The sequence below is a fragment of the Nerophis lumbriciformis genome, linkage group LG33, assembly GCF_033978685.3.
Source record: "Nerophis lumbriciformis linkage group LG33, RoL_Nlum_v2.1, whole genome shotgun sequence".
Classification (NCBI taxonomy): Eukaryota; Metazoa; Chordata; class Actinopteri; order Syngnathiformes; family Syngnathidae; genus Nerophis; species Nerophis lumbriciformis.
This window is the reverse complement of record NC_084580.2, coordinates 22,476,010-22,620,188: the sequence shown is the minus strand read 5'-3', so window position 1 is coordinate 22,620,188 and position 144,179 is coordinate 22,476,010. Positions and strand designations below refer to the sequence as shown.

The 144,179-nt window shown below is 41.0% G+C and overlaps 6 protein-coding genes across 10 annotated transcripts in view; 1 reads left to right on the top strand and 5 right to left on the bottom strand.

The window, feature by feature from the left end:
• Nucleotides 1-5,905, top strand: part of LOC133575705 (uncharacterized) — a 20,602-nt gene extending 14,697 nt beyond the window's left edge. Inside the window, exon 3 of the mRNA XM_061928484.1 lies at nucleotides 3,741-5,905. Coding sequence (XP_061784468.1) covers nucleotides 3,741-5,002 — 1,262 coding nt within the window. The 3' untranslated portion in view covers nucleotides 5,003-5,905. The remainder of the gene's footprint in view (nucleotides 1-3,740) is intronic.
• Nucleotides 5,906-24,028: 18,123 nt separating this feature from the next.
• Nucleotides 24,029-45,848, bottom strand: LOC133575591 (uncharacterized). The gene is made up of 5 exons (XM_061928280.2): nucleotides 45,822-45,848; nucleotides 45,649-45,726; nucleotides 44,503-44,626; nucleotides 34,414-34,632; nucleotides 24,029-25,730 (listed from the first exon to the last, which is right to left on the bottom strand). The coding sequence occupies exons 1-5, from the start codon at nucleotides 45,846-45,848 to the stop codon at nucleotides 24,595-24,597; spliced, it is 1,584 nt and encodes a 527-aa protein (XP_061784264.1). The 3' UTR covers nucleotides 24,029-24,594.
• Nucleotides 45,849-46,564: 716 nt separating this feature from the next.
• LOC133575673 (uncharacterized) lies at nucleotides 46,565-90,155 on the bottom strand. 4 transcript variants are annotated; one of them, XM_061928384.1, is made up of 5 exons: nucleotides 89,750-90,155; nucleotides 84,445-84,879; nucleotides 64,431-64,603; nucleotides 52,940-53,159; nucleotides 46,565-48,538 (listed from the first exon to the last, which is right to left on the bottom strand). In XM_061928384.1, the coding sequence occupies exons 1-5, from the start codon at nucleotides 89,871-89,873 to the stop codon at nucleotides 47,088-47,090; spliced, it is 2,403 nt and encodes an 800-aa protein (XP_061784368.1). In that variant the 5' UTR covers nucleotides 89,874-90,155; the 3' UTR covers nucleotides 46,565-47,087. The 4 variants fall into 4 exon arrangements, with proteins under 4 accessions (XP_061784368.1, XP_072768247.1, XP_072768248.1 ...); XM_072912147.1 differs by lacking the exon at nucleotides 46,565-48,538 and adding an exon at nucleotides 55,628-55,740 and having other exon boundaries at nucleotides 52,992-53,159; XM_072912146.1 differs by lacking the exon at nucleotides 46,565-48,538 and having other exon boundaries at nucleotides 52,795-53,159.
• A 7,022-nt stretch (nucleotides 90,156-97,177) lies between these two features.
• LOC133575765 (major histocompatibility complex class I-related gene protein-like) lies at nucleotides 97,178-105,360 on the bottom strand. 2 transcript variants are annotated; one of them, XM_061928587.2, is made up of 8 exons: nucleotides 105,233-105,360; nucleotides 104,019-104,285; nucleotides 103,567-103,845; nucleotides 102,077-102,385; nucleotides 101,866-101,973; nucleotides 101,750-101,767; nucleotides 98,578-98,652; nucleotides 97,178-98,447 (listed from the first exon to the last, which is right to left on the bottom strand). In XM_061928587.2, the coding sequence occupies exons 1-7, from the start codon at nucleotides 105,288-105,290 to the stop codon at nucleotides 98,609-98,611; spliced, it is 1,083 nt and encodes a 360-aa protein (XP_061784571.1). In that variant the 5' UTR covers nucleotides 105,291-105,360; the 3' UTR covers nucleotides 97,178-98,447; nucleotides 98,578-98,608. The 2 variants fall into 2 exon arrangements, with proteins under 2 accessions (XP_061784571.1, XP_061784570.1); XM_061928586.2 differs by having other exon boundaries at nucleotides 97,178-98,652.
• A 7,576-nt stretch (nucleotides 105,361-112,936) lies between these two features.
• Nucleotides 112,937-116,746, bottom strand: LOC133575590 (major histocompatibility complex class I-related gene protein-like). The gene is made up of 6 exons (XM_061928279.1): nucleotides 116,602-116,746; nucleotides 115,388-115,654; nucleotides 114,935-115,213; nucleotides 113,263-113,571; nucleotides 113,061-113,159; nucleotides 112,937-112,962 (listed from the first exon to the last, which is right to left on the bottom strand). The coding sequence occupies exons 1-6, from the start codon at nucleotides 116,657-116,659 to the stop codon at nucleotides 112,937-112,939; spliced, it is 1,038 nt and encodes a 345-aa protein (XP_061784263.1). The 5' UTR covers nucleotides 116,660-116,746.
• Nucleotides 116,747-133,162: 16,416 nt separating this feature from the next.
• LOC133575589 (major histocompatibility complex class I-related gene protein-like) lies at nucleotides 133,163-140,256 on the bottom strand (the record flags this gene model as incomplete). The annotated part of the gene is made up of 5 exons (XM_061928277.2): nucleotides 133,163-134,671; nucleotides 137,893-137,991; nucleotides 138,095-138,403; nucleotides 139,527-139,805; nucleotides 139,980-140,256. Coding segments are annotated over 5 exons (1,008 nt in total), but the record flags the coding sequence as incomplete, so codon positions are not given.
• Nucleotides 140,257-144,179: the final 3,923 nt, after the last annotated feature.

Sequence of the window (144,179 nt, the reverse complement as noted above, 5' to 3'; positions counted from 1 at the left end):
GCAGTACCGCCTGAGGGATGGAAGCTCCATAATATAATCGCTTACGTGCAGTGATTTCTCCAGATTTTCTGAACCTTTTGATGATATTACCGACCGTAGATGGTGAAATCCATGAATTCCTTGCAAAAGCTTTTTGAGAAATGTTGTTCTTAAACTGTTTGACAATTTGCTCACACATTTTTTCACAAAGTGGTGACCCTCGCCCCATCCTTGTTTGTGAATGACTTAGCATTTCATGGAAGCTGCTTTTATACCCAATCATGGCACCCACCTGTTCCCAATTAGCCTGTTCACCTGTGGGATGTTCCAAATAAGTGTTTGATGAGCATTCCTCAACTGTCTCACTCTTTTTTGCCACTTGTGCCAGATTTCTTGAAACATGTTGCAGGCATCAAATTCCCAATGAGCTGATATTTGCAAAAAATAACTAAGTTTTCCATTTTGAATGTTAAGTATCTTGTCTTTGCAGTCCATTCAATTGAATATAAGTTGAAAAGGATTTGCAAATCATTGTATTTTGTTTTTATTTACGATTTACACAACGTGCCAACTTCACTAGTTTTGGGTTTTGTAGAATGTATAACCATTTAAATATGTCAGGAAAAAAGCAAACACATATTCATCAGTTGTTTATATAGATCACCTAAGTCAAGTATAGAAACATTTGAAGATTGGATCAAGGCAAATTACATGGACAATGGTCAACAATTATTTTATGTGGTGACTTTAATATTGACTTTTTGAACCCTAACAAGCAAAAGTCCATTGATGACTTCATTGATACAAAGTACAGCATCAGTTTATATCATAAAATCACAAAGCCAAGCAGAATCAGAGGACACTGTGCCATACTTATTGATCATATTTTTACTATTAATGATTTTGATAACAACACTACAAGTGGTCTACTTATAACCGACGTTAGTGATCATCTGCCAGTTTTGACAATATATGATGGAAACTACAAGAAGCAGAACATGGAAGACAAAAATGTGAAGACTATGCACAGAGAAGAGGATGATTGCTTTAAAAAATGAGCTAGAAAAGCAAAATTGGGACAATGTCTACAATGAAAATGATGTTGATGACGCACATGAACATTTCTTAAACACGTTCATAATACTTTATGACAAACATTGTCCATGGAAACAACTCAGTAGAAAGCAGAGAAAGAACAATCAATAATGGATGACAAAAGGATTAAAAACTGCTTGTAATTAGAAGAATACATTATATAGAAAATGTATAACACAAAGAACTACAGAGACAGGAAATAAGTACAAAAGTATAAAAACAAGCTAACTACCGTACTACGAACATGTAGAACATAATATTACAGTCAAAAACAGAAACAAAAGCAATATGTGAGCAACATGGGGCATCCTCAATAGCATTATTAAAAATGGCACTAAGAGGTATTACCCCCAATACTTCTCAGACGGAAACAAAAATAATGACAACATGAAGGAAGTAGTTGAAAGTTTCAATAATTACTTTGTAAATATTGGACCAAAATTGGAGGAAAGGATTCCAGACCCAGTTTCAACTGAGGACTATAACGACACTATAGATATAAATCCCATTTCAATGTTCCTCAATAATGGGACACAGGAGGAAATACACTATATTGCCAAAAGTATTTGGACACCCATCCAAATGATCAGAATCAGTTGTCCTATTCACTTGGCCCGGCCACAGGTGTATAAAATCAAGCACTTAGGCGTGGAGACCGTTTCTACAAACATCTGTGAAAGAATGGGCCGCTCTCAGGAGCTCAGTGATTTCTAGCATGGAACTGTCATAGGATGCCACCTGTGCAACAAATCTAGTCGTGAAATTTCCGAGCTCTGAAATATTTCAAAGTCAACTGTCGGCTTTATTATAAGAAAATGTAAGAGGTTGGGAACAACAGGTGGGGGTCATAAGAGAATATAGGACACACTATCTGTCAAATAGTCAAAAACCCATCAATCAAAATGATTTATGACCTTTAAAGGGGAACATTATCACAATTTCAGAAGGGTTAAAACCATTAAAAATCAGTTCCCAGTGGCTTATTTTATTTTTCAAAGTTTTTTTCAAAATTTTACCCATGACGCAATATCCCTAAAAAAAGCTTCAAAGTGCCTGATTTTAACCATCGTTATATACACCCGTCCATTTTCCTGTGACGTCACATAGTGATGCCAATACAAACAAACATGGCGGATAGAACAGCAAGCTATAGCGACATTAGCTCGGATTCAGACTCGGATTTCAGCGGCTTAAGCGATTCAACAGATTACGCATGTATTGAAACGGATGGTTGTAGTGTGGAGGCAGGTAGCGAAAACAAAATTGAAGAAGAAACTGAAGCTATTGAGCCATATCGGTTTGAACCGTATGCAAGCGAAACCGACGAAAACGACACGACAGCCAGCGACACGGGAGAAAGCGAGGACGAATTTGGCGATCGCCTTCTAACCAACGATTGGTATGTGTTTGTTTGGCATTAAAGGAAACTAACAACTATGAACTAGGTTTACAGCATATTAAATACATTTGGCAACAACATGCACTTAAAGAGTGCAGACAGCCCAATTTTCATCAATTAATATATTTTGGAGACATACCCTCATGTCAGCAGGCCAGGGAAGCTAGGGTCGATATTCTTCTCTTGATCATCTTTGGTGGCATAAGGGACGGTGTGAGCCAAGACATCCAGGGGGTTTAGCTCGCTCGTCTGCGGGAACAAACTGCCGCCATTGCTTGCTGTGCTACCGAGGTCCTTTGTCCCTGAATTGCTCACACACTCCGGCAGATTCAATGGGGGTCTGGCGGCAGATTTCTTTGACTTTATCGTTGGAAATGCATCTGCTTTGAGTGTCGCAGGATATCCACACATTCTTGCCATCTCTGTCGTAGCATAGCTTTCGTCGGTAAAGTGTGCGGAACAAACGTCCAATTTCTTGCCACTTTCGCATCTTTGGGCCACTGGTGCAACTTGAATCCGTCCCTGTTCGTGTTGTTACACCCTCCGACAACACACCGACGAGGCATGATGTCTCCAAGGTACGGAAAACAGTCGAAAAAACGGAAAATAACAGAGCTGATTTGACTCGGTGTTTGAGAAAATGGCGGATTGCTTCCCGATGTGACGCCACGTTGTGACGTCATCGCTCCGAGAGCGAATATTAGAAAGGCGTTTAATTTGCCAAAATTCACCCATTTAGAGTTCGGAAATCGGTTAAAAAAATATATGGTCTTTTTTCTGCAACATCAAGGTACATATTGATGTTTACATAGGTCTGGTGATAATGTTCCCCTTTAAGCCACGCCCTGGCTTCCGGTGTGATCAGTAGGTCACTGACAGTATGATTTGACTGATCTATAAAGTTGATCATGTATTTTACAGTCAGATACTAATAGTCTGATTTGTCAGATGTCAGTTGTTTTGAAAATCTATGAAGATGTGTCCATGTCATCTCTATATATCTTATATATTTCATTTAACAGGAGCGTGTATGTGAACTATACAACGCCTCTTCATTGTTGGAACTCTGTAAAATGGAGAGGGTGCAATGTTATGCATGTTAATGTGTGCGTGTGCGTGTGTGGTCCCACCCAGGAAGGATAGAAGAATGTCTTGTGCTACCATGAGGGTTTGTGTGGGCTCAGCCTTATCCCTGCGTGCCACTTCAGAGTAGAAACTTGAGGAAAAGTCCTGTTTATTTCTAATAAAATTGTAATGTGTCCTGCAGACGTCTGTGAAGAACATCTTCTCTCTGAGCAACATGAGTGGAGCTTCAGGATGGCGAAGGAGGAGCCTCAGCCCTCTTACTTTAAAGAGGAAGACAAGGACCCACTCACCCCCCACTTTAAAGATGAAGAGGTCCCAGAGACCCCACACTTTATAAAGAAAGTGAAGGACCCACTGACCCCCAACATTAAACAGAATACGGAGGAACCACTGACCACCCACTTTAAAAAGGAAGAGGAGGCGCCACATACCTCCCGCATTAAAGAAGAGGAGGTGGAACACAGCATCAGTCAGGAGGGAGATAATCTTGAAGGACTGGTGGAGTTCCCAGTGACTGGTGTCCCTGTGAAGAGTGAAGATGATGAGGTCAAAGGTGAAAGTGAGGAGAAGAGAGAGGCGGAGCCTCCAAGCAGCAGCTCAACACAACACATGACAACAGAAGCTGATGGAGACCACTGTGGAGGATCACAAGCAGACAAGCTCTTAGCTCCACTATCAGATAGTGAGGACACAACGTCACACTCTCCTGACACTGATGATGAAGACTCTAAAGATGATAAGACATGTCACACTGACAACACTCACTTCAAATGTTCTCACTGCGACAAATCCTTTAAATACCGTTGTCTTCTGAAAAGACACATGAGTACACACACTGGAGAAAAACCTTTTACCTGTTCAATCTGTAGTAAAGGTTTTTTAGAGAGTTGCAATTTGAAAGTACACATGAGAACACACACTGGTGAAAAACCTTTTATCTGTTCAATCTGTGGTAAAGGTTTTACTCACAGTCAGAATTTGAAAGTACACATGAGAACACACACTGGTGAAAAACTTTTTTCCTGTTTAACCTGTGGTAAAGGTTTTGCACAAAGTCAGAGTTTGAAAAAACACATGAAAGTACACAGTGGAGAAAAACCTTATGTCTGTTCAGTCTGTAGTAAAAGTTTTGCACAAAGAAACCATTTGGAAGTACACAAGAGAACACACACTGGTGAAAAACCTTTTACCTGCTCAATCTGTGGTAAAGGTTTTAGAGAAAGTCACAATATGAAAACACACAAGAGAACACACACTGGTGAAAAATCACACTCCTGTTCAATCTGCAACAGAAGCTTTTGTCAACGAACAAACCTTGTAGCACACATGAGAACACACCCAGGAGAGAAAGTGTTGAGCTGCAGTGTGTGTGGTGAAAGATTCTCTCATAAGTACCAGTGTGAGAAACACAAGTGTGCTGGTGAGAACAGCAGCAGCAAATGAAACTGCAGGATTTGAAATAAACTGTCAAGACTTAAATTTTGACTTTCTAACAACATCAGCACATATAACATGTGTGACATTGTTGTTTGTGTAACAATGCTTCTACATTTATGGATTATATATTTTTTATTAGTGCTTTTTTCAGTCAAGTACATGCATTAATATGCAACTTTGTGTACTTTTACTAAAAAAGAACAGAACAATTTGACTGAAAAAGTGACAGTAAACAGTACAATGATTTTTTTTACACACAAACATTTTATGTGTATATATAATCATAATACAATTTTAGACTTATTCCTAAGTGTTTTCTATAGGTGTTTGAAATATTGAAGTGTTACATATTTTCATTTCTAATTGTTAATGATCCCATAGATTAGCACTTTCATATGATATACCGTATTTTCCGCACTATTAGCCGCACCTAAAAACCACAAATGTACTCAAAAGCTGACAGTGCGGCTTATAACCCGGTGCGCTTTATATATGGATTAATATTAAGATTCATTTTCATAAAGTTTCGGTCTCGCAACTACGGTAAACAGCCGCCATCTTTTTTCCCCGTAGAAGAGGAAGTGCTTCTTCTTCTACGCAAGCAACCGCCAAGGTAAGCACCCGCCCCCATAGAACAGGAAGCGCTTCTTCTTCTACTGTAAGCAACCACCCGCCCGCGTAGAAGAAGAAGAAGAAGCGCGCGGATATTACGTTTCATTTCCTTTGTGTGTTTACATCTGTAAAGACCACAAAATGGCTCCTACTAAGCGACAGGTTTCCGGTTCATGAAAAGACGCAATCTCTCCATCCGCACACGGACTACTATTTCACAGCAACTGCCTAAAGACTTTCAAGAAAAGCTGGCTACTTTCCGTGCATATTGTAAAAACAAGATAGCTGAAAAAAAGATCCGGCCAGAGAACATTATCAACATGGACGAGGTTCCACTGACTTTTGATATTCCTGTGAACCGCACTGTGGATACAACGGGAGCACGTACGGTGAATATTCGCACCACAGGGAATGAGAAGTCATCCTTCACTGTGGTTCTAGCTTGCCATGCTAATGGCCAGAAACTTCCACCCATGGTGATATTCAAAAGGAAGACCTTGCCAAAAGAGACCTTTCCAGCCGGCGTCATCATAAAAGCTAACTCGAAGGGATGGATGGATGAAGAAAAGGTGAGCGAGTGGTTAAGGGAAGTTTACGCGAAGAGGCCGGGTGGCTTTTTTCACGCAGCTCCGTCCATGTTGATATACGACTCCATGCGCGCCCACATCACGCTGGTTTTTAATATATTATTAAAGTTTGACTGACCTATCTGACTGTTTTTTTGACATTCCTTTAGCGCAGTTAGATGCGGCTTATAACACGGGGCGTCTTATAGGTGGACAAAGTTTTGAAATATGCCGTTCATTGAAGGCGCGGCTTATAACCCAGGGCGGCTTATGGTGCGGAAAATACGGTAACTATTTACTGGTTCACATCTGAAACCTCTTCTGGACCACTTCAGGAAGCATATTATTATTTACTTTATACATCATTTGAACAGTTGTCTTTTATACATTTGTAAAATGTGTGATTTCATGAATCATTTGTTGGATCTCTATAATCCATTTTATTAATGATCTTTATTACTCTCTTTTGTAATATGATGATTGTGTTGTGATTGTTTTATATGTATGTCCCCAGACCTTTATGCAATATAAAAGTGAGAGAAAATGTCTGAATTGTTTGTGGAAGGATAGTTTTGTTCTTACAAATTTACATTTGCGGATTTAAAAAAAAACAACCCATTATTGTGTTTTAAACATTTTTATAGTTTTTTTTTCTTTCTTAACATCCCCAAAACAACATCAATATCACTCAAAGTTTGGAGTGTCAGGCAAAAGCCAATATTGTACATCATCTAAGGCTGAAACGACGCGTCGACGTCATCGGTTACGTAAATACGTCGACGCCGTTTTTGTGCGTCGGCGCGTCGCATATTTACGTCACACTACTGTCATGGCGGAGCGCAAAGCAGACGATGCGAGCGAGGGGGAAAAAAGCACGCCAAAAGTCGTCAAAAGTGTGGGAGTATTTCAATAAACGCCTAATAATGTTGTTGTATGCACACTGTGTCGAGCGGAAATGGCCTATCATAGCAGCACAACAGCTATGAACGAACATTTGAAAAGAAAACCCCCGACAGCGTTCTTCCCATCACCATCAACAAGTCAATCGTCCGCGTGCGTATACGTTGTCATTATTACACAAAAACATGAATGTGTCATTTGTATCTGCGTTGTAAATTCATAAACTAAAGCACCGTTTGCTCTGAGAGGCGCGTTTGGCGTGCCTGTTCAGTGTTTACAAAGACGCGCTCCTCTTTAACGCTGTGGAGAGGCGGCGGCGGCGAGCGAGCGGCGAGGCGGGGCGCGCCGGGAGCGACGCCGCACGAGACGGGACGACGAGCGAGCGAGGAAGAGGAGCTGAAAAGCGAGGAAAGAAAGAGAAAAGAGTTGGAAGAGAAAAGACTGTGTAAAATTAAAAGATTGTAAACCTGGCAAAGCCGTCTGGCGTTCAGTCTGTCGGTCCTGAAAGAACCCCACGGCACAAGACGTGTCACAAACGCTAACGGTAATTAGTTGTGCAAATACCTTTTACAACATTAACAGTTACATATACTATGTACAAACCAACAATTAACTTTCACTTTAATCATACTATCATTGTTGTGTTATTAAGCAAAATAAGCAATACTTTTACTTTTGTTGAAATGTTTACACTGTACACTTTTTTGTATTGGATGTTTAGCTTTATTTTTGCACATTTTAGCAAATAAGCAATACTTTTACTTTTGTTGAAATGTTTACACTTGTTACAGAATATTTCCGTTTTGCACTTTTTTGTATTGGATGTTTATCTTTATTTTTGCACATTTTAAAGCAAAATAAGCAATACTTTTACTTTTTAAATGCTTATACTATTCCAGAATATTAAGATTTGCACTGGATGTTTACTTTTATATTTGCACATTAAAAAGCAAATAAGCTACTTTTAATTTTGTTAAATGTTAAAAGTTTTAAATGTTTACATTGTTACAGAATATTTTGTCATGTTGTTGTCAATGTTGACTGAGTGGCCATACTTTTTTTTTTGTAAATAAAAGCCATGCCTTTTGAAAAAACTGGCCTACATTTATTTTTTCCTCTTCATTTTAAATTAAAAAAATAATCGGTAAAAGGAAAAATAATCTATAGATTAATCGAAAAAAATAATCTATAGATTAATCGAAAAAATAATCTATAGATTAACCGATTAATCGAAAAAAATAATCTATAGATTAATCGATAGAAAAATCATCGTTAGCTGCAGCCCTAACATCATCTCACAGATATTTACTTTGCATACATTCATAAAATAAAGTGTTTTTTGCTTCGGGGCGCGAAAGCTATAAGCAGGAAGTAAAGTGTGTTCGAAGTCGATGAGCGGAATTGGGTATTTTTTGGACTTATATATTTTATCAAAATATATATGTAACTATTTGAGTTATTTTGCTAACAAACAGAAAAGCAAAACCTGGTGAAAACATAACCTCTTTGGCGGGGGTAAGAAAGTCAAAGTCGACTACTTGATAAATCACTTAATTTTTGTACTTTTTTTGGCTTCGCTGTGTCACTGTGCCGTGACACTTTGCAGCTTGTGTCGATCGGTGCTGCAGGCTAGCACACCGAAACCGGCTAGCATTAGCAGCCTGAGATACGGAGGTGGGATTTTTTCTTCTGTTGCTGGATGCTTCGGCATATAGACCATCACAATACCTCCACCAAGGAAAAGCCCGACATCGGAGGAGTTCCAGCAGATGAGGCTCGCACTCCAGTCCCTGTGCAGCAATGTGACTGCGGTCAGAACGCAGCAGGAGCAGCTTCTTGAGGTTCTCGAGGAGGTGAAACAGGTACGCCTCCAGAACGTGGAGAAGGGCCGGCGCATTGTGGATCTGGAGCGGCGAGTGGACGAGCTCGAGCAATACCTCCGCATGAATGATGTGGTCATCACCGACATCAAAATTAAGCCGCGCTCCTACGCGCGTGCGGTGGCCGCGGACAGCGGGGAGCCCAGCGAGCAGGAGACACAGTCGGTGGAGCAGCAGGTGGCTTCCTATCTCCAAAGCAGGGGGATAGAGATGGACCTGGAACACATCGAGGCTTGTCACCCGCTGCCCATGAGGAACCAGAGACCACCAGCTGTCATTATGAGATTCACAAACAGGAACAAGAAAATGGCACTATTGAAGCAAGGACGCAAACTGAAAGGTACAGATGTTTTCATGAATGAGACAAAGAAAAATGCTGACATCGCAAGGATTGCACGACAACTTAAAAGGCAAAGCAAGATTCAACAAACCTGGGTAACGAACTGTAAGATCTTCATCAAACTAAATGGGACGCCGGAGGAAGAAAACGTCTTGGTGGTGAAGAAAATAGAAGATCTTGATAAGTATAGACATTGATGCAGTACTTGGTATCGATGTAGCTTGGTGACTTCTACATCATCTCAATGCTACCCACACCAAGAACACAGACCACACCAAGTATTGATATGGACATGTTACAGAAGATCCTACAACATCAACAAAAATAACTGGACATGTGTGAGTATCAAGAGCACACCACAACAGAGACTGATATGGAGATAGACCCTGATAATAATTTGTTCTCTGCGATTGTAAAAAACTGTAATTATTTTACCTGTGAACAATATGAAAGCAGTGTAAAATCAGAAGATAGTCTGTCAATAATACATTTCAATGGTCGAAGCATGTACACTCCTAGATCCTGACCAACCACAGCAATCTTTTCCACATCCGCTCTGCCAGGAGACTAAACAATCGACAGGCAAGATGGCAACAATTCTTCTCTCACTTCGATTACTTGCTGTCTTTCAGACCCGGGTCGAAGAACGCCAAGGCGGACGCTCTCTCCAGAGTCTTTATGGAGGAACCCTCCGAGCGTTCGGTGGATGTTCCCATTCTTCCTCCTCCTCGTATCGTGGGGATTGTTTCCTGGAAGGTAGAGGAACTCGTGAAGTCTGCGCTGCGCTCCAATCCAGGACCTGGGGTGGACCACCTAACAAGCTCTTTGTCCACCAGGAACTGCGATCCAGAGTCCTGGATTGGGGACACACTAGTCTGTTCTCGTGCCATCCGGGTTTCCAACGAACCCTGTCACTTCTTAGAAGACACTTCTGGTGGCCTTCCATGGCCGGAGATACACGGGAGTTCATCGCTGCTTGTTCTACCTGTGCCCGCAGCAAAGCCTCACACAGACCTCCGGCTGGTCTCCTTCACCCGCTTCCCATCCCTTGGTCACACATCGTCTTAGACTTCATCACAGGATTTCCAGCCTCCAAAGGTAACACCACGATCTTAATCATTGTGGACCGTTTCTCCAAGGCTGCCCATGTCATTCCGCTTGGCAAACTACCTTCGGCTTCGGAGGCGGCTGACCTCCTCGCCCTTCACGTCATCAAGTTGCATGGTATCCCGATAGACATCGTCTCTGACCGGGGTCCCCAGTTTTCTTTACAAGTCTGGAGAGCCTTTTGTAAGGGGATTGGGGCCTCGGTCAGTCTTACTTCGGGATACCACCCTCAGAGCAACGGGCAGGCAGAAAGGGCGAACCAGAGCATGGAAACCATGCTCCGTTGCGTCGCCAGCAAGAAGCCCACAACCTGGTGCATCATCCCTATCTTTACGTATTGTTATATATCCTTTTATTATAAAGTTCAAATTTGGCTTCAGCCAGGTTCTTGAATACATATTATACTGTATGTGGTTTAGTTTTCATATTCATAATATATCCCTTTAATTCCTGTCCGTTTGCTATTAGACTTCTGGCATTCCACTGAACAATGAACATGGCGTTGGATTGTGGTCACATGACTCCTTTTCATCTACTCTATGGAGTTCACCTTCCACCTGTTCCCAAGATTGTTCTTTTACATTTAAAAACTTTGCTGCTGCGTTGACGATTATTTTGATCTTCTCAGTCTCATTTCTTGCCTGTTCTGTACAGTTTATTACGTATGCCAGGAACACACTTCGTTTGTCCATGGAAATTCCTGTATTTGCTGCCTCTTGTTTTTTATTACTTGAACTGTTCTCATTTATGTTTTGTTCTCCACTTTCTTGATGTCTTACTTTAACTGCCTCTGTGTATGTAATATTTCTTTCTACTGTGATGTGCTGTATTTCTGTTTCCTTCTGATGCAGCCCCCTTAAGCTGTTGTGTGATTCCCCCACAGTTACAACACTTGATCTGTTCATGACTTCCACATTGTCCATAGTCATGCTCCCCTCCACACCTTCCACATCTCATCTTAGCATGACACACACTACTATGTGCCCATAGTGTTGGCACTTGAAACAAGGTACTGGGGGTGGGACATAATGTCTAACTTTAAAACTTAAAAACCCTATCGTGATTCTTTCCGGGAGGACTTCCTGGACAAACTGCACTAGCACAGATTCGCTCTGTCTTTTTTCTGTTTCCAAATACATTCTCTTCATCATTGTGACAGTTCCCCCTTTTATTTCTCTTTTCAAATCGTTTAAATGTTCTCCTCTTGGGATTCCTGTCACGACTCCTCTAGTCCCCTTTCGTTCTCCCACTTCTATTATTTCCTTTATTATCTTATTGCAATCGCATTTGTAACGCTTGCATGGGCTAGGCGGGTTAAAAGTATAAACCGTGTAACAGAAGATGGTTCGTCTAGGAGCCTGAGGTATGAAAGATGACGACAACTAGTTATCTTGGTTTCGACTGCATTAAATGTATAAAAATAATGCCCAAAACAAAAATACAAGATGCAGTCCTTCTGCCTTCTCGGAACCAGTTCAAAAGGTACGCAAACGCTTTCGCGTCAGTCCAAAAGTTCAGTTCAAAAACAAAAGTAATCCAAAAGGTTCGCGGCGGAGGAGAAAAAAATGCTTGTCCTACCGCGTAGGTGTTTAGCTCGCCATTTGTTGAGTTGAGTTTGAAGGTGGATAGGGAGCTCAGGTTGTTTGGGTCAACGGGTATTCCTTCCCGTAAAAAAAACCTGACCTGAGTAATCGAGGCAAAACAACATACCATACACGCCCCGATAATCGAACATGCCGGCTCTAATCAAGAAGTTCGCAAAGTGTGAGAATGAGAAGATTTTGCAAGTTTCTTCTCAAGCGTGTCTCACAGCACCGCAGCCAAAAGTAATTCAACAACAACTTGACCGGTTGCTGTGTGCGTCGTATATGGCAAAAACGGTTTTAGCTTTTCTAACGCCGCGACGTCTACAAACTCAACGGCCAGGTTTTTGTAATAAGGGTTTTGACTATCGTAAACAATAATCGCTTTCTTAATGTCACCATACCCGCTTAAATTATCAATAATTTCTTTCCCTGTCTCAGTGTTTGTTGCACCACTAACAATGACCATATGAGCATTGTCCATACCACTTTCTACAAAGTAATCCATCTTTAAACTCAACAAAAAAAATATATGTATAAACAAAAGGTCGTATCAAAAATCGTTCACACTGTCAGGCTCCTGGCTAGCTCGCCAATTGTAACGCTTACATGGGCTAGGCGGGTTAAAAGTATAAACCGTGTAACAGAAGATGGTTCGTCTAGGAGCCTGAGGTATGAAAGATGACGACAACTAGTTATCTTGGTTTCGACTGCATTAAATGTATTGACACACGAATATAAATGACACAGATGACACAATAGAAAAAAATAAAAAATAATGCCCAAAACAAAAATACAAGATGCAGTCCTTCTGCCTTCTCGGAACCAGTTCAAAAGGTACACAAACGCTTTCGCGTCAGTCCAAAAGTTCAGTTCAAAAACAAAAGTAATCCAAAAGGTTCGCGGCGGAGGAGAAAAAAATGCTTGTCCTACCGCGTAGGTTTTTAGCTCGCCATTTGTTGAGTTGAGTTTGAAGGTGGATAGGAAGCTCAGGTTGTTTGGGTCAACGGGTATTCCTTCCCGTAAAAAAAAAACCTGACCTAAAAGTCCAAAAAAAACAAAGTGAGTAACCTAGTTACCTCTTCACTAGCAAAGTACATTATATATGTACTTGAAAGCATAATGTAAGCATTCAATTGTCCGGAATGACTAATTTGTTGTACTAATAAACCAATTGATATAACATAACCAACCATGTTGATTAATATACAACCATGAGTCCAATTCTTCTTCCTGTGCACTTAAGATGCGACTTTAAGGTTTTACTACTTACGTATAAAATACTACACGGTCTAGCTCCAGCCTATCTTACCGATTGTATTGTACCATATGTCCCGGCAAGAAATCTGCGTTCAAAGAACTCCGGCTTATTAGTGATTCCCAGAGCCCAAAAAAAGTCTGCGGGCTGTAGAGCGTTTTCTATTCGGGCTCCAGCACTATGGAATGCCCTCCCGGTAACAGTTAGAGATGCTACCTCAGTAGAAACATTTAAGTCCCATCTCAAAACTCATTTGTATACTCTAGCCTTTGAATAGCCCCCCTTTTTTAGACCAGTTGATCTGCCGTTTCTTTTCTTTTCTCCTCTGCTCCCCCCTATCCCTTGAGGAGGGGAAGACACACAGATCCGGTGGCCATGGATGGGGTGCTGGCTGTCCGGGGTCGGGACCCGGGGTGGACCGCTCGCCTGTATATTGGTTGGGAACATCTCTGCGCTGCTGACCCGTCTCCGCTCGGGATGGTTTCCTGCTGACCCCACTGTGGACTGGACTCTTACTGTTATGCTGGATCCACTATGGACTGGACTCTCACAATATTATGTTAGACCCACTCGACATCCATTGCATTCGGTCTCCCTAGAGGGGGGGGGGGGGGGGGTTACCCACATATGCGGTCCTCTCCAAGGTTTCTCATAGTCATTCACATCGACGTCCCACTGGGGTGAGTTTTTCCTTGCCCTTATGTGGGCTATACCGAGGATGTCGTTGTGGCTTGTGCAGCCCTTTGAGACACTTGTGATTTAGGGCTATATAAATAAACATTGATTGATTGATTGAATTAAAATGAACATTCATAATACATTTCTAATAATACAGATCATGATTTCTTATCTAAAGTGATAAAACTCAATCATAGATAATTTACAAATTCAATTACAAATTCAATTACAAGTGCACTTACATAACCTAGTTTCATAATAATACTCATTAGAAACTCAATGTATCATAATTCGTATTCAAGTACTTATCCAAACATTCCAAATTGATAAACAATCAAGCAAAGTTAAATTAAAGTGTTGCGCAACAACCTAAATGCACGCACCTGCGTTCCATCTGATTCGCATCCACAAAGTGGCAAACGCATATTAGCAGTTTAAAGCCCTTTGCCACTTTGCTAGACTAAACTGTTGTCTGTAAATCGGCTAGATGATCAGAAGAAAATAAAACATACCTGAGTAATCGAGGCAAAACAACATACCATGCACGCCCCGATAATCGAACATGCCGGTGTTGTACCGAAATCTGTTACCCATCGGAATTTGTAACTCCAGGGGGCGATGTTCCCATGACGTTTGTTTGATGGTTAAACGGCAAGCCCAAAGAGGAGGAGAAGAAGAACGCTTGCGTAAATGGCGTAAACTATCCTTAATGCTGAAACGTCAGTTGTCAGAATTTCAGCATTAATAAATTACACATATTCTGGAAATCAATGACTTACTTTCATTATAGTATGAGTCCATTGTATCAGCTGTTGATTCTCTCTCACACGCATACATTTTCCAATATAGATAAGGCTATACATGCACATGCGGTTGTTCTGTTTGTTATGGCTGTATGTTCCCTATTCTTAAACCAGGCACCTCAATTACCATTTTCCTGCCCTTACACACACCCTCCCTTCATCTCCATACACTTTTTCTCATTTGGACTCCCAGAATCAGGGCGCACGAGGGTTACATTTTCCAATAAGCCCGTCGGCGTTTTGCCCAGCCAACTAGGCGTAAGTTTATGGCATTTCACACTATTAACAGGAGGTGGCGCCATACCAAAGTACTTGAAACATTCGGCTTTATCCAGTTTGAAGCCCACCTTCCAATTTATTAGCGGATTTTGACTCCAATCTAAATCATGGAATCAAGCACCTATTGAGAATTGGTGGAATATATAAATGATATCAATAAATATAATTTATTTAATCAATTTACATATTGATTTACAATGAATTGATACACTTGACCAAATGCATTCATTTCAGATCCAGTGCGAGCGGTGCGGGCGATGGTACCACAGCTTTTGTGTGGGGAAACCCCAAGGAGGAGGGATATCGTTGTGATGCATGCCAGGAACATACCATGTTAATTTCTGTATTAAAAAATAAGTTATGATTGTATGTTGCATTTGAATTCCAAAATTTATTGTAAAAAAATGGTTTCTGTTTAGCTCTGTTTTTGCTTAGTTTAGTTTGATGGTTAGGGTCAAGGGCGCCGCTAGGGATTTTGGGCCCCATGAAAAGAATCTTTACAGGGCCCCCAACACAGTGTCATTATTTTTTCTGTATTATAATGTCATCATCATTAGGGGCCTCTCTGGGCCCCCCTCCATCATGGGCCCCTAGAATCCGTCGCCTTTACCCCCCCTTTTCGGCGCCCCTGGTTAGGGTATATGTATTTTAATAAAAATCTGTATTATAAATGCTGAAAGATGCAGTGAAGTCTCGAAATCTGACGGCCAAGCTGCTTATCGGAAAATGTAACCCTCGTGCGTCCTGACTCTGGGGGGACAAATGAGAAAAGGTGAATGGAGATAAAGGGAGGGGGGGTGTAAAAAGGGCAGGAAATGGTATTTGAGGTGCCTGGCTTAAGAATAAGGAACATACAGTAAGGTCTCGAAATCTGACCGCCAAGTCACAGTTTATCGGAAAATTTAACCCTAGTGCGTCCTGATTCTGGGGGTCCAAATGGGGGGGGGGGGGGGGGGGGGGGGGGGTGTAAAAAGGGCAGGAAATGGTAATTGAGGTGCCTGGCTTAAGAATAGGGAACATACAGCCATAACAAACAGAACAACCGCATGTGCATGTATAGCCTTATCTATATTGGAAAATGTATGCGTGTGAGAGAGAGAATCAACAGCTGATACAATGGACTCAAACTATAATGAAAGTAAGTCATTGATTTCCAGAATATGTGTAATTTATTCATGCTGAAATTCTGACAACTGACGTTTCAGCATTAAGGATAGTTTACGCCATTTACGCAAGCGTTCTTCTCCTCCTCCTCTTTGGGCTTGCCGTTTAACCATCAAACAAACGCCATGGGAACATCGCCCCCTGGAGTTACAAATTCCGATGGGTAACAGATTTCGGTACAACACCGGCTCTATGGAAGAATGGCAGCGGTCAGCGCCTATGCTAAAACAAATGCTAAAATAATATTGGCGACATGACACATGATTGTGAGTTTGGAATTCCGTTGATTATGCCATGGCAAAAGACTCACCTAATTAAGAAGTTTGCAAAGTGTGAGAATGAGAAGATTTTGCAAGTTTCTTCTCAAGCGTGTCTCACAGCACCGCAGCCACAGCAGACGGGAGGGGGTGGTGAAGTGAGCAGCACTTCCTTAAAAAGGAAGCGAGCGGCAGGAAGTAACCCTCCACAATAAAAGTCTTTGCACTGTATGCATGTTTTCAATGGGTGTTTTAAATATGGGTTACACCTTGCTTCGTTCTTTTGCTCTCCATTTTTACATTTGATCAAAAGGCTTCCGTCCTTTAGCACTTTGGCCTTATCCACCTCTCCAATGTCCTTCTTTAACCCCTTAACCAGTGTAATCAAACTAATATCCTTCATGTCTTGATCTGACTTAAATTTATATATAATCTTGCAATTATCTACCATCATCTTTTTCCTCCTTTCTACACCTTCATCATCTTAGTGTACTCTTTTAGCACTCGACTTTCCTTCATCAATCAATCAATCAATCAATCAATCAATGTTTATTTATATAGCCCTAAATCACAAGTGTCTCAAAGGGCTGCACAAGCCACAACGACATCCTCGGTACAAAGCCCACATAAGGGCAAGGAAAAACTCACCCCAGTGGGACGTCGATGTGAATGACTATGAGAAACCTTGGAGAGGACCGCATATGTGGGTAACCCCCCCCCTCTAGGGGAGACCGAAAGCAATGGATGTCGAGTGGGTCTGACATAATATTGTGAGAGTCCAGTCCATAGTGGATCCAACATAATAGTAAGAGTCCAGTCCATAGTGGGGCCAGCAGGACACCATCCCGAGCGGAGACGGGTCAGCAGCGCAGAGATGTTCCCAGCCGATGCACAGGCGAGCGGTCCACCCCGGGTCCCGACTCTGGACAGCCAGCACTTCATCCATGGCCACCGGACCTGTGCCCCCCCCCCCCCCCCCCTCCACAAGGAACAGGGGAGCAGAGGAGAAAAGAAAAGAAACGGCAGATCAACTGGTCTAACAGGGGGGCTATTTAAAGGCTAGAGTATACAAATGAGTTTTAAGATGGGACTTAAATGCTTCTACTGAGGTAGCATCTCTAATTGTTACCGGGAGGGCATTCCATAGTACTGGAGCCCCAATAGAAAACGCTCTATAGCCCGCAGACTTTTTTTGGGCTCTGGGAATCACTAATAAGCCGGAGTTCTTTGAACGCAGATTTCTTGCCGGGACATATGGTACAATGCAATCGACAAGATAGGACGGAGCTAGACCGTGTAGTATTTTATACGTAAATAGTAAAACCTTAAAGTCACATCTTAAGTGCACAGGAAGCCAGTGCAGGTGAGCCAGTATAGGCGTAATATGATCAAACTTTCTTGTTCTTGTCAAAAGTCTAGCAGCCGCATTTTGTACCAATTGTAGTCTTTTAATGCTAGACATAGGGAGACCCGAAAATAATACGTTACAGTAGTCGAGACGAGACGTAACGAACGCATGAATAATGATCTCAGCGTCGCTAGTGTATAGAATAGAACGAATTTTAGCGATATTACGGAGATGAAAGGAGGCCGTTTTAGTAACACTCTTAATGTGTGATTCAAACGAGAGAGTTGGGTCGAAGATAATACCCACATTCTTTACTGATTCGCCTTGTGTAATTGTTTGGTTGTCAAATGTTAAGGTGGTATTATTAAATAAATGTCGGTGTTTAGCAGGACCGATAATCAGCATTTCCGTTTTCTTGGCGTTGAGTTGCAAGAAGTTAGCGGACATCCATTGTTTAATTTCATTAAGACACGCCTCCAGCTGACTACAATCCGGCGTGTTGGTCAGCTTTAGGGGCATGTAGAGTTGGGTGTCATCAGCATCACCGTATTTGCGTATGATGTCGCCTAGCGGCAGCATGTAAATACTAAAGAGTGCAGGGCCAAGAACCGAACCCTGAGGAACTCCGCACGTTACCTTAACATAGTCCGAGGTCACATTATTATGGGAGACGCATTGCATCCTGTCAGTAAGATAAGAGTTAAACCACGACAAAGCTAAGTCTGACATACCAATACGTGTTTTGATACGCTATATATAATATAAGAAAGACACTACATATCATGGATCATATACAAAGAACAAACATTGAAGCAATTGTTATAAGTGTGGATGCTGAAAAGGCCTTTTATTCGGTTAATTGGAATTTTCTTGACAGAGTTCTATTTAAATTTGCCTTCCAGGATATAATCATTAAAACTATACAGGCACTATATAACAATCCTGCTGCTAGGATTAAAGTCAATGGATGATTATTAAATAGTTTTATCTTAGTAAGGGGTTCTAGACAGGGATGTGCATGGTCACCATTACTCTTTGCATTATACCTGGAGCTACTAGCTCAGTCTATTAGACAAAATAAAAATATTAAGGGAATTATTATTAAAGGGAGAGAGTTTAAATTGGCCTGCTAGTCGATCTTGGGCACTCAACATACTCTCTTCTTAAATTAATGCAATCATTTGAACTGTATGGTCAATTATCAGGATATAAAATCAATATAGGTAAAACCCAGCTCCTCTCATATAATTATAACCCACCAGGAGAAATCAGAAGCAGTTACCCCCTGGCATGGCAAACAGAGTCTTTTAAATACCTGGACATCATTTTATAAAAATATATTACAAAATTATCAGAATACAATTATCTACCCATACATAAAAAAATAAAAGATGACATAGCACAATGAAACTTAATTCTTTTTTTTAGCCTTAGCTGTAGAATTTGTAACAAACGTACCCAAGTTCTCCGGGTGTCTCTGCTACTACGCAATTAAGGAGTCACGGGTGGGACCTGATATTCAGCTGGGAATGATTAATATAGTAAATAAACACAAGACATGTATAACTATTAGCCACAAGACGATCAGGCTTGTATTTGATATGCCACAAATTAATCCCGCATTACAAACACCTCCCCCCTCCCGTCCATATAACCCACCAATACAAACCACACACCCGCACAAAACACTCAATCCCACAGCCCAAAGTACCGTTCACCTCCCAAAAGTTCATACAGCACATATATTTCCCCAAAGTCCCTAAAGTTACGTATGTGACATGTACATAGAGGCATGCACGTACGGGCAAACGATTAAATGTTTGGAAGCCGCAGCGTACTCACGGTACCACGTCTGCGCATCCAACTCAAAGTCCTCCTGGAAAAAGAGTCTGTTGTGCCGGTTCTCCACAGGCCAATGGAAAGTCCACAAAAAAGGTAAAAAAATGAGGATTCTTCCATGAAGTGGCTCCGTAGCAAAAACGCTGGGTGCTCCTTGGTGGTTTGTGACGTCAATTTCCGCTTCCGCCCGGTCTGATAGCACCGGATGCCTTTTATATCCCCACATATTATTAAGTTACATTTTTAATATTAACATGATTATTTGATACGCCTGTAACAGTTTATAATAAGTAAATGGATGACATAATAAGTATATATATATTTATTTTCCCAGCTGAGCACAAGTTAACTGTGACTGGCAATATTTATTATACATATACAGTACGCCTCGATGGACCCCTATGGCCATTACAAATTCATTCTATTAAAATGAATGCACGTCCAAGACTGCTGTACCTGTAGTGTAATGAAAGATTAAAGAATGCTCAGTTTTGAAACTATTAAAAGGACACATTTATTAAAAAAACAAGACTTCTATCGATATTTGCAGTTGCGGCATTTTGGTAATATGAAGGTGAAAAATTAAAAAAAAGACAAGCATATGTTTAATTGAACTGTTTACAAAAGTCTATAATTCAGAAACTATTGATTGAAGTGTTTCATGCTCGTATATAATAAATCATACTCAACTTCACATATTAAAACAAAATTGGAGAAGGAAGGAGGGACTATATCTGAGGAAGAATGGACAATAAAATGGAAATATCAATGGACTTGCACCCAAGTGGAGGGAGTTTGGCAGGAAAAGTTTGATCAGATTTTTTATTACACCTTCTCAGAAGTCTCACTATGATAACAACTCCCCTGCCTGTTGGAGAAATTGTGCGAATCTAAACGCAAACCACTAGCATGTTTTCTGGGACTACTCTGCCATAAAGGACTATTGGAAAGAGATACACCAAGCTCTCCAGGATATTTTCAAATGACCCCTTGAAAGTAAGATTCTGTTTTTCGGACATGCGCCTCAGGATTGGCTGAAAAAAGATAAATACTTCATGAATATCCTACTAGTGGCTTGTAAAAAGAGCATTACCAGGAAATGGATATTACAGGAGAGCCCAACTTTGAAGCGATGGATGGAAATCACAATGGACATTTATAAAACAGAGACGATAATGGCTTTTATCAAATTATGAATGAGAGAAATTTACTTCACACTGGGAATACTGGGTCGATTATGTCACGCCCCATAAGCCGGATTTTATTTTTTCTAATCAGTGATTAAACTGTTTAAAAAAAAGATGACTCCTTATATGTCTATAGTTTTTTTCTGTTTATTTATTTACTATCGTCAAGAGTCTGCCTCGACAGCACACTCTCCTTTCAAGCCCACATAAACGGCGTTACCCGGTCTGCTTACTTTCATCTTCGGAACATTAATCGTCTTCGCCCATCCCTTACCCCTCATACTGCTGCCATACTGGTCACCTCTCGCCTGGACTACTGCAGCTCTCTCCTGTTTGGTCTCCCTCACAAGTCACTTCACAAACTTCAGCTTCTCCAGAACTCTGCAGCCCGGATAATCACCAGGACCCCTTCAATCCAGCACATCACTCCACTGGCTACCCATCAAACATCGTATCCACTTTAAAATAATTCTCCTCACTTTCCAAGCCATCCATAACCTCTCTCCATCGTATCTCTCTGACCTAATCCACGTCACCACACCCTCACGTTCCCTAAGATCCTCTTCATCTATCCATCTCACTGTCCCTTTATTTAAAGTGTCCACCCATGGGTGCCCGAGCTTTCAGCCGCTCTGCCCCACATCTTTGGAACTCTTTACCACGAGACCTTCGTAACTTAGATTCAATATCCCTCTTCAAATCAAGACACAAAACACACCTATTCCTGACTGCTTATTCATTGTAATCATCTTTTCTTTTCTATCTTTGTTGTTGGCTCAGTGGTTAGAGTGTCCGCCCTGAAATCGGTAGGTTGTGGGTTCAAACCCCGGCCGAGTCATACCAAAGACTATAAAAATGGGACCCATTACCTCCCTGCTTGGCACTCAGTATCAAGGGTTGGAATTGGGGGTTAAATCACCAAAAATGATTCCCGGGCGCGGCCACCGCTGCTGCCCACTGCTCCCCTCACCTCCCAGGGGGTGATCAAGGGTGATGGGTTAAATGCAGAGAATAATTTCGCCACACCTAGTGTGTGTGTGACAATCATTGGTACTTTAACTTTAACTTTAACTTTTGTTGTTTTTTTTTATCCAATTTCATTCTATTGTTTTGATTTTGTACGGTGTCCTTGAGTTCCCAGAAAGGCGCCTTATAAATAAAATGTATTATTGTTATTATTATTATTACTTTTTTTGTTTGTTTTTTGTTGCTGTTTTTCTCTTTTTTTGGGGGGGGTGTCATCGTTGGGAAATAAACAAAAATAATATTTGGACCTTTAGGGCAGACAATAGATTTATGATGTATGCAAACATGATGTAATGAATAATAATGTCTGATGCTGGATGTCAATAAAAAATAATTTGTAAGTAAAACATGTATCTAAATTAAATAACCGTAGATAGAAGTAACTTACTTTTCTCATCCGGACTGTAGCGTCCACATAAAAGACAAGTGAGGCGACATGAGAACAACATTGTCTCAATCCTGCTTTACAGTCCCAGTGTGCTGACATGACACTAGATTGCAATCAAGATTGCTACCTTCATTGTCCGGACATTATTCTTTGTTCACGGGTGACGATCGACTATACTTTTTGATGCCAATCTCTAGTGCGCACGTACTTTGTGGACGCCGTCTACTCCACATTTCCTGTGAGTGTTTTGCTGGGTTTCAGCAGTTTGTTTGGTTTTCTTCATAGTTCCCTGTTGCTCTCGGTTTTTGTTCTTTTATCAATAAATATCCCTTTTCTTACTGCACGGTGCCACCTCGTTCGTCTGCATCTTAAAAATCACTGAAGGCTTTTATGTAGCATTCCCAATTTCCAGTTTTTGGTGAACTCTTGTGAAATATCCACTGTAATGTTACTCTTTATAGTTAATTAATTAGTAAATTAAGAAAATATTTACTGGGTCCTGCTGCTAGTTCACTTTTTGTGGTGTCATTTTGCTACCTGTTAAGGAAAGTATTTGTTCTAATATATATATCAGTGTTTCCCACAGGACAGGCATCTATTTGTGGTGGTGTGGTCGGGGGGTGGGGGCGGCAGCGGCGATGACCAAGAAGAACGCGGAGTTGGAATATAATTACAACACTTTATGTACATATTTATATACAGATTTGAACAATTAGTTATTCACTGAAATATATTTACTCAGTGGCCTAGTGGTTAGAGTGTCCGCCCTGAGATCGGTAGGTTGTGAGTTCAAACCCCGGCCGAGTCATACCAAAGACTATAAAAATGGGACCCATTGCCTCCCTGCTTGGCACTCAGCATCAAGGGTTGGAATTGGGGGTTAAATCACCAGAAATGATTCCCGGGCGCGGCACCGCTGCTGCCCGCTGCTGCCCGCTGCTCCCCTCACCTCCCAGGGGGTGGAACAAGGGGATGGGTCAAATGCAGAGGACAAATTTCACCACACCTAGTGTGTGTGTGACAATCATTGGTACTTTAACTTTAACTTATTAATTGTGGTTCTTACAAAAAAATATATCTTATCAAATATAAAAGCTAAAATGTATCTTAAAGCTCTGCCCCTTTAATTAGTGCATACTAAATAATTTAACTTTAGCCTACTACCACAACCATATTATTTACCAGCAACATAAAGTGAAACAGAGGCAGAGGTGTCCTGCCACAGTCAGTCAACCTCCTCTTCCTCCTCCTGCTGCTGCTGAACAGGTCGCACTGGAGCTAGTCGCTCTATGTGGTCCTCTCCATAAGGCACATAATAATATAAAATAGGACCCTTTTCATGAGAAAAGTGCATTTCTGATCTGACCCTGCTTTATTTTTCAGTGTTTGCTGAGTCTCACCTGTTCCCTCCGCCCTAGCTGGCTCTACATGCTGCCTGTCTTCCTCCTCTCCTACAACATCTCCCTGCGTACTTACTATCCCTTCCTCCTCACCCTCTCTTACTGCCTCAGCTGCGCCAGCTGCCACAGCTGCGGCACTAGTTGAAGCCTGGAAGCATTGGAAGCAAATTAATTTTCACACTGATGGACATCTGTTCACTTTCCTTATGAGATTTCTAAGTGTCTACACCGTTTTGATAATACCTCCTGTGGTCCGGTATAAATGCAGTATCTGAAGCACCGTCTCCACGTGTGTTTATTGACAACAGGGTTATAACCTGGACACGTTAGCTCGTCGGTATGGTAACAGGTGACTGTTACTGCGTGCGTCTGCCCCGGCCCCCGAGTCAAACAGCGGCGGTGTTAATGAAGCAGTGTCAGGCTGCTCACCGTCAGTGAAACGCTCGGTGAAATCGCGGATTAACGTTAAATATATCCGGTCGGTCGGTCAGTCCGTTCTTCTTCTTCTTCTTCTTCTTCTGGCCCACCAGGTGAATTAAGTGCTATTGGCGGAGTTACAATGCATAGTAGGCTACCGCCACCTACTGCACCAGAGCCTTTTTCTTCTTTGTCGATGTTTTGCAGTAGTTAACATCCATGATGTAACAAGGCTGCCAATCTACCAGAGTCCACATTTTGTTAACCATTGTATTCATTCATACTTTTAATTGGATAAGAACATCAATCAAATGTAATCGAAAAAAATGTGTGGAAAAAAACCCAAATGAAAATAATAAGATGTCCTCTCTTTAACAATGAGAAAATAGAATACAATAGTAGCTACATATATAATATTCAATACATGCACACAACTTAAAAAGTAACTCCAGGACAACATATAAGACTAGAAGATGAGAAGCACTACATACAACATCAAATATACATTCATATTAAACATGCTGGGTTTTTAAACTACATTTAGCACAATCACTGTTTAAGTGTTTTTAAATCCCTGCAGCTTCCATGACTGTTACACACTTGTGTTTACTGACCTGATACTTAAACCTGAACACCTTATCACACACAGTGCAACTAAACGGTTTCTCACCAGTGTGTGTTCTCATGTGTCTTTTCATTTGCTGATTTATGGAGAATCTTTTGGGACACACTGAGCACAGAAAAGGCTTTTCTCCAGTGTGTGTTTTCATGTGTGTGGTCATGTTACGCTTTCTGGAGAAACTCTTCTTACAAACAGAGCAAGTAAAAGGTTTCTCTCCAGTATGTGTTCTCTTGTGTGTGGTCATGTCAAGTTTTCTGTAGAAACTCTTTTTACAAACAGAGCAAGTAAAAGGTTTCTCTCCAGTATGTATTCTCATGTGTGTGGTCATGTCAAGCTTTCGGGAGAAAATCTTCTTACAAACAGAGCAAGTAAAAGGTTTCTCTCCAGTATGTGTTCTCATGTGTGTGGTCATGGCAAGCTTTCTGGAGAAACTCTTCTTACAAACAGAGCAAGGAAAAGGTTTCTCTCTAGTGTGTGTTCTCATGTGTCTGGTCATGTGTTGCTTTATGGAGAAACTTTTCTTACAAACAGAGCAAGTAAAAGGTTTCTCTCCAGTGTGTGTTCTCATGTGTCTGGTCATGTGTTGCTTTATGGAGAAACTCTTCTTACAAACAGAGCAAGCAAAAGGTTTCTCTCCAGTATGTGTTCTCATGTGTACTGTAAAATTACTCTTCTGCCTAAATGATTTCCCACATTCAGAGCAGTCAAAGTGTTTGTTGTTAGTGTGATGTCTCGTATCACCTTTAGACTCATTTTTACTCTCCAAAGGTTTTTGAATGTGGTCACTGTGATCAGAAGAGTCTGACATCATGTGGTCCATGTCTGACAGTGGAGCAAATATGCTGTCTGGTTCTGACTTGATATCTTCACAATGCTCTCCATCAGCTTCTGTGAGGTGTTGACTTACAAGCTCCGCCCCTCTGTTCTCCTCACTTTGACTGTGATGAAGCTGTAAGGACTGAGCTTTATCTTCATCATGAAGCTGCTCCTCTTTAATGTGGGAGGGGGCCTGTAGCTCCTTCTGTCCCACACTGGTGTGCCACTCCTCTTCATGACTCCCCGCTGACACCCGCTGGACGTCTGCAGAACATAGAACACAAATGAGGTGTTACTGTATTTTACTTTGCAGCTCTTATGCCAACCATCCACATTATGTGAGGTTGGCCTCATAAAATATATGCATACAAACTATAATATCTACATCATTTATAGCTCTTATTACACATCTTACTGGAAGTCTTTTATGGTTGTGGACTTTTATTAACCAACAACAGGACAAAAATCAAATATGGTGATGATTGAATAATAGTTAGTTAGTTAAATGGATATGCAGTCACGGGTGGCAGATGTGGGGTCCTAGTCCTTGTTTGTTTACATGGACGCGTCCTCGCAAGACGCAAAGTTGAATGATAAAATCCGACCTTACCCGAACAAAAACCACGCATGATTTATCAGCGAGAGTCTTGATACTATTTTACTTGACCCAGCCACACACAAATAAATTGTAGCCATCCATGCCTTTTTAAGCTTTCATCTCCTTTGTGGTGTAGAATGACGTCTGGAACTCAAGATAGTTCCACATGTCTGGGAACGCCACCGACGGATAGTCCTTGATATTACTCAACAAATCTTTAGGGATCTATTTCGTTTCATAGCTAGATTTTTTTTTCTCGTAGCTGCTTTTTGCAGGAAGATCGAGGCCAGGGGTGTCCAACTAATTTTAGATGGGGGGGCCACATGGAGAAAAATCTACCCCCAAGTGGGCCGGACTGGTAAAATCGCGGCAAGATAACTTAAAAATAAAGACAACTGCAGATTGTTTTCTTTGTTTAAAAATAGAACAAACACATTCTGAAAATGTACAAATCATAATGTTGTTGTTGTTTTTTTTACACTTACATGTTGCGGTTAAAGGGGAACATTATCACCAGACCTATGTAAGCGTCAATATATACCTTGATGTTGCAGAAAAAAGACCATATATATTTTTTAACCGATTTCCGAACTCTAAATGGGTGAATTTTGGCGAATTGAACACCTTTCTATTATTCGCTCTCGGAAGCAATCCGCCATTTTCTCAAACACACTACAAACACCGAGTCAAATCAGCTCTGTTATTTTCCGTTTTTTCGACTGTTTTCCATACCTTGGAGACATCATGCCTCGTCGGTGTGTTGTCGGAGGGTGTAACAACACGAACAGGGACGGATTCAAGTTGCACCAGTGGCCCAAAGATGCGAAAGTGGCAAGAAATTGGACGTTTGTTCCGCACACTTTACCGACGAAAGCTATGCTACGACAGAGATGGCAAGAATGTGTGGATATCCTGCGACACTCAAAGCAGATGCATTTCCAACGATAAAGTCAAAGAAATCTGCCGCCAGACCCCCATGGAATCTGCCGGAGTGTGTGAGCAATTCAGGGACAAAGGACCTCGGTAGCACGGCAAGCAATGGCGGCAGTTTGTTCCCGCGGACGAGCGAGCTAAACCCCCTGGATGTCTTGGCTCACACCGTCCCTTATGCCACCGAAGATAATCAAGAGAAGAATATCGACCCTAGCTTCCCTGGCCTGCTGACATCAACTCCAAAACTGGACAAATCAGCTTTCAGGAAAAGAGCGCGGATGAGGGTATGTCTACAGAATATATTAATTGATGAAAATTGGGCTGTCTGCACTCTCAAAGTGCATGTTGTTGCCAAATATATTTCATATGCTGTAAACCTAGTTCAAAGTTGTTAGTTTCCTTTAATGCCAAACAAACACATACCAATCGTTGGTTAGAAGGCGATCGCCAAATTCGTCCTCGCTTTCTCCCGTGTCGCTGGCTGTCGTGTCGTTTTCGTCGGTTTCGCTTGCATACGGTTCAAACCGATATGGCTCAATAGCTTCAGTTTCTTCTTCAATTTCGTTTTCGCTACCTGCCTCCACACTACAACCATCCGTTTCAATACATACATAATCTGTTGAATCGCTTAAGCCGCTGAAATCCGAGTCTGAATCCGAGCTAATGTCGCTATAGCTTGCTGTTCTTTCCGCCATGTTTGTTTGTGTTGGCATCACTATGTGATGTCACAGAAAAATGGACGGGTGTATATAACGATGGTTAAAATCAGGCACTTTGAAGCTTTTTTTAGGGATATTCGTGATGGGTAAAATTTTGAAAAAAACTTCGAAAAATAAAATAAGCCACTGGGAACTGATTTTTAATGGTTTTAACCATTCTGAAATTGTGATAATGTTCCCCTTTAATAGTATTCTATCTTTATTTGTCCTTTTTTACACTCTCAGAATCAATGATGTGATAATGTTCATCAGTCAACACATTGGTGTTTATTTTCAATCTATAAAGATAAAATAAGAATAGCAAAATCAAATTACAGGATGTTATTGATGTAGTTTGCTAATTTTGCCCGACTGGTGGGCTAACATTATGTGTTGTTGTTTTTTTTTGTACATATGTAGCATCATCTACATAGACACAAAGAATTGCTATTGCGACATCTAGAGGACACATTTACAACAGCAGTTTCTTTCAGTCAAAAATTTCGACTCATTTTTGTACTTAGCAAACTCATGCCGCGGGCCGGATAAAACCTGTTCGAGGGCCTGATCCGGCACGTGGGCCGTATGTTGGACGCCCCTGATCTAGGCCCTTTGTGTATTCAGAGAGATGCTAGCTGCACAACAGACATCTTGGCTTGGTTGACCACCACGTTTTTCACTTCCCGGAAGAAGTCACGTGACTGAATACAAATATGTCAGGTTCAAACACCGAACTATCTATTAAACGAGACAAGAAGCAAGGAATCAGGCAGAGACAGAGTTCAATTTTGCTCATGTGGAGAGGAGAAACGTTTGGGGCTGCACACTCAGTTAGTCTCCCACCACGCTCTGAGGGGCAGTCCCACGCGCTCCTCTATTTATTCAGGAGTTCCCTAGTCAACATCACTGAGGCTGCTTCTAGGGGGAGGGGACACATATTATGCAAGCAGCCCAAGTATCACAATACGTAATTATTTAGAATGCAAATGTGCTTGAGTTTGAAATTTTGCCCTGGCTCTGCTTTGTCTGCGTGTTGTCGACTTATCTTCGTTTTGATTGATTGATTGATTGAGACTTTTATTAGTAGGTTGCAGGTACATATTCCGTACAATTGACCACTAAATGGTAACACCCGAATAAGTTTTTCAACTTGTTTAAGTCGGGGTGATTCATGATACAGATATATACTATCATTGTTGAGGTACTTGAAGTCCGTCCTTGGCTGTTTTAGCGGGCTGGAAGACAGAAACTGCTGCTGCGAGACAACTTGCAGTGGAAGATAACAAGTTAGGTCAACGCTTCCTGGTTCCTGCTAGGTTGCAACTTGTGCTTGGTTTACTCGGACAGCATGAATAGGAATCCAAGATGGCAACCATGTCTATTCTGTGTTCAGTGTGTTCTTACCTGAGGTCTGAGTTTTTGTGTTTTTTATGTATGAGATTTTAATTCATTTTAGTCTGAATGAGTGGTACTCTGCAAGAGAAACAAATTCTCTGCAGAGTGGGATTTCTGGTGGATAGTTTCTCATCAAATGTCACTGGATTGCCATAGACTTTGGCCTACCTATAATCCACCTGTTCAGGTAGCAGTAGCAGACAGCTAGCACCATTCGATAAAGATATTTACATTCATGGCTCTAATGTCTATCGTACTGACCGACAAAGGATAGGTGGTGGAGTGGCCATACATATTAAGCAGAGGTTTGATGTTAAATTAGTGCTCTCTGAATCAGTAAGTAAAAAACTTGAACTGTTAGCACTTGAAATTGAATTAGCTAGTATCACCCCATTATGCTAGTGGGGTGTTATAGGTCACCATCTGCCCCTCGTAATTCCCTATCTACTCTTGTGAAGCTTCTGTCTCAACTGAAATACAATGAAATAGTGATTTGAACTGGGACTGGCTCACATTTGTGTGTGACTCTTTGAAAGCACAGTGTGAATCTCTAAATTTAACACAATTAATTAACTCACCTACAATACCTAATCCTAAATGCCCTCAAAAAGCTACAATAATTGACTTAATTCTAACAAATATGCCCTTTAAATGTGTTGCATCTGGTGTTTTCCCTAATGATGTGAGTGATCATTGTGTGATTGCAGAAGTGCAAGACACAAGGATTCCTAAAAGCAAGCCTCGTCTTGTTGAAAAACGTAATATGAAATTATTTGAGACGCAAGCTTTTTTACATGACTTGCATCTTTTTAATTGGGATAGAATTGCTCTTTTTGATAATGTTGAACTGTCTTGGAAATATTTTCACGAGAACTTCTTGAGTATAGTGAACAAACATGCCCCTTTTAGAAAATGTAGGGTTAAAGGACGTGACAATCAGTGGTTTACATCGGACCTGTCAGATGTATTGCATGAGCGTAACGCTGCTTGGGCCAGGGCACACAAGTCAGGGTTGTAAGCAGATTGGTTGAATTTTAGACAATTAAGAAATCAATTTACCTCTCATTCGGAAAGTCAAATCAGAATTTTATTTCTCCACCACAACTGAAAACCTCAAACACCCAAAGAAGATTTGGAAAATCATCAAATCTTTGTCCGCCTACTGTAATTCAGTCAATCTCCCACCTAGTATACTTGTTGATGGTGTCAGAGTAAGTGACCGAAGAGAAATGAGTAGTCATTATAATAATCATTTTATTTCCTCTCGTTTTCTCTATAATTCTGACAACTCTACTGAAGTTCTGCTAACTCCGGAAAGAACCGTTGAAAATACCCAGGTTTTTAACTTTACGCCCTTTACCACAACAGAAGTCATGAGGGCCCTAAAACAACTTAAACCTAGAAAGCCAGCTGGCTCAGATAAGTTGGAGCCGCTCTTCTTAAAGTTGGCAGCTGAAATTATAGCTGGACCACTGACTCACATTTTTAACCTTACTCTAATTTTAAATGAAATCCCCTTGGATTGGAAATCTACCCTTGTAATCCCCCTATTAAAAGAAAGTGACCCTAGTAATCTGAATAATTACAGACCGATCTCTAAACGCTCTGTTCTGGCAACAGTGCTTGAATCCCTTATCAGTGAACAGATAAAATACTTTTTGGACACCAACTTTATTCTGTCACCATTTCAGTCAGGTTTTCGCAAAAATCACAGTACTGTCACTGCTGCTATGAAGTTTATAAATGATGTAACTGAAGCTCTTGACAAGAAGCAGTGCTGTCTGTCCCTCTTTATTGACTTTTCAAAGGCCTTTGATACTGTTGATCATGTCATTTGAATCAAACGTTTTTCAGCTATTAGTTTTTCTCAGCAAGCAGTTGGATGGTTTGCAAATGACCTCACAAGTAGAACTCAGGCTGTTCAGATAGAAGGTTTCTCCTCTGAAAAAGGGTGTGCCTCAAGGTTCTGTGTTGGGCCCCTTGTTATTCGCTATTTACATAAATAATCTTGGACAGAATATTCCGAACTCAACTTTCCATTTCTATGCTGATGATACGGTCATATACTGCACAGTACCCACTCCTGCTGAGACCTTTAAAATCTCCAACATGCATTTGACAGAGTACAAGAACAACTTTGCTATCTTCAACTGCTTTTAAATGCAGAGAAAACAAAGTGTATGTTCTTTACCACATCAAAAACTGTAAGATCATCACTGTGTGAGAACATTTTAACAAGAAATGTGCAACAAATTATGTTAGTATCTGCTTTTAAATATTTAGGATTTTTAATTGATGACCACTTGAGTTTTAAGGAGCACATTCAGTATGTTGTAAAAAAAACCTGAAACTTTTACTGGGATTTTATTATAGAAACAAGTCTTGCTTTTCTTTTACTGTGAAACAGAAATTGGTGGAAACAACCTTTTTACCTGTTATTGACTATGGAGATGTGTTAGGGTTAGGGTTAGGGTTAGGGTTAGGGTTAGGGTTAGGGTTGTCCCCACAAGCTGGATAGTGTGTACCACGGGGCACTGAGATTCATCACCAACTGCGCTCCCCTTACTCACCATTGTGTATTATACTCAATGGTTAACTGGACATCTTTATGTGCTCGACGCCTCAATCATTGGGATGTGTTCATCTACAAAACCATTCTGGGTATCACCCCATCTTATCTGTCTTGTATTTTAACAAAGAAACAAGGAAGTCACAATCTTCGTTCAATGAATGTTCTGCAATTTGTCGTCCTCAAAGTAAGAACTGAACTGGGCAAGAAAGCATTTAGGTTTTCAGCACCGAAGGCTTGGAATAACCTACAATCAAATCTTCAACTTCAAACCCTTGTTACATTGAATGAGTTTAAAGCTGAAAGGATTGCAGTCTACCTTGTCTGTATGCACATCTGTCATGTGAGCAAGTTTCCATATGAGTTGGGAAATTGGGTTGGATGTAAATATAAACGGAATACAATGATTTGCAAATCATTTTCAACCCATATTCAGTTGAATATGCTACAAAGACAACATATTTGATGTTCAAACTGATAAACTTTTTTGTTTTTGCAAATAATCATTAACTTTAGAATTTGATGCCAGCAACACGTGACAAAGAAGTTGGGAAGGGTGGCAATAAATACTGGTAAAGTTGAGGAATGCTCATCAAACACTTATTTGGAACATCCCACAGGTGAACAGGCAAATTCAGAATAGGTGGGTGCCATGATTGGGTATAAAAGTAGATTCCATGAAATGCTCAGTCATTCACAAACAAGGATGGGGCGAGGGTCACCACTTTGTCAACAAATGCGTGAGAAAATTGTTGAACAGTTTAAGAAAAACCTTTCTCAACCAGCTATTGCAAGGAATTTAGGGATTTCACCATCTACGGTCCGTAATATCATCAAAGGGTTCAGAGAATCTGGAGAAATCACTGCACGTAAGCAGCTAAGCCCGTGACCTTCGATCCCTCAGGCTGTACTGCATCAACAAGCGACATCAGTGTGTAAAGGATATCACCACATGGGCTCAGGAACACTTCAGAAACCCACTGCCAGTAACTACAGTTGGTCGCTACATCTGTAAGTGCAAGTTAAAACTCTCCTATGCAAGGCGAAAACCGTTTATCAACAACACCCAGAAACGCCGTCGGCTTCGCTGGGCCTGAGCTCATCTAAGATGGACTGATACAAAGTGGAAAAGTGTTCTGTGGTCTGACGAGTCCACATTTCAAATTGTTTTTGGAAACTGTGGACGTCGTGTCCTCCGGACCAAAGAGGAAAAGAACCATCCGGATTGTTATAGGCGCAAAGTTGAAAAGCCAGCATCTGTGATGGTATGGGGGTGTATTAGTGCCCAAGACATGGGTAACTTACACATCTGTGAAGGCGCCATTAATGCTGAAAGGTACATACAGCTTTTGGAGCAACATATGTTGCCATCCAAGCAACGTTACCATGGACGCCCCTGCTTATTTCAGCAAGACAATGCCAAGCCACGTGTTACATCAACGTGGCTTCATAGTAAAAGAGTGTGGGTACTAGACTGGCCTGCCTGTAGTCCAAACCTGTCTCCCATTGAAAATGTGTGGCGCATTATGAAGCCTAAAATACCACAACGGAGACCCCCGGACTGTTGAACAACTTAAGCTGTACATCAAGCAAGAATGGGAAAGAATTCCACCTGAAAAGCTTAAAAAATGTGTCTCCTCAGTTCCCAAACGTTTACTGAGTGTTGTTAAAAGGAAAGGCCATGTAACACAGTGGTGAACATGCCCTTTCCCAACTACTTTGGCACGTGTTGCAGCCATGAAATTCTAAGTTAATTATTATTTGCAAAAAAAAAAATTAAGTTTATCAGTTTGAACATCAAATATGTTGTATTTGTAGTGCATTCAACTGAATATAGGTTGAAAAGGATTTGCAAATCATTGTATTCCGTTTATATTTACATCTAACACAATTTCCCAACTCGTATGGAAACAAGGTTTGTAAATGTGATGTTTAATGTGTTGTTTAGTGTTTACTGTTTTTAATGTAACTTTGCTGCTGCCCTCTTGGCCAGGTCTCCCTTGGAAAAAAGATATTTGATCTCAATGGGATTTTACCTATAAATAAAAAAATCACTGAATATTACACACTGCAGACTTCCTGAGAGCCAACAAACATAATAAAACATCACTTACTGTACATGGTCTGCTGTCACTATGACGCAGACTGATAGAATCTTGTTATATTCCTGTTTAGATGCCGAATGACTCAAACGTCGCATGGAAAAGGGGGGTGACGTCAAGCGTCTTTTTGTGTCGTACGCCCAGGTGAGAGGCACGATTCATGATCTGGAATAATTTTTCACCAGCATCGAGGCAAAGAAGGAGCTCACCAGCCGGTGGTGTCAACTTGGGAACACAAGCTTTAAATAGTTTGTCTGCATTAGCACTTATAATAACAATATCACTAATACTTGGTTGATATTCAAGCCACAAAATGCAAATGGAGTATTGTTGGCGCTTTTTGGATGGTTATAGAGGACCTCCCATTGGCTCCATTGCAAGTGGACTTTTATTTACATTTATGAGTTAGAATGTGATTAAAACCAAAAAAATCCATCGTCATGTCTTTTATAATGATTGTGAACGATAGAAAAAATTCCCCCAAAAAGTGCAGTTCCCCTCTAAATTCAAATGATTAGATTTAAGACTTTAAGTCTATGAGCATGAAGTGATGAAGCCTACTTGGATGAGAGGACAAACGTCTTCTAAGACAAAGTGAACAGTCCAGTTGTGATGGATTGAATGCCCTGAGAATAAAATGATATGTGCTTACTTGGACTGTGATGAAGCTGTGAGGACTCAGGTGGTTTGTCTTCATGCTCTTCAGTCTTCACAGAGACAACAGTCAGTGGAAACTTGCTGAGATCAGCCTCCTCCTGCCCTAGAAGACACTCTTCCTCCTGTGTGATCCACACTTCCTCCTCTTCCTCTTTAATGTGGGGAGGCTGTGGATCCTCCTCTTCCTCTTTAAGGTGGGGGGCCTGCTGGATGTCTGTTGGGTAAATAAGTAAATAAGATAAAGAGAGAATAGAAATAGTTTTGGACTGACACTGTTAACACAATGACATTATTTGTGTTCTTGTGTGTGTTGTGTTAAAAGTGTGTAGCAAAACAACCAATAAAAACACGGGAACTACTTCCTTTTGTCCCAGTCACTAAAATTAATTCAAAAGTGGTACAAAAACAGACTTGGAAATTTGATGAGGAGCAATTTGAACAGTTTTTTTATAAGTACGAGGCAACATTGATTGATGCATTCTTAACTTTACACTCACTGATATAAAGTGTGTAAATATTGTATTATGTATACGGTCTATGACACCTAAACTTTATCTCTAAACTTAACCATAATCTTTTAATCAATCAATCAATCAATCAATGTTTATTTATATAGCCCTAAATCACAAGTGTCTCAAAGGGCTGCACAAGCCACAACAACATCCTCGGTACAGAGCCCACATAAGGGCAAGGAAAAACTCACCCCAGTGGGACGTCGATGTGAATGACTATGAGAAACCTTGGAGAGGACCGCATATGTGGGTAACCCCCCCCCCCCCCCCCCTCTAGGGAGACCGAATGCAATGGATGTCAAGTGGGTCTAACATAATATTGTGAGAGTACAGTCCATAGTGGATCCAGCATAACAGTAAGAGTCCAGTCCGCAGTGGGGTCAGCAGGAAACCATCCCGAGCGGAGACGGGTCGGCAGCGCAGAGATGTTCCCAACCGATACACAGGCGAGTGGTCCACCCCGGGTCCCGACCCCGGACAGCCAGCACCCCATCCATGGCCACCGGATCTGTGTGTCTCCCCTTCCACAAGGGATAGGGGGGAGCAGAGGAGAAAAGAAAAGAAACGGCAGATCAACTGGTCTAAAAAAAGGGGGCTATTCAAAGGCTAGAGTATACAAATGAGTTTTGAGATGGGACTTAAATGTTTCTACTGAGGTAGCATCTCTAACTGTTACCGGGAGGGCATTCCATAGTACTGGAGCCCGAATAGAAAACGCTCTACAGCCCGCAGACTTTTTTTGGGCTCTGGGAATCACTAATAAGCCGGAGTTCTTTGAACGCAGATTTCTTGCCGGGACATATGGTACAATGCAATCGGCAAGATAGGACGGAGCTAGACCGTGTAGTATTTTATACGTAAGTAGTAAAACCTTAAAGTTGCATCTTAAGTGCACAGGAAGCCAGTGCAGGTGAGCCAGTATAGGCGTAATATGATCAAACTTTCTTGTTCTTGTCAAAAGTCTAGCAGCCGCATTTTGTACCAACTGTAATCTTTTAATGCTAGACATAGGGAGACCCGAAAATAATACGTTACAGTAATCGAGACGAGACGTAACGAACGCATGAATAATGATCTCAGCGTCGCTAGTGGACAAAATGGAACGAATTTTAGCGATATTACGGAGATGAAAGAAGGCCGTTTTAGTAACACTCTTAATGTGTGACTCGAAGGAGAGAGTTGGGTCGAAGATAATACCCAGATTCTTTACTGAGTCGCTTTGTGTAATTGTTTGGTTGTCAAATGTTCAGGTGGTATTATCAAATAAATGTCGGTGTTTAGCAGGACCGATAATCAGCATTTCCGTTTTCTTAGTGTTGAGTTGCAAGAAGTTAGCGGACATCCATTGTTTAATTTCATTAAGACACGCCTCCAGCTGACTACAATCCGGCGTGTTGGTCAGCTTTAGGGGCATGTAGAGTTGGGTGTCATCAGCATAACAATGAAAGCTAACACCGTATTTGCGTATGATGTCGCCTAGCGGCAACATGTAAATACTAAAGAGTGCAGGGCCAAGAACCGAACCCTGGGGGACTCCGCACGTTACCTTAACATAGTCCGAGGTCACATTGTTATGGGAGACGCACTGCATCCTGTCAGTAAGATAAGAGTTAAACCACGACAAGGCTAAGTCTGACATACCAATACGTGTTTTGATACGCTCCAACAAAATGTTATGATCGACGGTATCGAAAGCAGCGCTAAGATCAAGAAGTAGCAACATAGATGACGCATCAGAATCCATCGTTAGCAGTAGATCATTAGTCATTTTTGCGAGGGCTGTCTCCGTAGAGTGATTTGCCCTGAAACCGGATTGAAAAGGTTCACAGAGATTGTTAGACACTAAGTGTTCATTTAGCTGCTGTGCGACAATTTTTTCGAGGATTTTCGAGATAAACGGAAGGTGGGACACCGGCCGGTAGTTTACCATGAGGTCAGGATCGAGGTTAGGTCTTTTGAGCAAAGGATGAATAACCGCTTTTTTGAATGCTAGTGGAACAGTGCCAGAGGAAAGTGATACGTTTATAATATTTAGCACTGATGGACCTAATAATACAAAAAGCTCCTTAATAAGTTCCCCAGGAAATGCGTCAAGTAAACATGTTGTTTGCTTTGTCCCCTTAACACATCTTAACAATTCCTCTAATGTTATTTCATCAAAGAGAGAGAAACTATTTTGGAGGGCGGTATCCTTCGTAGATACAGTCGTATCTGTGTTAATAGAACCCAGTTGTAGCTGCGATGCATGGTCTTTAATCTCCTTTCTAATGAGTTCAATTTTCTTATTAAAGAAATTCATAAAATCATCTGCTGAGTGGGTGGAGCTACTGGGAGGAGTCTCTTGTTGGGTTAGCGATGCTACTGTACTAAACAAAAATTTCGGATCATTTTTGTTGAGGTGGATGAGATTTGAGTAATATTTAGCTTTAGCTAAGGTAAGCATGTGTTTATAAGTTATTAAACTATCACTCCATGCTTGATGGAAAACCTCAAGTTTAGTAGCACGCCATTTGCGTTCCAGCTTTCTACATGATAATTTATGGGCTCTAGTTTCTTCTGTAAACCATGGGGTGCGCCTTTTAGGGGCTCTTTTAAGCTTTAGCGGTGCTATACTATCAATGGTGTCGCGCAGGGCGTCGTTAAAGTTGTTAGTGAGGTTATCAATAGAGCCGACATAATTTGGGAATGGTGCCATTACCGAAGGCAGTAGGCCAGCAAGAGTCATCGTTGTGGCAGCATTAATGTTGCGGCTGCTATAGTAGTTATTATTATTAGTTTGTTGACAATGAGTCAGAACTTCGAATTTTATAAGGTAATGATCGGACATTACTTTAGTATACGGGAGTATCGTAACTTTGGAGGTGGTGACACCCCTGACCAGCACTAGATCTAGCGTATTTCCGTTGCGATGCGTAGGTTCATTTATTATTTGTGTAAGACCGCAGCTATCAATTATAGTCTGGAGCGCCATGCACTGAGGGTCCGATGGGGTATTCATATGGATATTAAAGTCCCCCATTATTAAAGTTAAGTTAAAAAGTTAAAGTACCAATGATTGTCACACACACACTAGGTGTGGCGAAATTATTCTCTGCATTTGACCCATCACCCTTGATCACCCCCTGGGAGGTGAGGGGAGCAGTGGGCAGCAGCGGTGGCTGCGCCCGGGAATCATTTTGGTGATTTAACCCCCAATTCCAACCCTTGATGCTGAGTGTATAATGTGTAATAGTATAGTATAGTGTGTAATAATTATGATTATATTGTCGGCGTGCGTCACTAAATCAGCAACGAACTCTGAAAATTCACTGATGAAGTCCGAATTGGGTCCTGGGGGGCGGTAGATAACAGCCAGGTGGAGAGGCAGCGGTGTGACAAACCTCATAGTAAGCATCTCAAACGAGTTATATTTATTATTTAGGTTCGGGGTAAGATTAAAGTTTTTATTGTGGATGAGTGCAACTCCCCCACCCCTTTTAATGGGACGGGCAATATGCGCTCCCGCATAGCCAGGAGGAGACGCCTCACCCAGCGCAAAGAAATCGTCTGGTTTGAGCCAGGTCTCGGCGAGACCAATAACGTCAAGATTATTGTCTCTAATGACCTCATTAACTAATAACGTTTTGGAAGATAATGATCTTATGTTTAAGAAGCCCATATTATAGGTAGTGGGCTGTTTTGAGGAGTTTTTGTTGAAATTATCCGTAGTAGCAATATTAATAATGTTGTGTTTATTATGTGTAGTGCAATTTAAATAATTTCGACCATATCTAGGAATTGATATGACGGGAATTTTCCGATTGTTTGCTTGATGTTGTGATAAACCGAACGCATCATAACTTGCCACCTCAGTAGAGTGCATGTCTACTTCTGACACAGAAAAAACATTTTTTGAGTTGTGTATTGTTCTAAAATAGTTGCTATGTGTGCAGGTATTATCCAGCCTGGCGCTGGCTAGTTCTATTTTAACTAACTTCTCACCCGGACTAGCGCTTCTTTGAGGATTAGCCTTTCGCTTTGTTGTTAGCCCTGCTCGGCATCCCCGCTTCTGCTTCCGCTCACACCGCTTACGTGTCTTCCGTTGACGGTCCTCGCTGGTACTTAACTCCGCTGCTTTCGAGGCCGCTGGATGTAGCCAGCGAAGAATCCCCATGCTAGCGAGGAGGTCGAAAGTACCCGCATCTTTCAGCCTATAACGGCCCGATCTATCCACATCCAGAATCGTCTGTCGGTCGTATCTGATCACGAAGTGTCCACGCTGTGAGCCAGCCATGAAATAGACAGAATTGACGGGTATTTTTGCCAAATCGCTCTACACTTCCAAGAGCGTCTGCAAGCCGCTGCCATCAGGGCGCCGCCATCTTGTATATAATAGTAAGTAAGCAAACAAAGGCTCGTATTTTAGTCTGCTGACATATGCAGTAACATATTGTATCATTTATATTCTATTATTTTGTCAAAATTATTAAGGAAAGGTGGTAGAAAATTGATTATTCATCTACTTGTTCATTTACTGTTAATATTTGCTTATTTTGTGTTTTGACATGTTCTATCTACACTTCTGTTAAAATGTAATAATCACTTATTCTTCTATTGTTTGATACTTTACATTAGTTTTGGATGATACCACAAATTTGAGTATCAATCTGATACCAAGTAGTTACAGGAAGAAGTGAAGTGAAGTGAATTATATTTATACAGCGCTTTTCTCTAGTGACTCAAAGTGCTTTTACATAGTGAAACACAATATCTAAGTTACATTTAAACCAGTGTGGGTGGCACTGGGAGCAGGTGGGTAAAGTGTCTTGCCCAAAGATGGCGGAAGAGGGGATCGAGACTGGAACCCTCAAGTTGCTGGCACGGCCACTCTACCAACCGAGCTATACCGCCCCAGGATCATACATTGGTCATATTCAATGTCTTCATGTGTCCAGAGACATATTTCCTGAGTTTATAAACATTAATATACATTTTTTTTTAAACGAAAGAAGCTGTTGTGATGCCAAAAAATATTGATGTAATCATAGAAGTAGTACTTTTTAGAGTCTGTATAGTACCGAATATGATTAATTAGTATCACGGTACTATACCATCGATCCATCCATCCATCTTCTTCCGCTTATCCGAGGTCGGGTCGCGGGGGCAGCAGCTTAAGCAGGGAAGCCCAGACTTCCCTCTCCCCAGCCACTTCGTCCAGCTCCTCCCGGGGGATCCCGAGGCGTTCCCAGGCCAGCCGGGAGAGATAGTCTTCCCAGCGTGTCCTGGGTCTTCCCCGTGGCCTCCTACCGGTCGGACGTGCCCGAAACACCTTCCTAGGGAGGCGTTCGGGTGGCATCCTGACCAGATGCCCGAACCACCTCATCTGGCTCCTCTCGATGTGGAGGAGCAGCGGCTTTACTTTGAGCTCCCCCCGAATGACAGAGCTTCTCACCCTATCTCTAAGGGAGAGCCCCGCCACTCGGCGGAGGAAACTCATTTCGGCCGCTTGTACCCGTGATCTTGTCCTTTCGGTCATGAATAATACCGGTATACCGTACAACCCTAGTTCTTACATAGCAGGATGACCCCGCTGGTGGGCAGAAATACACTTAAGACTCTAACACAAGCTCTCATTTAACCCCACTTTGACTACAGAGTTCATGTTTGGTACCGTGACGCCTTAAAAGCCCTGAAAAACAAACTCCAGACAGCCCAAAACAAAATGATTGAGCTTCTACTCAACCGTCCATCTCGGGCTCACTTTTCCGCCAACCATTTCCTTAACGTGGGGAGGCTCTTGGTATCTGACAGAGTACATCTTCTTGCAGTTGGTCTGGTGTAGAAGATACACCATACCACTAAAATACTCATGTACCTGTCTAGATCCTTCAAAATATATTCACCATTATAACACCAGAGGTAGTTGTACAAGTCACATTCAACCCAGATTTCACTCCAAAAAAATGTTCTAATTTGTGTGCCTGCTATACCACCAACATGTGGAACTCCCTATCAATAGCCATAAAGGAGTGTAAATCCCTTACTTCCTTAAAAGTCACTTTGAAAATACATTTTAGGTTGGTACTGGAAATAGAAAAAGCCTTTTACTTTCAAAAAATTGTATTTTCTAGCAGATTTGTGTACTTTAAATGCTACGTTCTACATAGTACTGTATTCTGTGTGAGTTAAACACATATTTCAAGTGAAACCATGTCAGGCTTTCTTGTAGCAGTGAATGTGTACCGTGATGAAAGTGTACCCTTTCCTATGCAAACTTCTCATAAGTCCTTCAATCAATCAATCACACATTGTTACAAACTGAGAGGAACATCAACCTCAAACTGTCTCGTTTTCATGAAGAATCTAAATGAAAGCATTGCATCATCCCCACAAGACAAAGCATCTTCCTATTGAAGAAAAGTGTTACTAATGAAATATAAAGTTAGTAAAGATGTGAGAGTAAGAAGTCAACAAACCTGTTCTGTGTAACACAACTTGATGTTTCTTGAAAACAGCGTCCAGTAGTTGATGTTGTCGCTCCTTCTCCTCTTTTGTTGGACAAAGTTCCTCCTCGTACTTTGCTATCGTTCTTTCGCACATTTTCCCACAATCACAACACTTTACACTCACATTTGATCTCTACTTAGCGATGTGTTGATAACGTCCGCGTCTCTTTGTTAGCAGCTAACAAGCTAAGCTAACTAGCAAGCTAAGCTAGCTAGCACGAGAAGCTTCTCGCGCACTGAGACGATTTTTTTTCTGAAATAAAGACTCAACGATGGATTTTAAACGACATACAATTTTTACATAATTAAGAACAAATAATAACACTGACTAATCAGCGTCATTTTCGCTTCTTTCTGCGTCAATGTGCTTTTACGACAGTTGGCACGCTTGACGTTACAAGACGGTTCTACTCTCGCCTAAGATTGTTCTGCTCTCGCGAGATGTGTCATGCGCAGAAGACTCAAAGCTTTGGAGTAAATCAGGAGCGTGATCACTTTTTGATTTTCTACATTTATTTTGCATTATTGACTTTGTTAAAACTGTTGTTTGTAATAAAATGATTACTTTTATTATTCTTTTGTAATTGTTTCACTAACTAAAATGATGTACTGTATATATTCTTGTATTATTCACCTATTAAACGATACATTTTGGTCCTGTGTTTTATTCTGATTATAATGAAAAATGAGGTAAAAGGCAAAGTGAAAGTGAAACTAAGCTCCTGCCTCGCCGACACGTCAATTTATCGTGCGGTAGCCAAAAGTCACCAGTAGATGGCAGTACAGTATTGTAATGTCCTACATATAGTACCATTGAAATGTTGCCGGTCATACAAATAAAACGCTAAATCCTTTATTTTTGTCAAAATACCTCTCGTAGTGATACAAATGTGCTCCGATAAAATAAACTTATTTTCTTTTGTTTGGCTTGAAAGAAGATTTGAAAATAAACATGACAAAAAATGAGTTGTCAGGAAGAAAATAAATGTTGGAGATGATCTAAAAGGACCAAATCCTCTGTTTAAAAAAATACGAATAATAATAATCAACTTTATTTATAAGGTGCCTTTCTAGAGACGATACAAACATTACAACATTGAACAATACAAAACAGAAAATGTCAGTTTAGATAAGAAATTAGAAATAGCTCAAATTAAAGTGAATAAGCGTCCTGGAATAAGTGTGTTCTTGATTTGAAACGGCTAAATGAGTCCATATTGTGGAAGTCTTGGGGTTCCACAAATATGGAGGGTCAAGTGGGACAAAAATAAACAAAGAAATACATCTTTAAATAATTACTTAAATGTAATAATTCATTACAAATGGAATTACCTACATAAATGTATTTTATCTTTCAAACTCAGCCATCAAAGTCAGTGGGCGGGTCCTAACATCTGATTGGTTCCACCGACCAGAGAGAATAGCGGTTGATAGTGAGTCCGAAAGTGAGGAAATTGTTACATCTTTGTAGCTGTTTTGGACTTAAGTTTTCTTGTTATCTATATGCGGTACATGAGTTCCTGTCATGTGCCCTTATTTGGTATTTTTCACTTCCTCGTGATGTTCACAGGCTTCCACACCAGCTGCCTGATATGCAACCGGGACACACCTGTACCCGGTTGCCAATCAGACCCCTATTTCAGTCCAGATTGTCAACCAGACAGCGTCGGACCATTACTTCGCGTACGCGTCTTGTTCCCGGTACAAAATGAGTTCCATCTTTTGTGCATTTACTTCTGCACCCGCCTTCTTTTGTTTTCCTCGACTCCTTTTGTGGTTGAGTTTTCTGTTCTTTTCTTTAGTGTTGCCAATCAACTTATCCCCAGGTGCATGTCTTTGGAGGTGGGAGGAAGCCGGAGTACCCGGAGGGAACCCACGCAGTCACGGGGAGAACATGCAAACTCCACACAGAAAGATCCCAAAGCTATTGAGCCATATCGGTTTGAACCATATGAAAGCGAAACCGACGAAAACGACACAACAGCCAGCGACACGGGAGAAAGCGAGGACGAATTCGGCAATCGCCTTCTAACCAACGATTGGTATGTGTTTGTTTGGCATTAAAGGAAACTAACAACTATGAACTAGGTTTACAGCATATGAAATACATTTGGCAACAACATGCACTTTGAGAGTGCAGACAGCCCAATTTTCATCAATTAATATATTCTGTAGACATACCCTCATGTCAGCAGGCCAGGGAAGCTAGGGTCGATATTTCTTTCTCTTGATCATCTTCGGGACGGTGTGAGCCAAAACATCCAGGGGGTTTAGCTCGCTCGTCTGCGGGAACAAACTGCCGCCATTGCTTGCCGTGCTACCGAGGTCCTTTGTCCCTGAATTGCTCACACACTCCGGCAGATTCAATTGGGGTCTGGCGGCAGATTTCTTTGACTTTATCGTTGGAAATGCATCTGCTTTGAGTGTCGCAGGATATCCACACATTCTTGCCATCTCTGTCATAGCATAGCTTTCGTCGGTAAAGTGTGCGGAACAAACGTCCAAATTCTTGCCACTTTGGCATCTTTGGGCCACTGGTGCAACTTGAATCCGTCCCTGTTCGTGTTGTTACACCCTCCGACAACACACCGACGAGGCATGATGTCTCCAAGGTATGGAAAACAGTCGAAAAAACGGAAAATAACAGAGCTGATTTGACTCGATGTTTGAGAAAATGGCGGATTGCTTCCTGATGCGACGTCACATTGTGACGTCATCGCTCCGAGAGCGAATATTAGAAAGGCGTTTAATTCGCCAAAAATCACCCATTTAGAGTTCGGAAATCGGTTAAAAAAATATATGGTCTTTTTTCTGTAACATCAAGGTATATATTGATGCTTACATAGGTCTGGTGATAATGTTCCCCTTTAAATGTGTCTACTTTATTTGCTACATGCTGTGGGTCAGCATAGGTCTTACTTGCACATGTTCCACATCTACCAGCAACTCCCCAAAAAGTATTAAAAAGGATGTCCTTCTAAGACGTCACGTTTTCAATACTTTTAAAGTTCCAAAGACATGAAGATATGACGGGGCGAGGCTATGGATAACCTTAGTTATACATAAGAAGTAAGAAAATAATCTAACATTGGCTACTGTCTTTGACGAGGAACCAGTGGGGTTGCTGCAAGACCAGGATGATGTGCTGGACTAAAGGGGTTCTGGTGAGTATCCGGGTGGGGGAGTTGAAGGATTCATGGAACTTTATTGTCTAGACACATAAAATGGCAGGACAACTAATAACCAAGGTTCCAGATTTACCCCAATGAGAACCAAATGAAAGTATAGGCTAAGGTCACTAAAGCATGGTTTAATACAGCCAAACTTCACTCTCCTGCCAGCTTATTATTATTAGCCTTTATTTAACCAGGTAAAATCCCATTGAGATCAAAGATCTCTTTTCCAAGGGAGACCTGGCCAAGAGGGCAGCAGCAAGGTTACATTAAAAACAGTAAACAAATACATAAAACATCACATTTACAACATTAAAACTTGCTCACATGACACATGTGCATACAGACAAGGTAGACTGCAATCCTTTCACAGAAGCTTTAAACTCATTCAACGTAACTAGGGTTTGAAGTTTAATGTTCGATTGTAGGTTATTCCAAGCCTTCGGTGCTGAAAACCTAAATGCTTTCTTGCCCAGTTCAGTTCTTACTTTGGGGACGACAAATTGCAGAACATTCATTGAACGAAGATTGTGACTTGGCTTGGACCAAGATTTGGATTCAAAAGGACCCCCTACAGGCAATACACCATACACATGGACCCAGTTCAGGGACGTAGTAACAGCGACTGCACAAGCTGTGTTTGGCAAGAAACAGATAATTCACCAAGACTGGTTTGATGAGTACGACATAGCTGTACAGGCGCAACTTGATGCGACCTGTGGATCCGAACATGACAGGTTCAAAGACTGTCAAGCCAAAGTCTGAAGAGTTTTGCTCTATGCAAGACATTTGGTGGGCATCAAAAGCTAAGGAAACCCAGCGCTAGGCAGACTCTATCAACTCCAAAATGCTCTTCAGCCGTCTCAAAGCCATCTTCGGTCCAGCCAAAGGGGGCACTGCACACCCCCTCTCTGTTGATGCATCCACCAAGTTAAAGAGCAAATCTTGTGTCAGTGGGCGTTGGGAAGAACTCTTTAGTCAGTTCCTCATCAGACCACATTCTGTTGACCAAGAGGCATTACAACAGATACCACAAAAGCCAACTCAGGTGTGCTTGTACCTCCATCTTACTGGGGGGAAGTGAGAACTGCCATGGACCAGACACGCTGTGGTAAAGCACCAGTTCAGAATGGCATACCTGTAGAAGTGTACAAAGCCTTAGGACCCACAGCCTTCAAGGCATTTCACGACATCCTGTAAACCATTTGGGACAAAAGAGATATGTAGCCTGACCTTGGAGATGCCACCATTGTCATCCATCCATCCATACTTTTTCTACCGCTTGTCCCTTTTGGGGTTGCTGGAGCCTATCTGAGCTACAATCGGGCGGAAGGCGGGGTACACCCTGGACAAGTCGCCACCTCATCGCAGGGCCAACACAGATAGACAGACAACATTCACACTCTAGGGTCAATTTAGTGTTGCCAATCAACCTATCCCCAGGTGCATGTCTTTGGAGGTGGGAGGAAGCCGGAGTACCCGGAGGGAACCCACGCAGTCACGGGGAGAACATGCAAACTCCACACAGAAAGATCCCGAGCCCGGGATTGAACTCAGGACTACTCAGGACCTTTGCATTGTGAGGCAGATGCACTAACCCCTCTTCTGCTGCCCTGCCACCATTGTCATATTATGTTTAAAAAAAGGACAGAAAGTTGGACTGTGACGGATCCGTGTTTGATCTGAGACGTTTCACTGATAGACAAAGACACAAGAAAAAGTCATCTTCAAGGCTCTTTCGCTGATGACAATGCGCTTCATGACTCACAAGGACCATCTCCAAGTCATTAACGACCGTTGTGAGACATGACATCAGACCAGTGATGTCCTTGTGGTTCATGCAGCCCCTGTGGTTAAAGTCTTTATCAATAAACTTTGATTAATCGCACAAACTGAGTACAATAGGGGCCTAGATCTTCCTGCAAAATAACACATTTCGAGTCCTCAGTGTCAGCCAATCTGGGTCACGGCACCAATTGAAATAATAGACTTTTATTTTTGTTAAAACATCTCAAAAAATCAGATCATTAGTCATAAAAAACAGACATTTTATTCTACAAGGTCACATCTAAAGGATACAGCGCTGGTTTCAAATTGCTAGTACAAACAAAAATGCCTATCGTACAAAAGGTGTGCATAATTATATTGTATAGTGTACAAGTAGTAGGACCGCTGGCACCACCATGGTGGAGACTAGTTTTGGAAACTAGTGAAGGGGCACACTGAACCATAACATCATCATCACTTCTTAAATATTAGCAGAAATACAGATTGATGTGTTAGTACACAACTAAATACATTAGTAAGAATGAATAATAAAAATAAACTGTTGTGTGGATGTTGTTTTCCAGGATGTGTAACTAAGAAACATATTTACATGTTAGTGATTGAAGTAATTGAAAAGTAACTAAACGTGATTTGGGGTTTGTTTGATTGTCATTTAGTTGGAATTATAACAAAAAAAGTATAGTCAGATGCTGACGAAACTTTTAGGACATTTCAGAAATGAGATAAGGAACAAGTGATTAGATTTGGGTGTTGATCCTGATCATCATTTGGATTCAGCTTTCTTTTGAGGGATTCTTTACAACTGGGAGATTTGGCCTGGTGGAGGTCTGCGGAGCGCATTTCTATTTTACTGCTGCTGTTCTCACCAGCACACTTGTGTTTGTTAAGTTGGTACTCATGCGAGAATCTTTCATCACACACACTGCAACTCAACACTTTTTCTCCAGAGTGTTTTCTCATGTGACTTTTCAAATCTCGACTTCGTGCAAAACTTGAATCACACATTGAACAGGAAAAAGGTTTGTCTCCAGTGTGTGTTCTTGTGTGATCTTTCAAACTGGCCTTCCTTGTAAAAGATAAGCCACAGATTGAACAAGAAAAAGGTTTTTCTCCAGTGTGTGTTCTTGTGTGCTCTTTCAAATTGACCTTCCTTGTAAAAGATAAGCCACAGATTGAACAAGAAAAAGGTTTTTCTCCTGTGTGTGTTCTCATGTGGATTTTCAAATGTTCACCTCGGACAAAATTTGAATTACACACAGAACACTTAAAAACGTCTTCCCCAGTGTGTCTTTTCAGGTGTTTTTTCAAATCTCGACTTCGTACATACCTCGAATCACACACAGAACACGAAAAAGGTTTTTCTCCGGTGTGTGTTCTTGTGTGCTCTTTCATATTTTCCTTCCTTGTAAAAGATAAGCCACAGATCGAACAAGAAAAAGGTTTTTCTCCAGTGTGTGTTCTTGTGTGCTCTTTCATATTTTCCTTCCTTGTAAAAGATAAGCCACAGATTGAACAAGAAAAAGGTTTTTCTCCCGTGTGTGTTCTTGTGTGAGCTATCATAGTTTGCTTTCTTGTAAAAGATAAGCCACAGGTTGAACAAGAAAATAGTTTCTCTCCAGTGTGTATTCTCATGTGTCTTTTCATATGACAATGGTATTTAAAGGTTTTGTCACAGTGAGAACATTTGAAGTGAGTGTGACATGTCTTATCATCTTTAGAGTCTTCATCATCAGTGTCAGGAGAGTGTGACGTTGTGTCCTCACTATCTGATAGTGGAGCTAAGAGCTTGTCTGCTTGTGATCCTCCACAGTGGTCTCCATCAGCTTCTGTTGTCATGTGTTGTGTTGAGCTGCTGCTCTTCTCCTCACTTTCACCTTTGACCTCATCATCTTCACTCTTCACAGGGACACCAGTCACTGGGAACTCCACCAGTCCTTCAAGATGATCTCCCTCCTGACTGATGCTGTGTTCCTCCTCTTCCTCTTTAATGTGGGGGGTCAGTGAGTCTTCCTCTTCCTTTTTACAGGGCAGGGTCTGTGTCAAAGAGGAAAAGGAGACACCAGAGGGTCTGTGGTGCCTGGTCTTCCTCTTTGATGGATCCTCCTTCACCATCCTGAAGCTACACTCCTGTTTTTCAGGCAGAAGTTGTTCTTTACAGACATCTGCAGGACACAAAATGACAAACATGCTTGAGAAATGTCCAGATTTGCTCGGTCACATGAGGCATTCAGTAAGTTTACATGTTCTTAAAATAACAAGTTATTATATGAATTGGCCTGAAAACAAACACACTGCTCTTTATAACATTATTCACAGGAAAAGAAGACCACTTTTTACAAAGGGTGGGCAAAATGGCCTAAAATCTATATTGCCATAAATTCCCTTCTGCCTGAGTGCAGCTGGGATAGGCTCCAGCACCCCCTTTGATTTTAATGTCAGTTACTGATGTATAAACTTGGAGAAAAGATGAGGTTGTTTACAGTGTAAATCTGTATTCCGTATTGTTGTCTCTGCTATGTCGCCATCTTGTGGTCAAGTTTGCTCACTGCAAGTGCTGTGGGTTGAAAGTGTATTTCCTTTTGCTTCGTGCCTTGAACCCCAAGTATGGTTATGTCATTTATCTCACCAAGCAACGTTTGTAAGTGTAACCGGGGATTTCCACTGGATGTGGAATGGCGGCGCCACGGCGACAGACTCGTTCCGTTTTTTGTTTTCAAGTCAATGTGTCAGTTTATACCGCCTGGCTATATTTAGTGCTGGACACCACAAGGCGGTTCAATTTAGCTAAAATCTGCTCGTGTGGGACAGGAAGTCATGCATAAACACAAAATAAATGATCCAGTTTACTTTCAAAGTAGAATATTCTGTTTAGGTTTTACATTTTGAAAAGTCTTAATGAACATGAGGTCAACTTGTCAAAATGTTTTCAGACCTAATTTCACCTCCTTGACACAAATGGACAAAGAGATGCTGATTCTAAAAGGCCCAAAATGAAAGAATCATACAACAGGCATTTCCCCCGGCAGCTATATGGGGGTCTGTATCATTTACCAGCTGATACGAGGACTCGAATAAAAATTATTCTACCACAGTTTCAAAGCAATGTGTACCGTATTTTCCGCACCATAAGCCGCCCTGGGTTATAAGCCGCGCCTTCAATGAACGGCATATTTCAAAACTTTGTCCACCTATAAGCCGCCCCGTGTTATAAGCCGCATCTAACTGCGCTAAAGGGAATGTCAAAAAAACAGTCAGATAGGTCAGTCAAACTTTAATAATATATTAAAAACCAGCGTGATGTGGGCGCGCATGGAGTCGTATATCAACATGGACGGAGCTGCGTGAAAAAAGCCACCCGGCCTCTTCGCGTAAACTTCCCTTAACCACTCGCTCATCTTTTCTTCATCCATCCATCCCTTCGAGTTAGCTTTTATGATGACGCCGGCTGGAAAGGTCTCTTTTGGCAAGGTCTTCCTTTTGAATATCACCATGGGTGGAAGTTTCTGGCCATTAGCATGGCAAGCTAGAACCACAGTGAAGGATGACTTCTCATTCCCTGTGGTGCGAATATTCACCGTACGTGCTCCCGTTGTATCCACAGTGCGGTTCACAGGAATATCAAAAGTCAGTGGAACCTCGTCCATGTTGATAATGTTCTCTGGCCGGATCTTTTTTTCAGCTATCTTGTTTTTACAATATGCACGGAAAGTAGCCAGCTTTTCTTGAAAGTCTTTAGGCAGTTGCTGTGAAATAGTAGTCCGTGTGCGGATGGAGAGATTGCGTCTTTTCATGAACCGGAAACCTGTCGCTTAGTAGGAGCCATTTTGTGGTCTTTACAGATGTAAACACACAAAGGAAATGAAACGTAATATCCGCGCGCTTCTTCTTCTTCTACGGGGGCGGGTGGTTGCTTACAGTAGAAGAAGAAGCGCTTCCTCTTCTATGGGGGCGGGTGCTTACCTTGGCGGTTGCTTGCCGTAGAAGAAGAAGCACTTCCTCTTCTACGGGGAAAAAAGATGGCGGCTGTTTACCGTAGTTGCGAGACCTAAACTTTATGAAAATGAATCTTAATATTAATCCATATATAAAGCGCACCGGGTTATAAGCCGCACTGTCAGCTTTTGAGTAAATTTGTGGTTTTTAGGTGCGGCTAATAGTGCGGAAAATACGGTACATTAAAATTCAGCGTTGTATTAAAATGACTAGTTCCATCTCCAACATGAAAGTGAGTGTCACCAACACTACTGCACACAGGAAAACGTGTGGAGGAGAATTGCAAGTAGCCGAAACAAAGATTGAAAATGACTGACAAGAGGCTCACTTTGTTCATGTACCGTATTTTTCGGACTATAAGGCGCACTTAAAATACTTTCATTTTCTCAAAACTCGACAGTGCGCCTTATAGCCCGGTGCGCCTAATGTACGGCATACTTCTGGTTGTACTTACCGACCTCGAAGCAATTTTATTTAGTACAAGGTGTAATGATAAGTGTGACCAGTAGATGGTAGTCACACATAAGGGATACCTGTAGATTGCAATATGACGCCAATAAACAACAAAACTTTTTTTGTTCCATTGAAAATAAAGAACATTACACGCGGCACTCAAAAATCTGTCAAAATGTTTTAGTACGACTTTGAAGCCGCACCGCTTGATGGATTGTCGGCCCATTACGGCTACCCTAGTCAGAGATACAAGTATTACTATTGGTGTGTGTATAAGGACCGCAAAATGGCACCCATTAGCAGACATATTATCTGCCATTTTGTTTGACAATATTATGCAAAACCAACTTTTCTTACCTTCTGGTACCTGCTGATGTGTATTTGGGATCTGCATAAGTCCTGAAAATGTGCGCACGTCTGTGCCGATGCCATAATCGATAAGCTTCTTTTTGTTCCCTATCTTCTTGTTATGGGACATTCACCCTCTGCTGTTGCCATTTCTAATATAAAGTAGTGTAAAATTATGTCAGTAAAGCACTAAAACATACCGGTGTAGTGAGTTTACATTATTCACCCAAGGAACTTTAGTTATTAGAGACTTCCGGTTGGACGGTTTTTCACGGGACTTATTTCCAATGTTGTTGTTGCACTAGTGAGCCACGGATGAGGAGATGCTGCTCCGTTGTTGATTGAAGTAAAGTCGGAATGTCATTAAAACAGTTAGCTCCACCTTTTGAGACTTCTTCCACTCCCGTCCTTGCACGCTACACCGCTACAACAAAGATAACGGGGGAAGACGCTGTCGAAGGTGAGCCACGTAAATAAGATCGCCCCCAAAACGTCACATCCGAAAGCAACTGTCAGAAAGTGTAGATAAATATGTATTTACATATTTTTGCTCGGTAGCGCATTCATTTCAAAAACACATCACAACGTTAGTTTTTTTTTAACAAGATCACGGAATATTACACACTACAGAATTCATGAGAGCCAACAAACAAACAAAAAACATCACCTACTGTACAAGGTCTGCTGTGACTATGACACAGACTGATATAATCTTGTTATATTCCCATTTAGGGCAGCACGGTGGAAGAGGGGTTAGTGCGTCTGCCTCACAATACAAAGGTCCTGAGTAGTCCTGGGTTCAATCCCGGGCTCGGGATATTTCTGTGTGGAGTTTGCTTGTTCTCCCCGTGACTGCGTGGGTTCCCTCTGGGTACTCCGGCTTCCTCCCACTTCAAAAGACATGCACGTGGGGATAGGCTGATTGGCAACACTAATATTTGGCCCTAGTGTGTGAATGTTGTCTGTCTATCTGTGTTGGCCCTGTGATGAGCTGGCGACTTGTCCAGGGTATACCGCGCCTTCCGCCCGATTGTAGCTGAGATAGGCTCCAGCACCCCCTGCTACCCCGAAGGGAATAAGCGGCAGAAAATGGATGGATGGATATTCCCATTTAGATAAACAATGATTCATAATCGTCGCACGGAAAAGGGGGGTGAAGCCAAGCATCTTTTTGTGTCGTTCGCCATTGCCGGGTCTAAATTGGCTGTCAAACGGTACCAACTTGTCAGAGTACGTCTTCATCCTTCTACTATCCAGGTGAGAGGAATGATTCATGATCTGGAATAATCTTTCACCAGCACCGAGGCAAGGAAGGAGCTCACCAGCCGGTGATGTCAACATAGACACACAAGCTATAAACAGTTTGTCTGCGTTAGCACTTATAATAACAATATCATTAATACTTGGTTGCTATTCAAGCCACAAAATGCAAATGGAGTATTGTTGGCGCTTTTTGGATGGTTATAGAGGACCTCCCATTGGCTCCATTGCAAGTGGACTTTTATTTACATTTATGAGTTAGAATGTGATTTAAAAAAATATACATATCCATCGTCATGTCTTTTATAATGATTGTGAACAACAGAAAACATTCCCCCAAAAAAGAACAGTTCCCCTCTAAATTCAAATGACTAGATTTAAGACTTTAAGTCTATGAGCATGAAGTGATGAAGCCTACTTGGATGAGAGGACAAACGTCTCCTAAGACAAAGTGAACAGTCCAGTTGTGATGGATTGAATGCCCTGAGAATAAAATGATATGTGCTTACTTGGACTGTGATGAAGCTGTGAGGACTCAGGTGGTTTGTCTTCATGCTCTTCAGTCTTCACAGAGACAACAGTCAGTGGAAACTTGCTGAGATCAGCCTCCTCCTGCCCGAGAAGACACTCTCCCTCCTGAGTGATCCACACTTCCTCCTTTTCCTCTTTAATGTGGGAGGAGCTGTGGATCCTCCTCTTCCTCTTTAATGTGAGGGGGCTGCTGGACATCTGTTGGGTAAATAAGTAAATAAGATAAAGAGAGAATATAAATAGTTTTGGACTGACACTGTTAACATAATGACATTATTTGTGTTGTTTTGTGTGTTGTGTTAAAAGCGTGTATAGCCAAAAAAAACTATAAAAACACGGGAAATGCCACCCTTTTTCCTAAAATTAATTCAAAAGTGGTACAGTGAGTACAAAAACCGACTTGAAAATTTGATGAGGGTCAATTTTAAAAGTATTTTATAAATATGAGGCAGCATTGATTGAGGCATTTTAACTTTACACTCACTGATACAAAGTGTGTAAATATTTTATCCTGTATAAGGTCTATGACACCTAAACTTTATCTCTAAACTTAACCACAATCTTGTAATGACATAGTCATTACCATAACTTCAATATCATGGAAATAAAAAAAATCTAATTCCAAAATCACTTAAAAAAAACATTCATGGTATGTTTTTGTCATCATGCAAAATACTTTTTTGTGGTCATTTTGTTGGCTGGGCCAAAAGGAACTTTTACCAAAACATGTTTTACTAAGTGGTGTTTTATGGAGTATCTCCGTCAACAATTCCTCTTTAGGAATTGGAGACCATCTACGACACGCTGAAGGAAAGTCAGTCACCTTTATGTTCTTTTAATAAATCAAGTGTTGACTATTTTGGTTATTGAAAATAAATGTTTACTTCCACTTATTGATGCATGTAGGTCAGAATCAGGAAGTGAAATTATAACTTTAATAAGATTTGATTACAGTATATAATGTATTTGGTGAGTGTGTGAGTTTTGTGTAAACATGTTGATACAGGTTTACATCTTCTTGGGGACTGGAACACAGATATGTCCTGAAAGGATGCACCCATTTTTAAAACCTTCACTAAGCTGTGCCACCAACATTGCCTCACTTAGCTCATTAGCAAACTACCAGGGTGAGTGAGTCCTTTTAAACCTTCATAGACCTCGTTGTTCCTTCTGACCAGTCTAAGATCACCACAAGTGGAACTACTGTATGCGGCTTAAGTGATCAATCCATTTTATTTTACCCGTAAAGAACATAGAACCGAGGCTGACGGCCACAAAACAAGCAAAGCTAGAATCCTCAATACCTAGACTAGCAAGGCTTTCAATGACAATCTGGCAAATTAAGACTCACGCTGGTACTTGCAAGTACACAGGTTTTTGAGTTAACTCCTAACCTCAGAAAAGTAGATAACTTCACAGTCAAAGTGGGTGACAATATTATAACAAACAAAAATGAGATTACCTATCTTGGCTGTATCTTAGAGACTAATCTCTCCAGGGAAAAAAATTGGTAGTCAAAGAATCATTCGACAAATTATGTTCTTACTAGTGTTGTCCTGATACCAATATTTTGGTACCGGCACCTGTACTAAAATGTATTTCGATACTTTTCTAAATAAAAGGGACCACAAAAAGTACATTATTGACTTTATTTTAACAAAAAATCTTAGGGTACATTAAACATATGTTTCTTATTGCAAGTTTGTCCTTAAATGAAATAGTCAACATAGACAACTTGTCTTTTAGGAGTAAGTAAGCAAACAAAAGCTCCTAATTTAGTCTGCTGACATATGCAGTAACATATTGTGTCATTTATATTCTATTATTTTGTCAAAATTATTAAATGACAAGTGGTAAAAAATGGATTATTAATCTACTTGTTCATTTACTGTTAATATCTGCTTATTTTCTGTTTTAAGATGTGCTATCTACACTTCTGTTAAAATGTAATAATCACTTATTATTCTGTTGTTTGATACTTTACATTAGTTTTGGATGATACCACAAATTTGGGTATCAATCAGATACCACACCCCGACATACACCATTCCACTAAAATACCCATGCAGCTGACTACATACTTCCAAAATGTAAAATATATTCACCATTATAACACCAGAGGTAGTTGAACGAATCCCATTCAACCCAGATTTCACTCCAAAAAAGGTTCTAATTTGTTTGCCTGCTATACCACCAAAATGTGGAACTTCTTATCAATAGCCATAAAGGAGTGTAAATCCCTTACTCCCTTCAAAGCCGCTTTGAAAAGACATTACAGGTTGTGGCTACTCGTAACAGGGAATAAACAAAGCCTTTCGCTTTTTTAAAATTATTTTTGTATTTTAAATGCTACTTTCTACATAGTACTGTGTGAGTTAAACAAATATTTCAACTGAAACTATGTCAGGCTTTCTTGTAGCAGTGAATGTGTACCGTGATGAAACTGTACCCTTTTCTATGCAAACTTCTCATAACTCCTTCAATCAATCAATCACACATTGTTACAAACTGAGAGAAACATCAACCTCAAACTGTCTCGTTTTCATGAAGACTCTAAATCCAAGCGTTGCATCATCCCCACAAGACAAAGCATCTTCCTATTGAAGAAAAGTGTTACTAATGAAATATAAAGTTAGTAAAGATGTGAGAGTAAGAAGTCAACAAACCTGTTCTGTGTAACACAACTTGATGTTTCTTGAAAACAGCGTCCAGTAGTTGATGTTGTCGCTCCTTCTCCTCTTTTGTTGGACAAAGTTCCTCCTCCTACTCTGCTATCGTTCTTTCGCACATTTTCCCACAATCACAACACTTTACACTCACATTTGATCTCTACTTAGCAATGTGTTGATAACGTCCGCGTCTCTTTGTTAGCAGCTAACAAGCTAAGCTAACTAGCAAGCTAAGCTAGCACAAGACGCGATAAAAGTGCGCTCAGACTAATATATCCAGATACAAACAATTACTAATGTAACCGAGGGTTTATAAATGTCGCCTATACTGTAGAAACTACAAAATAACAAACACGGAGGCTCCAGATTTACACGAGGACCACTTTATTTTCTTTCTTTCAAAACCTTCGCTCCACTACAACGTGTCATCACTTCCGCTCTTGGCGCCTTCAAAATAAGAGCTCAAGGCATATACTGTATAACAACTTATAACAGGAACTTAACATCATAAAGAGGCAAGCCCATAAAAATAGGTTACATACCTCACCTCCTACAAAAAGAAATGTCCTCGTTTCATCACCATAACAGAATAAGTGCAAAAACAACACAGGCAGTTAAAACACACACAAAAAAATATATATGTATGTCCCCCTCACACCACTGCACAGTCACGCATGCCACACTATTCCCACGTACACCAGAAAATTCTGATACACCGTAGCATCCAGACATACTATACACATATGAAACATGTGCCATCACAGTAAGAACATGTTAAGTGACCTTGACAACCTCCAACCGAAAGCCCAACTTTTGTTTAATTTTCCTTCTATTTTTAAACAGCTAACCAAAAGTGACAAAAGTCCTTGAAACGAACTGGTTGTCTCACATTCCTCCCAGAACGAGAAACAGTCTGTAGTGGCTCTCTGGCGCCTGTATAAATGTCGCCTATACTGTAGAAACTACAAAATAACAAACACGGAGGCTCCAGATTTACACGAGGACCATTTTATTTTCTTTCTTTCAAAACCTTCGCTCCACTACAACGTGTTATCACTTCCGCTCTTGGCGCCTTCAAAATAAGAGCTCAAGGCATATACTGTATAACAGCTTATAACAGGAACTTAACATCATAAAGAGGCAAGCCCATAAAAATAGGTTACACTAACACGACATATATGCGTACGTGTATGCACTAAATACAAATAGAGAAACAATAATGGCCATTGGCCACGTTTAGGCCTTCTCTGTCAAACGCCATTTTGCTTTTTACTCTTTCGTCTTCTTTCGATGGACCGATTTGAGGATTCAGTGGTCTCGTTCTCGCAAGATTCTCAATTGACGGGTCAGAGGTCGGGAGGGATAAGCAAACCGAGAAAATGTCTTCTTCTTCTTCTTCCTTTGTTTAATGACGGTTGACAAGCAACCTTGTGGTGTGCATTACCGCCACCTACTGAAATGGAGTGTGGACCGAGGTGGATCCCTACTCTATATTCTTTTATTTAGCCCAGTCTTTTTTAAATATGTGTATAATGCTGTGTTCTGAGTGCAATCCTAAAATATCTTCCACTGCTAATTTAATCTTCTCTTTCGCTAACTTACTTTCCAGTATTTCTCTTTCTCTATTGTATTTCCTACAATACAATGTATTAAAACATGTCCTACACTTTCTATCTGATGACAACAGTCACACACTCCTGTATTATGTTTCCTATCAATGTCAATCAACTATTTAGTAATGTAGATGTGATGGGACACAAGTAAGGGATTTTATTTTTTTATGTTTCATTGCCATGCTTGTCTTTGTGTTTTTATTGCTGCGGATTTTAATTGCATGTTTTTACACTTTAGAATTTGATTGTATTTTTAATTGCATGTTTCTACACTTTGGAATTTGATTGTCTTTTTAATTGCATGTTTTTACTCCTTGTGGACTTTGCTGGTATTTTAAGATGTTGCCCCTTTTAGCTGGTTGCCCCTAGCAACCAAGGTGCCCAATCGAACGGCACCTGAAATTAGACGCACCTGTGGAGCATTAGGACTGCACATTTAGAAGGAAGAGCGACCGAGAGGGAAGTGACAGAAGGGGGAACCGACTGGAAGGAAGAGCGACCGGAAGGAAGAGCGTCCGGAAGGAAGAGCGTCCGGAAGGAAGAGCGTCCGGAGGCTTTGCTTTGCCAAGAGCGTCCGGGTGGACGCCCGCAGGCTGGGAAGGAATCCAGGACTACGCAGCAGACCCCGCAAGATACCTGAGTGAACCCCAAGAAGCCCACAACACGCAGGGGCAGAGGAAACTCTGCCTCCGAAGTAAGTGTCGGGGATTGTGGATGTGTGGGGGTGATCAAACTGCCTTTGGTTGTGGGCTTGCGGGCTCGTGCGTTGTACGCTGGCGTTTGGTCCTGTGGGCAGGAGCAGTCGGGACCCAGAGACCTGCGGTGACTCCCGGGAGCAACCAAGAGACGGGGCGAGCCGGGACGTGTACGGCCACGTAGGTCCCACCGGAGACTGGTGAGGAGAGTGGGCGTAATCAATATAGCCCCATACGCTGCTGTGTGATTCCCCCACAGTTGCAGCACTTGATCTGTTCATGACTTCCACATTGTCCATAGTCATGCTCCCCTCCACACCTTCCACATCTCATCTTAGCATGACACACACTACTATGTGCCCAGAGCGTTAGCACTTGAAACAAGGTACTGGGGGTGGGACGTAAGCTCTAACGTAGAAACTTAAAAACCCTATCATGATTCTTTCCGGGAGGACTTCCTGGACAAACTGCACTGGCACAGATTCGCTCTCCGTATTTTTTCAGTTTCTAAATGCCATCAATCTCTTCATCATTGTGACAGTTCTCTCTTTTATTTCTCTTTTCAAATCTTCTAAATTTTCTCCTCTTGGGATTCCTGTCACGACTCCTCTTGCCCCATTTCGTTCTCCCCCTTCCATTCTTTCCTTTATTATCTTAATGCGCAGCTTTTGCAATCGCATTGGTTTGTTCTTTGGCTCTCCATTTTTACATTTGATCAAAAGGCTTCCGTCCTTTAGCACTTTGGCCATCTCCACCTCTCCAATGTCCTTCTTTAACCCCTTAACCAGTGTCATCAAACTAATATCCTATATGTCTTCATCTGACTTAAATGTATATATAATCTTGCAATTATCTACCATAATCTTTTTCCTCCTTTCTACTCCATCATCTTTGTGCACTCTTTTAGCACTCGACTTTCCTTCATGACTTCCTCTGCCCTTCTTTCCTCTCTCCCCTCTACTCCTATCCATGTCCATACCTTCCTCATACATCACCTCACTATCCCCTTACATCTCTATTGTCGGAGGCAGATATTTACATATATCCGAATTTAAGTGTTACTTCTTTTATTTCATAATCATATTACAAAACAGCTAGTGTTTTTCTTCCAATTGTCGTCTTTTGGTTGTCTGCAAAAACTGTGTGCTTAACCTTGAATGAAGAATGTAAGAAAGAGAGATACTCCTTTCTCTTATCTAGCATTCTTCCCAGGTGCGGCGGACAATGGGCATGTGTTTTGGCTGGAGGGACATGAGTGCGAGGGTGGGAGAGAGAGAGAGAGACTTAAGAGGGGAGAGGGTTTTTTGGGGGGGGGGGGGGGGGGGGGTTCTATGCTGGACTGGTCTCAATGTATATGCAAAGCTTTGCAAATATATTACAAAATACCTATTCTGTCTCTGGTGGTCTTTCTACCCAGCTTTAAGTGTCGTAAAGAGCTTGGGAGCGACTTGTGACTTGAATTCCCTGGGAGGAACAACTGGTCCAAACGCAACACTATCCACTCACAAATCAGATTATGCACAACGGCCAAAAAGATTCAAACAATTGACACTCTCACTGTCAGCCATGATCCTTGGTCCACTTGCACTCCTGCCTCCGGGCCAATCCGCCAACCCTCAACCTTCGCCTCCGTTCCATCAAAGTCCTTTTTTTCAGGAGTGACGGCCCTCCTCACTGCTGCGGATTGGCTGCCCTGGCCATGCGTGTGCTCCCATTCGCCGGTAAAACTGTCACTCAAATCAAAAAAGGGCTGGACAGGTGCAGGCAATTAGGTCCATCAGTGACGTTAAAACTCAGCACGCTCAAACAAAACCAAATCAATAAAACCAATCAATAAAAAGCATACGCATTAAACCCATTAAAATATATAACACGCATAAAAACAATAAAATCCACTTCTACACTGTGACACCCACACTGAATTGGGTTTTGAAAAAGGCATAAATGCCACCCAGTTGGCAGCTATACCAAAATAAGGCAAGGATAGAATTGAGTGTGGATCTTACAGCTTCTCAATGTATAAACTATTTACTTCCATCATGGCCAAACGCTTAGAAGAAGTCTTATCTATATTGATACATAATGATCAAACAGGTTTTATACATCAACGCCAAACACAAGACAATATAAGAAAGACACTACATATTATGGATCATATACAAAGAACAAACATTGAAGCAATTGTTATAAGTGTGGATGCTGAAAAGGCCTTTGATTCGGTCAATTGGAATTTTCTTGACAAGAGTTGTATACAAATTTGCCTTCCAGGATATAATCATTAAAACTATACAGGCACTATATGACAATCCTGCTGCTAGGATTAAAGTCAACTTATCAATTAGTTTTACCTTAGAAAGGGGTTCTAGACAGGGATGTGCATGGTCACCATTACTCTTTGCAGTATACCTGGAGCTACTAGCTCAGTCTATTAGACAAAAAAAAGGGAATTATTTTAAAGAGAGAGGGTTTAAATTGGCCTGCTGGTCTACCTCAGGCACCCAACATACTCTCTTCTTAAAGGGGAACATTATAACCAGACCTACGTAAGCGTCAATATATACCTTGATGTTGCAGAAAAAAGACCATATATTTTTTTAACCGATTTCCGAACTCTAAATGGGTGAATTTTGGCAAATTAAACATCTTTCTAATATTCGCTGTCGGAGCGATGACGTCACAATGTGACGTCGCATCGGGAAGCAATCCGCCATTTTCTCAAACACCGAGTCAAATCAGCTCTGTTATTTTCCGTTTTTTCGACTGTTTTCCGTACCTTGGAGACATCATGCCTCGTCGGTGTGTTGTCGGAGGGTGTAACAACACGAACAGGGACGGATTCAAGTTGCACCAGTGGCCCAAAGATGCAAAAGTGGCAAGAAATTGGACGTTTGTTCCGCACACTTTACCGACGAAAGCTATGCTATGACAGAGATGGCAAGAATGTGTGGATATCCTGCGACACTCAAAGCAGATGCATTTCCAACGATAAAGTCAAAGAAATCTGCCGCCAGACCCCCATTGAATCTGCCGGAGTGTGTGAGCAATTCAGGGACAAAGGCCCTCGGTAGCACGGCAAGCAATGGCGGCAGTTTGTTCCCACAGACGAGCGAGCTAAACCCCCTGGATGTCTTGGCTCACACCGTCCCGAAAATGATCAAGAGAAGAATATCAACCCTAGCTTCCCCGGCCTGCTGAGCTGACATGAGGGTATGTCTACAGAATATATTAATTGATGAAAATTGGGCTGTCTGCACTCTCAAAGTGCATGTTGTTGCCAAATGTATTTCATATGCTGTAAACCTAGTTCATAGTTGTTAGTTTCCTTTAATGCCAAACAAACACATACCAGTCGTTGGTTAGAAGGCGATCGCCAAATTCGTCCTCGCTTTCTCCCGTGTCGCTGGCTGTCGTGTCGGTTTCGCTTGCATACGGTTCAAACCGATATGGCTCAATAGCTTCAGTTTCTTCTTCAATTTCGTTTTCGCTACCTGCCTCCACACTACAACCATCCGTTTCAATACATGCGTAATCTGTTGAATCGCTTAAGCCGCTGAAATCCGAGTCTGAATCCGAGCTAATGTCGCTATAGCTTGCTGTTCTTTCCGCCATGTTTGTTTGTGTTGGCTTCACTATGTGACGTCACAGGAAAATGGACGGGTGTATATAACGATGGTTAAAATCAGGCACTTTGAAGCTTTTTTTAGGGATATTGCGTGATGGGTAAAATTTTGAAAAAAACTTCGAAAAATATAATAAGCCACTGGGAACTGATTTTTAATGGGTTTAACAATTCTGAAATTGTGATAATGTTCCCCTTTAAATTAATGCAATCATTTGAACAGTATGGTCAATTATCAGGATATAAAATCAATATAGGTAAAACCCAGCTACTCTCATATCATTATAACCCACCAGGGGAAATCAGAAGCAGTTACCCCCTGATATGTCTTTTAAATACCTGGGCATCATTTTATAAAAACATATTACAAAATTATCAGAATACAATTATCTACCCATACATAAAAAAATAAAAGATGACATAGCACGATGGAACTTACTTACTTTTTTTTAGCCTTAGCTGTCTAATTGATTCCATTAAAATGAATGCACGTCCAAGACTGCTGTACCTATTTCAAAGCCTACCAATAGAGATTAACCAAAACCAATTCAGCTTCTTGTAGTGTAATGAAAGATAAAAGAATGCTCAGTTTTGAAACTATAAAAAGGATACATTTATTTAAAAAAAACAAGACTTCCATCAATATTGGCAGTTGCGGCATTTTGGTAATATGAAGGTGAAAATTAAAAAAAAGACAAGCATATGTTTAATTGAACTGTTTACAAAAGTCTATAATTCAGAAAACATTGAAAGAAGTGTTTCATGCTTGCATAAGAAATCATACTCAACTTCATATATTTAAAAAAAAATGGAAGAAGGAAGGAGGGATAACTATATCTGAGGAAGAATGGATAATAAAATGGAAATATCAATGGACTTGTACCAGCTCACCAAGTGGAGGGAGTTTGGCTGGAAAAGTTGGATCAGATTTTTTTTTGACACCTTGAATGAATACAATATTTACTTGGTCCTGCTGCTAGTTCACTTTTAGTGGTGTCATTTTGCTCGTAGTTAAGGAAATTATTTGATCTTAAATTTATAAATAATCCTCCATATTGGCAGCCAATTTATTCAGCAGAGCAATAAAACTTGGATCACACAAAAAAGTAAACACAAATGCTGTCTTCCTCGTTGATAAAACATGATAGCAACATGCATCTGCTAGCTCACGATTGCCCCCACCTCTGTGTGGCGAGTTGGAGTACTACAAGAGGCACTCTAATACAGTGCTTAAATCTGTATTTTTAGTCTTATCATCAAGGAATAATGAGGTCACACTTATATTAAAACATTAATGCTAAGGTTTCCTCCAGTAGTGGACCGGTAATGTCTGATGATGATGATGATGAAGATGTTTCTGTGCAAGTGAACAATTGGATCCACAAGGGACAACAACTCTTTCCACAGACTACACACACACATCAGAAACATAAATCTTAGAAGCCTACAATAACATATTTGAAGAAGACTTTAGGATTAAAAGTAAAGATGAGAGGTGAAATAAGTACAAATGCAGCAATAAAAACAAGCAACTCCACTCACGATGGCTCTAAAGTTCAGTGATGTGTTGCTAACTTCAGCATTATTATTCTTCGTTTGTTTTACAGTAGTTAACATCCATGATGCATCCATTTAGCACAATCACTGTTTAAGTGTTTTTACATCCCTGCAGCTTCCATGACTGTTACACACTTATGTTCACTCACCTGATACTTAAATGTGAACATCTTATCACACACAGTGCAACTAAACGGTTACTCTCCAGTGTGTGTTCTCATGTGTGTGGTCATGTATTGTTTTCTGGGGAAACTCTTCTCACAAACAGGGCAAGTAAAAGGTTTCTCTCCAGTGTGTGTTCTCATGTGTAATACAATTTCATACTTAGTGTTGAATCTTTGAGCACAAGCTGAGCAAGAAAAAGGTTTCTCTCCAGTGTGTGTTCTCATGTGTGTGGTTATGTATCGTTGACTGGAGAAACTCTTCATACAAACAGAGCAAGTAAAAGGTTTCTCTCCAGTGTGTGTTCTCATGTGTCTGGTCATGTTAAGCTTTGTGGAGAAACTCTTCTTACAAACAGAGCAAGTAAAAGGTTTCTCTCCAGTATGTGTTCTCATGTGTGTGGTCAAGTTAAGCTTTAAGGAGAAACTATTTTTACAAACAGAGCACGTAAAAGGTTTCTCTCCAGTGTGTGTTCTCATGTGTAATGTCATGTCATTCTTAGTTTTGAATGTTTTAGCACAAGCTGAGCAAGTAAAAGGTTTCTCTCCAGTGTGTGTTCTCATGTGTCTGGTCATGTGAAGCATTTTGGAGAAACTTTTTTTACAAACAGAGCAAGTAAAAGGTTTCTCTCCGGTATGTGTTCTCATGTGTAATATCATTTTATTCTTAGTGTTGAATCTTTTAGCACAAGCTGTGCAAGTAAAAGGTTTCTCTCCAGTGTGTGTTCTCATGTGTGTGGTCATGCCTTGCTTTGTGGAGAAACTCTTCTTACAAACAGAGCAAGTGAAAGGTTTCTCTCCAGTGTGTGTTCTCATGTGTGTGGTCATGACTTGCTTTGTGGAGAAACTCTTTTCACAAACAGAGCAAGTAAAAGGTTTCTCTCCAGTATGTGTTCTCATGTGTACTGTAAAATGACCCTTGTTTCTAAATGATTTCCCACATTCAGAGCAGTCAAAGTGTTTGTTGTTAGTGTGATGTCTCGTATCACCTTTAGACTCATTTTTACTCTTCAAAGGTTTTTGGATGTGGTCACTGTGATCAGAAGAGTCTGACATCATGTGGTCCATGTCTGACAGTGGAGCAAATACGCTGTCTGGTTCTGACTTTATATCTTCACAATGCTCTCCATCAGCTTCTGTGATGTGTTGACTTACAAGCTCCGCCTCTCTGTTCTCCTCACTTTGACTGTGATGAAGCTGTAAGGACTGAGCTTCATCTTCATCATGAAGCTGCTCCTCTTTAATGTGGGAGGGGGCCTGTAGCTCCTTCTGTCCCACACTGGTGTGCCACTCCTCTTCATGACTCCCCGCTGACACCCGCTGGACGTCTGCAGAACATAGAACACAAATGAGGTGTTACTGTATTTTACTTTGCAGCTCTTATGCCAACCATCCACATTATGTGAGGTTGGCCTCATAAAATATATGCATACAAACTATAATATCTACATCATTTATAGCTCTTATTACACATCTTACTGGAAGTCTTTTATGGTTGTGGATTTTTATTAACCAACGACAGGACAAAAATCAAATATGGTGATGATTGAATAATAGTTAGATAGTTAAATGGATATGCAGTCACGGGTGGCAGATGTGGGGTCCTAGTCCTTGTTTGTTTACATGGACGCGTCCTCGCAAGACGCAAAGTTGAATGATAAAATCCAACCTTACCCGAACAAAAACCACGCATGATTTATCAGCGAGAGTCTTGATACTATTTTACTTGACCCAGCCACACACAAATAAATTGTAGCCATCCATGCCTTTTTAAGCTTTCACCTCCTTTGTGGTGTAGAATGACGTCTGGAACTCAAGATAGTTCCACATGTCTGGGAACGCCACCGACGGATAATCCTTGATATTACTCAACAAATCTTTAGGGAGCTATTCTGTTTCATTGTTACATTTTTTTTCTCGTATCTGCTTTTCGCAGGAAGATGTAGGTGAGGGGAGCAGTGAGCAGCAGAGGTGGCCGCACCCGGAAATCCTTTTTGGTGATTTAACCCCCAATTCCAACCCTTGATGAGGTAATGACTTCCATTTTTATAGTCTTTGGTATGACTCGGCCGGGGGTTTGAACTCACGGCCTACTGATCTCAGGGCGGACACTCTAACCACTAGGCCACTGAGTAGTGAAGAAGTCATGTAGTATGTAACTGAGTTAAAGTAGAAACTTCTTCCCTCATGTCATGTTAATAAAATATTTTTACTGAGCAAAATATACTTTTTCATTTCAAACAAAGCTCCAGATATACACATCAAAGCCATTCATACATTCTAATCTTGCAACTTGTTTCTACATCTAAATTCATGCAGAGGCTTTCAACACTGATTTTTAAATCGAATAGAAAATTAGACCAATCACTCATTTTATCAATCAATCAATCAATGTTTACTTATATAGCCCTAGTAGAGTCCATAGTTGATCTAACATAATAGTGAGAGTCCAGTCCATAGTGGATCTAACATAATAGTGAGAGTCCAGTCCATAGTGGATCTAACATAATAGTGTGAGAGTCCAGTTCATAGTGGATCTAACATAATAGTGAGAGTCCAGTCCATAGTTGATCCAACATAATAGTGAGAGTCCAGTCCATAGTGGCTCTAAGATAATAATGAGAGTAGAGTCCATAGTGGATCTAACATAATAGTGAGAGTCCAGTCCGCAGTGGATCCAACGTAATAGTGAGAGTCCAGTCCATAGTGCATCTAACATAATAGTGAGAGTAGAGTCCATAGTGGATCAAGTTAATAGCGAGAGTCCAGTCCATAGTGGATCTAACATAATAGTGTGAGAGTCCAGTCCATAGTGGATCTAACACAATAGCGAGAGTCCAGTCCATAGTGGATCTAACATAATAGTGTGAGAGTCCAGTCCATAGTGGATCTAACATAATAGTGTGAGAGTCCAGTCCATAGTGGATCTAACACAATAGCGAGAGTCCAGTCCATAGTGGATCTAACATAATAGTGTGAGAGTCCAGTCCATAGTGGATCTAACATAATAGTGTGAGAGTCCAGTCCATAGTGGATCTAACATAATAGTGAGAGTCCAGTCCATAGTGGCTCTAACATAATAATGAGAGTAGAGTCCATAGTGGATCTAGTTAATAGTGTGAGAGTGGATCTAACATAATAGTGAGAGTTCAGTCCATAGTGGATCTAACATAATAGTGATGGATCTAACATAATAGTGAGAGTAGAGTCCATAGTGGATCAAGTTAATAGCGTGAGTCCAGTCCATAGTGGATCTAACATAATAGTGAGAGTAGAGTCTGTAGTGGATCTAACGTAATAGTGAGAGTCCAGTCCATAGTGGATCTAACATAATAGTGAGAGTCCAGTCCATAGTGGATCTAACATAATAGTGAGAGTCCAGTCCATAGTGGATCTAGCATAATAGTGAGAGTCCAGTCCATAGTGGATCCAACATAATAGTGAGAGTCCAGTCCATAGTGGATCTAGCATAATAGTGAGAGTCCAGTCCATAGTGGATCTAGCATAATAGTGAGAGTCCAGTCCATAGTGGGGCCAGCAGGCGGAGACAGGTCAGCAGGGCAGAGATGAAGACGTTGTTACCATTTCCTGCCAACACCTGGTGATGGGTGGTTCGCGAACGATCCGTCTTTAAAAGATCCTGCTCTTTGAAGTAGCAGCTCTTTGATATCAAAGAACCTTTGACCAATTTGTCCTTTAGTTTAAGGGCAGCTTGCAGCAATGACATGAAAGGTGCATACTGCCATCTACTGCAGCGGAGTATGTCATATGCGTTATATTCATGTACTTACACTCTAACAACTAATACTGGATGACATTAAAAGCAACTTTGCCCTTACTTACTTTTTGTCAAATTGTAACTATCAAAACAAAATAACAGTAATTTTGGGCTTAATTGTGTATTTAATTTACTTTTTCTGAGCTGCCTTAACTTAGAGAAATGTAATTTTAGAAGTTTAGAAAGAAGTTTCAAACTTTGCAAATGCACGGATTAGTACAAGAAGGAACAGCTAAGTATGCTAAAGCTACACATGGAGGAGACAGGAAGTGATGATAACCGCTAATTTAGCTCAAGTTGTAAAGTAGCAAAACAAGATAAGACTGAGTTCTAACTCAAGGCCAGGGGGACAAATGTGGCCAGCCAAGTCATTTTGTGTGGACTGCGATGGCTTAAGGTGTGTTTAGTCTTTTACCCAACTCTTATTTTGAAAGTTATTTTTCTGGTTTTGCTTATATTCGGTAACTTATTTTCATACTTGCCAACCTTGAGACCTCCGATTTCGGGAGGTGGGGGTGGGGGCGTGGTTAAGATATACTTGACTTTCAGTGAATTCTAGCTATATATATATGTATATATATATATATATATATATATATATATATATATATATATATGTGTGTGTATATATATAAATAAATAAAAGAAATACTTGAATTTCAGTGTTCATTTATTTACACGTATACACACACATAACACTCATCTACTCATTGTTGAGTTAAGGGTTGAATTGTCCATCCTTGTTCTATTCTCTGTCACTATTTCAGAACACACACATTATACAAATATACATTATAAAATCAATAAGAAAACGGGAGCTCTAATTTGGGAGTCTGAATTAGGATCAGAAGTTCCTATATAAACATTGCGTACTCACGTCGCCTTTTTGTTGTGATTACTGCAGCTGTGCACTGGATTCATTCACAAATACAAACTACAACTCACAAACACTTTAGAGTTAGGCTCCACCATCAGAATGTGTACTTAAACTTATAAAGATCACATGGATATTATTCAGTGAGTTGATTCACCAAAACCAACCTGTTACACAGGAGGAAAAAGCACACAGGACGTTTCAATTGTTCACAGACTGGTCGCGCTCATCAGAATGACAAGACACTTCCGGTGTGCAGGTGATAGCATTCAATTGGGAAGAAAAGCCCTACTGTCCCCTACTGACCAATGTGAATACTGATAAATGTGTAATGACAGCTCCAAAAACGAATTCAAACCACAAAATAAAATAAATAAATCAACACAAAAATGTGACACATTATGGGTGGGTCACATATGCATGTACAGTAGATGGCAGTATTGTCCTGTTTAAAAGTGTCACAACATTGCTGTTTACGGCAGACAAACTGCTTTACGGCAGACGAACTGCTTTACGGCAGACGAAAACTTGACTGCTGTTGTTGTGTGTTGTTACCGCGCTGGGAGGACGTTAATGAAACTGCCTAACAATAAACCCACATAAGAAACCAAGAACTCGCCCTCCATCATTAGCTGCTTATATTGTGGGAAAGCGGACGTGTGAACAGGCTGTCGACACGTCACTCAGGTCCGCATGGAGCTGGAGGGGGCGTGGCCTCCAGCTCCGCCTGAATTTCGGGAGATTTTCGGGAGAAAATTTGTCCCGGGAGGTTTTCGGGAGAGGCGCTGAATTTCGGGAGTCTCCCGGAAAATCCGGGAGGGTTGGCAAGTATGTTATTTTCCCCTCTCTGTCTTTCAAGTGATGCACACTGCACAAGCCTTTAATCCTAGACATCATTAATGAATAGAGCGCTACTGCCTATTGGCACTGACAAGCTGTGGGGCCGCCATCTTGAACAGGTCAACATCTCCACTTGCTGACAGGCGCAATGAAGTGTTTGTGCATTTAATCCATCATATCATTTTCTTAATACTAAACTGATTTTCACACACACACAGCTATGATACCGGACAAGCAAATTGTGGTAATTTAATATTCACGGTGGGATTAACAATAAAACAATATCCTGGCTAAACTGTAGAGAAGTATTTCGCAAACACTTTTAACACTGGATTAAGGCAAGCACAGCCAACCATGAATCCTGAAGCATTAAATATAATGTCAATAAAGCTGTTTATTGTATTCCAACCAGACTATATGTAATATGGAAAATTGAACATTGTTCTTTGAGTGTAACAAGAAAAGCCCAATGTGTTTAATGCATTTTATTTTAAATTTTAACATTCTAAAATATTTTTTTGGAGTGCAATAGGCAACATGTTTATTGTATTGTAAATGTTTCTGTTAAAATGAAGCGAATATTAAAGGGGAACATTATCACAATTTCAGAATTGTTAAAACTATTAAAAATCAGTTCCCAGTGGCTTATTATATTTTTCGAAGTTTTTTTCAAAATGTTACCCATCACGCAATATCCCTAAAAAAAGTTTCAAAGTGCCTGATTTTAACCATCGTTATATACACCCGTCCATTTTCCTGTGACGTCACATAGTGATGCCAACACAAACAAACATGGCGGAAAGAACAGCAAGCTATAGCGACATTAGCTCGGATTCAGACTCTGATTTCAGCGGCTTAAGCGATTCAACAGATTACGCATGTATTGAAACGGATGGTTGTAGTGTGGAGGCAGGTAGCGAAAACGAAATTGAAGAAGAAACTGAAGCTATTGAGCCATATCGGTTTGAACCGTATGCAAGCGAAACCGACAAAAACGACACGACAGCCAGCGACACGGGAGAAAGCGAGGACGAATTCGGCGATCGCCTTCTAACCAACGATTGGTATGTGTTTGTTTGGCATTAAAGGAAACTAACAACTGTGAACTAGGTTTACAGCATATGAAATACATTTGGCAACAACATGCACTTTGACAGTGCAGACAGCCCAATTTTCATCAATTAATATATTCTGTAGACATACCCTCATCCGCGCTCTTTTCCTGAAAGCTGATCTGTCCAGTTTTGGAGTTGATGTCAACAGGCCAGAGAAGCTAGGGTCGATAGGGGGTTTAGCTCGCTCGTCTGCGGGAACAAACCGCCGCCATTGCTTGCCGTGCTACCGAGGTCCTTTGTCCCTGAATTGCTCACACACTCAGGCAGATTCAATGGGGGTCTGGCGGCAGATTTCTTTGACTTTATCGTTGGAAATGCATCTGCTTTGAGTGTCGCAGGATATCCACACATTCTTGCCATCTCTGTCGTAGCATAGCTTTCGTCAGTAAAGTGTGAGGAACAAACGTCCAATTTCTTGCCACTTTCGCATCTTTGGGCCACTGGTGCAACTTGAATCCGTCCCTGTTCGTGTTGTTACACCCTCCGACAACACACCGACGAGGCATGATGTCTCCAAGGTACGGAAAACAGTCGAAAAAACGGAAAATAACAGAGCTGATTTGACTCGGTGTTTGAGAAAATGGCGGATTGCTTCCCGATGTGACGTCACAACGTGACGTCATCACTCCAAGGCGTTTAATTCGCCAAAATTCACCCATTTAGAGTTCGGAAATCGGTTAAAAAAATATATGGTCTTTTTTCTGCAACATCAAGGTATATATTGACGCTTACATAGGTCTGGTGATAATGATAATGATAAATGGGTTGTACTTGTATAGCGCTTTTCTACCTTCAAGGTACTCAAAGCGCTTTGACACTACTTCCACATTTACCCATTCACACACACATTCACACACTGATGGAGGGAGCTGCCATGCAAGGCGCTAACCAGCACCCATCAGGAGCAAGGGTGAAGTGTCTTGCTCAGGACACAACGGACATGACGAGGTTGGTACTAGGTGGGGATTGAACCAGGGACCCTCGGGTCGCGCACGGCCACTCTCACACTGCGCCACGCTGTCCCTAATAATAATGTTCCCCTTTAATATTTTTTGTAGTTCCCTTCATTTTGAAAAGTATCAATATACATTTTGGTACCGGTACTAGAACCAAATTATTGGTATCGGGACTACCCTAGTTACTACCGTGATGTTACTCTCCAAAAATAGCCAAAAGTATTGGGAGCGGATTATTGAAAATGGCTGACTGAAATTGGAAGACTTCAAGCAGAAGGAGCAGGTGAGGAGCCAGGGCCGAGAGCTGAAAGGATCCAACTTCAGCATCAACGATCAGTTCCTAAAGGAAATCCTCCACAGGCGCCGAAATCTGTTCCCGCTTCGTACGATGTTTATCGCCGAAGGATGCCGTGTTGTCATCGCGGTGGATAAACTTTTTATCAACGGTCAACTTTACCGTGATCCGGAAGCCCCGCCGTGGCTGTATTATTAACGTCTGAAACACGGTAAATGTTGTATTTTTTTTGTTATTTCATTATGCTTCATTCCCTCTCTGTTTTTTTTCTCACAATACACTTGTGCGTCATCATAGCGCTCACGTAAACATCATCAGCTCTCTCTCTCTCTTTCGGTAAACCAATGTTTATTGTTTCACTTTCTCCTTTTCCTATTCATGTCACTTATTTCACTACCTGTTTAATCCACCAATCTCTTATTTTATTTTCATTTTATGTTTTTCTCTTTCTATTTCTCCACCTGTTGTGTTCCTTTTGTCATCGTCAGCATTTACACCCACAGCTAATACATGCACAACTATACACACTCTGCACACATGATAAGCTTACATTTAGATACATTGTTTACACATACATGCACACATACTTATGCACACACTTAGTTACAGTCTAGTTTAGTATGTCCACTATACAGTTTGTCACTTGGAATGTGCGTGGGGTCGGGTCCAGGGAAAAAACTATAACAATTCTTAATCATTTGAAGAGCATGCAAGCAGACACTGCTTTACTACAAGAGACTCACCTCTCCAAGTCCGATAAAACTGCATTCATGGCAATACCCCCACACACATACTTTGCTAGTTACAACTCCAAACAGAGAGGCGTAGCAGTTCTCATTAGTAGAAAGGTCAACTTTACATTCCATGACTTCTTTACTGACATAGAGGGAAAATACATCATTCTTAAAGGGGAACATTATCACCAGACCTATGTAAGCGTCAATATATACCTTGATGTTGCAGAAAAAAGACCGTATATTTTTTTAACCGATTTCCGAGCTCTAAATGGGTGAATTTTGGCGAATTAAACGCCTTTCTATTATTCGCTCTCGGAGCGATGACGTTGTGACGTCACATCGGGAAGCAATCCGCCATTTTCTCAAACACATTACAAACACCGAGTCAAATCAGCTCTGTTATTTTCCGTTTTTTCGACTGTTTTCCGTACCTTGGAGACATCACGCCTCGTCGGTGTGTTGTCGGAGGGTGTAACAACACGAACAGGGGAGGATTCAAGTTGCACCAGTGGCCCAAAGATGCGAAAGTGGCAAGAAATTGGACGTTTGTTACGCACACTTTAACGACGAAAGCTATGCTACGACAGAGATGGCATAGAAGAAAATCGACCCTAGCTTCCCTGGCCTGCTGACATCAACTCCAAAACTGGACAGATCAGCTTTCAGGAAAAGAGCGCGGATGAGGGTATGTCTACAAAATATATTAATTGATGAAAACTGGGCTGTCTGCACTCTCAAAGTGCATGTTGTTGCCAAATGTATTTCATATGCTGTAAACCTAGTTCATAGTTGTTAGTTTCCTTTAATGCCAAACAAACACATACCAATCGTTGGTTAGAAGGCGATCACCGAATTCGTCCTCGCTTTCTCCCGTGTCGCTGGCTGTCGTGTCGTTTTCGTCGGTTTCGCTTGCATACGGTTCAAACCGATATGGCTCAATAGCTTCAGTTTGTTCTTCAATTTCGTTTTCGCTACCTGCCTCCACACTACAACCATCCGTTTCAATACATGCGTAATCTGTTGAATCGCTTAAGTCGCTGAAATCCGAGTCTGAATCCGAGCTAATGTCGCTATAGCTTGCTGTTCTATGCGCCATGTTTGTTTGTATTGGCATCACTATGTGACGTCACAGGAAAATGGACGGGTGTATATAACGATGGTTAAAATCAGGCACTTTGAAGCTTTTTTTGGGGATATTGCGTGATGGGTAAAATTTTGAAAAAAACTTTGAAAAATAAAATAAGCCACTGGGAACTGATTTTTAATGGTTTTAACCCTTCTGAAATTGTGATAATGTTCCCCTTTAATATTTCTGTTGACGGGAGAAACTTTTGTATCGCCAACATTTATGGTCCAAATGTTGACGACCCCTCCTTTTTTCACACTTTCTTCTCTTCACTTTCTCCTTACTCAAACCACTGCTTGATTCCAGGAGGGGACCTCAACTTAGTATTTAATCCAAATATAGATGGGTCCAGAGTGACTAGGAGTCACCGTGAGTCTCAAGGCTTGTCGGAAGTTGTCCCTGGGTGACGGGGGGTCCGCGGCCGGACTTGTGGGCCTTGGAGGAGGAGAACGGCTGGTTCTCAGTGGGCAATGGGTGGCGGGACTTGATCGCTGTCCCGCCGGCCTGTGTATGGATTTGTTGTTGTATATATATGAGTGTGTGTGTGCGTGTGCATGTGGATGGATGGATGTAGGTATGTAAATGTGTGCATGTATGGGTAGAGGTATGTGTGTGTTTATAGATGTGTATATGTCTGTGTATATGTATATATGCATGTATGTATATATGTGTGTATATGCATGTATGTAGATGTAGATATATATATATATATCCACATCGAGAGGAGCCAGATGAGGTGGTTCGGGCATCTGGTCAGGATGCCACCCGAACGCCTCCCTAGGGAGGTGTTTAGGGCACGTCCAACCGGTAGGAGGCCGCGGACAAGACCCAGGACACGTTGGGAAGACTATGTCTCTCGGCTGGCCTGGGAACGCCTCGGGGTCCCACAGGAAGAGCTGGACGAAGTGGCTGGGGAGAGGGAAGTCTGGGCTTCCCTGCTTAGGCTGCTGCCCCCGCGACCCGACCTCGGATAAGCGGAAGAAGATGGATGGATGGATGGATATATATATATATATATATATATATATATATATATATATATATATATATATATATATATATATATATATATACATATATATATATGTAGATATATATACATATATATATCTACACACACACACACACACACACAGTTGTGCTCATAAGTTTACATACCCTAGGAGAATTTAGGATTTCTTGGCCATTCTTCAGAGAATATGAATGATAACACAAAAACCTTTCTTCCACTCATGCTTAATGGTTGTGTGAAGCTATTTATTGGCAAACAATTGTTTACTCTTTTTAAATCAAAATGACAAAAGAAAATACCCAAATGACCCTAATCAAAAGTGTACATACCCCAGTGACTTTGATCTGATAACATGCACAAAAGTTGACACAAACAGGTTTGAATGGCTAATCAAGATTCCAATCCTCACCTGTGACATGTTTCTTTGTAATTAGTGTGTGTGTATAAACGGTCAGTGAGTTTCTGGGCTTCTGACAGACCATTGCATCTTTTATCCAGTGCTGCACAGACGTTTCTGGATTGTGAGTCATGGGGAAGGCAAAATAATTGTCAAAGGATCTGCGAGAAAAGGTAATTGAACTGCATAAAACAGGAAAGGGGTATAAAAAGATAGTCAAGGAATTGAGAAAGCCAATCAGCAGTGTTCAAACGCTGATTAAAAAGTGGAAAATGAGGGATTTGGGTAGACCAGCAAAGATTTCAGCCACATCTGCAAGGAAAATTGTTTGAGATGCAAAGAAAAATCCACAAATAACTTCAGCTGAAATACAGGACTCTGAAAAATGGTAGTGTGGCTGTTTCAAGACGCACAATAAGGAGGCACTTGAAGAAAAATGGGCTGCACGGTCGAGTCGCCAGAAGAAAGCCATCACTCCAAATTACTTCCAGAAGTTTGGAGGCTTGTCTCTGTGCTGTTTGGCGTAATGTAAGCGGGATACTTTGTGACATTTGCGCAGAAATGGCTTTCTTCTGGCGACTCGACCATGCAGCCCATTTTTCTTCAAGTGCCTCCTTATTGTGCATCTTGAAACAGCCACACCACAATTTTTCAGAGGGACCTGTATTTCAGCTGAAGTTATTTGTGGATTTTTCTTTGCATCTCAAACAATTTTCCTGGCAGATGTGGCTGAAATCTTTGCTGGTCTACCTAAGTCCCTCATTTTCCACTTCTTAATCAGCGTTTGAACACTGCTGATTGGCAATCTCAATTCCTTGGATATCTTTTTATACCCCTTTCCTGTTTTATGCAGTTCAATTACCTTTTCTTGCAGATCCTTTGACAATTATTTTTGCCTTCCCCATGACTCAGAATCCAGAAACATCTGTGCAGCACTGGATGAAAGATGCAATGGTCTGTCAGAAGCCCAGAAACTCACTGATCTTTTATACACACACATTAATTACAAACAAACATGTCACAGGTGAGGATTGGAACCTTGATTAGCCATTCAAACCTGTTTGTGTCAACTTTTGTGCATGTTATGAGATCAAAGTCACTGGGGTATGTAAACTTTTGATCAGGGTCATTTGGGTACTTTCTTTTGTCATTTTGATTTAAAAAGAGTAAACACAGTTGTTTGCCAATACATAGCTTCACACAACCATTAAGCATGAGTGGAAGAAAGGTTTTTGTGTTATCATTCATATTCTCTGAAGAATGGCCAAGAAATCATAAATCCTCCCAGGGTATTAAACTTATGAGCACGACTGTATAATGTGTGTATGTAAATATATATATATATTTCTGGGGGTACGCTCTGGGGGTCGGCGCCTCAGGCTACTGCATCCGGACTGCGTGTCTGGAGCTTCTGGGTCCCACCGTCCATCCCTTCTGGGTGCCCGTCTTGGTTGGAGCCTGCTGGGTCTAGTCCACGCATCCACTGTGGTAGCTTGGTGCTGCAAGGTATTCCGAGGTGCTGCAAGTCAGCCAACTGCTGGGGTAGTGACCTTGTGTGTCAGCATGTCTGTGATCTTCTTTTAATTATTTTTAATATATATATATATATATATATATATATATATATACTTATTTTTATTTATTTATTTATTCATTTATTAATATATATATATATATATATATTTTTTTTTTTTACTTTTCCGGTGGCTGGTTGTTCCATCTCCATCGTTGAGGTCCCTGTGGGTGGGGGGGTTTGTTCCTGTGGCCCCGTGCTGGGCGGTCCTGCGGCGGCCGACTTGGGTGGGGTGGCCGGGGGTCGGCTGCGCCGTGCGTGGGCCGCACCGTGCTCTCCGGGGGTGGAGGGTGGTCTAGTGGGGGCCCGGTGCCTGGTGGGGCGGGTGCGGTCTTCTCATCCGGTAGCGGGGAGTCTCTGGGCCCCCGGGCGGGGTGTCCAGCCTTTCTGCCCGTGTGGGGTGTGGTCTCTCGCTGGCTTGAGGTCTGGCTGTCCCCTGCTTCTCTCGTGCCCTGTCCTCTGTCGGGCGCGTCTGTCTGCGGCCTGCTGCTGGCTCTTCCGGGCGGCACGGTGGGCATGACTCTGGGGTTCCTGTCGCTGGCCGGCCTGGCTGCGTGGGGCTAGTGGTCCCTTGTTCCCTGGGCGCCACACCTGCTGTTTGTAGGTTGGGCTCTCTGGGTGGCTGCGGCCGTACTCTGGCTCCCACACACACGGGGAGCCAAATATAGTGTACATACAAATACGCATATACTCACATACACACCGTTATTCATACATACATACATAGGTACCTATGCTCCCACATACAAACCCTGTTTCCATATGAGTTGGGAAATTGTGTTAGATGTAAATATAATCGGAATACAATGATTTGCAAATCCCTTGCAACCCATATTCAATTGAATGCACTACAAAGACAACATATTTGATGTTCAAACTCATAAACTTTTTTTTTTTTGCAAATAATTAACTTAGAATTTCATGGATGCAACACGTGCCAAAGTAGTTGGGAAAGGGCATGTTCACCACTGTGTTACATGGCCTTTCTTTTTAACAACACTCAGTAAACGTTTGGGAACTGATGAGACACATTTTTTAAGCTTCTCAGGTGGAATTCTTTCCCATTCTTGCTTGATGTACAGCTTAAGTTGTTCAACAGTCCGGGGGTCTCCGTTGTGCTATTTTAGGCTTCATAATGCGCCACACATTTTCAATGGGAGACAGGTCTGGACTACAGGCAGGCCAGTCTAGTACCCGCACTCTTTTACTATGAAGCCACGTTGATGTAACACGTGGCTTGGCATTGTCTTGCTGAAATAAGCAGGGGCGTCCATGGTAACTTTGCTTGGATGGCAACATATGTTGCTCCAAAACCTGTATGTACCTTTCAGCATTAATGGCGCCTTCGCAGATGTGTAAGTTACCCATGTCTTGGGCACTAATACACCCCCATACCATCACAGATGCTGGCTTGTCAACTTTGCGCCTATAACAATCCGGATGGTTCTTTTCCTCTTTGGTCCGGAGGACACGACGTCCACAGTTTCCAAAAACAATTTGAAATGTGGACTAGTCAGACCACAGAACACTTTTTCATTTTGTATCAGTCCATCTTAGATGAGCTCAGGCCCAGTGAAGCCGATGGCGTTTCTGGTTGTTGTTGATAAACGGTTTTCGCCTTGCATAGGAGAGTTTTAACTTGCACTTACAGATGTAGCGACCAACTGCAGTTACTGACAGTGGGTTTCTGAAGTGTTCTTGAGCCTATGTGGTGATATCCTTTACACACTGATGTCGCTTGTTGATGCAGTACATCCTGAGGGATCGAAGGTCACGGGCTTAGCTGCTTACGTGCAGTGATTTCTCTAGATTCTCTGAACCCTTTGATGATATTATGGACCGTAGATGGTGAAATCCCTAAATTCCTTGCAATAGCTGGTTGAGAAAGGTTGTTCTTAAACTGTTCAACAATTTGCTCATGCATTTGTTGACAAAGTGGTGACCCTCGCCCCATCCTTGTTTGTGAATGACTGAGCATTTCATGGAATCTACTTTTATACCCAATCATGGCACCCACCTGTTCCCAATTAGCCTGTTCACCTGTGGGATGTTCCAAATAAGTGTTTGATGAGCATTCCTCAACTTTATCAGTATTTATTGCCACCTTTCCCAACTTCTTTGTCACGTGTTGCTGGCATCAAATTCTAAGGTTAATGATTATTTGCAAAAAAAAAAGTTTATCAGTTTGAACATCAAATATGTTGTCTTTGTAGCATATTCAACTGAATATGGGTTGAAAATGATTTGCAAATCATTGTATTCCGTTTATATTTACATCTAACACAATTTCCCAACTCATATGGAAACGGGGTTTGTACATACACAAATACAGTACATACCTACATACTCAAAGTTCGTACATCCACACGCACATTCACGGTACAAACATACATATACACATACTGTACATATACATTCACTGTACAAACACATATACACATTCTGTACATATACAAGTACATATACATACATACACTCATGCACATAATCACGTTTCATCAAATTGATTGTACAGATATGGTGTTGTTTCTGCTGGGCAAGTATGCCTGACACGCCTCCTACAGCGCCTTGAGTCAGCTGCATGGTCATCAGCCGGGGACCACCGCTCATTGGAGTTTCGCTCTCTTTAACCCCGGAACGCCTCCTGGTGGCGGAGCGGTGGCAGGGACGTCTCCCTGCCACTCCGTGCAGCTGACCCATCTTATTGCCTTATATTAACGTTGTTACCCAAGTGGGAAACTTGGTAACACATGGCACACTGACAAACCTTAACCCAGCGTTTCTCAAAGTGTGGGGCGCGCCGCACTAGTGGGGAATAGAGACATGACAGGTGGGGCGCGAGGAACAGGAGGAAATTTCACTTTACATTTTTTTATTTATTATTATATTCTTAGATTATTTTTTTTTTACTATGCTTTCATTTTCTATACACACTGTAAATCACTTTGTGATTCTGTCTGTGAAATCCGCTATGTAAATAAATGGAAATTACCGGTACAGTATTTTCCGCACTATTAGCCGCACCTAAAAACCACAAATTTACTCAAAAGCTGACAGTGCGGCTTATAACCCGGTGCGCTTTATATATGGATTAATATTAAGATTCATTTTCATAAAGTTTCGGTCTCGCAACTACGGTAAACAGCCGCCATCTTTTTTCCCCATAGAAGAGGAAGTGCTTCTTCTTCTACGCAAGCAACCGCCAAGGTAAGCACCCGCTCCCATAGAACAGGAAGCGCTTCTTCTTCTACTGTAAGCAACCACCCGCCCGCGTAGAAGAAGAAGAAGCGCGCGGATATTACGTTTCATTTCCTTTGTGTGTTTACATCTGTAAAGACCACAAAATGGCTCCTACTAAGCGACAGGTTTCTGGTTCATGAAAAGACGCAATCTCTCCATCCGCACACGGACTACTATTTCACAGCAACTGCCTAAAGACTTTCAAGAAAAGCTGGCTACTTTCCGTGCATATTGTAAAAACAAGATAGCTGAAAAAAAGATCCGGCCAGAGAACATTATCAACATGGACGAGGTTCCACTGACTTTTGATATTCCTGTGAACCGCACTGTGGATACAACGGGAGCACGTACGGTGAATATTCGCACCACAGGGAATGAGAAGTCATCCTTCACTGTGGTTCTAGCTTGCCATGCTAATGGCCAGAAACTTCCACCCATGGTGATATTCAAAAGGAAGACCTTGCCAAAAGAGACCTTTCCAGCCGGCGTCATCATAAAAGCTAACTCGAAAGGATGGATGGATGAAGAAAAGATGAGCGAGTGGTTAAGGTAAGTTTACGCGAAGAGGCCGGGTGGCTTTTTTCACGCAGCTCCGTCCATGTTGATATACGACTCCATGCACGCCCACATCACGCTGGTTTTTAATATATTATTAAAGTTTGACTGACCTATCTGACTGTTTTTTTGACATTCCTTTAGCGCAGTTAGATGCGGCTTATAACACGGGGCGGCTTATAGGTGGACAAAGTTTTGAAATATGCCGTTCATTGAAGGCGCGGCTTATAACCCAGGGCACCTTATGGTGCGGAGAATACGGTACTTATTTTTACTGTAGGCTTTAAATTTCTCGGTAGGAGCGGAAGTTTGACAGACATAGCAACAGTAACTAATGGGGGTGGGGCTAAGCGGAACAAACTTTCGCGCGGATGGGTAGCAGGCTAATGTGTGGACCACAATTACACAAATATATACATTTGTGACTCGCACCTCAAAGGTCGTCGAGCCAGAGCCAGCGCCTGCAGAGAAACAAAAATCTGACGGGCACACACTGTGTCATTCACCGGGAAGCACTCGCGTCAAGGCAGCTCAGCCCCGAACTCAATGAGGTTTTAACAGATGTTGTGAGCGCGGTAAATTTGATCAAAACACGACCACTGAAAGTGCGACTGTTCTCTGCACTGTGTGAGGAAATGGGAGCTGATCATACAGCCGTGCTGTTTCACAGTGAAGCAAGGTGGCTCTCCCGGGGAAAAGTGCTGTCACTTGCCCTGTCTTGCCAAATGCATCGCTCCTCCTTTTTTTTTTTTGCAAAGATTGCAAAGTGGCACTTTATTTTATTTATTATTGAACTTGATACAAGTTATTTGATTTATTATTGAACTTGATGCAAGTTATAACACTTTTTTTTAATTATTGAACTTGATGCAAGTTATAACACTTTTGTTTTATTTATTATTGAACTTGATGCAAGTTATAACACTTTTTTGATTTATTATTGAACTTGATGCAAGTTATTTGATTTATTATTGAACTTGATGCAAGTTATAACACTTTTATTTGATTTATTATTGAACTTGATGCAAGTTATAACACTTTTTTTTTATTATTGAACTTGATGCAAGATATAACACTTTTATTTGATTTATTATTGAACTTGATGGAAGTTATAACACTTTTTTTGATTTATTATTGAACGTGATGCAAGTTATAACACTTGTTTTAATTTATTATTGAACTTGATGCAAGTTATAACACTTTTGTTTGATTTATTATTGAACTTGATGCAAGTTATAACACTTTTGTTTTATTTATTATTGAACTTGATGCAAGTTATAACACTTTTTTGATTTATTATAGAACGTGATGCAAGTTATAACACTTTTTTTATTTATTATTGAACTTGATGCAAGTAATTTGATTTATTATTGAACTTGATGCAAGTTATAACACTTTTATTTGATTTATTATTGAACTTGATGCAAGTTATAACACTTTTATTTGATTTATTATTGAACTTGATGCAAGTTATTTGATTTATTATTGAACTTGATGCAAGTTATAACACTTCTTTTATTATTATTATTGAACTTGATGCAAGTTCTAACACTTTTGTTTTATTTATTATTGAACTTGATGCAAGTTATAACACTTTTTTGATTTATTATTGAACGTGATGCAAGTTATAACACTTTTTTTTATTTATTATTGAACTTGATGCAAGTTATTTGATTTATTATTGAACTTGATTCAAGTTCTAACTCTTTTGTTTTATTTATTATTGAACTTGATGCAAGTTATAACACTTTTTTGATTTATTATTGAACTTGATCCAAGTTCTAACACTTTTGTTTTATTTATTATTGAACTTGATGCAAGTTCTAACACTTTTGTTTTATTTATTATTGAACTTGATGCAAGTTATAACACTTTTTTGATTTATTATTGAACGTGATGCAAGTTAACACTTTTTTTTTATGTATTATTGAACTTGATGCAAGTTATTTGATTTATTATTGAACTTGATGCAAGTTATAACACTTTTATTTGATTTATTATTGAACTTGATGCAAGTTATAACACTTTTTTTTATTTATTATTGAACGTGATGCAAGTTATAACACTTTTTTTGATTTATTATTGAACTTGATGCAAGTTATAACACTTTTATTTGATTTATTATTGAACTTGATGCAAGTTATAACGCTTTTTTGATTTATTATTGAACGTCATGCAAGTTATAACACTTTTGTTTTATTTATTATTGAACTTGATGGAAGTTATTTTATTTATTATTAAACTTGATGCAAGTTATACCACAGCTGCACAGTTATTTTATTTATTATTGAACTTGATGTTATTTTATGTTATTGAGTTTGAATGTATACAACTTGATGTTCAATAAATTTGAAAATGTTAAAGCTTGGCATTAGCGCTCTGTTGGGGCGATGGGGGCAGGTGGGGCTTGAAAACTCCCCCTTGTCCAAAGTGGGGGATGACAAAAAAAGTTTGAGAACCACTGCCTTAACCTATTGTTACTATAACAATCTACAAGGTTATTATAGGTTGCTTCTCTTCCTTCCCCTCCATTTTTCTGCATTCTATTGTATCTCTAGTTATCATTACGTATATGTATTGTTGCATTTGAACAACTGTATTGTTGATAATAGAGGTAAATTATTGTTATTGTTCATTATCAATAGCGCTGTTTCTATTGGTATTTGTATTGCTCCAATTGTAGTGCAATAATGTTCATTGTCATTTCTATATTATTATTTATTTCACTAACTGCTTCTTTGCTATCACTTTTACCATCATATTTGTACATGTCGTATTTGCTGATGTTGCTCTATTGTTGTTGTTGTTGTTATTGTTGTGTTTGCTGTTGTTGTTTTTGTCTCTCTGTCTAATCCCCCTCTTGTCCCCACAATTTCCCACTCTGTCTTCTTTTTTTTCTCTTTCTATCCCCTGCTGCTCCGGCCCGGCTGCACCAAATGATAATATAAATACATTTAATAAAGTCAAATACAAATAAGGCAACAAGAGAAGTATCTTACACTTCTCTTTTGTAAAGTAAATCTGAACAGCTGATTTGGGCATCTACATCTACTATATGATTTGCCTGAGAAGCTGGACTGGACAAAAAAAATATAAAAATAAATAAAAATTATAATACCGTATTTTCCGCACTATAAGGCGCACCGGATTATTAGCCGCACCTTCTATGAATTACATATTTCATAATTTTGTCCACCAATAAGCCGCCCCGGACTATAAGCCGCGCCTACGCTGCGCTAAAGGGAATGTCAAAAAAACAGTCAGATAGGTCAGTCAAACTTTAATAATATATTAAAAACCAGCGTTCTAACAACTCTGTTCACTCCCAAAATGTACGCAAATGTGCAATCACAAACATAGTAAAATTCAAAATAGTGCAGCGCAATAGCAACATAATGTTGCTCGAACGTTAATGTCACAACACACAAAATAAACATAGCGCTTACTTTCTGAAGTTATTCTTCATTCGTAAATCCTTCGTCTTCGGTGTCCGAAGTGAAAAGTTGGGCAAATTTACGATCCACTGGCAGATGTTGGCGTCGTCTGGCGCTGCCTCCTCGTCTTAGTGAAGGTGTGTTCGCCTTCTGTCTTCCATTGTTCCCACGCAGTTAGCAGTCTAGCTTCGAATGCCCTGTTGACACCAATATCTAGCGGCTGGAGGTCTTTTGTCAATCCACCCGGAATGACGGCGAGTATTGAATTAAGCGTGTCAGCGTGTCTCTCAATGTGCTGTTATGAGCTAGCAAATATAACAACTACACTACCCAGCATGCAACGATAGTTACGAGCATGCGCGGTAGCCCTGAGAAGTTCCCACGCAGTTAGCAGTCTAGCTTCGAATGCCCTGTTGACACCAATATCTAGCGGCTGGAGGTCTTTTGTCAATCCACCCGGAATGACGGCGAGTATTGAATTAAGCGTGTCAGCGTGTCTCTCAATGTGCTGTTATGAGCTAGCAAATATAACAACTACACTACCCAGCATGCAACGATAGTTACAAGCATGCGCGGTAGCCCTGAGAAGTTCCCACGCAGTTAGCAGTCTAGCTTCGAATGCCCTGTTGACACCAATATCTAGCGGCTGGAGGTCTTTTGTCAATCCACCCGGAATGACGGCGAGTATTGAATTAAGCGCGTAAGCGTGTCTCTCAATGTGCTGTTATGAGCTAGCAAATATAACAACTACACTACCCAGCATGCAACGATAGTTACGAGCATGCGCAGTAGCCCTGAGAAGCGATGTTGTATGCTGGGAGTTCGAATGTGGTTATGAGCACGCTGTGAGAAAACGTTGAGAACTCAGTTAACACGCCTCGTCTGCATTATTTATAATTAGACAGACAACACACTTAATAGGAGCCATTTGGGGTCTTTACATAAACACACAAATGGAAATGAAACGTCACATATCCCAGCATGCACCGCGCGCTTCTTCTACGGGGAAAAAAGATGGCGGCTGTTTACCGTAGTTGCGAGACCTAAACTTTATGAAAATGAATCGTAATAAAGCGCACCGGGTTATAAGGCGCACTGTTAGCTTTTGAGAAAATTTGTGGTTTTTAGGTGCGCCTTATAGTGCGGAAAATACGGTAATAATAATAATAATAAGACAAAGTGAACAGTCCAGTTGTGATGGATTGAATGCCCTGAGAATAAAATGATTTGTGCTTACTTGGACTGTGATGAAGCTGTGAGGACTCAGGTGGTTTGTCTTCATGCTCTTCAGTCTTCACAGAGACAACAGTCAGTGGAAACTTGCTGACATCATCCTCCTCCTGCCCTAGAAGACACTCTCCCTCCTGAGTGATCCACACTTCCTCCTCTTCCTCTTTAATGTGGGGGGGCTGTGGATCCTCTTCTTCCTCTTTAATGTGAGGGGGCTGTGGATCCTCTTCTTCCTCTTTAATGTGAGGGGGCTGTGGATCCTCTTCTTCCTCTTTAATGTGAGGGGGCTGTGGATCCTCTTCTTCCTCTTTAATGTGAGGGGGCTGTGGATCCTCTTCTTCCTCTTTAATGTGAGGGGGCTGTGGATCCTCTTCTTCCTCTTTAATGTGAGGGGGCTGTGGATCCTCTTCTTCCTCTTTAATGTGAGGGGGCTGCTGGATGTCTGTTGGGTAAATAAGTAAATATGATAAAGAGAAAATAGAAATAGTTTTGGACTGACTGTTAACACCATGACATTATTTGTGTTCTTTTGTGTGTTGTGTTAAAAGTGTGTAGCAAAACAACCAATAAAAAGGCGGGAAATACCTCCTCTTGTCCCAGTCACTAAAATTAATTCAAAAAGGGTACAGTGAGTGTCAGGTTCAAACACTGATGACATCTATTAAACAAGACAAAAAGGCAAGGAATAAAACAGAGACAGAATTAAATTTGGACTCAATTGAGGAGATAACGTGTCGACACTGTAACCTCTACAGTGTCACCCACGCTCTGACGAAAAAGGTTTTCGCCTCCTCTTTTATTTAGATGTTCAATGTTTACGCAACAACACATGTCTCAGCAGGAATGGGGAGTATGTAAACAGTCATTGTTTTCGGTCACATTGAAGACAAAAGAAGAAGGTGCCTCGGGATTGGGCTTGTCCTGGATTCAGCTTGATCAGGTTTTCGAGGACAATGGAAAACCCCTCTCGTCTCATTCCACTGTACACAGCGGAATCTTCCAAGCGTTTGGCTTGGTGCAACAAAGACAGCTTCTTGTCTGTTCAATGGGAATTCAGAACGGAAAGTTTTTTGATAATGTAAATAAAAATGTTCTGACAGTGAGTACAAAAACAGACTTAGAAATTTGATGGGAGGCAATTTGAAAAGTTTTTACAAGTACGAGGCAGCATTGATTGAGGCATTCTTAACTTAACACTCACTGATGTAAAGTGTGTAAATATTTTATTCTGTATACGGTCTATGACACCTAAACTTTATCTCTAAAGTGAACCACGATCTTGTAATGACATAGTCATTACCATAACTTCAATATACCGTATTTTCCGCACTATTAGCCGCACCTAAAAACCACAAATTTACTCAAAAGCTGACAGTGCAGCTTTTAACCCGGTGCGCTTTATATATGGATTAATATTACGATTCATTTTCATAAAGTTTCGATCTCGCAACTTCGGTAAACAGCCGCCATCTTTTTTCCCGGTAGAACAGGAAGCGCTTCTTCTTCTACGCAAGCAACCGCCAAGGTAAGCACCCGCCCCCATAGAACAGGAAGCGCATCTTCTTCTACTGTAAGCAACCACCCGCCCGCGTAGAAGAAGAAAAAGCGCGCGGATATCACCGTACGTTTCATTTCCTTTGTGTGTTTACATCTGTAAAGACCACAAAATGGCTCCTACTAAGCGACCGGGATCCGGTTCATGAAAAGACGCAATCTCTCCATCCGCACATGGATTATTATTTCACAGCAACTGGAGCACGTACGGTGAATATTCGCACCACAGGGAATGAGAAGTCATCCTTCACTGTGGTTCTAGCTTGCCATGCTAATGGCCAGAAACTTCCACCCATGGTGATATTCAAAAGGAAGACCTTGCCAAAAGAGACCTTTCCAGCCTTTCCAGCCGGCGTCATCATAAAAGCTAACTCGAAGGGATGGATGAAGAAAAGATGAGCGAGTGGTTAAGGTAAGTTTAAGTTTACGCGAAGAGGCCGGGTGGCTTTTTTCACGCAGCTCTGTCCATGTTGATATACGTATGTTTGTGATTGCACATTTGCGTACATTTTGGGAGTGAACAGAGTTGTTAGAACGCTGGTTTTTAATATATTATTAAAGTTTGACTGAACTATCTGACTGTTTTTTTGACATTACTTTAGCGCAGTTAGATGCGGCTTACAACACCGGGCGGCTTATAGGTGGACAAAGTTTTGAAATATGCCGTTCATTGAAGGCGCGGCTTTTAACCCAGGGCGCCTTATGGTGCGGAAAATACGGTAATGGAAATTAAAAAAACTCCAAAATCACTTTAAAAACATTCATGGTATGTTTTTGTCATCATGCAAAATACTTTTTTGTGGTCATTTTGTTGGCTGGGCAAAAAGGAATTTTTACCAAAACATGTTTTACTATGTGGTGTTTTATGGAGTATCTCCATCAACAATTCCTCTTTAGGAATTGGAGACCATCTACGACACGCTGAAGGAAAGTCAGTCACCTTTATGTTCTTTTAATAAATCAAGTGTTAGCTACTTTGATTATTGAAAATAAATGTTTACTTCCACTTATTGATGCATGTAGGTCAGAATCAGGAAGTGAAATAATAACTTTAATTAGATTTGATTACAGTATAAAATGTATTTGGTGACTGTGTGAGTTGTGTGTAAACATGTTGATACAGGTTTACATCTTCTTGGGGACTGGAACACAGATATGCCCTGAAAGGATGCACCCATTTTTAAAACCTTCACTAAGCTGTGCCACCAACATTGTCTCACTTAGCTCATTAAGCAAACTACCAGGGTGAGTGAGTCCTTTTAAACCATCATAGACCTCGTTGTTACTTCTGACCAGTCTAAGATCACCACAAGTGGAACTACTGTATGCGGCTTAAGTGATCATTCCAGGATTTTCTGTACCCGTAAAGAACATAGACCTGAGGCTGACGGCCACAAAACAAACAAAACTACAATCCTCAAGACCTAGACTAGCAAGGCTTTCAATGACAAACTGGCAAACTAACACTCGCCCCGGTACTTGCAAGTACACAGGTCTTTGGGTCAATTCCTAACCTCAGAAAAGTAAATAACTTCACAGTCAAAGTGGGTGACAATATTATAACAAACAAAAATGAAATTACCTATTTTGGCTGCATCGTAAAGACTAATCTCTCCGGGGAAACAATGACTACTAAAGTAGTCAAAGAATCAACCGACGAATTATGTTCTTACTACTGTTGTCCCGATACCAATATTATGGTACCGGGACCTGTAACAAAATGTATTTCGATACTTTTCTAAATAAAAGGGACCACAAAGAAGTGCATTATTGGCTTTATTTTAACAAAAAATCTTAGGGTACATCAAACATAAGTTTCTTACAGCAAGTTTGTCCTTAAATAAAACAGTCAACATACTAGACAACTTGTCTTTTAGTAGTAAGTAAACAAACAAAGGCTCCTAATTTAGTCTGCTGACATATGCAGTAACATATTGTGTCATTTATATTCTATTATTTTGTCAAAATTATTAAGGAAAGGTGGTAGAAAATTGATTATTCATCTACTTGTTCATTTACTGTTAATATCTGCTTATTTACTGTTTTAAAATGTTCTATCTACACTTCTGTTAAAATGTAATACCGGTAATCACTCATTCTTCTGTTGTTTGAGACTTTACATTAGTTTTGGATGATACCACAAATTTGGGTATCAATCTGATACCAAGTAGTTACAGGATCATACATTGGTCATATTCAAAGTTCTAATGTGTCTAGGGACATACTTCCTGAGTTTATAAATATAACAGAATTTTTGTTTTAAACCAAAGATGATGTTGTGTTGCCAGAAAATATTGATGTAATCATAGAAGTAGTACTTTTTAGAGGTGGTATAGTACTGAATATGATTCATTAGTATCGCGGTACTATACTAATACCAGTATACTGTACAACCCTAGTTCTTACATAGTAGGATCACCCCGCTGGTGGGTAGAAATACACTTAAGACTTTAACACAAGCACTCATTTACCCCACTTTGAGTACTGTAACGCCTTAAAAGCCCTGAAAAACTAACTCCAGACAGCCCAAAACAAAATTATTGGGCTTCTACTCAACCGTCCATCTCGGGCTCACCTTTCCGCCAACCATTTCCTTAATGTGGGGAGGCTCTTGGAGGCTGACAGAGTACATCTTCTTGCAGTCGGTCTGGTGTACAAGATACACCATACCACTAAAATACTCACGTACCTGTCTATCCGTCCATCCATTTTATACCGCTTATTCCCTTCGGGGTCGCTGGAGCCTATCTCAGCTACAATCGGGCGGAAGGCGGTGTACACCCTGGACTCACCACTATAACACCAGAGGTAGTTGTACAAATCACATTCAACCCAGATTTCACTCCAAAAAAGGTTCTAATTTGTTTGCCTGCTATACCACCAAAATGTGGAACTCCCTATCAATAGCCATAAAGGAGTGGAAATCCCTTACTTCCTTCAAAGCCTCTTTGAAAAGACATTATAGGTTGTGGCTACTCGTAACTGGGAATAGACAAATCTTTTTGCTTTTATTTTATTTTAATTCACTTTCTTGCAGTATTTTTTGTCTACTTTCGACATAGTAGTGTGTTCTGTGTGAGTTAAACAAATATTTCAAGTGAAACCATCTTAGGATTTCTTGTAGCAGTGAATGTGTACCGTGATGAAAGTGTACCCTTTCCTATGCAAACTTCTCATAAGTCCTTCAATCAATCAATCACACATTGTTACAAACTGAGAGGAACATCAACCTCAAACTGTCTCGTTTTCATGAAGAATCTAATTCCATCCATCCATCCATTTTCTACCGCTTATTCCCTTTTGGGGTCGCGGGGGGCGCTGGAGCCTATCTCAGCTACAATCGGGCGGAAGGCGGGGTACACCCTGGACAAGTCGCCACCTCATCGCAGGGCCAACACAGATAGACAGACAACATTCACACTCACATTCACACACTAGGGCCAATTTAGTGTTGCCAATCAACCTATCCCCAGGTGCATGTCTTTGGAGGTGGGAGGAAGCCGGAGTACCCGGAGGGAACCCACGCAGTCACGGGGAGAACATGCAAACTCCACACAGAAAGATCCCGAGCCCGGGATTGAACCCAAGACTACTTAGGACCTTCGTATTGTGAGGCAGATGCACTAACCCCTCTGCCATTCAAAGCATTAAATCCTCCCCACAAGACAAACCATCATATTATTGACCACATATTGAAGAAAAGTGTTACTGATGAAATATAAAGTTAGTAAAGATGTGAGAGTAAGAAGTCAACAAACCTGTTCTGTGTAACACAACTTGATGTTTCTTGAAAACAGCGTCCAGTAGTTGATGTTGTCGCTCCTTCTCCTCTTTTGTTGGACAAAGTTCCTCCTCATACTTTGCTATCGTTCTTTCGCACATTTTCCCACAATCACAACACTTTACACTCACATTTGATCTCTACTTAGCGATGTGTTGATAACGTCCGCGTCTCTTTGTTAGCAGCTAACAAGCTAAGCTAACAAGCTAAGCTAAGCTAACTCGCACAAGACTTGATAAAGTGCGCTCAGACTAATGTATCCGGATACAAACAATGACTAACAATGTTTCATCTACTACACGACATATATGCGTACATGTATGCACTAAATACAAATAGAGAAACAATAATGGCCAGTGGCCACGTTTCGGTCTTCTCTGTCGAACGCCATTTTGCTTTTGACTCCTTCGTCTTCTTTGGATGGACCAGTTCAAGGATTCAGTGGTCTCGTTCTCGCGAGACTCTCAATTGACGGGTCAAAGGTCGAGAGAGATAAACAAACCGAGAAAATGTCTTCCTTATTATCGAGTGGTGTTGATTTGGAAGCGAATGTCGACTTTTAATATTTTATGCGATGGAGTGTTGACTCCTTGAAAGCCCATTTGTGTCGTTGTGGATTCAAAGCAATTGGAAATAAAAAAGGACTTTTGCTGCGTGGGAAATGGGAGTCCAAGCCAAGAAAAGCGAACAAGAGGTGAAGGAGGAAAATGCTGAGGACTACCAAAACACTTTGTTAGTAAAAGACACTGTTAACTTTTTGCCAGACCCTCTCTTTATTTATGACTGTTGGGTAGGATGAAAGGAGCTCTGGTCGCCTACCATGTACTTTGATATAGGCATGTACTTTGGTGTTACACACATGTACTTTGATATGGGCGAGGGCGGACCTACGTCACTTCCGCCCTCCAATCCCCTAGCAACGCGGTCGCCATATTGAATTCGTTGAAAACAAACCAGCTCACAGCGAACACAGCATTGACAGAAAAGGCATTTAACGAGGTTTCACGGCATTTTAAACTGTTCTAAATGGCGTATGATTATGTAAATAGTCTTTCCAGTGAGGCTAGGTTAAGATACGAGTTAAAATGTTGGATTAAACGACTGCCCTTACCGCCTTCCAGCAGATGCGTGGACTGATAATCCTACACAATGGCCGGACATGGAATTTGGAAATCTTTATGTCTACCTCACAAGCGCACCAGGTCGGTTGTTAGCTTCGGTTGTTATATAACGAATAAATCACATAAAAATTGTTAAATCACCCAAGGTATGTTGATAAATGATAATAAGGATGACACGGTGGCTACCAGTATCTGTATATTTATTATATCTGTAGAGAGCTCATTCAAATTCAGTTCAGTATTATGATTTATTATTTGCTGAATTACTGGAAATAGCCTTTATACCGTATGTTATTGTTGTGCAACAACAACAACTTCAGCTGTCGAACGTTATTCAGTAAAAATTCAACGGGTTCAACATTAGCATGGACGGTATAGCCAAGTTGTGGTTAAGAAGGTGGATTTTTGTTCCTTATATTTACCAGAAACGAAGTGATCCGAACACACGACCCGGGATTTTGGGGGACTCCAGTGAGAACCGTCCTCGTTTTCCCGGTGTAAAGCTGCGAGCCATTTGTCTCGTCTCTGTGGGCTTTTAGCACGCTTTTGGCAGAACAAAATACTTTGTTTTCCCTGTTTCCAGTTGTGGTTTGCACAACCAAAAACAACACAGTTTTTTGGCATTTTGGAGGCAGAATGACGGGTTTAATCAGCGCAGGTCGACAGGTTAAAGAGTAATGGCGACGGTTTGTTTTCAACGCCAGTCAGGTTGCTATGGCTCGAAGAACCCGTATGTAGCTCAGTTGCCCGGATGTCGGCCCTGCCCCATAGGCATGTACCTTGGTGTTACACACATGTACTTTGATACATGCATGTACTTTGGTACTACACACATGTACTTTGATATAGGCATGTACCTTGTTGTTACACACATGTACTTTGATATAGGCTTGTACCTTGTTGTTACACACATGTACTTTGATATAGGCATGTACCTTGGTGTTACACACATGTACTTTGATATAGGCATGTACCTTGGTGTTACACACATGTACTTTGATATAGGCTTGTACCTTGTTGTTACACACATGTACTTTGATATAGGCATGTACCTTGGTGTTACACACATGTACTTTGATACATGCATGTACTTTGGTACTACACACATGTACTTTGATATAGGCATGTACCTTGGTGTTACACACATGTACTTTGATATAGGCATGTACCTTGGTGTTACACACATGCACTTTGATATAGGCATGTACCTTGGTGTTACACACATGTACTTTGATACAGGCATGTACCTTGGTGTTACACACATGCACTTTGATATAGGCATGTACCTTGGTGTTACACACATGTACTTTGATATAGTCATGTACTTTGGTGTTACACACATGTACTTTGATATAGGCATGTACCTTGGTGTTACACACATGCACTTTGATATAGGCATGTACCTTGGTGTTACACACATGTACTTTGATACAGGCATGTACCTTGGTGTTACACACATGCACTTTGATATAGGCATGTACCTTGGTGTTACACACATGTACTTTGATATAGGCATGTACCTTGTTGTTACACACATGTACTTTGATATAGGCTTGTACCTTGTTGTTACACACATGTACTTTGATATAGGCATGTACCTTGGTGTTACACACATGTACTTTGATATTGGCATGTACCTTGGTGTTACACACATGCACTTTGATATAGGCATGTACCTTGGTGTTACACACATGTACTTTGATACAGGCATGTACCTTGGTGTTACACACATGCACTTTGATATAGGCTTGTACCTTGTTGTTACACACATGTACTTTGATATAGGCATGTACCTTGGTGTTACACACATGTACTTTGATATAGGCATGTACCTTGGTGTTACACACATGTACTTTGATATAGGCATGTACCTTGGTGTTACACACATGTACTTTGATATAGGCATGTACCTTGGTGTTACACACATGTACTTTGATATAGGCATGTACCTTGGTGTTACACACATGCACTTTGATATAGGCATGTACATTGGTGTTACACACATGTACTTTGATATAGGCATGTACCTTGGTGTTACACACATGTACTTTGATATAAGCATGTACGTTGGTGTTACACACATGTACTTTGATATAGGCATGTACCTTGGTGTTACACACATGTACTTTGATATAGGCATGTACATTGGTGTTACACACATGTACTTTGATACATGCATGTACTTTGGTACTACACACATGTACTTTGATATAGGCATGTACCTTGGTGTTACACACATGTACTTTGATACATGCATGCACTTTGGTACTACACACATCTACTTTGATATAGGCATGTACCTTGTTGTTACACACATGTACTTTGATATAGGCATGTACCTTGTTGCTACACACATGTACTTTGATATAGGCATGTACCTTGGTGTTACACACATATACTTTGATATAAGCATGTACGTTGGTGTTACACACATGTACTTTGATGTAAGCAAGTACATTGGTGTTACACACATGTACTTTGATATAGGCATGTACCTTGGTGTTACACACATGTACTTTGATACAGGCATGTACCTTGGTGTTACACACATGTACTTTGATATAGGCATGTACCTTGGTGTTACACACATGTACTTTGATATAGGCATGTACCTTGGTGTTACACACATGTACTTTGATACAGGCATGTACCTTGGTGTTACACACATGTACTTTGATATAGGCATGTACCTTGGTGTTACACACATGTACTTTGATATAGGCATGTACCTTGGTGTTACACACATGTACTTTGATATAGGCATGTACCTTGGTGTTACACACATGTACTTTGATATAGGCATGTACCTTGGTGTTACACACATGTACTTTGATATAGGCATGTACCTTGGTGTTACACACATGTACTTTGATATAGGCATGTACCTTGTTGTTACACACATGCACTTTGATATAGGCATGTACCTTGGTGTTACACACATGTACTTTGATATAGGCATGTACCTTGGTGTTACACACATTTCTTTGATATAGGCATGTACCTTGGTGTTACACACATGTACTTTGATATAGGCATGTACCTTGGTGTTACACACATGTACTTTGATATAAACATGTACCTTGGTGTTACACACATGTACTTTGATATAGGCATGTACCTTGGTGTTACACACATGTACTTTGATATAGGCATGTACCTTGGTGTTACACACATGTACTTTGATACATGCATGTACTTTGGTACTACACACATGTACTTTGATATAGGCATGTACCTTGGTGTTACACACATGTACTTTGATATTGGCATGTACCTTGGTGTTACACACATGTACTTTGATATAAGCAAGCACTTTGGTGTTACACACATGCACTTTGATATAGGCATGTACCTTGGTGTTTCACACATGTACTTTGATATAAACATGTACTTTGGTACTACACACATCTACTTTGATATAGGCATGTACCTTGGTGTTACACACAAGTACTTTGATATAGGCATGTACCTTGTTGCTACACACATGTACTTTGATATAGGCATGTACCTTGTTGCTACACACATGTACTTTGATATAGGCATGTACCTTGGTGTTAAACACATGTACTTTGATATAGACATGTACGTTGGTGTTACACACATGTACTTTGATATAGGCATGTACCTTGGTGTTACACACATGTACTTTGATATAGGCATGTACCTTGGTGTTACACACATGTACTTTGATATAGGCATGTACCTTGGTGTTACACACATGTACTTTGATATAAGCAAGCACTTTGTGTTACACACATGCACTTTGATAGAGGGATGTACCTTGGTGTTTCACACATGTACTTTGATATAAACATGTACGTTGGTGTTACACACATGTACTTTGATATGGGCATGTACCTTGGTGTTACACACATATACTTTGATATAAGCATGTACGTTGGTGTTACACACATGCACTTTGATATAGGCATGTACCTTGGTGTTACACACATGTACTTTGATATAGGCATGTACCTTGATGTTACACACATGTACTTTGATATAGGCATGTACCTTGGTGTTACACACATGTACTTTGATATAAGCAAGCACTTTGTGTTACACACATGCACTTTGATATAGGCATGTACCTTGGTGTTTCACACATGTACTTTGATATAAACATGTACGTTGGTGTTACACACATGTACTTTGATACAGGCATGTACCTTGGTGTTACACACATATACTTTGATATAAGCATGTACGTTGGTGTTACACACATGCACTTTGATATAGGCATGTACCTTGGTGTTACACACATGTACTTTGATATAGGCATGTACCTTGGTGTTACACACATTTCTTTGATATAGGCATGTACCTTGGTGTTACACACATGTACTTTGATATAGGCATGTACCTTGATGTTACACACATGTACTTTGATATAGGCATGTACCTTGGTGTTACACACATATACTTTGATATAAGCATGTACGTTGGTGTTACACACATGCACTTTGATATAGGCATGTACCTTGGTGTTACACACATGTACTTTGATATAGGCATGTACCTTGATGTTACACACATGTACTTTGATACAGGCATGTACCTTGGTGTTACACACATGTACTTTGATATAAGCAAGCACTTTGTGTTACACACATGCACTTTGATATAGGCATGTACCTTGGTGTTTCACACATGTACTTTGATATAAACATGTACGTTGGTGTTACACACATGTACTTTGATATAGGCATGTACCTTGGTGTTACACACATATACTTTGATATAAGCATGTACGTTGGTGTTACACACATGCACTTTGATATAGGCATGTACCTTGGTGTTACACACATGTACTTTGATATAGGCATGTACCTTGGTGTTACACACATTTCTTTGATATAGGCATGTACCTTGGTGTTACACACATGTACTTTGATATAGGCATGTACCTTGGTGTTACACACATGTACTTTGATACAGGCATGTACCTTGGTGTTACACACATGTACTTTGATACATGGATGTACTTTGGTACTACACACATCTACTTTGATATAGGCATGTACCTTGTTGTTACACACATGTACTTTGATATAGGCATGTACCTTGGTGTTACACACATGTACTTTGATATAGGCATGTACCTTGGTGTTACACACATATACTTTGATATAAGCATGTACATTGGTGTTACACACATGCACTTTGATATAGGCATGTACCTTGGTGTTACACACATGTACTTTGATATAGGCATGTACCTTGGTGTTACACACATGTACTTTGATATAGGCATGTACCTTGTTGTTACACACATGTACTTTGATATAGGCATGTACCTTGGTGTTACACACATGTACTTTGATATAGGCATGTACCTTGGTGTTAAACACATGTACTTTGATATAGGCATGTACCTTGGTGTTATACACATGTACTTTGATATAGGCATGTACCTTGGTGTTACACACATGTACTTTGATATAGGCATGTACCTTGGTGTTAAACACATGTACTTTGATATAGGCATGTACCTTGGTGTTACACACATGTACTTTGATATAGGCATGTACCTTGGTGTTACACACATGTACTTTGATATAGGCATGTACCTTGTTGTTACACACATGTACTTTGATATAGGCATGTACCTTGGTGTTACACACATGTACTTTGATATAGGCATGTACCTTGGTGTTACACACATGCACTTTGATATAGGCATGTACCTTGGTGTTACACACAAGTATTATTTATTTGTTCACTTACTATGGTATATTAATTATTTATTCACTGTTCTGTTGCAGAGAACAAGGAACTGGGATACATTTGCAATGATATGAAAATAAGTAGGATTAAATAAACTCTGCTTCTTCCTACTCCTTTTCGGACGTGCTGTCATGAAACAACTGGAAATATGTGATGCATTACATGTGTCGTATGCATGTTCCACATAAACTGAACTGAAACTGAACGGCAATAACACGAGACTAAGTGCGCCCCTTTTAGGCTCATTACGTGACACATACTTTTGTTTCTCATTCTAATTCTGTTTTTCAAGAGACGGTTGGCGAACCCAAATTCACACTAAATAATTCAAACAGCTGGAAAAAAAAATCTTATTTGATCCGTAAAAGTGTCTCACAATCTGCTGTATGTGCTTGTCTTTTTTACAGCAATACATTTGACACTTGTTTTGCATGACTGCAAGCTGAAAGTGTTATCATGTGTGTAATGACAAAGCACCTCCAACACAGAATTGTATTTGACAAGTTTTTACTGAATAAAACAGCCAGAATGTACATGAAACATAGTACACATAAAACACTGAATATCAAGAGTAAATGAACGGCCTACCTTGTTTACTTCCCAAATGACATCCTCGCCATGTTTGGCAATCAAGCAAAAATATGACTATGCAAAAAAGAACGGAAAAACAGCAAATTGTTTAAAAAAATATAAATATTTTGCAACGCTTTGTCATAAAAATGTTGTGTCACTGTCCCCCTCCGTCACACTAACTGGTAGGGTTGGCTGCCTAATTCAGTACTTTTGTAGGTAATGACCAAATTCCCTCGGTACAATCAATTCACGTAAAATCAAACCATGCCATAGTTCGATACCTTTGTTGCATGTGACGTCATGTCCGGTTTCAGACTGGTCATGTCTGCTTTCAGACTAAACACGGGCTCACGTAAACAATCACTCAAGCAGCACTCAGGCCGGACTCAGCCAAACTCCCTCTAAGTCACCTTGCCATTTTCAACACCAACAAAGTGTGCTTCATACAAAAAAAAACGCTCAAACGCAAAGTAATGCTACCCTCTTTCAAAATGTGCTAGCGTATGGCTAATTTACATAGGATTTGCCATAGACAGGCTACTATTAGCATGAGTCATTTTACATGGCGATTTCAACACCTTCGAATTTGGTAAAGGAAACGACAACTAAGATTATAGTTGGAATTTTACAGTTTTGTGTATTGAGGACACTACTTACAGTATTGACACTTTGTAGGGCTCAACCTAACAAATTAGTCTTCCTGGAAAAAAGCCACTTTCTAGTTTGACAACATACCATAAATAGTTACACAGTGCTGCCATCTAATGGTCTTGGAAGTGCAACTGCATTGCAAATGAGACTAATGTCATCAGAAAACAAGATATAACAACTGGACAACATTTTTAAATGTTACATTAAAAAAATGATTACCAAAAAATGTACATTAACATACACAAGTACCGAGAAATGGTACTATTGTTCCAAAATATTAGTAGAAATAAAGATGACATGTGACACAAGGTGAATGTCATTGATAAGCAGCTGTCTATTGGTTTGAAAAGGAAAGAAGAAATCCTTGTCAATGTGATGACACATGAGCCCCAAATGATGACATCACAACTACATGGACACAAAGATCAACATCAACATGATTGACTGGCAAAATAGTGTTGAGAAATGCAGATTTTCTCAGCCATAAAGAGCCAAAGAAGACATGATGGATGAGATGAGGAGCAATTAGTGCATAAATGTCCAAGTGTGATGAGGTCCCTCAGCGATGGAGACATCTCTCTGTGTTCCAGTGCACAAAGCATCCTGGAGGAAGAAGATGACTCAGCAAAGCAGGTGAATCCAAGTGCAGATGTTAGCATGTGGCAGAGTGAACATCATCTTCACACAAAGTCAGAAGAACATTTGGAGGTGCATGAAAAAGAAAAGTCCTCACTGTGTGCCGACTGCTGTGTCTCACTCAGCCTTCAGCCTTCACGTCTCTCTGAGAGCTCGTTACCAGCGTCACCAGCTGTGGGAGCACAAAACGCACCGTGAGCTGCTTACGCTGCTCATGCTAAGCCAACACCTCACTCTGGTGAAGGAAGTCCATCCAGAAGGTGCATCTTCACTCATATCACATCTTTTCAGCTGGCAATTCAATCAGAAGCATCAAGAAGCAGAATTCTGCTCTTCTACTTTTGAATTTGTAGGTAATCCTTTTTTTTGCATTGTCCCAGAACTTTACAGAACTTTCCTCCAGAAGGTCGTATCCTTGTCCATGTGATGTCAGATGAAACAAAAACTATGTTGTTAGGCCACAATACCCAGCAATATGTTTGGAGGAGAAAAGGTGAGGCCTTTAATACCAGGAACACCATGCCTACCGTCAAGCATGGTGGTGGTAGTATTATGCTCTGGGCCTGTTTTGCTGCCAATGGAACTGGTGCTTTACAGAGAGTAAATGGGACAATGAAAAAGGAGAATTACCTCCAAATTTTTCCAGACAACCTAAAATCATCAGCCCGGAGGTTGGGTCTTGGGCGCAGTTGGGTGTTCCAACAGGACAATGACCCCAAACACACGTCAAAAGTGGTAAAGGAATGGCTAAATCAGGCTAGAATGAATGAATTTTAGAATGGCCTTCCCAAAGTCCTGACTTATACGTGTGAACAATGCTGAAGAAACAAGTCCATGTCAGAAAACCAACACATTTAGCTGAACTGCACCAATTTTGTCAAGAGGAGTGGTCAAAAACTCAAAAGCGCCTTATTGCAGTGAAACTTGCCAAGGGACATGTAAGCAAATATTAACATTGCTGTATGTATACTTTTGACCCAGCACATTTGCTCACATTTTCAGTAGACCCATAATAAATTCATAAAAGAACCAAACTTCATGAATGTTTTTTGTGACCAACAAGTATGTGCTCCAATCACTCTTTCACAAAAAAATAAGAGTTGTAGAAATGATTGGAAACTCAAGACAGCCATGACATTATGTTCTATCTTCTACCCAACTCTCTCCTTTGAGTCACACATTAAGAGTGTAACTAAAACGGCCTTCTTTCATCGCCGTAATATCGCTAAAATTTGTTCCATTTTGTCCACTAGCGACGCTGAGATCATTGTTCATGCGTTCGTTACGTCTCGTCTCGATTATTGTAACATATTATTTTCGGGTCTCCCTATGTCTAGTATTAAAAGATTACAGTTGGTACAAAATGTGGCTGCTAGACTTTTGACAAGAACAAGAATGTTTGATCATATTACGCCTATACTGTATATACCTTTATATACATATATACTGACGGAGGCAGATAATTACATATATCCATATTTGTGTGTTACTTCTTTACTTTCATAGTCATATTACAAACAGCTATTGTTCTTCCAGTTGTTCTCTTTTGGTTGTCTGCAAGTACTGTGTGTGTCAACCTTGAGCTCGGAATGCAGGGAGTAAAAATACTCCTTTCTCTTACCTTATCCTGTCCTGTCTCTTCTCAGAGTAGAACAATGGACGTTTGTATTACTTCTGGAGGGTGGAGGCGATGGAGACATTATAGAAGAGACATTTTTCCCGTATGTTAGATTAGACCATTTTAGCTGCGCTAGTGAAGGCTTGCTGTACTGGATTGGTCTCACGTTTATTTTCAAAGCTTTGAAAATAAATCACAAAGTACCCATTCTGTCTGGTGGTCAAATTGATCTCAGCTTATGTGTCATCAAAAGAACTTGGGATTGACCAGCAACTTAAATTCCCTGGGAGGAACATCTGGTCCAAACGCAACAATACATATACATATACCTATACTGGCTCACCTGCACTGGCTACCTGTGCACTTAAGATGTAACTTTAAGGTTTTACTACTTACGTATAAAATACTACACGGTCTAGCTCCATCCTATCTTGCCGATTGTATTGTACCATATGTCCCGGCAAGAAATCTGCGTTCAAAGAACTCCGGCTTATTAGTGATTCCCAGAGCCCAAAAAAAGTCTGCGGGCTATAGAGCGTTTTCTATTGGGGCTCCAGTACTCTGGAATGCCCTCCCGGTAACAGTTAGAGATGCTACCTCAGTAGAAGCATTTAAGTCCCATCTTAAAACTCATTTGTATACTCTAGCCTTTAAATAGACCCCCTTTTTAGACCAGTTGATCTGCAGTTACTTTTATTTTCTGCCCTCCTCTCCTTTGTGGAGGGGGGGGGCACAGGTCTGGACGCTGGCTGTCCAGAGTCTGGACCCGGGGTGGACCGCTGGCCTGTGCATCGGTTGGGAACATCTCTGCGCCGCTGACCCATCTCCGCTCGAGATGGTCTCCTGCTGGCCCCACTATGGACTGGACTCTCACAATATTATGTCAGACCCTCTCGGCGTCCATTGCATCTGGTCTCCCCGGTCCTCTCCAAGGTTTCTCATAGTCATTCTCATTGACATCCCACTGGGTTGTGAGTTTTTCCTTGCCCTTATGTGGGATCTGAACAGAGGATGTCGTTGTGGCTTGTGCAGCCCTTTGAGACACTTGTGATTTATGGCTATATACTGTAAATAAACATTGATTGATTGATTGATGTTCTTTACAAGTGTATGTAAACTTTTGACCAGGACTGTACATGAAGACAAGACACGCTAAATGGATTGCGCTCTCTATTTTGCTCATTTCAGAGACTCTGCGCACGAGTTAAGTAGATGAGGTTTGCACATGTTTTAATACACAAACCTTTAGTAGATCAGGCCCTTGATGTTCGTTATCATGACGACTCATCAAAAGTTGGCTGTGATACTTTCTATTGCGTGCGCTTACACCAGTATCAAGCTACTCCTAATGGAGGGAAGCTTTTATTTTCCTGCTAAACTTGTAACACGTGTCTACATCACACCTTAAAACAGGAAGTTTGCAAGTTGACCCTTACAAAGATACCAACAATCCAGAATTTTGGTGGTAACAGAAACAGAAAGTCAATATTATATTGAATATACCTGACATAAAGGTGTATAACAAAGATGAATATGTAATAAATGATATTTCAATCTTTGTGGGGGTAAACTTACAAAGTGTGTGAGTGATGCTTCACCACTGCTTTGTTTATTGTTATGCTTTCCAAGGAAGAGAAGATGTTTTACTTACCAGCTGGATTGTACTTGGCTGGAATGAAAGAGAAAGCAGGTGAAATTCACATCTCATAAATGACAGCAGAGACTTTTTCACGTCTTCCTGAAAGAGGAAACATTTGTGTCCCTCACCTTGTCTGCTTTGGCGATGCTTGATGATGAAGATGATGATAATGATTCCGGCCGCCAGGAGGACCACCACAGCGAGGACCGCCAGCGTGGCAGTGAGGCTCACGTTGCCTGTTGGTATGGTATGATTGATTTGTTTGACAGCTGCTTCATAAGTCCCATGAAGGAACATCAGGTGGTTACATTGACACTATTCAACATGTGTCTTTCTCACCTTCATGGCTTGCGTTGCTCAGGATGCTTCTTCTCTCCAGCTTGGTGACCAGGTCCTCCTCAACGCCAGACAGATGGAACACACATTCGTACTTGCCCTCCACCTCGGCCGTCACCTCCACTTTCAGCTCCACCGACATCTGGAAGGTTCCGTCGGGGTTGGGGAGCAGCTCTCCGTGCTCCACGTCCTCGAAGATCTGCTCGCCGTCTTTCCTCCAAAACAAGTCGGCTCGGTCGGGGTAGAAACCTGTCGCCATGCAGCTGACCGGAGAGGATGGCGTCTTCTGGAGGAGGAACACCTCTGGAAGCTCTGCCCAGGAAGTGACGTGTGGATGGAGGATGACGTGGAGAGAAGATGGACGTAAAAATGGAGAATAAAGGAGAAAATGGAGGTAAAGATGGAGAAAAAAGGAGAGAATGACGGTAAGGATGGAACAAATGAAGGTAAGGATGGAGCAAATAAAAGGTAAAGAAGGAGAAAGTGAGGGTAAAGATGGAGAAAAAAGGAGATAATGGAGGTAAAGATGGAGAAAAAATAAGATAATGGAGGTTAAAATGGAGAGAAAAAGAGAGAATGGAGATAAAGATGGAGAGAAAGGAGGTAAAAAATGGAGAGAACAGGAGACAATGAAGTAAACATAGAGAGAAAGGAGGTAAAGATGGAGAGAAAAGGTGATAATGGAGGTAAAGAAGGAGAGAACAAGAGAGAAAGAAAGTAAAAAGGAGAGAAAAACAATAAAGATTAGAGAAAAGGAGAGAATGAAGGTAAAGAAGGACAGAAGAAGAAAATAGAGGCAAAAGAAGAGAAAAGGAGGAACGTGAGAATGAAGGTAAAGATGGAGAGATTGGACATAAAGATGGAAAGAAAAGGAGAGGATAAAGGTAAAGATGGAGAGAAAATGAGACAATAAAGGTAACGATGGAGAGAAATGCAGAAAATGGAGGTAGAGAAGGAGAGAATTACGTTAAAGATGGAGAGAATGGAGTTAAAGATGGAGAGAAAATGAGAATAAGACAATGAAGGTAAAGACGGAGATAAATGCAGAAAATGGAGGTAGAGAAGGAGAGAATTACGTTAAAGATGGAGAGAATGGAGTTAAAGATGGAGAGAAAATGAGAATAAAGGTAAAAATGGGGAGCAAGGGAAGAAGATGGATAGAAAAGGAGAGAAAGAAAATAAAAATGGATAGAAAAGGAGAGGAATAAGGTAAAGATAGATAGAAAAGGAGAGAATGAAGGAAAAGAAGGAAAGAGAAGGATAACATGGAGGTAAAGATGGAGAGAAAAGAAGAAATGAAAAGGAGAGAATGGAGGTAAAGATGGAAAAAAAAAGAGAATGAAAGTAAAGATGGAGAGAAAGGGAGGGAATGGAGGCAAATATGGAGAGAAAAGGAGGTGAAGAGAAAAAGAGTATAAAGTGTAATGTCAGTAATGTTCCTATAGGGGGAGTGCTAACATGTTAAAAGGTGAAAGTACAAGGTGTGCTTCTACCTGTTCTCATTAGGACCTTCTTCCCAAACTCCACATACTTCTTCAAGTAAGAAGGACAACGCTCAGTGTAATAATACTTATGGTAGTCTAGTCTAAGTATTTCTTGGTCCCACTTGAGTTTGGTGGGGAAAGCTTGTTGTTTTGCTGCAGTCCATGTCCATGTTTTCATGTCCAACGATATGAAATCTTCTCCATCGTAACTGAACTGATGCCAACCTTTAACCTCATCAGTCTCATCATTCCATTCACATCCTGACATCATCTGGACAATGTGAACACCTGAGAGACACAAAGTGTTGTAAAGCAGAGTGAAACTAACACACTACATGTCTTGTTGTAGGTTATTATGGGATGGACAGAGACAAGGTATATCAGTGCAGTAATGTGTGTTTTTAATACAGTATACAAATATCAAATATATTAGAATAGTAGAAAGTTCAACATAAACAAACCTCCAGTTTGGTTGAAACGCTTCATGACTATTTCAATGTTGTCTTTGAAGACATGTTCAGTAACAAAATTCCTCTCTGTTTGTCTCTGCCAGTAGTTTGGATCCTCTGCTGTGATTTTGTTCATCCAGTCCTGTTTGGATTCTGCTTTCCTGATGTTGTTGTCATAGTAACTAATCTCAACTTCATCAACATAACCAACACTCACAAACTCTGGGAAGTTTGGAACTTGAGAGGATGCAGTGGTGAAATACTTGAGTGAATGAATCACTGAAAGACAAAAGGCAGAAAAACAACATTTGATTGTTTAGTTTCATGTTGAACAATTCCTATTTGAAATGATGTTGTCTTCATTTCAACTTCAAACACTGCTGCTTCTCACAGTAAACAATCACTTCCTGTTCTAAGAGACAATATTTCATATTTATACCTCACTTTAAGACCACACACATGAATAACTTGACTTATTTCCTTCTCTAACTGTAATTGTCAAATAAATATATGACATTATTGCTAGCAGAGAAGTAAAAGTAGTTTTTCTAGGTGAGGGGAAGTTCAAACTAGTGATGTCACTGCCACACCGCGGTGAGGGAAGTCTTGTCTTGGTTTTTTCTGTCTTGTGATTTGCATGTTTTATTTTGAAAAGCAACTCCTTTTGTTTCAGATCACGGGTCCTTCCTCTTGTGTCACCAGTCTGACATCATCCCTGACCCTTGATTGTTTCCACCTGTTTCCTATTACCCTCAAGTTCCATATAAGCCCATGCCTCCCCTTGTTCTGTGCCAGATTGTCTCGAGCTTTCGTGCCTGTCTAGCCTCCATGTTCATGTCCATGCCTTGCCTCGTCCCACGTCTACTTCCTTGTATCCATAAATTCCCACGCTGTAATTTTGAGTTAACTTTCTGATCTACATCTCATTTTATAACTGATACTACTGATTGTTTCCTGGATTAATTATTGTTATTTTCCTATTTAAAAGTGAAACCAACGTTTTCGGAAATGCTAAAGTAAAAAGTTTGATGTAGTTTGCTGTTAAAGTGAGACAACTTGAACAAGTTTGAATCATTAAATATTTGAGCAACAAATAAAGATGCAAACTATTGACTGATTGATGTTGGTGAAAAGAGAAGAGCGTCAATAATAATGAGAAGAAGTATTTAGGATGAAATGAGCATGTAGGAATGAGGTGTATAAAGTTGTCAAGAAAGTGGACTTACCAGGCGTCACGCTGTGTGTTTGTACAACTAGGAGAAAGAAGAAAATCAAGTTCATCATTAAATGTCACAAGTGCACAAGTCAATATAAAAAATTTCTAGTTTTAATCCTCAGAGAAAAACAAGGCGACGACAACTTGCTTCACGAGTAAACATGAAGTGTGCGCCAAAGCCAATCTAACTTTCTACTTCCTGCTCAACAAGCAGGGAGTGTTACAACAATGAGATTAAAATGTAAAGAAAAAATATAAGTAAATGAAATAAATACAAAATTGGACTTGTTTAAAACAACTTCAATTCCTCCAACAAAGATATTAATTTAAGGCTGTTAATTTAAGGTTGAATTAATATTTTAACGTCGGAAATTGGGTTTCACTTTAAGAAAGCGACTTTTGTGTATGAAAAATGTAGCTCTCACGAGCTGGGTTGCATATGACGTCATACGGTTTGTTCTTCTTCGTGGCTTAATTGACACGATGGTCAAGCAGCTGCAGCGTAGAAATAAAAGAAGTGAGAGTTTGAGCACAAAATGTCTTATAGCTGGCTTGCAATCACGTGACCTAGAGGCACATCTGGCCACTTCCGGGTTTCAGACCATGGTCTAGAGTCCCATTAGGCTTCTGTTTAATTACCTGAATCCTTGCAGAAAGGTTTAGCAGCAAATATAAAAGCGATCATTAAAAAAAGATATTTACAATGGGATGGAGTGGATTTTTACACTCTTAATAAAAAATATTGTTTTTAAAGATTGAAATCATTTATCATCAGCAAGACGTTACTGACTTCACTTCATTTGACATTTACGAGATCGGCGCCGAGAGGCGCCCAGTGCGGTGACGCAAGCGATCCCGGAGAAGCTGGCGGGGGTCCCGGGGAGAGTTATCTTTTCTGTGTGAAGGGCAGTGCGCCCTGGAATGGGTTCGTCCCGAGAGAGGGGCCCGCGCCCTGGCAGGGCCAAAATTATTTCCGGTTGTGGCCACCAATGCTGCTCACTGCTCCCCTCACCTCCCAGGGGGTGAACATGGGGGTGGGTCAAATGCACCACACCAAGTGTGTGTGACTATCGTTGGGACTTTAACTTTAAAATGATTCCGAAGATATATTTGAAAGACTCACTCATTTAATCACATCAAGGATTGTTCGTTACGTTTGTTTACCTTCATAAATCATGTGCTGTGTGTTGATAATCGACAATATGAAATGAAGAGAAACATTTTAATTGTTTCATCTTTTATATAGGCATAAGGCCTTTTAAGAAAGACAATATCAATAACTATATATGTATATGCTAATAAGAATGTAAGATAAACGTGCTCATGCACAATCTTATTTATGTACTCTGCTCTTATTATAAACAGGAGGCTGCAACAACAATCCCAACACCAAGCTGGCATTGAACCCAGCAAAACTGGAAAAGCCACAGCACAAGACAACACTAAGATCCTCCCTATGACGGAGGACTCGGAGGACAACATTCCAGATGCCTTTGACGTGGTGCCAAGAGTTTTTGTCCAGAATGACTATGCCAACTGGACACCACCTCAGAACTGTCCCTTATCGGACAACCGTGTCACATACATTGGTGGCTGGGTGGTAAGAAACATTCTCACCAGGCTAACGTGTCACACATGTAGGTTTATGACATTATTATCACCAGGAAAGATGAGGTCACCTACCTAGGTTCCATTCTAGAGGCTAATCTTTCCTGTGATAAAATGGCAACCAAGGTAATCAAAAAGGTCAACCAACGAACAAGATTTCTCTATAGAATCTCCTCTCTGGTCAACAAAAGCACCATGAGGATTCTGGCGAGAACTCTCGTTCAACCCTTTTTCGATTACGCATGCACCTCCTGGAGTTGGTAGAGTGGCCGTGCCAGCAATCGGAGGGTTGCTGGTTACTGGGGTTCAATCCCCACCTTCTACCATCCTAGTCACGTCCGTTGTGTCCTTGGGCAAGACACTTCACCCCTTGCTCCTGATGGCTGCTGGTTAGCGCCTTGCATGGCAGCTCCCGCCATCAGTGTGTGAATGTGTGTGTGAATGGGTGAATGTGGAAATACTGTCAAAGCGCTTTGAGTACCTTGAAGGTAGAAAAGCGCTATAAAAGTATAACCCATTTATCATTTATCATTTATCCAAAACCTTCAAATCTAAACTCCAAACATCCCAGAACAAGCTAGTCAGATTACTTCTAGACCTCCACCCCAGATCCCACCTCACTCCTACCCACTTCTCCAAAGTGGGCTGGCTCAGGGTGGAGGACAGAGTAAAGCAACTTGCACTGAGCCTAGTCTATAAAATCCGCTACACCTCCCTGATACCGAAGTACATGTCGAACTACTTCCTTAACGTAAATGACCGCCATAACCACAACACCAGGGGGAGCTCCACTAACCACGTTAAACCCAGATTCCGAACTAACAAAGGTCTTAACTCATTCTCTTTCTATGCCACATCAATGTGGAATGCGCTCCCAACAGGTGTAAAAGAAAGTGCATCTCTATCCTCCTTCAAAACCGCAATAAAAGTTCACCTCCAGGCAACTTCAACCCTAAACTAACACCCTCCCCGGATTGTAAATAATCAAATGTAAACAATCAAATGCAGATACTTTTTCTTATGCCTTCTGTTCTCTGTCTCTCTCTCTCTCTCTCTCTCTCTCTCTCTCTCTCTCTCTCTCTCTCTCTCTCTCTCTCTCTCTCTCTCTCTCTCTCTCTCTGCCCACTACTTGCTGTCCATATCCTACCAAGTCAGACCTACACTGTTCCAATATCCATTTCTCTGTTCTCAATTGTTGATGACTGATGATAACAACCAAACCTAACCCCCCTCCACACCCCGGATTGTAAATAATGTAAATAATTCAATGTGATGCAAACCCAAATTCACACTAAATAATTCAAACAGCTGGAAAAAGAGATCTTATTTTATCTGTAAAAGTGTCTCACAATCTGCTGTATGTGCTTGTGTCTTTTTTACAGGAATACTTGAGACATTTGACACTTGTTTTGCATGACTGCAAGCTGAAAGTGTTATCATGTGTGTAATGACAAACCACCTCCAACACAGAATTGTATTTGACAAGTTTTTACTGGATAAAACAGCCAGAATGTACATGAAACATAGTACACATAAAACACTGAATACCAAGAGTAAATGAACGGCCTACCTTGTTTACTTCCCAAATGACATCCTCGCCATGTTTGGCAATCAAGCAAAAATATGACTATGCAAAGAGGAACGGAAAAACAGAAAATTGTTTAAATAAATATAAACATTTTGCCACACTTTGTCATAAAACTGTTGTGTCACTGTCCCCCTCCGTCACACTAACTGGTAGGGTTGGCTGCCCAATTCAGTGCTTTTGTAGGTAATGTCCAAATTCCCTCGGTACTATCAATTCACGGCGCCATAGTTGGATACCTTTGTTGCATGTGATGTCATGTCCGGTTTCAGACTGGTCATGTCTGCTTTCAGACTAAACACGGGCTCAGCCAAACTCCCTCTAAGTCACCTTGCCATTTTCAACACCAACAAAGTGTGCTTCATAAAAACAAAAACGCTCAAACGTAAAGTAATGCTACACTTTTTCAAAATGCGCTAGCGTATAATTTAGATAGGATTTGCCATAGACAGGCTACTATTAGCAAGAGTAATTTTACATGGCGATTTCAACACCTTCGAATTTGGTAAAGGAAACGACAACTAAGATTATAGTTGGAATTTTACAGTTTTGTGTAATGAGGACAATACTTACAGTATTGCCCCTTTGTAGGGCGCAACCTAACACATTAGTCTTCCTGGAAAAAAGCCACTTTCTAGTTTGACAACATACCATAAATAGTTACACAGTGCTGCCATCTAATGGTCTTGGAAGTGCAACTGCATTGCAAATGAGACTAATGTCATCAGAAAACAAGATATAACAACTGGACAACATTTTTAAATGTTACATTAAAAAAATTATTACCAAAAAATTAACATTAACATACACAAGTACCGAAAAATGGTACTATTGTTCCAAAATATTAGTAGAAATAAAGATGACATGTGACACAAGGTGAATGTCACTGATAAGCAGCTGTCTATTGGTTTGAAAAGGAAAGAAGAAATCCTTGTCAATGTGATGACACATGAGCCCCAAATGATGACATCACAACTACATGGACACAAAGATCAACATCAACATGATTGACTGGCAAAATAGTGTTGAGAAATGCAGATTGAAGGTGTTTTCTCGGCCTTTAAGAGCCAAAGAAGACATGATGGATGAGATGAGGAGCAATTAGTGCATAAATGTCCAAGTGTGATGAGGTCCCTCAGCGATGGAGACATCTCTCTGTGTTCCAGTGCACAAAGCATCCTGGAGGAAGAAGATGACTCAGCAAAGCAGGTGAATCCAAGTGCAGATGTTAGCATGTGGCAGAGTGAACATCATCTTCACACAAAGTCAGAAGAACATTTGGAGGTGCATGAAAAAGAAAAGTCCTCACTGTGTGCCGACTGCTGTGTCTCACTCAGCCTTCAGCCTTCACGTCTCTCTGAGAGCTCGTTACCAGCGTCACCAGCTGTGGGAGCACAAAACGCACCGTGAGCTGCTTACGCTGCTCATGCTAAGCCAACACCTCACTCTGGTGAAGGAAGTCCATCCAGGAGGTGCATCTTCACTCATATCACATCTTTTCAGCTGTCAATTCAATCAGAAGCATCAAGAAGCAGAATTCTGCTCTTCTACTTTTGAATTTGTAGGTAATCCTTTTTTTGCATTGTCCCAGAACTTTACAGAACTTTCCTCCAGAAGGTCATATCCTTGTCCATGTGATGTCAGATGAAACAAAAATTATGTTGTTAGGCCACAATACCCAGCAATATGTTTGGAGGAGAAAAAGTGAGGCATTTAATCCCAGGAACACCACCCCTACCGTCAAGCATGGTGGTGGTAGTATTATGCTCTGGGCCTGTTTTGCCTCCAATGGAACTGGTGCTTTACAGAGAGTAAATGGGACAATGAAAAAGGAGAATTACCTCCAAATTTTTCCAGACAACCTAAAATCATCAGCCCAGAGGTTGGGTCTTGGGCGCAGTTGGGTGTTCCAACAGGACAATGACCCCAAACACACGTCAAAAGTGGTAAAGGAATGGCTAAATCAGGCTAGAATGAATGAATTTTAAAATGGCCTTCCCAAAGTCCTGACTTATACGTGTGGGCAATGCTGAAGAAACAAGTCCATGTCAGAAAACCAACACATTTAGCTGAACTGCACCAATTTTGTCAAGAGGAGTGGTCAAAAACTCAAAAACGCCTTATTGCAGTGAAACTTGCCAAGGGACATGTAAGCAAATATTAACATTGCTGTATGTATACTTTTGACCCAGCACATTTGCTCACATTTTCAGTAGACCCATAATAAATTCATAAAAGAACCAAACTTCATGAATGTTTTTTGTGACCAACAAGTATGTGCTCCAATCACTCTTTCACAAAAAAATAAGAGTTGTAGAAATGATTGGAAACTCAAGACAGCCATGACATTATGTTCTATCTTCTACCCAACTCTCTCATTTGAGTCACACATTAAGAGTGTTACTCAAACGGCCTTCTTTCATCTCCGTAATATCGCTAAAATTTGTTCCATTTTGTCCACTAGCGACGCTGAGATCATTATTCATGCGTTCGTTACGTCTCGTCTCGATTATTGTAACATATTATTTTCGGGTCTCCCTATGTCTAGTATTAAAAGATTACAGTTGGTACAAAATGCGGCTGCTAGACTTTTGACAAGAACAAGAATGTTTGATCATATTACGCCTATACTGTATATACCTTTATATACATATATACTGACGGAGGCAGATAATTACCATCCATCCATTTTTGTGTGTTACTTCTTTACTTTCATAGTCATATTACAAACAGCTAGTGTTCTTCCAGTTGTTCTCTTTTGGTTGTCTGCAAGTACTGTGTGTGTCAACCTTGAGCTAGGAATGCAGGGAGTAAAAATACTCCTTTCTCTTAGCTTATCCTGTCCTGTCTCTTCTCAGAGTAGAACAATGGACGTTTGTATTACTTCTGGAGGGTGGAGGCGATGGAGACATTATAGAAGAGAAGTTTTTCCGTATGTTAGATTAGACCATTTTAGCTGCGCTAGTGAAGGCTTGCTGTACTGGATTGGTCTCATGTTTATTTTCAAAGTTTTGAAAATAAATCACAAAGTACCCATTCTGTCTGGTGGTCAAATTGATCTCAGCTTATGTGTTATCAAAAGAAGTTGGGATTGACCGGCAATTTAAATTCCCTGGGAGGAACATCTGGTCCAAACGCAACAATACATATACATATACCTATACTGGCTCACCTGCACTGGCTTCCTGTGCACTTAAGATGTAACTTTAAGGTTTTACTACTTACGTATAAAATACTACACGGTCTAGCTCCATCCTATCTTGTCGATTGTATTGTACCATATGTCCCGGCAAGAAATCTGCATTCAAAGAACTCCGGCTTATTAGTGATTCCCAGAGCCCAAAAAAAGTCTGCAGGCTATAGAGCGTTTTCTATTGGGGCTCCAGTACTATGGAATGCCCTCCCGGTAACAGTTAGAGATGCTACCTCAGTAGAAGCATTTAAGTCCCATCTTAAAACTCATTTGTATACTCAAGCCTTTAAATAGACCCTCTTTTTAGACCAGTTGATCTGCCACTACTTTTCTTTTCTGCCCTCCTCTCCTTTGTGGAGGGGGGGGGCACAGGTCTGGTGGCCATGGATGAAGTGCTGGCTGTCCAGAGTCTGGACCCGGGGTGGACCGCTGGCCTGTGCATCGGTTGGGGACATCTCTGCGCCGCTGACCCATCTCGGCTCGAGATGGTCTCCTGCTGGCCCCACTATGGACTGGACTCTCACTATTATGTTAGATCCACTATGGACTGGACTTTCACAATATTATCTCAGACCCTCTCGGCGTCCATTGCATCTGGTCTCCCCGGTCCTCTCCAAGGTTTCTCATAGTCATTCTCATTGACATCCCACTGGGTTTTGAGTTTTTCCTTACCCTTATATGGGATCTGAACAGAGGATGTCGTTGTGGCTTGTGCAGCCCTTTGAGACACTTGTGATTTATGGCTATATACTGTAAATAAACATTGATTGATTGATTGATGTTCTTTACAAGTGTATGTAAACTTTTGACCAGGACTGTACATGAAGACAAGACACGCTAAATGGATTGCGCTCTCTATTTCGCTCATTTCAGAGACTCTGCGCACGAGTTAAGTAGATGAGGTTTGCACATGTTTTAATACACAAACCTTTAGTAGATCAGGCCCTTGATGTTCGGTATCATGACGACTCATCAAAAGTTGTCTGTGATACTTTCTATTGCGTGCGCTTACACCAGTATCAAGCTACTCCTAATGGAGGGAAGCTTTTATTTTCCTGCTAAACTTGTAACACGTGTCTACATCACACCTTAAAACAGGAAGTTTGCAAGTTGACCCTTACAAAGATACCAACAATCCAGAATTTTGATGGTAAGAGAAACAGAAAGTCAATATTATATTGAATATACCTGACATAAAGGTATATAACAAAGATGAATATGTAATAAATGATATTTCAATCTTTGTGGGGGTAAACTTACAAAGTGTGTGAGTGATGCTTCACCACTGCTTTGTTTATTGTTATGCTTTCCAAGAAAGAGAAGATGTTTTACTTACCAGCTGGATTGTACTTGACTGGAATGAAAGAGAAAGCAGGTGAAATTCACATCTCATAAATGACAGCAGAGACTTTTTCACGTCTTCCTAAAAGAGGAAACATTTGTGTCCCTCACTTTGTCTGCTTTGGCGATGCTTGATGATGAAGATGATGATGATGATCAAGAGGACCACCACAGCGAGGACCGCCAGCGTGGCAGTGAGGCTCACGTTGCCTGTTGGTATGGTATGATTGATTTGTTTGACAGCTGCTTCATAAGTCCCATGAAGGAACATCAGGTGGTTACATTGACACTATTCAACATGTGTCTTTCTCACCTTCATGGCTTGCGTTGCTCAGGATGCTTCTTCTCTCCAGCTTGGTGACCAGGTCCTCCTCAACGCCAGACAGCCGGAACACACATTCGTACTTGCCCTCCACCTCGGCCGTCACCTCCAATTTCAGCTCCACCGACTTCTGGAAGGTTCCGTCGTGGTTGGGGAGCAGCTCTCCGTGCTCCACGTCCTCGAAGATCTGCTCGCCGTCTTTCCTCCAAAACAAGTCGGCTCGGTCGGGGTAGAAACCTGTCGCCATGCAGCTGACCGGAGAGGATGGCGTCTTCTGGAGGAGGAACACCTCTGGAAGCTCTGCCCAGGAAGTGACATGTGGATGGAGGATGACGTGGAGAGAAGATGGAGGTAAAGATGGAGTGAAACAAAGAGAATAAAGGTACAGATGGAGATAAATGGACAAAATGGAGGTAAAGATAGAAAAAAAGGAGAAAATGTAGGTAAAGAGAGAGAGAAAAGGCGAGAATGAAGGTAACGATGGAGTAAATCAAGGTAAAGACAGAGAGAAAAGATGAGAATAAAAGGTAAATATGGTGATAAAAGGAGAGAATGGAGGTGAAGATGAAGAGAAAAGGAGAAAATGAAGGGAAAGATGGAGAGAAAAAGAGAGAATGGAGGTACAGATGAAGGGAAAAGGAGAGAATTAAGGTAAAGATGGAGAGAAAAAGAGAGAATGAAGGTAAAGATGGAGAGAAAAAGAGAGAATGAAGGCAAAGATGCAGAAAAAAAGGAAAGAATGAAGGTCAAGATGGAGAGAAAAGGAAAGAATGAAGGTCAAGATAGAAATAAAGGGAGGGAATGGAGGTAAAGATGGAGAGAAAAAGAGAGAATGGAGGTAAAGATGGAGGGAAAGGAGTTAAAGATGGAGAGAAGGAGAGAATGAAAGTAAAGAGAAATGGAGAGAATGGAGGAAAAGGTGGAGAGAAAAGGTGAGAATAAAAGGTAAAGATGGTGACAAAAGGAGAGAATGGAGGTAAAGACGGAGAAAAGGAGAAAATGAAGGGAAAGATAAGAGAAAAGAAGGCAAAGATGCAGAAAAAAGGAGAAATTTTGAGGCAAAGATGGAGAAAAAAGGAGAAAATGTAGGTAAAGAAAGAGAGAAAAGGCGAGAATGAAGGTAACGATGGAGTAAATGAAGGTAAAGATGGAAAGAAAAGGTGAGAATAAAAGGTAAAGATGGAGAGAAAAGGAGAAGATGGAGGTAAAGATGGAGAGAAAAGGAGAGAATGGAGGTAAAGATGGAGAGAAAAGGAGAGAATGGAGGTAAAGATGGAGAAAAAATGAGAGAATAAAAGGTAAATATGGTGATAAAAGGAGAGAATGGGGGGAAAGATGGAGAGAAAAGGAAAAAATGAAGGGAAAGATGGAGAGAAAAGGTGAGAATAAAAGGTAAAGATAGAGAGAAAAGAAGAGAATGGAGGAAAAGATGGAGAGAAAATGAGAGAATGGAGGTAAAATGGTGAGAAAATGAGAGAATGAAGGTAAAGATGGAGAGAAAAGAAGAGAATGAAGGTAAAGATGGAGAGAAGAGGAGAGAATGGAGGTAAATATGTAGAGAAAAGGAGGTGAAGAGAAAAGAGTATAAAGTGTAATGTCAGTAATGTTCCTATAGGGGGAGTGCTAACATGTTAAAAGGTGAAAGTACAAGGTGTGCTTCTACCTGTTCTCATTAGGACCTTCTTCCCATACTCCACATACTTCTTCAAGTAAGAAGGACAACGCTCAGTGTAATAATACTTATGGTAGTCTAGATAAAGTATGTCTTGGTCCCACTTGAGTTTGGTGGGGAAAGCTTGTTGTTTTGCTGCAGTCCATGTCCATGTTTTCATGTCCAACGATATGAAATCTTCTCCATCATAACTGATCTGATGCCAACCTTTAACCTCATCAGTCTCATCATTCCATTCACATCCTGACATCACCTGGAAAGTGTGAACACCTGAGAGACACAAAGTGTTGTAAAGCAGAGTGAAACTAACACACTACATGTCTTTGTTGTAGGTTATTATGGGATGGACAGAGACAAGGTATATCAGTGCAGTAATGTGTGTTTTTAATACAGTATAAACATATCAAATATATTAGAATAGTAGAAAGTTCAACATAAACAAACCTCCAGTTTGGTTGAAACGCTTCTTGGCTTTTTCAATGTTGTCTTTGGAGAGATGTTCATTAACAACATTGTTCTCTGTTTGTATCTGCCAGTAGTTTGGATCCTCTGCTGTGATTTTGTTCATCCAGTCCTGTTTGGATTCTGCTTTCCTGATGTTGTTGTCATAGTAACTAATCTCAACTTCATCAACATAACCAACACTCACAAACTCTGGGAAGTTTGGAACTTGAGAGGATGCAGTGGTGAAATACTTGAGTGAATGAATCACTGAAAGACAAAAGGCAGAAAAACAACATTTGATTGTTTAGTTTCATGTTGAACAATTCCTATTTGAAATGATGTTGTCTTCATTTCAACTTCAAACACTGCTGCTTCACACAGTAAACAATCACTTCCTGTTCTAAGAGACAATATTTCATATTTATACCTCACTTTAAGACCACACACATGAATAACTTGACTTATTTCCTTCTCTAACTGTAATTGTCAAATAAATATATGACATTATTGCTAGCAGAGAAGTAAAAGTAGTTTTTCTAGGTGAGGGGAAGTTCAAACTAGTGATGTCACTGCCACACCGTGGTGAGGGAAGTCTTGTCTTGGTTTTTTCTGTCTTGTGATTTGCATGTTTTATTTTGAAAAGCAACTCCTTTTGTTTCAGATCACAGGTCCTTCCTCTTGTGTCACCAGTCTGACATCATCCCTGACCCTTGATTGTTTCCACCTGTTTCCTATTACCCTCAAGTTCCATATAAGCCCATGCCTCCCCTTGTTCTGTGCCAGATTGTCTCGAGCTTTCGTGCCTGTCTAGCCTCCATGTTCATGTCCATGCCTTGCCTCGTCCCACGTCTACTTCCTTGTATCCAGAAATTCCCACGCTGTAATTTTGAGTTAACTTTCTGATCTACATCTCATTTTATAACTGATACTACTGATTGTTTCCTGGATTAATTATTGTTATTGTCCTATTTAAAAGTGAAACTAACGTTCCCGGAAATGCTAAAGTAAAAAGTTTGATGTAGTTTGCTGTTAAAGTGAGACAACTTGAACAAGTTTGACTCATTAAATATTTGAGCAACAAATAAAGATGCAAACTATTGACTGATTGATGTCTGTGAAAAGAGAAGAGCGTCAATAATAATGAGAAGAAGTATTTAGGATGAAATGAGCATGTAGGAATGAGGTGTATAAAGTTGTCAAGAAAGTGGACTTACCAGGCGTCACGCTGTGTGTTTGTACAACTAGGAGAAAGAAGAAAAGCAAGTTCATCATTAAATGTCACAAGTGCACAAGTCAATAAAAAAAGTTTCTAGTTTTAATCCTCAGAGAAAAACAAGGCGACGACAACTTGCTTCACGAGTAAACATGAAATGGACGCCAAAGCCAAATTAACTTTCTACTTCCTGCTCAACAAGCAGGGAGTGTTACAACAATGACATTAAAATGTAAAGAAAAAATATAAGTAAATGAAATAAATACAAAATTGGACTTGTTTAAAAAAACTTCAATTTCTCAAACAAAGATATTAATTTAAGGCTGTTTATACTTTTTACCATTTTCCAAAATTTAATTAATATTTTAACGTCGGAAATTGGGTTTCACTTTAAGAAAGCGACTTTTGTGTAGGAAAAATGTAGCTCTCACGAGCTGGGTTGCATATGACGTCATACGAATTGTTCTTCTTCGTGGCTTAATTGACACGATGGTCAAGCAGCTGGAGCGTAGAAATAAAAGAAGTGAGAGTTTGAGCACAAAATGTCTTATAGCTGGCTTGCAATCACGTGACCTAGAGGCACATCTGGCCACTTCCGGGTTTCAGACCATGGTCTAGAGTCCCATTAGGCTTCTGTTTAATTACCTGAATCCTTGCAGAAAGGTTTAGCAGCAAATATAAAAGCGATCATTAAAAAAAGATATTTACAATGGGATGGAGTGGATTTTTACACTCTTAATAAAAATATTGTTTTTAAAGATTGAAATCATTTATCATCAGCAAGACGTTACTGACTTCACTTCATTTGACATTTACGAGATCGGCGCCGAGAGGCGCCCAGTGCGGTGACGCAAGCGATCCCGGAGAAGCTGGCGGGGGCCCCAGGGAGAGTTATCTTTTCTGTGTGAAGGGCAGTGCGCCCTGGAATGGGTTCGTCCCGAGAGAGGGGCCCGCGCCCTGGCAGGGCCAAAATTATTTCCGGTTGTGGCCACCAATGCTGCTCACTGCTCCCCTCACCTCCCAGGGGGTGAACATGGGGGTGGGTCAAATGCACCACACCAAGTGTGTGTGACTATCGTTGGGACTTTAACTTTAAAATGATTCCGAAGATATATTTGAAAGACTCACTCATTTAATCACATCAAGGATTGTTCGTTACGTTTGTTTACCTTCATAAATCATGTGCTGTGTGTTGATAATCGACAATATGAAATGAAGAGAAACATTTTAATTGTTTCATCTTTTATATAGGCATAAGGCCTTTTAAGAAAGACAATATCAATAACTATATATGTATATGCTAATAAGAATGTAAGATAAACGTGCTCATGCACAATCTTATTTATGTACTCTGCTCTTATTATAAACAGGAGGCTGCAACAACAATCCCAACACCAAGCTGGCATTGAACCCAGCAAAACTGGAAAAGCCACAGCACAAGACAACACTAAGATCCTCCCTATGACGGAGGACTCGGAGGACAACATTCCAGATGCCTTTGACGTGGTGCCAAGAGTTTTTGTCCAGAATGACTATGCCAACTGGACACCACCTCAGAACTGTCCCTTATCGGACAACCGTGTCACATACATTGGTGGCTGGGTGGTAAGAAACATTCTCACCAGGCTAACGTGTCACACATGTAGGTTTATGACATTATTATCACCAGGAAAGATGAGGTCACCTACCTAGGTTCCATTCTAGAGGCTAATCTTTCCTGTGATAAAATGGCAACCAAGGTAATCAAAAAGGTCAACCAACGAACAAGATTTCTCTATAGAATCTCCTCTCTGGTCAACAAAAGCACCATGAGGATTCTGGCGAGAACTCTCGTTCAACCCTTTTTCGATTACGCATGCACCTCCTGGAGTTGGTAGAGTGGCCGTGCCAGCAATCGGAGGGTTGCTGGTTACTGGGGTTCAATCCCCACCTTCTACCATCCTAGTCACGTCCGTTGTGTCCTTGGGCAAGACACTTCACCCCTTGCTCCTGATGGCTGCTGGTTAGCGCCTTGCATGGCAGCTCCCGCCATCAGTGTGTGAATGTGTGTGTGAATGGGTGAATGTGGAAATACTGTCAAAGCGCTTTGAGTACCTTGAAGGTAGAAAAGCGCTATAAAAGTATAACCCATTTATCATTTATCATTTATCCAAAACCTTCAAATCTAAACTCCAAACATCCCAGAACAAGCTAGTCAGATTACTTCTCGACCTCCACCCCAGATCCCACCTCACTCCTACCCACTTCTCCAAAGTGGGCTGGCTCAGGGTGGAGGACAGAGTAAAACAACTTGCACTGAGCCTAGTCTATAAAATCCGCTACACCTCCCTGATACCGAAGTACATGTCAAACTACTTCCTTAACGTAAATGACCGCCATAACCACAACACCAGGGGGAGCTCCACTAACCACGTTAAACCCAGATTCCGAACTAACAAAGGTCTTAACTCATTCTCTTTCTATGCCACATCAATGTGGAATGCGCTCCCAACAGGTATAAAAGAAAGTGCATCTCTATTTTCCTTCAAAACCGCAATACAAGTTCACCTCCAGGCAGCTACAACCCTAAACTAACACCCTCCCCGGATTGTTAATAATCAAATGTAAACAATCAAATGCAGATACTTTTTCTTATGCCTTCTGATCGCTCTCTTTCTCTCTCTCTCTCTCTCTCTCTCTGCCCACTACTTGCTGTCCATATCCTACCAAGTCAGACCTACACTGTTCCAATATCCATTTCTCTGTTCTCAATTGTTGATGACTGATGATAACAACCAAACCTAACCCCCCCCCCCCCCGCCCCCCACCCCAGCCCCCTTCCACACCTCCAGCAGCACCAAGAGCGCTTTTGTGTACTAGAAAACAAGCTAGATGCTGCTTTTGCTGACATTTTAGCTCGACTTGAATTGATTTCCCCAGGCTCTTCTGCTCCATCGGCGCCCTAACAAGCCGCCTCTGCCGCTGCAGCCCCCATACTGCCCCCTGCTTCCTGCGAACCGAAGATCGCTAGTCCCAGAGCCTTCGAAGGGGATTTTGAACTTTGCCGTGGCTTCTTGGTCCAGTGTGACATGGTTTTTCGTCACCAGCCCTCTCGTTACACTTCTGACGGGGCCAAGATAGCCTTTATTTTTTCATTATTGACAGGAAAGGCCCTCCAGTGGGCCACGGCAGCAGTTGACCACAACATTGGCCTCATCACAAATTTTGCCGCGTTTCGCTCTGAGTTCCAGGCAGTTTTTGATCACCCCACGGATGAAGGAGTCGCCGCCTCACGTCTTCACTCCCTCCAGCAAGGTTCTCGGTCTGTTGCAGACTACACCCTTGAGTTCCATACCCTGGCCGCTGACAGCGGGTGGGATAATAAGGGCTTGTTGAGCGCCTACCGTCGAGGCCTCTCTAACGAAATCAAGAACGAATTGTTGCGAGACAGCCCGGCCACCTACCATGACCTCATCCAGTTGGCCCTGCTCATGGACCAGAGGCTAAAGGAACGGGCAGCGGAACGAAGACTTGCAGCCCGCGAGAGGACCAGACGGCTGGCATGGGAGAATCGGACCGCGTCCTATTCCCCTACTGCTCCCAAATATCGGGCTGAAGGCGCCCCCTTGGTGGACCAGTCTGGGTTTTTTCCCGCACCTTCCAGTGGGGTGGAACCCATGCAGTTGGGCAGGACTCGACTAGCCACGGAGGAACGGGAGAGGAGGTTCCGGCAGCGCCTCTGCCTCTACTGTGGTTGTGCGGGTCACATGATCCAGACCTTCCCCACACGACCAAAAGATCAGGCTCACTAGTAAGGGGAGTAATAGTGAGCCATACCACCTTCCCCAGGGTCGCAGTGACCCTGGCAGTCTCTTCCCTGCTACTTTATCTTGGGAGTCAAAGAGTCTGAGGGTGGGAGCATATTTGGACTCAGGTGCAGATGAGAGCTTCCTGGACCATGATTTTGCCTGTCAAGCCGGGATTGAACTTCTTCCCCTGGAGAAGTCCTTACCAGCTCAGGCCTTGGATGGACACCCCTTGGGACCTATCACACACCGTACAGCACTGGTCACACTAACCCTGTCAGGCAACCACACGGAACAAATCAGCTTTTTGATCCTCAACGCCCCCGTAGCTCCTCTTGTCCTCGACCGCTCATGGCTTTGCCAGCACGACCCCCATATTTCTTGGGTTTCAGGGAGAATCTTGGCCTGGAGCACGGCATGCCATGCTAACTGCCTCAAGGCAGCAGCCCCCGTCTCGGAGAACCCCAAGCCCGAGTCATCCCCGTCCGACCTGTCTGGGGTTCCTGCTGTCTACCATGACCTTGCAGCCGTATTCAGTAAGACCCGGGCACTATCCCTACCCCCGCACAGACCGTACAACTGTGCCATCGATCTCGTACCCGACGCAGTACTCCCTTCTAGCCGCCTGTACAACCTGTCCATCCGGGGAAGAAGGCCATGTCTGACTATATCACGGACTCACTCGCATCAGGAATCAGCACACCACTCTTCTCCTTGCAACGTCTTTGTACAGACTAGAAAGAGAATGTGTGCACTGTTGGCAACGACAAACGTCTCAAAATCATAAAATATGATGTTATCATTGTGCTTTACGTCGCGTGGTAGTTTTTGTATATAGCAAAGATGTCCTGTTCCTGCTGCCTCTGTGTCACTGCGGGGTAACGCCACTTTACATATTCGACATTTTGACTTGGGACACTTGTGATTGGCGATACCTGTAGCAATGGGTACATCGTAATATAGCTTGCATTCAAGGCATTTTTTCCGCCGATTGCAAATGCTGACGAGTTTACCCATTACCGGCTGTTTTTCCCTATGTTTGAGTAGACATGTGAGTGTACGTGCCCACATGTTGCAATCCTGGCAAAAGACTGATTTTGTCGTTATTTTTATACAGTTGGGATCTGTACAGACCACGCAATGGCCGTCACATTTGTGTCTGGAGGGGTTGTTGTACGCTCTGTAGCAGTAGTGGCAAACGTACGGTTTTGACAAAAATCCTTTAATGTCGATGATACCATTGTAATGATTTTGAGATAAATACAAACACAACGGATTATCTGATTTAGGGGAATCTGTCTCAAACAGCGAGAAGGGGCGTTGATCCTCTTCTCTGTACAGTATGACAATTTTACGTTGCACGACTTTTTCAAATTTAGGAATATGACTAAAAGTGACGGAGGTTTGATCATCTAAGCCCGCTTTTCTCTGTATTTGTTTAGCCTCCAGCACAGCCTGACTATCAGTAAATTCAGGACGAATCAGATGGGCTAGGCTGATGGCAAAACAGAGTTGATTATTCGTGTTGTTTGGTTTATACAGATAGTGTTCTGAAGGTTTGCATGTTTGTGTAAATTGTCCCTTTTAGTTCTATAGATAGATCATTTCTGTTAAGGGATTAATTATTATTATTTATTTCTATTTCATATGTGTTGTTTGGGAAGGTGTAATGTATTTTCTTTAAGTTGTTTAACCGTTGCTACGGTTACGGTTGCCATGGTTACGGGCAGTTCCGTTTCCGCCGGCAGGTAGAAAAAAGCGTTAAAAGAGCTCCAGCATTGACAGGCAGCGGAGCGTCGGGAGTATTACACGGGAGATAGAGTTCACCATAGTTGCAGATCGAAGAAGTAACTACTCTATGCTTCTTATTTAAGTGTGTCATAAGCAGTGTTGGGTTAGTTACTGAAAACCAGTAACTAGTTACAGTTACTAGTTACTTTATTTCAAAAGTAACTCAGTTACTAACTCAGTTACTTACACCAAAAAGTAATGCGTTACTGTGAAAAGTAACTATTTAGTTACTTCTTTTTTTCTTCTTTTTTTTTTAAAGCTCCCATTAATGCCCTTTTTGCCTTCATTTCAGTACTGTTATTGCACTGGAGAATAATACAATCTGTTGATCAACTTGACATGCATTTTTATTTTCCTTTTAACATAATTAATGAAAAACAGTGCAACATAAAAAGGCATTCCTCCTTTCTTTAAACTTGGACCAATGACCATTAATAAAAAACAAGTTTAAGTGCAACATAAGTGTTGGAATAATTGTTTGTAAGTTATCACAAAAGAAATGTTGTATTATGAATGCTGTATTTCGAGGCCTAACAAAAGGATGAAGTCTCGTGAAACGCCACTGTGATTTCAGCACGGACAGATGGCAGGATGTGCTCAACTCCTGGAGGAACTCTCTTTGAAGTGTTAAACGAACTCTTTTTGAAGTAATTCACAAACTCTCTTCCAACTATTTGGTCAACACTATTTACGACACGCTGCCCTCTTGAAGTCACTGTGGACAGGAGACGGGAGGGGTTGTCCATTGTCCTCCAACACCTGCCCCAGCTGGATCCAGGAAGAGCCAAGCCCGGGAAGTCCTCTTCTTGGACTTCAAAGCGACCAAAAACAATGACTGTTTTACATACCTCCCCATTCCTATTGTGACATATGTTGGTGCGTGAACATGGAACATCTGAATTAAAAGAGGAGACGAGAACCTTCTTCGTCAGAGCGTGCTAAGACACTGTAAGAGGTTACAGGTTGAAGCCGTCTCTCCTCAATTGAGTCCAAATTGAATTCTGTCTCTGTTTGATTCCTTGCCTTTTGTCTTGTGTAACAGATGTCCTGTATTTGAACCTGACATCTAATTGGTCCTTCGAGCCGGATTCCAACACGTCTGACGATTCCAGCATGAGTGAGTGAAACCAGAGGACCATGGCAACCAAATCCTGATTGAGGAACTGCTTTTTCTTCATTTCGGGCCGGAATTGAAAGACTGACGGAAAATCCGAGGACAACAGGAAGGAAGGCAGAGAGCAGTGAGTACGTTTTAAATTGACGAAGAAAGAAACGACTAAGAAGAAGCGTGTGACTGAGGGTTACGACGCATAGACAAACCCTGTAAATCCTAGGCTCTAACAGGTAAAAAGGCCAAATTAGAGGGACGTCGGAGTCCAACGTCCGTGAGTATTAAAATTTTAAATAAAAACTGAATTAAGATAAAAACTGAAGAGGCCAAAAGACTGCAGGTAAACGGAACCGCGAAAACTGGAATCCGTAATATCCATAAACAAACATACTAGGGGGTGTCGGAGCCCACAATAATTTGAAATATCCGTGAACCATTATCCTGGGGACGTCGGAGTCCAACAGACCTAAAATGGTCTATTCAGAATAAAAAACTGAACTTTGTCCGTGAAAAAACAATAACCTGGAGGGCGATGGAGTCCACATGTAATATACATTGAAATTTCCGTAGATCAATATACTGAAAGGTGTGAATGTGAGAGTGTGTGGGAGTAATCGCCATTAGGCTATCACTCCATATGAAAGTTGTGAGAAGTAAATAGTGGGTTATTGTGGATGCTCTAGGCAAGACACCTCCACTGGGGAACCATCTCCAGTAGAAGCGACGTGTACCACAATAATAAATTAAACCACTATCTTACAACAAAAACATAAGTAATCCTTATAAGTTTCGGCTCTGTAGGGGGCGACGGATTACTCCAAATTCTCAAAATGGAAAGAGGGACACAAAGAAACGCAGATCTAATATGGTCTATTACAATCTATTTCAACCAAAATAGGAGACCACAACAACAACAGCGGTTAGACCCTACTGCATGTTGGCGTTGAAGCAGAGAAGGACATTTTGCAAGAAACTGTCCTGGGAAAAAAAAAAATCAAAGTAACTCAGCATGACTGTTAAAAGACGACACCAATTAGTCATGTTGTCAGCGTATGCCATTGGTGGTAAGATCGCAGCAAACGTGTTTGTTTGTTTGTTTGTTAGTGTGTGTTTAAGTGTGTATCTTTCCAGGTACAAATTGTGTAAAAACCCTGGAGGTTCAAATAAAAATAAAAATAGGTTAAAAGAAAAAGCAAATAGGAGAAAAATCTCAAAGTGCTGAAGTGAGAGAAAAGTAAAAATAGATGAAGAAATAGGGAAAAATCAATAATAAGAATTAATGCAAAATGAAATAAACTAATGCGAGAGAGAGATAATGGGGGTATTGAAATAAGAGATGAAGAAAAGGTAGACTGAAGATATACATGTATGTTTGGATATATAAAGAGCGCTTTTATATATACAAATATATATATGTATAATTAAATAATGGAACAAATAAAAACCTAGATTAATAACTATAATAAGAGTTGAGATGTATAGTATGATAAAATGATAAAGTGGGTTACATGGTTATTAGCTGAGGAAAGAAGAGAGAGAGAAAAAAAAGAAGAGAAATCTCTTCAAGTGTTGCTGACCTTTGCCCTAAGAAGTGCACTCACGCACTTACACACCACCGTGTGTGTGTGTGTGCGTGGCGCAGTGGGGGAGGTGTGAAAGTGAATTTATTACATAAAGTAGGTTTAACTTTGAAGTGTAGTATAACATTCTTAAGTTAGATTATGGGAAGAATGTAAATTCAGAGTTTAAAAGTATAGATTAAGTAGCATATAGACAGTTAAGTGAGTTTAAAACATTACTTAAAAAATGCATAAAGTAATATGTATAACAAGCATTGTCCTGAGGTTCCATGCAGATCTAAACAAAGGCAAAATAATGCACCTTGGATGATAAACAGTTTGAAAAATGCATGTAAAAAGAAAAATAGACTTTGTAAGGCGTTTATCAAATCAAGAACAGAGAATGCTGAAAAACGCTGTAAGAACTACAAAAACAAGTTGACCAATATATTGAGACAAGCAATGAAAGGAATACAAAGAAATTATGAGGATGATGTTGAACAAAAAAGACATCTATGTATGTCCAGACAATAAACCAATCTTACAAAGAAAAATCGGTATAAGTGAGCAGCAATATTGAGCCAAGGTTGAACTCATGGCTCAACAGGAGGGATATGAATGCCCTTATACAGAAGTACTATACTTCCTATAGTTTAATTCTTATAAAAAAAAATTGTATAAAACATCTATGCAATTAACTAAATAAGAGTGAAGGAAAACATTATTGTCTGGTCATAGTAGATGCATTTTCAAAGTAGTTAGAAATATTTCCTAAAGGAAAAGCAGATGTGCTGACAGTAGCAAAAGCATTATGCAAATATTTAGTAAAAATGTACATTAACATTACAAGTACAACAGGACTAACACCATTTGAAAGATAGTGGAAAGACCAACCTGGGTACACTTAGTACATTGTAAAAAGGTCATTTCTGTTGAATCATCCAATAAGGAAAGGGAAGCAAAGTCTGGTAATAGTGTGGACGCACACGATGACTAGAGTTGAGCCAAACCACTGACCTTGGTAGAGGAGTGAATCAGCAGAAATGACACCCCAATGGCTCAGACGGTCCATAACATATGGGTTAACGATATTGGTACTGGTCGGCCCTGCCCCCCTAACATGGTTCACTTGGGAATCTGAGGAAAATGTAGAACTCAGGAAACAAAATGATACTGCACCCATAGTAAACCCAAACCACTGGCAGAATCAAGAAGTAAAATACACTCACAGGGGAGGTCGTATTAGAAGACGGGTAATGGGAGGATTCGGAGTAACCCCATTAGTGAAAAAAATGCCAGAAAACCCATGCCAGAAAAACAGTAATGGGAAAAATTTGGGATTGTATTTAAAAAGGTCATATAATGAAAAAAAAAACAAGTATTTGGAATTGTATTTGTGTTATCAAAGGGACATGTTAACTAGCACACTACAAATTCCACTGTGACAAAGTTGTAAGCATACCATTTGATGGTGTGTCGAAGTTTGATAATAATTGGTTCCTGTTTTGGTAATTAATTTGTTCCTTATGGCGGAGCAAGTGGGAAAGGCTACAAAAACTGATTGTGTTGTATGTATAAGCCCAGACAATTACTCAAGATGAGTCAAAAAAAGTTGAATTGAAGTAATGAGCAAAACAAAATTGACCCTGTAGCTAAAGAGACAAAACAGAAACCAATATTAGGTAGAAGGTAGCCTGACCAAAGCACTGGAAGGCCTTCGCACCCTCAACGGTAAAATGAAAGAGCACTCAGGCATAGATACATCTATGTGGGATGGGTGGATGGACGGTTTCGGCAAATACAAGTCTTTGGTATCATCAATTCTAGTATCTATGGCCGTGTTTGTAGCAATACTGACGTTGTGTGGATGTTGTTGTATTCCCTGTCTGCGTTCTCTGCTTAACCGTCTGATTACCACAGCGATTAGCCCAGCAGATGATAAAGCTGTTCAGATGCACTTCCTGGCGGACGATAAGGAAGATGAATCTGATGATGGGGATACCTACCTGGATGGTGTTCCTGATCTGTTTCCAGACCCGAGTAACGATGAGAAAAATTGATGTTGAACTCTGAGTGTAAACATAACTTTGTCGTAAGGAAATTAACCATTAACTGAAAATTGCAAGAAGAAGTTATTAGGGATAAGGAGATTATGGGAACGTTTTTGCGATAAACAGGGGGGAAATGTTGGAATAATTGTTTGTAAGTTATCACAAAAGAAATGTTGTATTATGAATGCTGTATTTCGAGGCCTAACAAAAGGATGAAGTCTCGTGAAACGCCACTGTGATTTCAGCACGGACAGATGGCAGGATGTGCTCAACTCCTGGAGGAACTCTCTTTGAAGTGTTAAACGAACTCTCTTTGAAGTAATTCACAAACTCTCTTCCAACTATTTGGTCAACGCTATTTACGACACGCTGCCCTCTTGAAGTCACTGTGGACAGGAGACGGGAGGGGTTGTCCATTGTCCTCCAACACCTGCCCCAGCTGGATCCAGGAAGAGCCAAGCCCGGGAAGTCCTCTTCTTGGACTTCAAAGCGACCAAAAACAATGACTGTTTTACATACCTCCCCATTCCTATTGTGACATATGTTGGTGCGTGAACATGGAACATCTGAATTAAAAGAGGAGACGAGAACCTTCTTCGTCAGAGCGTGCTAAGACACTGTAAGAGGTTACAGGTTGAAGCCGTCTCTCCTCAATTGAGTCCAAATTGAATTCTGTCTCTGTTTGATTCCTTGCCTTTTGTCTTGTGTAACAGATGTCCTGTATTTGAACCTGACAATAAGAAGAAACATCATCTTCCTTGAAACATAGGTAGTGAAATAAAGCCTGACATCTGGAGTGATGCTGCTGTCTTCCACACTTGGAGCCATGGATTGTACAATCCTTGTTTTCAGTGGCAGGATCATTGACACAGATGGTGAAGTTTCAGTGCTAAGTAGAGATGGAACACTTTTGAGGGGTTTAAGCACCTAGAGGACCTCATCTGCCACTCTCACATCATCATCAGACAGGGTGACATTTGTCTTCAGGGTGTTGTGGGTCAATGCAGAGTATATAGCTGCCTGCTGCTTCAACATATCATAAGTGGAGTTCCACCTCGTTAGGACATCATGTATGAGCAGGCAGCTTTAGCATTTCTTGCTTTGTCTTAAGCACATGAGCAGCTGTTGTGCTTGGGTGGAAGTAAGAAACCTTCCTGATCCTCCCAAAGAGGCGCTCCATCCTATTGACTGAGATTCCCTTCTGCGATGCCAAATTCACTACATGTGCAAAGCACCTATCTGTGGTCCCAGTCCTGCCTCATTCTCTGTAATTATTTGATTTTTGGCATTATCACGTGTGACTGGGATATCTTTATCTTCCATTCCTCCACTGCTTGTGTCAGTACCTGCGCAAGGTGACTCTCGTAGAGGGGGCGTGTCTTCTCATCTCCCAGTCTGCTGTGATGAAGTGAGTGCTTATAGTTCCGCTGGACATCCGCCCGTCTGTCATGAGCGCAACAGATGATGCTCGGGATAGTTCATCCACAACTTTTTTCTTCTCCTGCTCATAAAGATCTGGCACAATCTTATTGCTGAAGTGGGTGCGCGACGGGATGTCGTAACGTGGTTCAAGCACGTTCAGCATGTGTTTAAAACCCTCGTTTTGCACAACCGAATCTGCACTTATAAACACACCGATTCAATGGCGCTGGGCGTTCAAGCTCCTCCGTTACTCCGCTCGCCATGACCACGCTGTGTGTGGACTGAACGTGCCAACAACTTTTTTGTTTTGTTTCATATATCAAACCGCGGATCAAACCTCCCCTCCCCACAGACTATCTTCTGGCCCAGCCAAGGGGCCCAGGTTGGACTGTGTGTGTGTGTGTTGTGTAGTTGGTTTAGTGCGGCAGGTTCTATTGGGGAGGTAGCGTGTGAGTGGTGATGAGTGTATGAGTGTAATCAATGTGTGTTTATTATTGTCTGATTATTGTATGTTAAATGGTATATAGTAAATTATTTAACTATATAAGTTGTCTCCTCTCACTCTCTCCTAGACTAGATTATTGGGTAAATAGCGAAAATTAGAGCATCCCCCAAGGTAATATACAGTCATTTACAGGCTCCCGTACAGATAGCGAGCTTTCTTTTTGTAGAGTTCATGTTCCAAAAGGGTTTTGGCTTTTCTTCTAACACCGCCTCTAGGATTATGTATCACTTGAACTACTACCTGTATTTCGTCGTCGTTCATAATTGCTGCGTTTGATTGCACCAGCAGGTCTAGCACGTTTTGAAAAGCATTCATTACTTCCCCGGCATCGTTTTGAAACGTAAATGAAGTGTGTTTTCTCGCCCTGTCACCGATTAACTCTAATTGAACGATGTCGTTGGGTCGAGCCTCCTCAGTTACCCTTTCCGTCATGTTTTCAAGGTTCCCCATGACTCGACGGTAAAATGTGGCGTAATCCGTTACACCGCTGTTTTGAGGAAAAGATAAAACAATTTTTAACTCGACATTGTTAAACACTTCGCGTCTCAAGACATTTAAACCCTCGCCTCTCTGGGTATCATTTAAATTTGGATGGTCACGAGTTAAGCTCTGCTGCTGCGGGTGCGTGTGTGTGTCTGTGTTTGTGTTTAAATTGAATCCATGAGTATCTTGCAAAGATAAGTCCATCTTTTCCATTTCCTCTTGGCGCTCGTACTAACAAAGACTTTGTTATAACCAACCCCATTCACGTATATATATATATATATGTGTGTGTGTGCGTGTGTGTGGATGTGGATGTGTTGGGGAAATGTCGGTCAAATGTCATTCATATTCATCAATAACCCATTCATGTTTCTAATACCTATTAATTTCATATTTTTTAGCCTCTTCCGCTCTTTCAGGGCCATAAATCTCGTTTTGACTAAAGTTACACTCACCCCCTTTACTCCCGTCTCCCTCTGACCTTTCCATAACCCCACCTCCTCTTCGAGGGCCATAAATCTCGTTTTGACGTAAGGTACACTCACCCCCATACTCCCCCCTCCTCTGACCTTTCCATAACCCCACCCCCCTTTGACCTTTGACACCAAGGTCGTAAATCATTTTGACGTAAGGTGTCTCCTTCTCCTCTCTTTGGGGGTAGTACCTCTTAGTGCCATTTTTAATAAAGCTATTGAAGATGTCCCATGTTGCTCTCATATTGTTTTTGTTTCTGTCTAATAATTGACTGTAATATTATTTTCTACATGTTCCTAGTATACTAGTTAGCTTGTTTTTATACTTTTTGTACTTATTTCTGCCTCTGTAGTTCTTTGTGTTATACATTTTCTACTTAATGTATTCTTATTAAAAGCATTTGAAATCCTTTTGTCATCCATGGTTGATTGTTGACTGCTTTCTACTGAGTAGTTTCCATGGACAATGTTTGTCATAAAGTATTATGAACGTGTTTAAGAAATGTTCATATGCTTCATCAACATCATTTTCATTGTACACATTGTCCCAATTTTGCTTTTCTAGCTAATTTTTGAAAGCAATTATCCTCTTCTCTGTGCATAGTCTTCAAAATGTATTTTTGTCTTCTATGTTCTTCTTCTTGTAGTTTCCATCATATATTGCGAAAACTGTCAGATTATCACTAATGTCGGTTATAAGTAGACCACTTCCAGTGTTATCAAAATCATTGGTAAAAATATGATCAATAAGTGTGGTGCAGTGTCGTGATTCTGCTTGGCTTTGTGATTTTATGATATAAACTGATGCTGTACTTTGTATCAATGAAGTCATCAATGGACTGCAAAGACAATATACTTAAGGTTCAAACAGGAAAATGTTGTTATTTTTTGCAAATAGTAGCTCATTTGGAATATGATGCCTGCAACATGTTTCAAACAATCTGGCACAAGTGGCAAAGTTGAGAAATGCTCATCAAACACTTATTTGGAACATCCCACAGGTGAACAGGCTAATTGGGAACAGGTGGGTGCCATGATTGGGTATAAAAGCAGCTTCCATGAAATGCTCAGTCATTCACAAACAAGGATGGGGCGAGGGTCACCACTTTGTGAAAAAATGTGTGAGCAAATTGTCGAACAGTTTAAGAACAACATTTATTAACAAGCTATTGCAAGGAATTTAGGGATTTCAAAATCTGTGGTCCGTAGTATCATCAAAAGGTTCAGAGAATCTGGAGAAATCACTGCACGTAAGCGATGATATTACGGGCCTGCAATCCCTCAGGCGGAAATGCATCAAAAAGCGACATCAGTATGTGAAGGATATCACCACATGGGCTCAGGAACACTTCAGAAACCCACTGTCAGTAACTACATTTGGACACTACATCTGTAAGTGCAAGTCAAAACTTTATTATGCAAAATCAAAGCCATTTATCAACAACACCCAGAAACGCTGGCGGCTTCGCTGGGCCCGAGCTTATCGAAGATGGACTGAACAAATACCCAGAATCCCTTGCAGCCCTAACTCTTCCGGGCTAAAATATACACCCACCGCTATCACCAAATCCCGCCCCCCCAACCTCAAACACCCCCCACCCCCCAATCTCCCGAATTCGGAGGTCTCAAGGTTGGCAAGTATGACACACACACACACACACACACACACACACACACACCCGCGCGCGCAAACAAACAACTCATGCAAGTCTTCAATTGACAATTGAACCTACAAATCTGGTCTAGAACAATCTATTATTTCTCCTGCACTCACCTGAACGAATAATTGTTGTCCTGACCCGACACCCTGAAGTGATTGCTAATCCATATTAATCCAGTCATAGTCGTCACTACAGGAGGCAATACGTAAAGATAGGAGAACACACTTCTACACAGCTCAAAATATCGTGTGGCGTACCTCAGGGATCAATACTTGGACCAAGATCGTTCAATCTTTATATAAACAACATTTGTAAAGTTACAAAGGACTTAAAGTGAGTATTATTTGCAGATGATACAACAGTGTTTTGTTCAGGAGAGAACACACAGAAGCGAATACAAATAATAACAGAAGAAATGAACAAATTAAAAAGATGGTTTGACAAAAACAGACTATCTTTGAATCTCAGTAAAACTAAAATAATGCTATTTGGTAACAGTAGAAGAGAAAGTCAAACACAAATACAAATAAACGGAGTAGACATTGAAAGGGTAAAAGAAAACACATTTTTGGGTGTAATAATAGATGATAAACTGAACAGGAAACCTCATGCAAAAATTATACAACATAAAGTAGCAACACACACGTCAATAATGAATAAAGCAAAACATGTTCGAGACCAAAAATCACTTCATATCCTCTACTGCTCACTAGTGTTACATATCTGAGTTATTGTGCAGAAATATGGGAAACAACTACAAATGTGCGCTTCATTCACTAACGGTGTTACAAAAAAGATCAGTTATAATAATACATCATGTTGGATGTAGAGAACATGCAAACATTTTATTTTTTGAATCACAAATGTTGAAATTGAGCGATTTGGTGCAATTTGCAAACAGCTAAAATTGTGTACTAAGCAAACTATAACCTGCTAGCCAAGAGGAGAAATATAACCTTAAAGGAAAATCTAATTAAAAACATTTGTATGCGCTTGCAACACTTAAAACCTTTAGCATGTCTGTATGTGGAATTAAATTATGGAATGGATTAACCAAAGAAACCAAACAAAGCACCAATATGATCCTGTTTAAGAGACCGTTCAAAAAGTACAAAGAAGAACAATTATGATGAACATCTTGAACCTTTTTTTTTTTTAGATAATGATTATTTATGTATTTAATATTTGTTTACTTACTATGGTATATTAGTTATTTATTCACTGTTCTGTTGCAGAGAACAAGGACATGGGATACAATTGCTATGATATGAAAATAAGTAGGATTAAATAAGCTCTGCTTCTTCCTACTCCTTTTCGGACGTGCTGTCATGAAACAACTGGAAATATGTGATGCATTACATGTGTCGTATGCATGTTCCACATAAACTGAACTGAAACTGAACGGCAATAACACGAGACTAAGTGCGGCCCTTTTAGGCTCATTACGTGACACATACTTTTGTTTCTCATTCTAATTCTGCTTTTCAACAGACGGTTGGCAAACCCAAATTCACACTAAATAATTCAAACAGCTGGAAAAAAAAATCTTATTTTATCTGTAAAAGTGTCTCACAATCTGCTGTATGTGCTTGTGTCTTTTTTACAGGAATACTTGAGACATTTGACACTTGTTTTGCATGACTGCAAGCTGAAAGTGTTATCATGTGTGTAATGACAAACCACCTCCAACACAGAATTGTATTTGACAAGTTTTTACTGAATAAAACACCCAGAATGTACATGAAACATAGTACACATAAAACACTGAATATCAAGAGTATATGAACGGCCTACCTTGTGTACTTCCCAAATGACATCCTCGCCATGTTTGGCAATCAAGCAAAAAATATGACTATGCAAAGAGGAACGGAAAAACAGAAAATTGTTTAAAAAAATATAAATATTTTGCCACACTTTGTCATAAAAATGTTGTGTCACTGTCCCCCTCTGTCACACTAACTGGTAGGGTTGGCTGCCCAATTCAGTACTTTTGTAGGTAATGACCAAATTCCCTCGGTACTATCAATTCACGTAAAATCAAACGGTGCCATAGTTGGATACCTTTGTTGCATGTGACATCATGTCCGGTTTCAGACTGGTCATGTCTGCTTTCAGACTAAACACGTAAACAATCACTCAAGCAGCACTCAGGCCGGACTCACCCAAACTCCCTCTAAGTCACCTTGCCATTTTCAACACCAACAAAGTGTGCTTCATACAAAAAAAAACGCTCAAACGCAAAGTAATGCTACACTCTTTCAAAATGCGCTAGCGTATGGCTAATTTACATAGGATTTGCCATAGACAGGCTACTATTAGCATGAGTAATTTTACATGGCGATTTCAACACCTTCAAATTTGGTAAAGGAAACGACAACTAAGATTATAGTTGGAATTTTACAGTTTTGTGTAATGAGGACAATACTTACAGTATTGCCCCTTTGTAGGGCGCAACCTAACAAATTAGTCTTCCTGGAAAAAAGCCATTTTCTAGTTTGACAACATACCATAAATAGTTACTCAGTGCTGCCATCTAATGGTCTTGGAAGTGCAACTGCATTGCAAATGAGACTAATGTCGTCAGAAAACAAGATATAACAACTGGACAACATTTTTAAATGTTACATCAAAAAATGATTACCAAACCATTAACATTAACATACACAAGTACCGAAAAATGGTACAATTGTTCCAAAATATTAGTACAAATAAAGATGACATGTGACACAAGGTGAATGTCATTGATAAGCAGCTGTCTATTGGTTTGAAAAGGAAAGAAGAAATCCTTGTCAATGTGATGACACATGAGCCCCAAATGATGACATCACAACTACATGGACACAAAGATCAACATCAACATGATTGACTGGCAAAATAGTGTTGAGAAATGCAGATTTTCTCAGCCATAAAGAGCCAAAGAAGACATGATGGATGAGATGAGGAGCAATCAGTGCATAAATGTCCAAGTGTGATGAGGTCCCTCAGCGATGGAGACATCTCTCTGTGTTCCAGTGCACAAAGCATCCTGGAGGAAGAAGATGACTCAGCAAAGCAGGTGAATCCAAGTGCAGATGTTAGCATGTGGCAGAGTGAACATCATCTTCACACAAAGTCAGAAGAACATTTGGAGGTGCATGAAAAAGAAAAGTCCTCACTGTGTGCCGACTGCTGTGTCTCACTCAGCCTTCAGCCTTCACGTCTCTCTGAGAGCTCGTTACCAGCGTCACCAGCTGTGGGAGCACAAAACGCACCGTGAGCTGCTTACGCTGCTCATGCTAAGCCAACACCTCACTCTGGTGAAGGAAGTCCATCCAGAAGGTGCATCTTCACTCATATCACATCTTTTCAGCTGTCAATTCAATCAGAAGCATCAAGAAGCAGAATTCTGCTCTTCGACTTTTGAATTTGTAGGTAATCCTTTTTTTGCATTGTCCCAGAACTTTACAGAACTTTCCTCCAGAAGGTCATATCCTTGTCCATGTGATGTCAGATGAAACAAAAATTATGTTGTTAGGCCACAATACCCAGCAATATGTTTGGAGGAGAAAAGGTGAGGCCTTTAATACCAGGAACACCATGCCTACCGTCAAGCATGGTGGTGGTAGTATTATGCTCTGGGCCTGTTTTGCTGCCAATGGAACTGCTGCTTTACAGAGAGTAAATGGGACAATGAAAAAGTAGAATTACCTCCAAATTTTTCCAGACAACCTAAAATCATCAGCCCGGAGGTTGGGTCTTGGGCGCAGTTGGGTGTTCCAACAGGACAATGACCCCAAACACACGTCAAAAGTGGTAAAGGAATGGCTAAATCAGGCTAGAATGAATTAATTTTAGAATGGCCTTCCCAAAGTCCTGACTTATACGTGTGGGCAATGCTGAAGAAACAAGTCCATGTCAGAAAACCAACACATTTAGCTGAACTGCACCAATTTTGTCAAGAGGAGTGGTCAAAAACTCAAAAACGCCTTATTGCAGTGAAACTTGCCAAGGGACATGTAAGCAAATATTAACATTGCTGTATGTATACTTTTGACCCAGCACATTTGCTCACATTTTCAGTAGACCCATAATAAATTCATAAAAGAACCAAACTTCATGAATGTTTTTTGTGACCAACAAGTATGTGCTCCAATCACTCTTTCACAAAAAAATAAGAGTTGTAGAAATGATTGGAAACTCAAGACAGCCATGACATTATGTTCTATCTTCTACCCAACTCTCTCGTTTGAGTCACACATTAAGAGTGTTACTAAAACGGCCTTCTTTCATCTCCGTAATATCGCTAAAATGTGTTCCATTTTGTCCACTAGCGACGCTGAGATCATTATTCATGCGTTCGTTACGTCTCGTCTCGATTATTGTAACATTATTTTCGGGTCTCCCTATGTCTAATATTAAAAGATTACAGTTGGTACAAAATGCGGCTGCTAGACTTTTGACAAGAACAAGAATGTTTGATCATATTACGCCTATACTGTATATACCTTTATATACATATATACTGACGGAGGCAGATAATTACCATCCATCCATTTTTGTGTGTTACTTCTTTACTTTCATAGTCATATTACAAACAGCTAGTGTTCTTCCAGTTGTTCTCTTTTGGTTGTCTGCAAGTACTGTGTGTGTCAACCTTGAGCTCGGAATGCAGGGAGTAAAAATACTCCTTTCTCTTACCTTATCCTGTCCTGTCTCTTCTCAGAGTAGAACAATGGACGTTTGTATTACTTCTGGAGGGTGAGGGCAAGGGAGACATTACGGAGGAGAAATTTTTCCGGATGTTAGATTAGACCATTTTAGCTGCGCTAGTGAAGGCTTGCTGTACTGGATTGGTCTCACGTTTATTTTCAAAGCTTTGAAAATAAATCACAAAGTACCCATTCTGTCTGGTGGTCAAATTGATCTCAGCTTATGTGTCATCAAAAGAACTTGGGATTGACCAGCAATTTAAATTCCCTGGGAGGAACATCTGGTCCAAACGCAACAATACCTATGCATATACCTATACTGGCTCACCTGCACTGGCTTCCTGTGCACTTAAGATGTAACTTTAAGGTTTTACTACTTACGTATAAAATACCACACGGTCTAGCTCCATCCTATCTTGCCGATTGTATTGTATCATATGTCCCGGCAAGAAATCTGCGTTCAAAGAACTCCGGCTTATTAGTGATTCCCAGAGCCCCAAAAAAATCTGCGGGCTATAGAGCGTTTTCTATTGGGGCTCCAGTACTATGGAATGCCCTCCCGGTAACAGTTAGAGATGCTACCTCAGTAGAAGCATTTAAGTCCCATCTTAAAACTCATTTGTTTACTCTAGCCTTTAAATAGACCCTCTTTTTAGACCAGATGGTCTGCCGTTACTTTTCTTTTCTGCCCTCCTCTCCTTTGTGGAGGGGGGGGCACAGGTCTGGACCCGGGGTGGACCGCTGGCCTGTGCATCAGTTGGGAACATCTCTGCGCCGCTGACCCATCTCCACTCGAGATGGTCTCCTGCTGTCCCCACTATGGACTGGACTCTCACTATTATGTTAGATCCACTATGGACTGGACTTTCACAATATTATCTCAGACCCTCTCGGCGTCCATTGCATCTGGTCTCCCCGGTCCTCTCCAAGGTTTCTCATAGTCATTCTCATTGACATCCCACTGGGTTTTGAGTTTTTCCTTACCCTTATATGGGATCTGAACAGAGGATGTCGTTGTGGCTTGTGCAGCCCTTTGAGACACTTGTGATTTATGGCTATATACTGTAAATAAACATTGATTGATTGATTGATGTTCTTTACAAGTGTATGTAAACTTTTGCCCAGGACTGTACATGAAGACAGACACGCTAAATGGATTGCGCTCTCTATTTTGCTCATTTCAGAGACTCTGCGCACGAGTTAAGTAGATGAGGTTTGCACATGTTTTATTACACAAACCTTTAGTAGATCAGGCCCTTGATGTTCGTTATCATGACGACTCATCAAAAGTTGGCTGTGATACTTTCTATTGCGTGCGCTTACACCAGTATCAAGATACTCCTAATGGAGGGAAGCTTTTATTTTCCTGCTAAACTTGTAACACGTGTCTACATCACACCTTAAAACAGGAAGTTTGCAAGTTGACCCTTACAAAGATACCAACAATCCAGAATTTTGGTGGTAACAGAAACAGAAAGTCAATATTATATTGAATATACCTGACATAAAGGTGTATAACAAAGATGAATATGTAATAAATAATATTTCAATCTTTGTGGGGGTAAACTTACAAAGTGTGTGAGTGATGCTTCACCACTGCTTTGTTTATTGTTATGCTTTCCAAGGAAGAGAAGATGTTTTACTTACCAGCTGGATTGTACTTGACTGGAATGAAAGAGAAAGCAGGTGAAATTCACATCTCATAAATGACAGCAGAGACTTTTTCGCGTCTTCCTGAAAGAGGAAACATTTGTGTCCCTCACCTTGTCTGCTTCGGCGACGCTTGATGATGAAGATGATGATGATGATCAAGAGGACCACCACAGCGAGGACCGCCAGCGTGGCAGTGAGGCTCACGTTGCCTGTTGGTATGGTATGATTGATTTGTTTGACAGCTGCTTCATAAGTCCCATGAAGGAACATCAGGTGGTTACATTGACACTATTCAACATGTGTCTTTCTCACCTTCATGGCTTGCGTTGCTCAGGATGCTTCTTCTCTCCAGCTTGGTGACCAGGTCCTCCTCAACGCCAGACAGATGGAACACACATTCGTACTTGCCCTCCACCTCGGCCGTCACCTCCACTTTCAGCTCCACCGACATCTGGAAGGTTCCGTCGGGGTTGGGGAGCAGCTCTCCGTGCTCCACGTCCTCGAAGATCTGCTCGCCGTCTTTCCTCCAAAACAAGTCGGCTCGGTCGGGGTAGAAACCTGTCGCCATGCAGCTGACCGGAGAGGATGGCGTCTTCTGGAGGAGGAACACCTCTGGAAGCTCTGCCCAGGAAGTGACATGTGGATGGAGGATGACGTGGAGAGAAGATGGACGTAAAAATGGAGAATAAAGGAGAAAATGGAGGTAAAGATGGAGAAAAAAGGAGAGAATGACGGTAAGGATGGAACAAATGAAGGTAAGGATGGAGCGAATAAAGGTAAAGAAGGAGAAAGTGAAGGTAAAGATGGAGAAAAAAGGAAATAATGGAGGTAAAGATGGAGAAGAAGGAGGTAAAGATGGAGAGAAAGGAAACAATGGAAGTAAACATAGAGAGAATAGAAGTAAAGATGGAGAGAAAAGGTGATAATGGAGGTAAAGAAGGAGAGAACAATAGAGAAAGAAAGTAAAATGGAGAGAAAGAAAATAAAGATGAGAGAAAAGGAGAGAATGAATGTAAAGAAAGAGAGAAGAAGAAAATAGAGGTAAAGGAGAGAAAAGGAGGAACGTGAGAATGAAGGTAAAGATGGAGAGATTGGACATAAAGATGGAAAGAAAAGGAGAGAATAAAGGTAAAGATGGAGAGAAAATTAGACAATGAAGGTAAAGATGGAGAGAAATGCAGAAAATGGAGGTAGAGAAGGAGAGAAAAGGTGAGAATTAAGTTAAAGATGGAGAGAAAATGAGAATAAGACAATGAAGGTAAAGATGGAGATAAATGCAGAAAATGGAGGTAGAGAAGGAGAGAATTACGTTAAAGATGGAGAGAATGGAGTTAAAGATGGAGAGAAAATGAGAATGAAGGTAAAAATGGGGAGAAAAGGAAGAAGATGATAGAAAAGGAGAGGAAGAAGGTAAAGACAGATAGAAAAGGAGAGAATGAAGGAAAAGAAGGAAAGAGAAGGATAAAATGGAGGTAAAGATGGAGAGAAAAGGAGAAAAAGGAGGTAAAGGTGAAACAAAAAGGAGAGAATGGAGGTAAAGATGAACAAAAAAGGAGAGAATGAAAGTAAAGATGGAGAGAAAGGGAGAGAATGGAGGTAAAAATGGAGAGAAAAGGAGAGAATGGAGGTAAAGATGTAGAGAAAAGGAGGTGAAGAGAAAAGAGTATAAAGTGTAATGTCAGTAATGTTCCTATAGGGGGAGTGCTAACATGTTAAAAGGTGAAAGTACAAGGTGTGCTTCTACCTGTTCTCATTAGGACCTTCTTCCCATACTCCACATACTTCTTCAAGTAAGAAGGACATTCCTCAGTGTGATAATACTTAAGGTAGTCAAGTCTAAGTATTTCTTGGTCCCACTTGAGTTTGGTGGGGAAAGCTTGTTGTTTTGCTGCAGTCCATGTCCATGTTTTCATGTCCAACGATATGAAATCTTCTCCATCATAACTGATCTGATGCCAACCTTTAACCTCATCAGTCTCATCATTCCATTCACATCCTGACATCACCTGGAAAGTGTGAACACCTGAGAGACACAAAGTGTTGTAAAGCAGAGTGAAACTAACACACTACATGTCTTTGTTGTAGGTTATTATGGGATGGACAGAGACAAGGTATATCAGTGCAGTAATGTGTGTTTTTAATACAGTATAAAAATATCAAACATATTAGAATAGTAGAAAGTTCAACATAAACAAACCTCCAGTTTGGTTGAAACGCTTCATGACTTTTTCAATGTTGTCTTTGAAGATATATTCATTAACAAGATTGATCTCTGTTTGTATCTGCCAGTAGTTTGGATCCTCTGCTGTGATTTTGTTCATCCAGTCCTGTTTGGATTCTATTTTCCTGATGTTGTTGTCATAGTAACTAATCTCAACTTCATCAACATAACCAACCTCCACATACTCTGGGAAGTTTGGAACTTGAGAGGATGCAGTGGTGAAATACTTGAGTGAATGAATCACTGAAAGACAAAAGGCAGAAAAACAACATTTGATTGTTTAGTTTCATGTTGAACAATTCCTATTTGAAATGATGTTGTCTTCATTTCAACTTCAAACACTGCTGCTTCTCACAGTAAACAATCACTTCCTGTTCTAAGAGACAATATTTCATATTTATACCTCACTTTAAGACCACACACATGAATAACTTGACTTATTTCCTTCTACAAGTGTAAGTGTCAAATAAATATATGACATTATTGCTAGCAGAGAAGTAAAAGTAGTTTTTCTAGGTGAGGGGAAGTTCAAACTAGTGATGTCACTGCCACACCGCGGTGAGGGAAGTCTTGTCTTGGTTTTTTCTGTCTTGTGATTTGCATGTTTTATTTTGAAAAGCAACTCCTCTTGTTTCAGATCACGGGTCTTTCCTTTTGTGTCACCAGTCTGACGTCATCCCTGACCCTTGATTGTTTCCACCTGTTTCCTATTACCCTCAAGTTCCATATAAGCCCATGCCTCCCCTTGTTCTGTGCCAGATTGTCTCGAGCTTTCGTGCCTGTCTAGCCTCCATGTTCATGTCCATGCCTTGCCTCATCCCACGTCTACTTCCTTGTATCCAGAAATTCCCACGCTGTAATTTTGAGTGAACTTTTTCTCCTCCCTCAGAGCGACTTTTGTTATCTAGCCTTTTTTCAACCGCAGTGGTGAGTTAGGATTTTTTCCTAATGATCTTCCTTCCTCAAAGTTTTTGAGTGATTTTTTTGTTTACACTTATTAGAATAAGATTAGAGTAGTCATTTTTATAGTCATTATTTTCTTCTTCCTGTTGGAGCGTTTTTTGTTAAAGTTTTTATAGCAGATACGGCGCCAATTATAGTTCGTCTTTATTTTCGTATTTCCTCCTTTTGGAGTGATTTTCGGTTAATTTCTTTTTGGAACTTTTTTTCGCTGTCTGTTTTTTGTGACTCTGGAGGTTAAAGAGTTTTCAAAATAAAAGCTTTATTAAGAATCCCATCCCTGCATCTGAGTCCCTTCCTTCGTCCAAGCCTGACAGTCACTGCCAAAGCATGGAAATATAGCAGCGCCTTATGGAATGTTTACAATGGAATACAACAACAATATTAGAATACTCTTCATTTAAATATTAGGACTATTCCCAGTAAAAAAGCATTTAAGAAACATGTAAAGTCATTTTTTAGACTTAATATTTCATGTTATCAGTTTGAGAACTTTTTTTTTTCTCTTTCACTTTTTCCTTTCTTTTATTGTAACTGGATCTGTGTACTCTTATTTTATTTTATTATTTTGAGATTTTTTTTTTTCTTTTAATTTATTTTATTTGTAACTGGATTTGTGCATGGAATCATGGAAACAAGACGAGGGAGTGAAAAGCCAGAAACTAAACAAAACATGACTAAGACAAAACATGAATACACAGACATGACAGAACCCCCCCTTACGGACAGATCCCAGATGTCCAAGAAAAAACTTAACAAGAGTCATGGGAGGGCGGGAGGGGGACATGGCGGTGGGTCGCCAGCCCAAGTGGCCCCGAATCCACCGAGGCAAAGTCAAGTGGCGGCGGCGAGTGGAACGCCGCTGCAGCAGGCGAGGCGGGCTCCCAGGGATTGGCCACATTCGTGGCCGACTGGGAGGTGGGCGCACTTGGCGTGGCGGGCGACCGGGTAGCGGCCATATCCGTAGCCGACGAGGAGGCAGGCGCGTCGTCATCGTGGCAGGCGTGGCTTGGCGTGGTGAGTCAGGCGGCTAAGCTCGGCGTGGCGCGTCAGGCGGCGAAGCTCGGCGTGGGTCTTGGTCTTGGCGTAGGTCTTGGTCTTGGCGTGGGTCTTGGTCTTGGCGGGGGTCTTGGTCTTGGCATGGTGGGTCTTGGTCTTGGTCTTGGCATGGCGGGTCTTGGTCTTGGTCTTGGCATGGCGGTTCTTGGTCTTGGCATGGCGGGTCCTGGTCTTGGCATGGCAGGTCTTGGTCTTGGCATGGCGGGTCTTGGTCTTGGCATGGCGGGTCTTGGTCTTGGTCTTGGTCTTGGTCTTGGCATGGCGGGTCTTGGTCTTGGTCTTGGCATGGCGGGTCTTGGTCTTGGCATGGCGGGTCTTGGTCTTGGCATGGCGGGTGTTGGTCTTGGCATGGCGAGTCTTGGTCTTGGTCTTGGCGTCGTGGAGCTGCGACTGGCGGCACTTGGCATCGTTGAGCTGCGACTGGCGGCACTTGGCGTCGTGGAGCTGCGACTGGCGGCACTTGGCGTCGTGGAGCTGGAGCAGGTCGGAAGACTGGTGGTGGCGGCTGTGCTGGAGGCTGAGGCTTGGCATGGTGATGCAGAGCCACCCCACCTGAACAATTCCCAGCCCTAGCCCCCCCCTCAAGGGGCGGATACCAGACGCGCTCCCTGCGGTCTGGAACTCCCTCTAGGGGTGGGCGGAGGGAGGACAGGAGGGGGGCCGAAACTTCCCCTTTAAATTGGCCACAATGTTTTTCTTTATCCCCCACCTGGGGTTGTGTTTGTGCGGAAAAAAGAAAAAAAATTGTGACGGGGGCGGGACATGAGTCTTGGGGGGCGGGGCGTGAAATTTGGGACGTGGCTTGGACTGATTAGACCTTATTTCTAAAAACATGTTTTGATAATGTTTTATCAAAGACATGGCATTAGAGTCTTTTGCTGGAGGCGGGTGATCAAAAGAAAAAGAGTTGAAAAAAAAATCCTGGTCTGTGATGTCATCAGGGCGAAGCCGGGCTGGCTGCTGCTTGCTTCCGCCCGGAGGGGGAGGGGCTTGTGGGAGCGGCGTGTCCTGCCCGGTCGCAGAAGTCTTTCCTGGCGTCCCTCGCCTTTGGCGGCGCTTCCGTGGCTGAGGTGACGCACCGATCGGCACCAACTTGCCTCCATTCCCCCACATCATCCCCCTGCGCTCCCTGGGGGAAAAGCGCAGCGTCTCTGCCTCCATGGCGCGCAGCACCTCCCAAGAAGCCTCATCCAAATTATCCAACTCGGCCAACTTACGTGCGGAAAAGCTATCTTGCTGGTGACATGCTGTCAAGACTTGGTCCTGGGGTTTAGTTTTTCTGGGATGCAACGGAAAGTTGGCTCGGGCGAGACGGGAATGTAAGTACATTTTTTATTGAAACACTAGAACTACAAAAAAAGAAGTAAACTAAAGGTGCGCACAATGGCGGAGAACAAACTATGAAACCAAACACTTGCACAAAGGCAAAAACTATGAACAACAAAAAACACTAACTGTGGCTTAATAAACAAAAACTTACTTGGCATGGAATCGGCATGAAAAAAGAGCAGCAAGGATCATAAGGGTGTGGAGAGTGTGCAGAAGCATAAATATGGGGATGTCGTCCGAACGACAAACTGAAAACACTGAACTTAAATACTACATATATGATTAACGAAAACAGGTGCGTGACTCAAAACGTGAAACAGGTGCGTGACGTGACAGGTGAAAACTAATGGGTTGCTATGGTGATAAACAAGAGTGCACAATGAGTCCAAACGTGGAACAGGTGAAACAAATGGGTAATCATGGAAACAAGACGAGGGAGTGAAAAGCCAGAAACTAAACAAAACATGACTAAGACAAAACATGATTACACAGACATGACACATCTCATTTTATAACTGATACTACTGATTGTTTCCTGGATTAATTATTTGTATTTTCCTATTTAAAAGTGAAACTAACGTTTCTGGAAATGCTAAAGTAAAAAGTATGATGTAGTTTGCTGTTAAAGTGAGACAACTTGAACAAGTTTGACTCAATTTGAACAACAAATGAAGATGCAAACTATTGACTGATTGATGTTGGTGAAAAGAGAAGAGCGTCAATAATAATGAGAAGAAGTATTGAGGATGAAATGAGCATGTAGGAATGAGGTGTATAAAGTTGTCAAGAAAGTGGACTTACCAGGCATCACGCTGTGTGTTTGTACAA

Bases quoted from the DNA above. Each gene is read 5' to 3' on its own strand.
- LOC133575765 (XM_061928586.2), bottom strand. From the start codon at position 105,290: ATGATGAACTTGATTTTCTTCTTTCTCCTAGTTGTACAAACACACAGC. The intron at 104,286-105,232 runs GTAAGTCCACTT...TTTGTCTTTCAG, and splicing joins AACACACAGCGTGACGCCTG to TGATTCATTCACTCAAGTAT. The intron at 102,386-103,566 runs GTAGAAGCACAC...CTTCCTGGGCAG, and splicing joins GAAGGTCCTAATGAGAACAG to AGCTTCCAGAGGTGTTCCTC.
- LOC133575591 (XM_061928280.2), bottom strand. From the start codon at position 45,848: ATGGATGACAATGGTGGCATCTCCAAG. The intron at 34,633-44,502 runs GTTAGATTATTT...TTTACCCAACAG, and splicing joins CGTCAAAGACAGTAGCCAAT to ACATCCAGCAGGCCCCCCAC. The intron at 25,731-34,413 runs GTAAGCACATAT...TATGTTCTGCAG, and splicing joins ACAGCTTCATCACAGTCCAA to ACGTCCAGCGGGTGTCAGCG.
- LOC133575590 (XM_061928279.1), bottom strand. From the start codon at position 116,659: ATGATGAACTTGCTTTTCTTCTTTCTCCTAGTTGTACAAACACACAGC. The intron at 113,572-114,934 runs GTAGAAGCACAC...CTTCCTGGGCAG, and splicing joins GAAGGTCCTAATGAGAACAG to AGCTTCCAGAGGTGTTCCTC. The intron at 112,963-113,060 runs GTGAGGGACACA...CTTTCATTCCAG, and splicing joins GCATCGCCAAAGCAGACAAA to TCAAGTACAATCCAGCTGGT.
- LOC133575673 (XM_061928384.1), bottom strand. From the start codon at position 89,873: ATGTGCGAAAGAACGATAGCAAAGTATGAGGAGGAACTTTGTCCAACA. The intron at 53,160-64,430 runs GTAAGTCAACAC...TTTACCCAACAG, and splicing joins AGAACAGAGAGGCGGAGCTT to ATGTCCAGCAGCCCCCTCAC. The intron at 48,539-52,939 runs GTAAGCACATAT...TGTGTCCTGCAG, and splicing joins ACAGCTTCATCACAGTCCAA to ATGTCTGTAAAGAACAACTT.